This window comes from Ochlerotatus camptorhynchus, unplaced genomic scaffold (assembly GCF_037179485.1).
Source record: "Ochlerotatus camptorhynchus isolate MF236.1 unplaced genomic scaffold, CSIRO-AGI_Acam_v1.1 ptg000167l, whole genome shotgun sequence".
In the NCBI taxonomy this organism is placed as follows: domain Eukaryota; kingdom Metazoa; phylum Arthropoda; class Insecta; order Diptera; family Culicidae; genus Ochlerotatus; species Ochlerotatus camptorhynchus.
This window is the reverse complement of record NW_027040657.1, coordinates 2,046,527-2,147,864: the sequence shown is the minus strand read 5'-3', so window position 1 is coordinate 2,147,864 and position 101,338 is coordinate 2,046,527. Positions and strand designations below refer to the sequence as shown.

The window sequence follows — 101,338 nt, the reverse complement described above, 5'->3', positions numbered from 1 at the left end:
TATGGCAAAGTGGAAGAATCACCAGAGCACGTGGTCTTCGAATGTCCTAGATTTGATGCTGTGCGAGAGGAGATGCTCGCCCTTAGCACGGAGAATGTCGTCGAAGAAATGTGTCGAGAGGAGGGTACCTTTAACGCCGTCAGCAGAGCAGTAACGCAGATCATGTCAGTGCTGCAGCAAAAATGGCGAGAGGACCAGCTAGAAAGTAGTAATGTGCTCATACAAGTGCGAAGTGAAAGCCGAAACCGGGAGGCTCAAAAATTGGAGAGACGACCAGCGACCTGGATGCGCCAGTTAGCTGAGGTAAAGTGAGGTGCGTAATGCACGGCCCCCTCCGAAGTAATACGACAAGTGGTTCCGGGGGAAAAGGGCAAGGTGTCCAAGGAGGTCTTAGTGCGGTAAGGATCTCACACACCGTGTCATCGCGACTGTGCGCCCAGTCGTCAAGCGGTGGCACGATGGCCTTTTGAAAGTTTCCTCCTTGCCAAAAAAAACGCAGAAGTTGTGTTGTTCAAGTGATATCGTAGCCTTTCGGTACACCTTGGTGTACGAGAAAGGCAAAAAGATTGGTATCAGCAAATTGTGTCGCCTTCTACTTTTTGTTCCTGATGAGTCGCTTTAGAGAACCATTTTCACTGGGTCGTCGTCCGGGATTCTTACGACGTGCCCAGCCTACCATAGTCGCCCAATTTTTGCAGTGTAGACGATGGATAGTTGTCCCAGCAGCTAATGTACTTCGTGGTTCATTCAACTTCTCGACGTTCCGTCATCCATCTGCACTCCACCGTAGATGATACGCAGCACCTTCCGTTCGAAAACACCAAGGACGCGTTGGTCCTCCACTAGCATAGGCCAGGTCTCGTTGCCGTAGAGGATCGCCGGTCTAATCAGCATCTCGTGCGGCTGCGAATTATATTCGACCAGAGTCCAAAGTAAGCTTAAGAGGTTCGACAAATTTAAAAGATATTTAAAGTTTCGTTTATAAATTATTATTTTTCATATTGATAGGTATATTGTGCTGTTGAAGTACTGGAAGTACAAAACCTACATCCATCTAGGATTAAAAAAATTCAATTATGAAATCACATTTAAAAATTTTGAACAATTTTGGTAAATGTCTTTTGCAATATTCTCAGATGTTTGTCTACTATTCGAAACGTTACTTTCTCTGGGAAAACAATCAGCTCATTTTCAGCTCCTGTGGAACAAATGCTGTGTAAAGAAAATGAACTGAACTTTTTGCTCAGATACTAGTAAAGGTAAATAGAAACGGAATTTTGGATAGGGAACTATACTCTGAGAACAAAACCGCAAATATGACCTAATGCTCAGTATCGTGCTCGCGACACTTAAAAATACAAGATTTATCAACTGCATAGAACACTGTCATTATATTTTTAAGTGTATTTTATTTGTTTATTTATTTTCATCAACCGATTTACGCCGTTCATCTGCTTTAATCATTTCATGGCAACTTTCCATGACCAAATCAGATAACTCTGATGCGTTATTTCCAAAAAATTAAGGCAATTTATTTTAATTAGACTAGAAATTTGTCATGCAGATCATTGTCGTTGTTCATTTCCGGAGCTTTTCCGAATTGCTGAATTTCCTGCCAACACTCTACCGCTGCGTTGCAATTTTTTGGTCTGACGCTTGTAGCCATGGCCAGCACCTTTTCGTGGTTGTGACACATAATCGTCGACCTCGCTCAGCATTTCATCTCAAATATTGGTACCGATATTCTCTTCTCTTAAGAACAGAACAAACAGGACTGAAAATGTTTGCGTGTCAAAATGCAAGCCCTGCTCGTCGCAAGTGGTCTCTCATTATACCGGCAATTCTGCTGAAACAGGTGACTTTAACGACGCCTAATGGTAGGTTATCTCATTTCATATTTTATGATTGCAAATGTTGTTCTTCATAAAACTCTTCTTGTGATGTGATTGTTAGTCGATGGCAGCCAAATTGGTGTACAAAAAACCCTACCAACTTATAAGTGAAGACATCTTTTTCTTTATGGTTATTGCTTTTCATCGGGAACGTTATGCCTGCTCTCATATTAGTATTCTTTCAGCACTTCCACTGTTATTAATTGTGAGTTTTCTAAGCAATCACAATGCTACTCGGAAGTCAATACATTTCCAACCCCAAAACATCCTTTATGGGATCGGGAATCGAACACGGGTCCTCTAGCATGGTTTTTCTTTGTTTGTACGGTCAGCCACTTCCTGCTCAAACACCATCGCAACTTCAGTATAATATGCTCCAGTCTGTGTTGATTGGTAGGTGCCATTTAAATGACCGCACTGCACCGATTTTACGGCGATCACCTGCTGCATACGGTATAAGCCAAGTGAGTGGGATCCTTCTTTGTCTTTTATGTTAGGAAAAAGCGATGCCAGACACGGAGGTCTCTGACTTTGTCGTCTGACAAGGTGTGGTTTGAGGAGAATCAAAGTCAACAACTTGATGTGGCTCTAACTAATCCGGCAATTGATAGCGGAATGAAAGCAACGGTCATACGATCAGTCAGCTGTTTTGAACATACTTTATACCTTTAAGATTGAGATGAGTAGCGTAAATGGGGGGCCGAAGTCACACGCTCTACTACCCGGACGCATGCATATTCATCAACAACTGAATCGAAACGCGTAGGGGACTCAAATGTATTTGGGGTTTCTTTGCTCAAACCTAAACTCAATTGAGTTCAGTTCATGCATGCTGCTGATTTACAAGAACTCTCATTGATGAGTGAGTTCCAGTGCGGTAAGATCGATTCAGTTAGTAGATGTTGTGATGTACGTAGGAGGGTGAGAAATCTAAAATAGTATTTACTTGACTTGTGCTTGACAATGATGGCGAGAGGGCCAATGAATGCTCTACTCAGCTATCTAAATACTCACGAAAATCCACATCTTCCGTGTTTGTCATCTCTGTACATATCCTACTTAGTTACATCGTTAGGGTGAATTCAATACTTATCATCCCAAGTAAATTAAGAACAGTACCATCTTAACTCACTCGCTCAGTTGCACTAAGTCGTCGCACTCACTTCGAGTTGAGATACTTACGTCTTTGTTCCAATCCAACCCAGCAGCTCCCATTCATTCGCATCGAGTGCAACCTCGCGCTTCCGCCGCACCGTCTCAACGGTCGTCACTCACCTACACCACACCACGACCACAGTGCGATTAGCACGTTTCCAACCGACCAACCAGCCATGTGTGTGATAAAGCACCTCGGAGCAAAACTCATTCAGTATTCATCGTCAGTCGGCAGTGCGCGGACCGTCGCGGAAGTTGCGCGCCTGCTTCGATCCAATCCCATCCAACTACCAACAGAAGAGCATTGCACACTGCACAGCCTACTCAGACCGTAGAAAAGAATAGACGGAGATCATAGTAGACCGTCGCCAAGTGCAGCACACTGCAGGCAAGACTTATTCCTACTGAGCTGCAGTGCGCAATCGAATGTTTGAATAATTAATTGAAGAGTGCAAGCAACTTTCTTTTGTTCATCCGGTGTAGTGGATCAGCGATCAGTAGCAAAGTTCTACTCGACGAGTTCAGTTCGGTCAGTTCGTAGTTCTTATCGCACTTCGAGGCGTGAAGAAAGGCTGTTCGCGTGCTGCTGGGTTTTGACTCCCCGGCAAGGTCGGTCGCAGCTGACCCAATTCAGCCTTTTCTCCTCGTGGCTCAGGGTGAGCAAATAAAAAAAGAACGACGACGACGACGGCCGCGAGCATCGATTTGTGAGGAGAAGGAAAGTCAGAGCCAGTTCTCCGGTTTCAATCTCGCTTAGCGTAGGCATTGGCACAAGAGTGTACCGACCGCAGAGTGTGTGCATATGTGCATAGGACAACGGGCTGAGTGTGTGAGATCAAGTTCCAAGTCCATGGTTTTGCACGAACGATTTTTACCCGACAACGAGGAAGATTAACCCAGGGTACGGATCGGGAAGTGAAACGATAAGATATTGAATTTTTTTTCTTAGCTTAATCGAAAAAAATTGCATTCAGGCGTGCCAGAAGCATCGCGATCGAAGGTCGACGGGTTGACAAGTGAAATAAGCACGCCGTGTACGGTGGATAAAGGTACAGAGAAGCCTGGTGGGTGTATTTTTAGAACCGGTACCGTCCGGTGACATGTGGTGAAAAATTTTCATTCACTCGGCAGCAAGTATCCGTGCAACTGCGAAAAAAACGCGAATGTTTGTTGTGGCCGGCAAACAAGGCGAAGAAGAAGTGAAAGTTCAACATCCCCGCCGAGATGGCCGAGTCGTATGAGATGTGTAGTACCAGTAGTAGCAGTAGCAGCAGCAGTAGTAGTCACAGAAATAATACCGATGAAAGTCCCAGTGGAAGCAGTCGGAAGATTGCTGCCCCACTGGCCGAGCAGGAGCAGTTCAAGGAAGCGGAATTGATTCAGATGGAGCAGCACGTGGGTGGAGGACCGGTAGCGAAACGTCCGACCACGTTGGGCTTGCCACCGTTGAAGATACCACTCCACCCACCGGGGTTCGATCATAGTCCTAGTTTGGGTGGAGGATCGACTGCATCATCGCTGGTAGCGGCCAGGTTGTTCAAACCGGTTACCATCAGCTTCAAGGATTTGTCGTACTCGGTGCGGACGGGGATATTTCGAAAAGGTTAGTTCTTATTGATCATGGTGCAATAAGTAGGTGCTCTTTAGAAGGATTCGGAGTGCAACTGTTTTTGTTTTTACAGAATGACTGTAACCGACTTCGTTCAGATGTGACAGTCGCTTTAACTCTTCGAGCACTAAGCTGAAAATGAACTCGACAGTTACAGTATGCAAGTAGAAATCAATCACTTTTATCTTGCTGGTCGAGTCGACAAAAATTGAAAATCTAAAAGTGAACTAACAATTGTACCAACTAGAAAGCCTCAGAGGAAGAGATGAGTGAAGAGAATGTTTTGAGCCAAATGAACTGTCTAAGTCTGAGCTTATCGTACATTCTCATTCGAATTTTTCCGAGGATTTATTATTCTTACTAGATGATATTTGAGAGGTTAACAATCGAATAGAAAATCAATCACCTTTATTTGTCATGTGCTTCTAGAATTCAACTAGGGTTCAAAAATAATAACTTCTTTGATTAATTGATCTTTGTTGGTTAATTATTGCCACAAATCAATGTGCAAAATATTGCGATAGACTCAATTATTATTTTTTACGTACAACGAATTGAAAATGAAAGTCATGTTAAAAGCTAACATTCGACAAGAGTTGCAAGATAATTGACGTACAAACCCTACTGACGAATTGTATTTTGTTTTCTCCGTCCATCTCCCCCTCGGAGGATTTCCATGCAGTACCAACCACCATGTGACAAAGACAAATAAGAAAGGAACTAATATTCATTCCAATAAGATACAATTCTTCTTTTATTTAGGAGATTTTCAACCGTAGGAAAAATCCGAAAGATCTGCTCCACTTTAAGACACATTCAGGTTCTTCCACGATAATCGTTTCACTTCTATTCTAGCGACATACCGAATTTTTGATTTTTGACGTAGGACTACGCCTGTGATTTCTATATGGGGGTACACTTTGTGAAAACCGAAAATGGACTATGTAACAAAATTATGAAAGATTTTGAGCGTTAACAACTCAGCTGCCCTTGGATCAATTTCAATAATTTTATCATCAATCGATCAGAAATATTTCTACACGTCTGTTAAATTTAAAACTTTATCATTTTTCAAAATGTAACTTTTGAAAATTGCACGAATGATAATTAAAATTATCACCGATTGCCTGCAAAAAACGATTTCCCTAACACAGATTTCAAAGTTGAATTCCATTCGGTCACACCAAACGGTTTATTCAATCACCGCGTGGTGAGTGGTGGTGTTCTCCAGTACACAACGAAAGGCTGCCTGCAAGCAGCGAGCTGCAGCCCACATGAGCATCCATAGAAGGAGGATGAAGCCGCACCGCTATTGATCGGAATCAGTAGCTCTTCGTGAGTTGCTGTGAGCCATCTATGTCAAGCGCGTCATACTATAGAATAGAAACAGAGATTCCTATTCCTACACAAAACACAAGCTCCTGCTGCAGTTAACAAATAAGATTTATTATATAAGACCATGTAGTCCTACGTCACCATTGCGTACAACCCCATAGGGTTGTTCCTTGTAGATTTTTTTCCGTCAGCAATCGGAATTGATCAATTTTCAGCCGACTCCACGGATGGAAATTGATCGATTCCGACTCCTCTGATCTGAAATGAACTGGCTCTGACTCCAAGGCCCGTAAACGTTACTTTCGCTCCAGGACTGCTGAAAACAAGTATGGTTCGCAGCTTGCAGAAGCCGAGTACAACAGTTTGCATGAAGTTCGCTGTCGTGAGAATATCGATAACCTCCAGAGTGGCTTCAAAGAAAATCCATCGTCGTTCTGGTCTTTCGTAAACGCTAGCATTCCAGCAGACGGCAGCTACTGTAATCGAAGCTCCTCCACCGATTCCACTTCTGCAAACATCTTCGCTGATTTATTCCAAAGCGTTTTCGAATTCGATCAAACTCCTCAGCAGCAGCAATACATCAACCAGTTACCAAACTACAACATTCGTCTGCAGTAGCTTAAATTCAGCCATGACGCTATTTTCAAAGCTCTTTGCGCGGTGGATGCATCGAAAGGTCCAGGTCCGGATCGACTCCACCGTCTTTCATCAAGAATTGTGCAGCATCGTTGGCCACACCCGTTATGTCTATCTTCCAATTCTGGATGGCGTTTTTCCGGATTCCTGGAAGCTCGCATCAAATACACCGTTGAAGGGCAGGTAACATTCACAGCGTGGAAAACTCTCAACCAACAAACGTCCCATAATTCGTCCCATCATTCGTATCATCGTTGAGTCGCAGCGCTGAACCTAACTATTGACAAGCTCTACCACAAACCGGGCTAGTTAATGTTGGTCTTCATCAAGCGGACCGTCTACAATTTGGACTTCTTCATCAGCACATTTCAAGCTGCCTTTAGGTTCAATTGGCTAAACTTGGTGAGTTTGTTCCTTTATGTTCATTTTTATCTTTTAAAACCAGTACCGCTGGTAGACCACCTTTCCGTAGCGCACTACTGGTATAAGATCTATCACAGAACGCCACGGAATATCAAACTATGGTAAGAGGATTTTTCTGTAAACAAAGGAACGCATTTTAGTCCTTGTTACTTTTTATTATTTTGTTAATATTGACAAGACTAGGATAGCGACCACCCTCGTGATGAGTTTTAAATGGTATAGTACTTTAAATCAAAAAATATTGTTTATTTTCATAGAGTATATATAATCCATTCCCTGTGTCCTTTTCCTTTTCCATCCCTATTCCATTCGTTCTTTTGACGTAGACTACTTCTTACGGGAAGTTACTGGGGGTAAACCGGAAATCTAAAATTACGACCGTCACGAAAAGGTGTAAGGTTTTGAACGCTTATAACTTTGTCATTTATAGATGAAAGTTAAATCCAAATACACCAATCGATAACTCTCACATTTTGCTACAATAAATACTTTTCTAATTTTCTCAGAAAAATCGTAGAAAATGTACAAGTAAAAACTACAAGGGACAGCCCAATGGGGTTATATGCAATGATGACGTAGGACTACGTGGTATGATATAATAAATAGTTTTGTTAACTGCAGCAGGAGCTTGTGTTTTGTGTAGGAATAGGAATTTTAGCGGGGTTCTCTCTGTTTATTTTCTTTAGTATGACTATGATTGCCCTCAGATTAACCAAGGCGCGTACAACCTAGGTGGAAACGCACTACTTACCTGGAACTACCCCAACACAACAAATGAATGCAAATGATTGTCGGTACTGGATTAGTAGTGGTAGATCTCATACAAGTAACGACCAACTTCGGTTAAATCTAACAACCTTAAACTGAAAAAAAATCATCATTTGATCACATCACTACCACCTTTCAAATCCCGACAAGAAAGTTAATCAAAAACACCTTTTTAATTCATTTGGTGGCCCTGAAAATGACCGTTTTTTTTGTCTGAGTCGATGATGCTAATTTATCCTCCGTATCCGTACAGAGTATAGTCGCTATATTCATAGTCTGGCGGATAGAATCTCGGGAACCAATTGAGCTGTCAAATAGCGGAACCAATTGAGCAAATCACGACTAACAACAGAAAAGAGCACATCAGCTATTGCGAACAAAACGTCGGAAACCATTTTCTCGTGACTCAAGGCTCGTCTACGCAAACTAATACCATCTTTGGGTTGTGGAAAGTTTCCCTTATCCGATGATGCCGGTAGTTTGCGTTCGATTGGCATGGAAAGAATAATTTACGTTTGTTTATAAATGTTGATAGTACCTTTTCCATTGTTGGTCTAAAATATATTGAATTGGTTCCACTTTTTGATAGATCGAAATTCTATCCGCCAGACTATGAATATAGCGACTATAGAACAGAGTGCGTCCCTGCCGATTCAGAGCGTAAATGACATCCATTGCGGTGACGGTCTTCCTCTTGGCGTGTTCGGTGTAAGTAATGGCGTCACGAATAATGTTTTCCAAAAACACCTTCAACACGCCTCTGGTTTCCTCGTAAATAAGCCCGGAAATTCACTTGACTCCACCACGACGAGCCAGACGACGGATGGCAGGTTTAGTTATGCCATGAATGTTATCACGCAGCACTTTTCGATTACACCGAGTTCTTTTCCTCCCTTGCCGCGTCCAGTCATTGCCAATTAATGGTAGATGTATCTTCGGTGAAGGTTGAAACGAAAGTGATAAAACCTACTTGAGCACCTAACTACTTAAACTAGGTTGCCAAATCACGAATGATCTGGTGGTTTGATCGCAGACAGGCGACTCTGAACCTTTCCAGCGTGGAAGTCTTTCGCTCCTCGAGTGTTTGAAGACCGGCCAGGTGGTCAATCTCAGAATTTCGAGTTCGCGGTGGACTGTTAAGGATCATTCTGAGGATCTTGTTTTGGATCCTCTGAAGCTTTAAGTGGTGGCACTTAGCACAACTCTCCCAGATTGGCATACCATACTCAATAGCCGGCAGAATGATTTGCTTGTGGACAGCAAGCTTGTTTTTGAGGGACAGGGTGGACTTCCTGTTTATCAGAGGGTAGAGCGACCTGATCAAGATGTTACACTTGGTGGATGTTTTGTCCACATGGGATCGGAATAGCAATTTGCTATCGAGGGTGAGACCAAGGTAGACTACTTCACTCGACCATTCAATGAGAGTGCTATCAAGATGGATCTTGACGTTAGCAGGCGGGACAAGCCGAGGTGAATACGAATGTGGAAACAGAATGGTTTGTGTTTTAGCTGCATTGATACAAATCTTCCAGCTCTTAAAATAGTCGGACAAAACATCCAGGCCTGATTGTAGTTTACTCGCCAGAGCACGGATCACTCGACCCTTATAGATGATGGAGGTGTCATCTGCTAACATTGACAGGATACCACCACCCGGCAGGGGAGGAACGTCTGACGTGAAAATGTTGAATAGGATAGGCCCAAGCAGGCTACCTTGAGGGACCCCTGCATCAACGTTGAACGTATCAGAGGAGACATTGTTCAAGTAGACCTGGAATGATCTGCCCGACAAGTAGTTTTTGATGATCTTCACGAGGTAGTTCGGAAAGTTGGTTGTATCGATGCAGCTTGTACACTAGACCATCATGCCAGACATTGTCGAACGCCTTCTCGACGTCCAACAATGCCATGGCAGATGTATTGGAAACGGACTTGTTCCGCTTGATGATGTTAGTAACCCGTGCGAGTTGGTGGATGGTAGAGTGGCCTTTCCTAAACCCGAATTGCTCTTTGAGAAAGATGTTATTATCATTTGAAAACACCAGCAGACGGCTGAGTATCAATTTTTCGAATAGCTTCGAGATGGAGGACAAGAGGCTGATGGGGCGATAGCTTTTGGCACTGGTAGGGTCTTTGCCAGGTTTGTGAATTGGAATAACTTTGGCTAACTTCCAGCATGCAGGGAAGTAGCCAAGCATTAAACACTTGTTGAAGACCACTGCAAGGTGCTTGAAGAAGTCAACACTCAAGTTTTTCAGCTCGAGGTTGACCACTCCATCGACACCAGCGGCCTTCATGTTCTTTGTTGATTTAATCGCTGATATCACCTCATCAGCCGATATTCTACTTTCGTCAGGGACAACTACGGCTGTGGCAGCGACACTAGCCATTGCCTGTGATACTGCAGGCTCGTGGGGACTCACCATGGCGTGGCCAAGGTTATGTGAATTTTCAAAGTGTTGTCCAAGAGCATTGGCCTTTTCAAATGGGGTTATTAGTAAATATGGGTCCGAATTTTGGTTAGGAGAGGAAAGGGGAGGAATGGGCCTCGGCTTATTTTTTAAAATCTTTGCCATTTTCCAGAATGGCTTAGCACAATCTGGGAGAGAGCGAATCTTGTTTGCAAAATCGATATTTCTGAGATCCACCATCCTGGCTTGGATGATTTTGTTCAAACGGTTGCAATTGGTCTTCAGGTTAGGCAGCCCAGTACGCTGGTACTGCCTACGAATCGTGTTGCGGAGTCTAATGAGGTCTTTAGTAGGCCTGTCAAGGTTCAGAGTGTTACTCACCTGTCTGGATACTGGCACATGTAGCTCCCTGGCCCGGGAAATTGCTTGATCGATGGAGCGCAGACACCGGTCAACATCTTCGGACGATTCCGGTTGGACATCGTAGTCTACAGCGGTGTCGACGCAATGTTGGAACTGACCCCAGTCAACACGATGATAGTTGCGCCGGAAGGCTTCAAATCGATTTACGGAGGATCCCACCTCAGTCACCACCGGGTAGTGGTCCGAGCTGAGTTCCTGATAGGTGATAGGTTGAGCGATGTTGTTGCCCATGTTGCTGATGAAGATATCGATGGTAGCGTGAACACCGGACCGACTCAACCGGGTGGGAGTTTCCGGACTCAAGATGTTGTACTGCGCTTCCTGCAGGTCGTTGTTCAGGATGGTGCCGTTTTGATTGCGCCGATTGTTGCCCCAAGCTTGATGTTTGGCGTTCAGGTCGCCAGCGATGATAAAGTTTTCCCGTCGTCGTGTTAGCTTGATAATATCTCGTCGCAGATCTGCTGCCGATCCGTCCCTGATGTTGACTTGTTTGGGGCAGTAAGCCGCGACGATTGTGATGGGGCCGATAGGAGTAGAAACTTCCACCCCTACGGCTTCGATGATCTTCAGCTGAAAGCTGGGCATCAGTCGACAGCAGATGTTTCTCCTTATTGCAATAGCCACTCCTCCTCCTCCAGAGTTGGTTCGATCTAGCCTCACGAGCCGGAAATCGGGAAGGTAGACGTTTGTTTCAGGCTTCAGGTGGGTTTCAGTTATGATGGCAATGTCGATGTTTCGTTCATTGAGAAACTCAACAAACTCGATGTTTTTGCTCTTCAAGGAGCAAGCGTTCCAATTTACGATCTTGATGGCTTCACGGTCCATACTTAGTGACAAGGGACAGGGCAGCATGAAGCTGTTCAGATCGAGTCTTGCAGGTGCGCAAGATGATGATGACCTCGGCCACGAGCGTCACAAGTTCCTCCGAGGTGAACGGAGAATCATCGACAGGCTCACCTGAGACACCACCAGGGGCGGTGGAGGGACCTGGCATTGGCTGGGCAGCAGCAGCAGCGAGACGATGCTGGACTGTTCGATTGTTAGGAATACTCACATGCTTGACTTGTTGGTTGTTGAGCGGAAGTGGTTCTAAGTTCGGAACATGTCGACGGGGCTGGAGAGCTGGGTACTGGACTTCCGTGCGTGCAGGAGGCGAACGATGATTACGGAGGCGACCGGGCTGATTATTGATCGTAGCCTTCCGACGGATATTGATGAACTCCACTCGCTTGGGACATCCGCGATTGGAGGCTTGGTGGTTACCACCGCAGTTGACACACGTTGGCTCGATGTCATCATCTTGCTCACAGGACGCAGTCGAGTGAGTTCCAGCACACTTGCCGCAGATAGTCTTCATATGGCAGTTTTTGGTGCCATGGCCGTAGGAGAGGCAGTTCATACACTGCGTAACATCACGATGTTGGGATTTGTAATGCTCCCAACTGATGATGACCTGAAACAGGTCCCGGATTTTCGATCTCAGAGCCGCTAGACTGGTGGATCCCTTCGTGAAGTGCACCAGGAACAACTGGTCACGGAAGCTGGTGTTGTGGTTGGAACGCCGGTTTATTGGGAACACCGCCTCAGGTTTGAGCCCAAGCCGCTCCAGCTCGGATTTAACCACAGCCGCCTCGAACGACGGTAATCCACGCAATACCAGCTTCAGTGGCTTGCTCGATGGCAGATCGTGCGTGAAGAAGTCAACGTTGTTTTCCTTTAGGAAACATCCTGTTTGATTGTACTCCTCCAGGCTGGAGCACATGATTTTGGTGCCGATGCTGCAAAGCTTGAAGCGAGGCAGCAGCTTGTGTTTTGCCAGTTGGGCACCCAGCTTGGCAACATCTTTCACCGGCGTGAAAAGCTGGGGAATCCTCTCTCGTCTTGCAATGGGAACGGCGTCACCATCACCATTTTCTTCCGAGAGTACTGCATACTGGTTGTCTTGCAGTACTCGCTTTCCGGCGTCATCCTGCGACGCGGTGTGCTGGATTACCACCTTCTTTGAAGGGCCCGCTGCTGAATCATTGGTACGTTTACGCACCATTTGTTTCGTGTTGGCAAGTTGCAGTAAACTTGCCAGAACGCGCGAAGGTGGCGACGTTTCCACGGCGCAACGCGACAGCACAAACCGAATCGTAGCGAGAACTCGAGCGAAAAAGAAAACGAACTGAACAGCTCAACAGTCGAGCAAAGAGTCTTGAAACGAAAATGAACGAAAATTCAAAATTTCGGCTTTTTAATACCTACTCGGTTAAATTTGTCTTTTTAGTAGTTGTGTTCTTGTTTTTTCATCGTTTCTGATTGGTTGAACACAGCAAACGCATGTTATAAAAGAGATTGGAAGTCGTTTTTATTTTTTATTCCACAGCTTGCTTTCATCGACTCCATATCGTACCCAAGGCTCGCACCAAGCAGACCGCTCGCAAGTCCATTGGAGGAAAGGCTCCTCGCAAGCAGTTTGCAACGAAGGCTGCTCGCAAAAGCGCTCCAGCCACCGGAGGAGCAAAGAAGCCTCATCGCTACCGGCCAGGCACCGTCGCCCTGCGTGAGATCTGTCGTTATCAGAAATCGACCGAACTGCTGATCCGCAAGTTGCCTTTCCAGCGTCTGGTCTGTGAAATTTCCCAGGACTTCAAGACCGATCTGATGTAGAAAACGGCCCTTTTCAGGGCCACCAAGTTCATTTAAGAAAAGAGTTAGAGTAGAATTTTTAAAGAACTACAAAAATAGTTTGCACCATTAAGTCAAGGCTATTTTTTCTTAGTGATGGCACCTTTGATAGTAAGTTAGAAATTTGGAAAAGTTGTGAAACGCTTTGGATGCATATTATGGTCAAAAAAAGTCAAAAGAAATTATCCTTTCACTTTTTTCCTAGAAATTTTTGTTAAATAGTATTTTCTTGCATAATGTGTTAAAAGGGAGGGAATTTTTATGTATTTTTTATGCAGAATATGTAAAATGGGAGGAACTTCAAATGTTAATCCCCTATGTGATATATTTTTTGAGTGTATCCCCTGTTTCCAAGTTTGGTTACAAGATTACAACTCTGGAGAGCATTTTGTGTGGTCGTTGGGAGCGTGTGGTTCTGAATATGGCGATGAGTGTGCAAAATATTACGCAATTCCATCCTCCCTATTCGCACGCGCCCGAGGATCGGAGGCGAATGCCACTTCGACTTGTTTCGTCTACTTACTACTCTCTGACGACTGTGCTGGGGAAGCAGCATATGCATGTAGGTAATTGGTGGATTTGTTAGTTAATTCGACGCTTTTGGACAATGCTCGACATTTACCAGTTTTTCAATAGTTTCTTGTTGAAAATCAACATTCGGAAGTATTGTTATCGATGCGTAGCCATATTTCTGATCGATTGGTGATAAAACTATTGAAATTGGACCAGGGGCAGCTGAGTTATTAACGTTCAAAATCTTTCTTAATTTGTTACATGTTCCATTTTCGGTTTTCACAAAGTGTACCCCCATATAGAAATCAAAGACGTAGTCCTACGTCAAAAGTTAAAAATTTATCAACGTTCTCCCCAAACCAAGTCGTCATAATCGAGTACCATTTGGTTGCGCACCGTTTTGCTTGAACCCGTACCACTTTATAAGAGCTCTGCTATCGTTTCTCCGCTCAAAACACACACACAACCAAAAGGGTTTTCTGTGAACTAGTTGAAAAACGCAAATATTAAATTAAAATATCAAATTTAACAAAGTTAGGCTAATCAATTAAAATTTTGAATCAATGTAAAGGGTGATACGGTCAAAATTTGGTCAATATCAACTTGACGTATTTCTTTCAATTTTGCATTTAAAAAACCTGAACACCCCTCATTTTGAAGGTGTGTGTGTGTAGAATGTTGCTCCTATTTTGATTTTGGAATTCACTCTTCAGTTGTCAAAATGCCGTCCAAGCAAGAAGAGCAGCGTATCAAAATTTTGCTCGCGCATCGCGAAAATCCGAGCTACTCGCACGCAAAGTTGGCAAAATCGCTAAAAGTTGCCAAATCAACCGTTACAAATGTAATTAAAGTGTTTGGGGAACGTTTGTCGACAGCCAGGAAGTCTGGATCGGGGGGAAATCGAAAACCGTAGTTTCAAGCGAAACCCTAACCTCTCTCTCCGAGATGCCGCAAATAAGCTGGGTGTATCGTCTACAACCGTGCATCGAGCCAAAAAACGAGCCGGACTATCGACTTACAAGAAGGTAGTGACTCCAAATCGCGATGATAAACAAAATACGACGGCCAAAGCGCGATCCCGGAGGCTGTACACGACGATGCTGACGAAGTTTGACTGCGTGGTAATGGACGACGAAACCTACGTCAAAGCCGACTACAAGCAGCTTCCGGGACAGGAGTTTTATACGGCAAAAGGAAGGGGAAAGGTAGCAGATGTTTTCAAGCACATGAAACTGTCAAAGTTCGCAAAGAAATATCTGGTTTGGCAAGCCATCTGTACCTGTGGCTTGAAAAGCAGCATTTTCATAGCTTCCGGGACTGTCAACCAAGAAATTTACGTGAAAGAGTGTTTGAATAAACGTCTGCTGCCTTTCCTGAAGAAACACGGTTGTTCCGTACTGTTTTGGCCGGATTTGGCATCTTGCCATTACGGTAAAAAGGCCATGGAGTGGTACGCCGCCAACAACGTGCAGGTGGTTCCCAAGGACAAGAACCCTCCCAACACGCCAGAGCTCCGCCCAATTGAGAAATACTGGGCTATTGTCAAGCGGAACCTAAAGAAGACCAAAAAAACTGCTAAGGGCGAGCAGCAGTTCAAGGCAAACTGGCTTTCTGCGGCGAAGAAGGTGGACAAGGTGGCTGTACAAAATCTGATGGCAGGGGTCAAGCGTAAGGCCCGGCAATTCGGATTTGGAAAAGCGGAAGCCTAACTGAATATTTTTCCTGAATTTTATACTAATTGAACTTGAAAAAGAAATTTAATTTGATTTTTTAAATAAACGATTTCACCGATTTACACGCGTTTTCCCTTGACCAAATTTTGACCGTATCACCCTTTACTATCATAATCAACAGAAACATTCCATCTCCATTACGTCCTTAATTAAAGATTCGGACGGTGTGGCAAGCAGAAGCAGGAATCGATAGCTAATCGATAACAAATGAATATCTTAATCTGGTTTGATTCCAGATTTTGGTATGCTTGTGGTATAAAACCTTGTTTTGATATTATTCAATTATCGAAATATGTTGTAAAATATCAAATGAATATCTAAGTAACAAAATGTGATCTTTCAGTTTTTAGACAATAACACCTAAAAGAGTTATTGAATTGGTATTAGAAGATCTTCAAAATAACAAACTATGGTATTCTGGTAACTAAAAAAGCGCCTGTTATCTGTTTGATTTTGTAATAACTACTTTATAAGTTCGTTATTGGTAGAATATTTGTGAGGTATTATGTTTGGTATTTTACCACTTATGTCAGCCTCTCTTATACCATATTTAGGTTGCCAGTTATGCTATTTTCATACCTGAATTTGGTATTAATACGTTATTTTGTCCTGCTCGGGAAGCAGAAACAGGAGCAAATCAGGAAGAGGTGGAATTTTTCCCTCTACCTCTGCTGAACATTACCACATTCAGGCCAGAGCGCTGCTGTTGGACAACTCGGTTTGATCATCTCTCTTTACCAAACTCCCCCGTTGGAGAGGGATGGTGAGGGGTATTCCCCCAACCCCCCGCCACCACTGGCAAAAGAGATGATCGCCAAACTCGCCCATGTAGCGACGATGTGTTTGAAACAGTTCTATCGATTTTTACCGCACCGGAAATTGCAGCTACCTCTACCACGGTATGTGCTCCTGACATCGTCGACTTGACGATCTCGAGGGACACGGGTAGGTTAGGTGCTGCCACTGTACCTTTCGATCAATGACAGCAATAATGGAGGTGTATCAATCATTTTCTAGGATGCTTTCAAGAGCTGGCTGTGTTGGTTTTCACATTTTGACACGATCAGTTGTAATTACAGATAGAGAACCACGTACAGTCTTCGGTCCAACGGATACCGAATTTGATCCTTATTGTACTAGTCCTGATCATCCCATCTATAGACTTAACATTCCAAGTAGTAAGAAGTTTAAGCTCTTCAAATACACAAAACGTTTCGCTGGTATCAACAATACCATCCTGCGTAATTTTATGAACAAGCAGAAAAATAACCAAACACTGTTGTGTTGACAAACAATGACACTGTGCACTTGATTGTTTACGAGCTATACCAATACCAGAGCTCATTCGCATTGAGGGCAAAATTATTCAAAATAGGCACATTTTTGCGCTGTTACTACAATATATGCACCACTGCAGTACGATTCATCGAAGAAATTGGAACTCTATGGCAATGGACGGTGGTCAATCCGTGCTCACCAGACAACGCTTTCGCTTATCAGCTTACTCTTCTCCGTTTAATCAAAGCACTTGAACTCGATCTAGTTGGTAGTGTCTCTTATCTTGCCTAAATACACACAGACGACCAAGTGAGTACAAACTCTCTGTGTTTTGGTTTGCAATTTGATAAGACCCGTCACTGTCGTCTGCTTTGCTCTGACGGAATCAGATTATGTTTTCCCCATTTGGACGGGGGTCAGTGTGAGGAAGTTCACTTGTGCCGTTACGGAATTGATTAAACTTTTCAACAAGTGGAAAATCACACGCATTCAAAACTCTACCGATTAGATAACCATCAATTCGCAATAACGTGGTTCCTATCAGTGCGGTTGTTTAGTAATCACTCGCACAACGCACGCTCTGTATTTTAGTTTATAATTTATTGTTGATGACGGTATGTAATGTCAAAATCTTAAGAAGTCTTGCTTCCTTCAACAAACCCATGCACACAAACAAATTCCCCTCGCACAAATCCGTTCATATTTTTCCACAGTTTGCAACGGATCATGACGAGCAAAATCAAAACAGGTGCTGCTGTATGCGGCCGTCTTTTATTTCGCTGTTGTAAACACGATGATTGGGTAAGGTTAGTTACAAAAAAAAATGCAGCTCATACCACAGACGAACAGAATAACAGAAAATTGGAAGACCTATTATGAATGGTGGATGGAAGAGCCTGGCGAGGAAAACACATAACAAACGGGTGAACAGAAGTTGTGACGTAAACTACCCAAGTGAACTTCTTTTTTCATTCATCGATCAATGATGGAACATCCGGAGCATGCCATCGACAGGTGAAGCGCGTTGGAATCAACGAGTAGGTCCATCTCTTGATTCCATTAAAATACATTTGAATTAATTTGTTTGCATCGCAGAATATTTTCCGTTTGGCTTCACGCGATGACCAACGCAATTTCTTTTGGCAAGCTTGGTGGGAATTTACATTTCAACTAGAGCAATACTTAAATGCCCGTCGCTCACTTGAGGTGGTTGTGAGACATTGAGGTTGGCACTCACTCGGTGGTGTCGGGTCTGAGGACTGAGCTGACCAGTTGATTGTAATACAGTCAACTTTGTTTTAACGCGATTTTTGTTATTCTCAAATTGCATCCAATGTTGATTCAACTTATTTAAAAAAAATCAAAGAAAAATATGGCGCTATTGAAAACGTTATTCCGATTCTACTCCGACTTTTTCATTACTTTTTAATATAGAATGCTAACGTTAAATCCAATTGAATTTTCAGTAAGATGGGTTATCTTAAAATAGACGGTTTAGTGCTATTAATCTTCCTATCAAAATTCAAAATACCGTGGGCCACTCTCTGTGTTTTCACTCGAGAGCGCTCTCAAGTGTACCTTCAGTGAAACACAGAGTTTGGCTCTACGGTGCGGATATTTTGAATTTGGATATGGAGATTAATAGCACAAAACTATATTTTTTAAAGATTGGTTAACTAAAAATTCATAGGCATTCTGTATTAAAAAGTTGCGAAAAAGTCCCAAAATAGCGATCCATCCCTGAGTATGAGGGCAAAATTGAAAAAAAATGAAAATCACACAAAAACAGAATTGAGTGTAATCTTGATTTGCGATTACTCACCAGTGGTCACCACATAGCTTGGTTGGTTGATCGTGCAGATGCGCGGTTGAACTCTGGTCAATGATGGGATGCAGCACGTGAAATTCATTTGAGATGCGGTTCGGCTCGGTTAGGTAAGTGGTGACATCGTTCAGCTAATTGGAATAAATTGTAGGACACTTTGTTGTTGCTGGCCACCACACTAAGACGTCGCCACTGGATGACTGGTAATTAGCAGGATGATCGGGTGGAATCAGCTTCAATTGTAACTGGGTCAAAAGAGCTTGGGTATTTAATGTATGGAAGAAATGTTCCCACGGGATCTGATAGAATGCATCAGTTTAAAACTATGTAGCGACGAACCAGCTCGAGACTAAAAATCTAATTAATAAAATATTCTATCTCTTTAAACATTTGAAAATTGGACTCTGAGACCTTTTTTTTTCAACGTCGTGGAGAAATATTCACGATTTTTTGGGACCAGAGGATCAATATGCAGGATTTCGAAAACAAATGTATGATCCAGGATCTGAAAACATAAACCTGACAGACTGGCCAAAAACGGTTCTGGTGAGTCCGTGGGCAACATCGCCCGCCGGCATCCACCGGATAAATGGGAATCTTCTTCCAAAAACAGGATCATACAATCGGTCAAACAACATCCCATCCAACAGAACTGGATGCCCCAATGAGTAGGGGGAAGAGTCCACCTTCTATTCACGAAATGTTCAGGTTAAAGAGCTACAAATGGTGAGTTGACAACCTGGAAGGAGCGGAATACCTAGTTCTGGTCCTCAAAAGTTCCTATTTCACGCATCCCTGAGTCATATGATCCTGGCGTAGCCTGGGCAATGTTGCCAGTTTGGCAATGGCAAAGTGAAGAGGTGCGACGCGAACACTGGCCTTGGTAACCATAGTACGTTGATAGAGGAAATGTTTCACCAAACCCGAGCGTCTGTTCACCATGGAGGTGCGGCTCAAAATGGCGTCTGTTTTCCATATTAGGAGCGGCTAATCACCGTCCTATTGCCAGCGTGGGACTTTAAACAGAGCTGTGCACGATGGTCCCCCAGCGAGACAGGGGGTTGGGGCCAGGCATGGAAAATCATTTGTATTCATTTCATGCATTTCGATTCATTCGCCAATTACTTTTTTCATCAACAGCATACCGCAAAATAATGTATAGAGCTTTTGTAGGTTTTGTTATTAGCTACAATGTTTGTTAACACTCCGAATACGGTGGGTAAAAAACTTTACGCCGACTACGAAGCCTCCGAAAAACGTGTAACGGCAAGTTTGCAATGGCACAACTTAGCCATTTCTTAATGAATTTCAAAAATTGTGGTACCTTTAGAATTCCTAGAGTTTCTAGATGATTTTGATTGCAAAAAACTTGAAAATAGAGTCGTCTGCTTTTCTTAAAAAGCGAAAAGAGTTGTTACACGTTTTTTTGAAAGGTGTGTTTGTAGGGTTTTGCAAATGGCGCAAGATCTGTAATTTAGAATAATGAGCACAAATGTTCACAATTAGCCAGAATACAGTCATGATTCCTATATATGGATCCTGGAGACAACGGAACGGTCCTCGAAAAATCCGGAACATCCGTAAAAATGGTCAATCCATGATCCTGATCCTAGAGCTCTGCGGTTTTTTTGAAAACATTAGGAACTGTGATATAAACAAATATTTCGAGTCGTGACATAAACATGTACCTGGATGGCCATGGGACCGTCCTCCGGAAGATCCGGAACATCCGTAAAAGTGGACAATCCATGAAACTGATCCTAGAGCTCCGTGTTTGTTTTTTTTTGCAACATTAGGATCTGTGATATAAGAATGAATTTGGGTCATGGCCCGGTGGCCATGGGACCGTCCTCCGGAAGATCTGGAACATCCATAAAAGTAGTAAATCTACGATCCTGATCCTAGAGCTCCGCGTTTTTTTATAAACATTAGGAACTGTGATGATAGAAAGAATTTGGGTTTGTGACATAAACATAAACCTGGATGTCCATAGGGCCATCCTCCGGAAGATCCGGAACATCCGTAAAAGTGATCAATCCATGAAACTGATCCTAGAGCTACGCGTTTTTTTTTTTAACATTAGGATCTGTGATATAAGAATGAATTTGGGTCATGGACCTTGATGACCATGAGACCGTCCTCCGGAAGATCCGGAACATCCGTAAAAGTGGTAAATCCACTCTCCTGATCCTAGACCTCCGCGTTTTTTTCTAAACATTAGGAACTGTGATGATAGAAAGAAATTGGGGTTGTGACATAAACATGAACCTGGATGTCCATAGGACCATCCTCCGGAAGAACCGGAACATCCGTAAAAGTGGTCAATCAATGAAAATGATCCTAGAGCTCCGCAGTTTTTGAAAAAAAACACTAAGAACTGAGATGATAGAATGAATTTGGGGTCGTGACTTAAACATGGACCTTGATGGGTATGGGACCGTCCTCCGAAAGATCCGGAACATTCGTGAAAGTGGAAAATTCACGAAACTGATCCTAGAGCTCCGTGGTTTTCTTGAAAACGTTAGGAACTGCGATATTAGAATGAATTTGGGATCGTGACATAAACATGGACCCAGATGGCCATCGGACCGTCCTTCGCAAGATCCGAAAATTCCGTAAAAGTGGTCATTGTATGAATCTGACCCTAGAGCTCCACGAAATCACTTGAAACTGTCATATATAAATTAATTTGCGGTCGTGACATAAACATGTACCTAGAAGGCCATGGGATCATCCTCCGCAAGATCTAGAACATCTTTAAAAATGATCAATCCTTGAAACTGATCCTAGAGTTCTACGGTTTTTTCGAAAGCATGTGGAACTGCGATATAAGAAAGAATTTAGGGTCATGACATAAACACGTACCGGAGACGAACCAGCCCAGGGCTGAAAGTCTCCTTAATAAAGATAAAAAAAACACGGACCTGGATGGCCATAGGACCGACCGCCGGAAGATACGGAACATCCGTAAAAGTGATCCAGATCTGATCCTAGAGCTCCGTGGTTTTCTTGAAAACGTTAGGAACTGTGATATTAGAATGATTTTGGGATCGTGACATAAACATGGACCCAGATGGCCATCGGAACGTCCTCCGGAAGATCCGAAAAATTCCGTAAAATTGGTCAATGTATGGAACTGATCCTAGAGCTCCACGGTTTTTTTTTCGAAAACACTTGGAACGGTCATATATAAATTAATTTGCAGTCGTGACATAAACATGTACCCAGAAGGCCATGGGACCGTCCTCCGCAAGATCTAGAACATCTTTAAAAATGGTCCATCCTCAAAACTGATCCTAGAGTTCTACGGTTTTTTCGAAAGCATGTTGAACTGCGATATAAGAAATATTTTGGAGTCATGACATAAATATGGACCCAAATGGGGCCATCTTCTGGTAAGTCCAGAACATCCGTAAAAGAGGTTAATCAATGAAACTGATCCTAGAGCTCCGCAGTGTTTTTCCAAAAAGATTAGGAACTGTGATATAAGAATTTGTGATCGTGACTGAAACATGTACCTAGATAGCCATGGGACCGACGTCCGGAAGATCAACAACATCCGTAAAATGATCACTCCATAAAATTTAGAGGTGGAAGCATTACTATGACGAGCACCTCAACGGTGATGCAGCAGAAAACGAAGGTGGCACGGCAACAGACCTTGGAGCACGTGCAGAAGACGACAGGCTACTGGCCCCAGATCTTCCAGAAGTTGAGGAGGAGATCGGTCGGTCGACTGAAGAACAACAAAGCAACTGGTGTAGATCAACAACCAAGTGAGCTTTTAACTCTTTAACTATTAACTATTAAAATATATACGGTGGTGAAGCACTGGCTAGAGCGCTGTACTGGGTAATTGCCAAGATTTGGGAGGAGGGGATATTACCGAAGGAGTGAAGCAAGGTGTTGTATGCCCAATCTACAAAAAGGGCGACAAGTTGGATTGCTGCAACTACCGCGCGATCACACTGCTGAGCGCCGTTTACAAGGTACTCTCCCAAATTATACGCCGCCGCCTGTCACCATTTGCAAGAGATTTCTTGGGCAATACCAGCAGGGATTCATGGGTTCATATTCACGATTCGGCAGGTTCTGCAGAAATGCCGCGAATACAACGTTCCCACACATCATTTGTTCATCGATTTCAAATCCGCATACGATAAAATCGATCGAGATCAGTTATGGCAGATTATGCATGGATACTGATTTCCGGATAAACTGACGCGATTGGTCAAGGCGACGATGGATCGAGTGATGTGCGTTGTTAGAGTATCGGGGACACTCTCGAGTCCCTTTGAATCTCGAAGGGGGTTACGGCAATGTGATGGACTTTCGTGTCTGCTATTCAACATTGCGTTAGAAGGCCAGAAGAGCATGACATCGACATCATGGCACGGAACTTTGAGACGATAGCGGAAACGTTCAGATTGACGGTGACGAAATCGAGGTGGTCATTGAGCTCGTGTATTTGGGCTCACTGGTGACCGCCAAAAATGATACCAGCAGAGAAATTCAAAGATGTACTATGGCAGGGAATCGCGGTGGAGTGCAGATGGATGACGGAACGTGGATGAGGCGAATGAACCACGAATTGCACCAGCTGCTGGGTAAACCATCCATCGTCCACATTGCAAAAATTGACCGACTAGGGTGGGCTGGGCACGTTGTAAGAATGCCGCACGACGACCCAGTGAAAATGGTTCTAGAAAGTGACCCAACAGGAACAAGAAGAAGCCGCAGCGGGCAAGGTGGATCGACCAAGTAGGAGGCGACCAGCGGACCCTTCGCAGACTACGAGGCTGGTGAAGTGTGGCCATTAGACTGATGCAAAATTTGACTTTTTCGCTCCACAGTGCTTAAATGATTTTAAATCGGGTCCTGATTAGCCTCCCAAAGTTACAACTCATTTGGTTAGAAACAGACTTCGCACATGCCATTTGAAGTTTACATGTAAATTACTATGGGAAATCTCAACTTTTTATTCATTTCCGTCTAGTCTTTTTCCATATTGAGCTGCAAAACAGTTCGATAGCCATTCTTATAGAAAAAATTTTTCAACTACAACTTTGCTCAAGATTTTTTCTACGTAAAACGAGGCAGGAAAAAGTTATTAATTATTTAACAGATTGGTAAACTTATGACATGATCAAGCAGCTGCTCTGTAGACAACACTGTATTTTGTAATGTGACATAGTAGCCATGATTTTTGTGTCCTATTCAACGCTTCTGCTGAGCAGTTGATTGAACATGATCATTAGACATCAGTGCATTGAACCATTGATAACTTTCGATCCTTGCATTTAATCAAAAAGTGTCTTTAGCAAAGTTGTAGCTGAGAAAAGTTCCTACAAGTACAGTTGAAAGTTTTTGAAGCAGACCGATATGGTGAATTATTAGATAGACATGAACAAAAATCTTGGTTTTACCATAGTAATTCCCATACAAACTTCAAATGGTTTGTGCCATCTCAGTTTCTCACCAAATGGGTTCAAATTTTGAGAGGTTAGTCATTAACTGATTTGGAATCGTTTAAGTATTGTGGAGCGAAAATTTCAAATTTTGCATCACTCTAGTGGCCATGGATCGAGTAGAGTGGAGACGACTTCTTCGGACAGCAGAGGACAACAAGGCCTTAGCCTAATAGGTAAGGTAAGTAAGTCAGGTTAATGTGTGAAATTAGAAGGCAAACTACACAGCAAAAATAAATTTTAATATTACATCCAAATGCAGTAAAAGTAGCGTAATGTCAGTTCATGCACTGTGTTAACGATAATTTTGTCCTTTTTGGCAAGTAATATTACATCATATTTACGACACGATTGAAGTGCATCCACTTTGATGTGATATCAATTTTTTTTTTTGCTGTGCGGATGATCATAATCGACTCATCCAAGTTTGGCTCGATCGGAAGTAGCCGCTGTATTCCACTCCGATAATGCATTATGCGATTGATCGCGACGTGCCTTTCCGCACTTGCTGCATTCAGCACGCGCCGGTAACATGCTACAATGCGCGCAGTTTCAATAGTTGTAGTTACTGAACGAACGAACGTATTGACAGACTCCTCCCCGCTGAAGCGGAACGCGCGTGTGTATTACGCGAACAGAAGAGCAAGTTTACATTTTACTCGGTCGAACGCAAACTATTGAGTAAGAATTGAATGTAGATTCTAATAATGGTTGCAGTGAAGAATCAAATATAAATTTTCACTGATTAATTTGTTTGACTTAGTTGGTCAAGGGCACTAAATGGGTCACGTTTGGCGGATCGCAGCCGGACGAACCGGTTCTCCAACGGTAATCAATTCAATCTGAGAATGGCCCAACTACCTACGAGTCTCGAATAGTGCTGAAGTCGGTGCTATTTGCATACTTAATCAGTGTGCTTGCAATCGATCCAACGCAGCCAGTCAGCCATCCCGCGAGCGTAATCATCTTTATTCATTACCAAACGGACAAACCGCGAACTGTATGGAAGGAGGCGTTTACGTTCAGTATTTGCACGCAGAATAGCAAAGATGAAACACCATCCACACTGGCTGGCAGCCCAAGTGGCACTCGGGTGCGATAGACGTTGAAGATAAAACCGGTTTCCCGATTTATAGTCATTTTTTCAGCTGTTCAAGTGGCGAATACAGTGTACGATTAAGTTATGATCGGTACCGTGTCACGTCGTAATTATGATCATTCTTGAAACCATTGAACGGTCGCACAAAGCAACTCCACTGAACGGTTACTAGAACAACAAAACGACAGAGATGCCACTCAAAAAGCCAGCTTGGACGTCACCCTGGCGATAGCTTCCGCTGACTGATGATTGCAAATTCAAAGCATGTGGCTCCGACCAACACCCGAAAATTTTTCACGAGACAAAAGACGAAATCACAAAAATGATCAACTTGAATGTTTGTTCGAAGCATTAGGATCATTAGAGGACTTCTGTCGCATGATACCTCTATTATCAATTCTTTTTGGAGAAGTTTGCATGATTTCATCTGCAGGGATGATAAAAAGTAGGTCATTCAAACCTAAATTTAAACGAACCAACTTCCACTACTAGAATGACAGATGATTTAAACAGCAAAAAAAAAACAGTTTTGCACTCATTCCATGAAGAAAAAAAAAAAGGAATTTGTTTCTGCGTGTTTTTGTTTGCCATTTTTCCTTTTCCCGGCACGTTTCTCTTTCTGCTACCATAATTACTTTTTCATTCAAATCATCGTACTGCTGTGACTAAATTAGAAAACCTACATCTGTGTGGAGTGTGATGCTGAAGACGAGCGTTGATAATAAAGCGTCTGCAGCGAGAAGGCGCGATTCGCATCATTGTTTCTAACCACATTATTTTATCGCATTATATAGGCCCAAACAAATCCTAGCCTAGACCATTGCCTGTGCCCGTAAATAAAACCATATCGGCTTCTTCCATTCGCCATATGTCTATTTCCAACTGTAGGTTTTAATCGAAAGTTCGTTCACCTCTCATCAAAGCAAAGCAAAGCAGAGGAATTGGCTCCGTTGGTTTATTCACGGTCCGATTAAAAAGAGTCACAATGGATTACTAGCATGGTTGTTTTTCGCAACAGATGTCGCTAGTAGAATAAAGTTACGGCGATTTATTTTGCATCAGAAAAATTTCGATTTGCACAAAATAAGAAACTTTTTCGAACAAAATATTTGGTTCACTAAATTCCACTCCAAACTAACCTAAGAAATAATTTCCGATTTCACTTCTAAAGTCGATAGTTTAGGAAAAATGTTGACATATTCATAGTTTTTGAATAACATTTTACCCATAGGAAAGTGGCGCCATGCTGTCGGTAGTTGTGAAATAAAAAATGACAGCTTACGGCAATCCATTCGTGCTAACGCATTTATTCGACGACAAAAGGCACACAATGGATGGTGGAGACAGATCGTGCGCGATTCGTTGCGAATCGCTGCTGCCAAGAGGAGCAAGAACAAACTGCGGCGTGGAAGAAAATCGAAAGATTAGAAGAACAAACGAAGCGCGTTGTCAATGGCACGATGTGTGCGAGGGAAGTCCAGATGATTTGAGCCATGTGAACCATTTGAAAATGTCGAAAAATTAACTCAGAACTATTTTATGTTGAATACGACGAGTTGAGATCAGCGGTTTAAAAATCATCGTTTAAATAGTCGGTCAAAGATTTGTCAACCTGTTCTGTCATCGTGCTGTCAAAATGACTTTACAATTTCTATCGTGCTGTTTAAAAAAAATGTTGAAAATTCTAAATAAAAATAAAAACGTGAAAAACAATGTAGCAAGTGGTTAGCAGGAATAGTTAATGTAGATGATGTGATTATTGAATTTATTTTCAATTTTTCAGCTAGCATCAGGCGTAACATGGATAATGTGATAGTAAGAAACGTTCGGAACAAAATTATTTTTTGGGCTTATCTCGCTCTCATCTTTGCGACACTTTATCACAAATCGAAAACTACTATTTCCTCGTGGATTAATACCTATGAACGAGATGGATCATTATCCAGATTAAAGAGGACATCAGTGTACCGGCAAACATGCATTTGATTATAAAAAAAAACAATAAAAAATCCATAACAAATTTAAAAACGCTCCTTAAAAACATCCAAATGATCCATAATACTCCAGTGACAATCTCTTAAAATGTGTGAATGAACAGGCATAAAAAATATGAAAATGAATATGATCCATATTTTCAGTAAAATTTAGCAACAAAACTGTAATAATGTGCCACTAAATATCTAATGAATGAGCCTTGAAATTGTAAGAATTACCCATACACATATTGCAAGTCATCCATAAAACATTCAGCAATGAACCTTAAACTAATGAAAGTGATCCATAGAAAATTAAATTTGCGTTCTTAAATATACAGGCATGATCCATAAATTAGACGTATACTGTTCATGTTTTGGACACTAACTTTTTGATTTTGTGCCATAAACCTTGAAAATATGTACCATTACTACGTAGCTAATTAGATTTACTGACATACCCGTGTTTTTTTTTTTTAAGTTAGAAGTGCGAAGCGACGGGTAAGCTTCCAAAAAAAGCTTCTACAATAATCTTTTTAACACTCTAAACACGATGCCTCTGGTCCAATGTGTAACTGCAAACTTGTATTGTTCGAAAAAGCACAGCTCAGCTATTTATTGACGAATTGCAAATCTATGGGCGTCACTTAAAAAATTATTCGGTTTGAAAAGGTTTAAAATCTATAGATAAATTGTTGAGATATGATTTTGCAAACTTTACCAATTTTTCGTTACTTATTTTATCGGTTGCATCGTGTTTGGAGTGTTTTTTTGTTTATTACAAAATTAAACAATTTTTACCACTAATTCTTAACCTAGAAAACAAAGGCAAATTTTCCAAAAACCTTCCTGTAAAAGACTCTTTGATTTCATCTTCGGCTTCTAAGCATGTTTTTGAAAACGAAGATTGAAGGGTTCCTATAATGCTTGTATATAATTCCTTCAGTAGCTAGCCATAGAGCCGCTTTCAGCTCTTTACATTTTTCTCCTATATGTATAGTAAAAATTTCAGTAGCACTTTTGAGTCTAACGTTCATCTGATTCCTGATTATTTCCTCAACCCAATTCCAAATTTCACGAGATAAATTACAATCTTTGATTCTATGTAAATTTGTATCTAGTGCATTACAAACATCGCAATGCTTTTCCGTCTGTCCTCTCACATTATATTTGGACAACTTTTCTTTATTTGGATAGATGTCATTCAAAACTTCAAAAAGCATTGACTTGGCTTCTGAACTGTACACATTTTTACTAAAGTTTTCCCACACAGTGACCCAATCAAAATCAGGGAATTTTGCCTGAATTTTTGGAATGTGAGGCTGTTTAACTAACAAGGAACTATATATTAGAGCAACAGTATTCAAGTAAACCATATTTTTATATTGCTTTGCAATATTTATCCAATTCGTAGTGTTACGAGAAAGTTTATGTGTATATTGGCAGTTCAGCAGAAAATGATCGGGATCCTTCAACATGTTATTGGAGTCGAATAAAATTTGCTTGATAAATAATGCTTTCATTTTTTCCTCCAAATTAACCAAGGCTAGACCACCTTTTTCATAGCTTGAGCTTGAGCTTGAGCTTGATTGACCGCCCACGGTTGCTACTCTGTTATTGCCAGATCAGCTGTAATTACACAGAGAACCAATAGACGATGCTTGGGACTAGCAATCATACTCAATGTGTAAAAACTGGTGATCTTAAATTAGGCAATACCAGCGCCGGCCGCGCCCGAACACAGGTCAAGAAAGGAACGGGAAGGATTGTGTTGACATGACACTCGCTTTGATGGAAGCCGAGAACACCTCTGCACTTCCACGAGGAATCACTGGGATGTTGGATAAGAGGGTTGGGTTTGCAGCAGGGTTCGTTTTGGTAAACGATAAGCTGAATTGATGTCCTAACGATCATATAACGCGAAGGAGCTTGGGACTAAACCCACGGTCTTCTGCTCAGTAAGCAAAAACGTTTGCCAATAGGCAGACGAGCACCTTTTTAATCACCGAGTTTCTGTTATTACCATGTAGTCATATTAACAAATAAAACGATTGACGAATCTTGAATGTGGATGGGCCTGAGATTAGACTCATGATGTTCTGCTCAGTAAGCAAAAACGGTGGCTCTAAGGCCACCGAGCCCCTCATATCACATAATACCGTTGCTCAAATTTTTGTATCCATTCAAACCCGGAACCAACGACAACAACGAGTTTCGCAAAATACACGATACACAAGCGATTTTACCATAAATTTCTTTGATATGTAAGGACCTGGGACCGCGTTTTTCTGCTCAGTAAGCAGGCCACTGTAACCGACGATCTTTCAAATCCGAAAACTAAAAACTACGAAAAAGTACTTAGGCCTTCATTAAGTTCCACTTCCACGCGCCGTTCAATGTTTCAATTTGCTCTTTACGTATTGTTCAGGCTAGGCCCTTTTCAAAAGTTACGCGAGAAATACGCACAATCGTCACCTACCTTGCAAAACTGGTTCCAAACGACAACAAAGGCATAAGCACCTACTGAAACCTGGCCGTAGGCCTATGCTAGACCGTATAGCATAACGACCTTCTTCCACTAGCAGGCCTGTTTCTGTTTGCACAGACAGTCCCACTAGTTTCCGATACATTTATAGGGGATAGTAGGAGATTAAAAGAATGGAGAAGAGTTATAGAGGTTTTTTTGTTGTTGTTTTGCTGAAAAGAGAGAAACAGAACTATTCGAAATTACACCTGCTGAAAAAAAAGATAAGTCTATTATTTTGGTTAGTGATCGTTTGGATTTGGGTCACCCCACGTTGTGTTTAGGTTAGTATAAATAAAAAATACTATATAGTCATATAAATCACCACAGCTCATTATCTTCAGCGTTATCAGCGTTTCTGGATCTTTAGTTGCCTCTGTGATATACTTACTTGCGGCATACTATTTTGGGAGTGTATATGAGCGTGTACCATGTACGGTAGCTCATCTCTCATCGTGATGGTGGGACATAGTAGACAAATTAGAGAGAAAACAAGGAGGTATTAGTATTAGTTATATGTAAACAACCAAAACAAAAGAAGAGAAAGGAAAGAAGAGCAGAAAAATAAAAAGGGGATAAAGTAGATAACAAAGAAAAGAAACGTAGGCATATTATTAGAAAAGGCATTATCCGAGAGCTCACTCCCGCCGAGATCTCAGCGAAACCCTCCCCGCCGAGACCCGCACAGCCGAGCTCGGTAGAAAAAACTAAGTGTGTAGATAGATTAGTAGGAAAATAAATAAAACTACTTTATGACTCAAAGTGCAATGAATGAGCGTTAGTTTCGGGATCATTTCAGTGTTAGAGTTATGTTAGTTTTGATCCGTAATCAGCCCTGCCGACCCCTCCAACATTAGTTGCAGGCAGTGGTTGTTAGATAATGCGGCACTGTAACTACTACTATTTTAGAGGTATGATTCGTCAAGTTTATACAACTCAATGTTTCAATTGAGGCAAACTATCTACCTTACAATTACAAAAGCAAACCTAAACTTACAATTATATGCAAATGCAAAATGAAGCTTGACAAATCATCGTCAATCCCCTTATTCCAGGGCAGGGCCTGACGATTTGAATCTAATTTTGATCAGTGAACGGGCACCATATGGTACATTTTCTGACCATGAACCTATCATTTCCAACCTATCTGAACTATTTAATAAATGGAAGCCATAACATGGGTTACGCTCCCCCTAAGCGGGCCCTCCGCATCCTGTCTCTGTCTTATCTCAAATACAAAATGCCAATGGTATGAATGTATCTATATATAACTTGGAAATGACGTACAATCAAATAAACCCGTAACCCACTCACGTGGTCAGAATCGTCCAGTGGGCAGTGCGCTCCACACTCCAAGCTCCCTCCCTCTCAAATCCACCGCAAACCCGATACTTTACCCATTGTGTGCTGATTAGTCACAATGAAACATTGTGACAGAAGTTGAGGTTACTAGTGTGTTAAATAATCTAGGTCCTATTTAGGATTATATCTGAAAAATCCAAATCTGGCCAACGCCCACCCTAAACCTAAACCTGTTCTAATCCACCTGAAATAACTAACGAATGGAAGACTTTGACTACCCAGCCATGCAATAGTCTCATTCCGTGCCTTATGGCAACTTGATGATTCGATTGCGCTCATCTTCTGGCACCACCCAGGGGAGACTTGGTTCTGTACCCAATGCTTAACTTATCTCCATTCCACTCAGCTACTCGCAATTTCTTGTGATATAGTGGGCGGAATATTATTATATGAGACAATTCAATGCAGACGTCTTTCCACATTTGGCAGATCGACAGGTAATCGGTGAGTTACCACGATAGTTGCTATTCAACAACTCGACAACGTCCCATCGTCAACGCCTGCTATGAGAATTTCCCATTGCAGACGCCAACGAAATGACGTCATCGAGCTATCGATCAACTACCCTGGTTATCGCCTGGTACCTTATAGCACGATGCTAGGAGGCGAACCGGAAGAATCGATGAGCTACCTCCCCCCTAGACCACCTTTTTCATAGGCCAGATAAAGTTGATTGCAATCTAATTTAAAAATTTGAGAACCCCAAAGATATCTCATTACATTTATTTTTTAATTCCTCTAAATGTCGTTTCTCAGGTGGTAACATCTGTCCAATATACCATAGTTTGCTTAATATAAAAGTATTAATGAACCAAGTTTTTTGAATAAAATTTAAATTTCTAACTCCGATAGATCTCACACTACATTTGCAAGTGTTTATCAATCGTTCATAATTTTTTCCAATCATTTCTGTCCAATTATTAGTTATTTTCATTCCTAAAATTTTTAACTGTTTAGCTTCTATTATTCGTTGTGGTCCTAATGAAAAATTGTTTATACGCAAAAATGCTGATTTATTTACATTTAGTTTGATTCCAAATGTTTTACCATATTCATCAGCTATGTTTAATACCTTATCAAATTCAACATCCGATCGAATAATTATTGTTACATCGTCTGCGTATGTTACAATTTTAATGAACTTATCATCAATTAAAATACCTGTTATCGAGTGATAAACTTCTCGTATGAATGGTTCTAAGTACAAAACAAAAAGAATCATTGATAGGGGACAACCTTGTCGCACAGATTTTTCTATTTTAAAGCTATTTGTCAAGTGACCATTGAAAAGTACACTAGAGGAAGCATTTATGTATAAATTTCTAATACAGCTAACAATCTGAGGTGGAAAGTTATAAGCTTCTAAAACTTTCCATAATTTCGCATGATCCACATTATCAAACGCCTTCTCCATATCTAAACTTAATATTGCTGTTTTAAATCGTTTTGACCCATTTGCTTTTGCTATAACTGTTCTCAACTGATTGCAAGCCGTGCATTGACGAACGCTAGTTGAATAAACATTGTAGTCTATGAATTCAGATATCTCAAATATATAAAATAATATGTCCGGCAAACTTTCACCTTTGATTGATGATAAATGGTACATTTCAGAAAGTAAACGACTTTTTGCTAATACTTGCTACTTTTCGAGAAACCGGACTATGAGAATCATGGTAATTTTCACTATTTTGGCTAATATTTCGCTTGTATCGACCCAAAATATTGGGAACTCTTCCTTAAAACTTGCAAATTATTCGACTTAAAAGATACACGGCGTTAAAAATGAAGGATTTCTCGTTTGTATGGAAAATAGTACAAAAAATGTAAATTTCAGTTAAATTTTACAATATTCACTATATATTTTATTATAGACCTAGAACTTTGAGTCCTTCGGCATTTTTATATATTATTTTATGTTCTACAACTTTGCGGAACACAGCAAACCTCTATCATGCGAAATAAGAAAGTTAGTATCGCAGCACCATCTATGCGGAGAAAATCGGAACTAATTTCCATGACCAGATGAACGTGCATGTTAAACCGAGAAACTTTGCCAAAGACACCAATTCAATATAATGCAAACCCAATGCGCTAGAGTTTTTGTCTTGCTAATTTCAGTTCCTGGCCCAGTGTGCATTGTGTGGTCTTCCTTATTGTTATTCATCAGTAGTTCTTTCGTTCGATGCGTCTTCGTGTGGATTCAAATGTATAAACTCAACTACTCTGTGCATGTCTACAGTGAAGTTATTAACAAAAGAGCAATTGGTTTTAAATAAAATGCGCATGCCAACCCTGCATAACTGTATTTTAATTTGATCCACATTTAAGAACCGTCATATGCAGTTTATTTAAAGATTTTAAATCATCAACATAAATCCTCATTCTTTCAGCACTATGGTAGAAAAATTGTAAGAAAGCAATGACTCTTACGAAGTTCATCATGACACATTTTCTGTGACAATCGACTGCCTTTGCTTCCGACACTTGCAAAACAAGCTATCAAATTACAGTACCAAACTAAAATGTCATATGTCAGGCTCAGTCGTACGACACTGTCGCCGAAGACCGTCACGAGTGTATGTATTTTAGTATTTATATGGAAAATGGCTCTAATGTTGGCCAATGGATCTAAGATTGGGCCCATCGCTAAACATCTGCTATTTATCAATTTTATCTGAATGAACGCGTCAAATTAGGGGATTTAGGCCGACATAACATCCATTTCCCCTATATGCTTGTGTGAATTCTGAAAATAGCCAGCAAATGTGGCCTGGCAATAACATTTCTGATCAGAAATGGATTAATTTACACCAACACCTGTCATATGATAGTTATTTGATAATTTTATTTTTGATCGAATGTTGTTCTACCGTTTGTGTTGTGTAAGAGCGACGGCGGTAGAGCATGAGAGTACGAATTCAAACAGACTCCTGCACACTACAACGAAGCGAGTGTAGTCAAAAAAACGTCAACCGTGTCAACCCCTGGTCTCAAATATATGATAAATGAAAAGAAATTCGTTGATCAAATATTGAAAGATATTGTTCTCAGTACAGTTTACTCATTGATTAGACAATATGGTTGAGGTAAACAATGGAAAGTACTCACTACTTGGCACTGAAGAAGTCTATACGTGGTGGGCGAAATACGCATATTTGTGGAGAGATATGCAATTATAACGGAATTAAATGGCATTTACTCAAGCCAATGCAATAGATCTAGTACATATGAAAAACCCGTTAAGGGATTAAACATAATAAAATAATTTTAAATGAAAAATGCCAAAACAGCCCATAGGTATCAAAACTTGTTTAAACATTCCTTAACGGTTTAGCTTGGATAATCGTATAGGAGCAGGGGTAACAGGTCCAGGAATAAATATCTCAATATCTATGGGCTACTGACCTACCGTGTTCCAAGCAGAAGTCCAAGCCATTCTTGAATGTTATAAAATTTTCTTGCGTAGAAATTATTGACATTCGAATATCTGCATTATGTCTAATAGCCAAGCAGCACTAAGTGCTTTAAAATCAGCAACATGTAATTCTAAACTTGTATGGGAATGTGCAATGTCACTCCAAAAATTTGCCTGCCAAAACCAAGTGAACCTATATTGGGTTCCTGGTCACTGCGGAATTCAAGGGAATGAGAAAGCCGACATACTAGCTAGACTTGGATCATCTCAACACTTTATAGAACCTGAACCATTCTGTGGAGTTTCTGCTTGCTCTCTTAGAAAGGAGTTCAAGAAATTGGAAAAAAAGAAAGTGGAGACCAGTTGGAGCAACACTCTCATTGCTAGGTCGAAACGGTTTATTAATCCGAGCATTTCAATGACTTGAACTATCAAAGAAAGATCTCAGTATGTACAGTGGTTTAGTAACAGGACATTGTCCATGTAAATATCATTTGAAGCTAATAGGAAAACTTCAAGAGAACATGTGTCGATTATGTGGCATAGAAACAGAAGACTCTAAATACCTGCTATGCTCTTGTATAGCAATCTTCAATAAGAGGCGTATTTTCTGGATAAGGGGCTGACAGAACCCTTTGATATTTAAAATTCAGTTCCCAGCCAAGTAGTGCAATTCATTCGAAATGAAATACCTGACCGGGAGAATGCTTTTGGTCAGTCTATGTCGGTCGCTTCATAAAATGGTGATACGACATGCTGATATAGCAATATTAAAACGGGGTATATATCACAATAGATCTAAGTACTGGTCGCAGAAAACAATATAGCCGTTTTGATTATTCAAGGGAATTGAAAAGAAACTACCCAACCCAGCGAAAAAGTACACAGTATCCCAATTTGTGCCGAGTACTTTATCTGTGTTGAAAGCTAGGTCAAGCGTTTTGCTGAACGTGCCGAAGTGTGGCAATCAAGCCATCAGTCTCAGTAACATATGAGTTTGGCAACCCTGCCCTTATGACTTTTGAGATTGTGTGTTTACATTTTCAAGTCAAGGACGGAAAAAAGTCGTGATAGTTGCCGTTCATCCGCTTCAAGGAAGTGGCACTCGAAGATAAGCCCCTCCGCGAGAAGGAGAAGGGTGACTGATGGCAGAAGCTTTCCATCCTAGAGAAGACAGTTCTCTACCGTGCGTCATTCTGGCAGACGTTTGCAAAACCAAGTACCCAACCGGCAAGTGGAAGATGAATCTTGTCTGTAATATCTTCATGCTACTCGGGCAATGCTACAATCTGAAAAATAGGAAGGACTCGACCTAAAATGCCCACCGGCGGTAGTAGTAGCAGCAATAGACCTGCAGTAGCTTCCCAGTGTCAGCAGTCGCGGTTAGGTACTAAATTCGTCTAACTGCCCCCTATCAAAATGTCGGTCCAAAATCTCGATACTAGTCGCAGTCGTTTGATGATTACCTCCTCCTTGTATCTGCCTGTTATTCCTTCATATTTTTTATCCTTGGTCATGTCGGAATCGCATATTAATATCCCTGAAACTGCTGCCGGTTCCGATTACGTACATTATGACCGCTATTCAGATTGGCTCTGTTACCTCCGGTGTGGTTACCTTCACAATTATGTTAGCAGCATCTTTTTTAATGTTGCTGTTGCCATCGGTGATACGAACAGTTGCGAAAGAGCGTAAAGAGACCTCCACCGCCAATCGAATCCGAGTTCAGTCCATGGAATGAGCTGTACGGCTAACTGATTGGTGTACCATCAATCGTACCGGGGTGTTCTGTACTACCTTGTTCGATGAACAACTTATGAGTGTTATGTCTGTTTGTCTGAGGAAGAAGTAAACCTTACCAACGATTGGCAAAATGTCAACACAAAACAGTGATGCCTTTTTAATATAATATTTTGTGTCGTACTTGTCATCGTGTGCCATGGAGCGCCAATCAGTGTGCCACGATGTGTTTCGGCACAATGTGCAGAGTTGATTACCCCTTGACACTGTCTATAATCCCATATAGAAAAGTAGGCATTAAGAAAATGGCAATCGAAGTTACGAAGTGAAATTTCCATCTAAATATTTGAAAAATCATAGTTAATTTATTGATGATTTCTAAATCTAAAATCAGTTGCAATGAAGCTTGCTTCCTTTGTTATTTCTGCAAAAAATATGGCAATTCAAAAAGCAGATCTGCGACTGTGGGTGATTGAATTTATGGATGGGATTGATATGCGATTACTTTGCTTGATGGGATAAACTAGCTTGATGTTGTTTTCATATTTTTCATGATCCAAGTCCGTACACGAAACGAAAATCAATTATTGTATTCATGTGTTTCACTTATACATTTTTGCCAAAGCCTTATACACACAGAAAAAAAAGTTGTTAAATATTACATCCAAACTGCTGCAACCAGGTCAATCCATCGGTTGTGTAATATAACGTTGTACGATGTACATCGATTTTGCGAACAAAATTACATCCATTGATGTAATATTGTATCTGCTTTTTGCTATTACATCATTATTTCATACATCAGCTTGAATTACATTGATCGACATTACGTTTTTTTTGCTGTGCATTCCATAAGACAAGCCACATAGGTCCTATAAGAATGCATAAAAGGTATGTGTGACCGCTTATACATTTCATTTGACTCATGATCTTCATTAACTTTTTGCAAGGCGTCTGCTTATTAGTTGACTTATACATTTTATGAATAATCAGCAATAGAAATTTGCCAAAAGGTATAAGGAGATTTCTATCCGTGTAGTTTTATCACATAATATGAAAATACATGCAAATTGACAGAGGATAACGTTGTTATCTCAACCTTTACGAAAATCCATATGGGACTGACATGCGATTATAGGCGGTACAAATGAATACGAGTCGAAAGTATGATATTTTTAAAGCAAAAATTGAGGCACTGCTAAAACCAACACTGTCTTGTTAATTGAAACAAACATTCACACAGTGTCCGATTCTTCCTGCATTCTTCCCGTCGTCATCACAACCATCACTCGCCCATGTCGCGTCGTCGGTTTAAACACTTTGCCTTTTCTTTTTCAGAGCACTTCCTTAATTGTATTCTTTCGAAAATAAACAAACTTCCCAGTTGTTTGCCGTTGTACTGTAAGCAGCCACCATCATTTATCAACCTTGCGACGAGAATCGGACGTTAAGTCGAGTCGCATGCACATTTGCGTTTTGTTGCCCGTCTCGGCGGCTTTGCATTCCGGACTGGAGGTTACATAGTCCACCGATCCGATCGTTGTCGCGCCAGTCTGTGCGATAATCCCGCATGCAGTTCAAGCACCTAGGGAATAACAGTCCATAATGCACCCCTACTCGGATCTTTGATGCTTTCCCTCTACTGATTTGATGTGCCACGTTAAATTCACAATCGAAAAACTATAAAAAACAGCGTGCGGTCATTTTACCCCAGGGGAGCGTTTTAGACCGTCCTTCCCTACGTACTTTTTCCAAATAACAAAATTGATGGCGACCTTTTACATCATGGCCAAACAGGCGATGCTTTGTCGGTTTGTGGGAAATGCACTTTCAGTGCGGCTTCCCAGACGGGCGTCCGAGTGCATCCATATGGACGGTCCACCTCGAATCGCCCCATTAATGAGAATACGGTGATTGACACTTGCGGTTGGCTTGGCTTTGCGATGAACTTAGATGGTTGCTACCTAGTCCCATACAAAAGGAAACCACTTTTGAGGACGTTGATAAGGCAGGTGTCGTACGAATAAGCAAAATGTCCGTTGTTATCAAGGTTTTATTTTCGAAGCTATCGCGCGACTAAATAGGTCGTCGACGTTCGCATGTGAACAGATGTTATTTTTTTTTTTCATTTTAATCCAAATAGGAAATGATTGCTGTTATCAAGTTTTATGATAGATGACTGTAAATTATAAATCAAATCGGAGATTCATTCAAGATTGTTATTTCTGCTTACAGGTCGTGATATTCTGCGAAACATCAATGGAGAGTTTCGAGCGGGTGAGCTGACGGCCATCATGGGACCTTCCGGAGCGGGGAAAAGTACACTGCTTGACATTCTGGCTGGTTACACGTAAGTTTGCCGACTATGAGCATTCCGTGATTTATCAGAATTGTGGTACGTGATGGTTTGCTTGCGCGCAGTGAAATATGAAAATATGTAGCTTTACCGATAATGGTTAAACCTGACTTGAAAATACCGAGTAGTCAACTGTAGTGTTTGGAAATAATATTTTTTTTTTCGGGCAGTTGATGTTTAATGAGTAAATAATTCTTGAAATTATGGCGCCTAAAATTCTTTGAAAATTTTCAGCGCATCCTATTAAGGGTATGGACTCGATGGACTTTTTACAATTGATCAAAATCGTAAAACATCAATATTTAGTAAAAATTATGAGCTTTATTCCAAAATTAATTTCTATTGATATTAGGTGCGGTCTATTTATTTGTCACGCTGAGGAAAAATTAACCTCCCTCCCTCCCTTTCGTGACGTTCTTCCTATACCTAATGCATAGCTTGTCACAAAATCATAATCTCTCGTTAGAGCGTAACATAATATGTGCCTACCCCTTAGCCCAGAAAATCTCTTCCTATGTATACTAGATAAACATTGCGTAGTAGTAGTAAAATTATGTTTTTTTTTCTGTTGATTATGGTAGTACATTGATTTAACATTTGAATTGATTAACCTACATGGCTCTCCATCTTTGTTTAATTTGATATTCTAATCTAATATTTGCGTTTTTCAACTAGTTAACAGAATACCCCTTTGGGGGTGTGTTTTGTGTGAATTGAAAAAAGTGAAAACCTACCTAGCTACGAGTATAACTTAACCTAACGTGCTAGATCACGTATGATCTGATGATTTGATCTCAGACAGGTGTCTCTGAACCTTTCCAGGATGAATACTCTCCGTTCTTCTAATGTCTGAATTCCAGCCAGGAGGTGGATCTCAGAATTTCTAGTCCGCGGGGGACTGTTTAGGACCATCCTAAGGATCTTGTTCTGGATCCTTTGGAGTTTAAGGTGATGGCATTTGGCACAACTCTCCCAGATTGGCACCCCGTATTCTATTACGGGAAGGATGATTTATTTGTAGACAGCAAGCTTATTTTTCAGGGATATAGTAGACCTCCTGTTGATGAGTGAATACAGTGATCTTATCAAAATGCTACACTTGGTTTTGGTTTTATCAACGTGCTCCCTGAAAATCAGCTTGCTCTCTAGTGTTAATCCGAGATAGACTACCTCGTACGACCATTCCACCACTATGCCGTTCAGGCAGATCTTATTATTCACCGACGGAACAAGTCTGGGAGATTTAGATTGTGGAAATATGATGACCTGGGTCTTTGCCGCGTTGATACGGATCTTCCAGCTGTTGAAATATTCAGACAGGACGTCCAGGCCTCTCTGAAGTTTGCCAGTTAGAGCTCCGATGACCCTACCCTTGTAGACGATGGATGTGTCATCTGCGAACACAGACAACCATCCACCATCAGGAAGATTTTTTGATCCAATTTAGATCAATTATTGCTCTTTTCCAAAGAAAAAGTTTAGTGAAATTTTCATATTTTTAGATTTCTAGGCGCCATGACCTTGCCGTATTACTGCACTAACGAAAATCTACACAGCGGTGGTCATCAAAAAAGCTGATAATTTCATGAATTGAAATGACTTTCCTCTTTGTAACATGCTAGCCTAATAAATCAATACCACAATTTTCACTCTTACTGCACATTTAGAAGATTTAACGCGTTCAGTGATGATTGTTTCTAATTATGACCTAAGAACTTTATTTCATGACTTTGTTTTGGTATTGGTGAAACCTTTCGCGTTGATGACGACTCTGAAACTGTTCACGCCTATAGGAAAACCCTCTAAGCAAATGTCGAATTTCGTGAAACATAGCGGATCTCATCCTTTCACTCCACTGAAAAATCCCGTATGAAAAATGTTAATCTTTGCATGGAGGAGGGGTCGACGCGGTACACACACTATTTTTAAACAACCCAAATTTGAGTAGGATCTACTCATATCCGTCAAAAGTAGGACAAGATGGCGAATGGAAAACATCGACCTGAATCTGAACGATGTTGTTCATTTGTCATCTTGTCAGTTCCAACTTTGTTTGCTCAATTTAAGATAACCCTACTTTTGACGGATATGGGTAGATCCTAGTTAAATTTGAGTTGTATAGAAATAGCGTGCAGTCAATCCTGCCGTCAAAACAAACTTCATGGTAAATGGAACTGACTCATATGTGAGTACCGTTTAATCAAATTTGCAAAAGCGTAGGTCATTCGAAGAATGAGTAATTTTTTATCAAATATGATTAAATTTCACTCATATTTGAGCATGAGCATGTGCATGATTGACCGCCCACGGTTGCTACTCTGTTATTGCCAGACCAGCTGTAATTACACAGAGAACCAATAGACGATGCTTGGGACTAGCAATCATCCTCAATTTGTAAAAACTGGTGATCTCGAATTAGGCAATACCAGCGCCAGCTGCGCCTGAACGCAGGTCAAGAAAGGAATGGGTAGGAATGTGTTGACGTGACACTCGCTTTGATGGAAGCCGAGCACGAGGAATCACAGGGATGTTGGGTAAGAGGGTTGGGTTTGCAGCAGGGTTCGTTTTGGTAAACGATAAGCTGAATTGATGTCCTAACGATCATATAACGCGAAGGAGCTTGGGACTAAACCCACGGTCTTCTGCTCAGTAAGCAAAAACGTTTGCCACGAGGCAGACGAGCTCCTTTTTAATCATTGATGAATCTTGAATGTGGATGGGCTTGAGATTAGACTCATGATGTTCTGCTCAGTAAGCAAAAACGGTTGCTCTAAGGCCACCGAGCCTCTCATATCACATTATAGCGTTACTCAAGTTTTTATAACTATTCAAACCCGGCACCGACGACAACGAAAAGTTTTACAAAATACACCATAAACAAGCTATATTTTAAAAATTTTAATATGAAAGGATCTGGGACCGCGTTTTTCTCCTCAGTAAGCAAGCCACTGCAACCGACGATCTTTGAAATCCTAAAACTAAAAGCTACGAGAGAGTACTTAGGCCTTCAGTAAGATCCACTTTCACGCGACGTTCAATGTTTCGATTTTCTCTTTACGCATGGTCAGACAATCATAACAAGCTATGACCGACGTGACGATTGTTTAAGACTTGGTTAAACAAGCTATTCAAATGAAATTACGTTCTCGAATTTCACTTGGAATGTAATGAACAACAGTAATACGCGATGATTCATATTTTCAGTGGTTGATGTTTAATTTTAAATATACTAACGGTACTGCCTACGACTACGACGGCGATTACGACAGTGACTACGACGGCGGCTACGATACGACAACAGAGAATTTGTAACTTACCATTTGTCTAGGATAAACACCTTTGCCCGGCACCCAGTGCTTTCCCCAGGAACCGTTTACGGCCACCAGCTACCGCCCGTCCAGACTTGGGCATATCCAGCGAGACATCCCTCAGCTAACTCACAATCTCCGACACTCAATGCAAATCGCAGGGACACTTACGCTAGTTACAACAAAAAACACCCGTGCAAAGAAACGGATCCAATAAACGTCACTCTTGCGAAAGCACACCCGTCGCCGTCGAACGGCAAAAAAAGGAATCGGTGGGCAATTTTGTGATACGGATTTCCAAAATCAAACGGGAATGCACGAATTTCACCACATCCAACTGCGAAACATGTTCGCAAGCACTTATGGTACACTTTCGTTCGAAAACACTTAATTTTTTCAAAAATAGTTGCGAGTGAACCAACATCATCACCGCGTAAATAAACTTAAATTTAAATTATCACTCGTGATGCCACAAATTTCAGGACCGGGAGAAAAAATCAAACAACGCAGATAGCGTTAAATCTTCTGTTGCCTGCAAACATGATGAATCATGTTTTCTTTCTCGATTCTAAAACTTCTCAGAAAGCGAGAAAACCACCACTCACACACGTATAACCGTCCGGGAGGCAGAGTGCCAGCGCTAATCCGGCAAATGCAGCCGAAAACTATGAAAGCGAATGCACGCACAAAACAGAGAACACACTTAATACACAACCGTATCCAAAGGCGTTCGAAACTCGACCGATTAAATTTCACTCATATTTGAGTGACATTTACTCATATATGAGTGAATAACATTTAATCATATTTGAGTAAACATTTACTCACTCTATGACTTAGGTTTTTGCGAATTTGAGTGATCGGGATTCAAATATGAGTCATATTCATTTACCGTGTAGGCCTTTCGAAAAACTATCAAGCCGAACAATGTATTAGGTCCTGTGTAATATTGATCGATTCTCCTCGTTGACTTTCTCTTTCGTTAATAACTTGGCTACAAATCCGTCTCTTGCCGTGTTTTCCATATTAGATGCTAGATAATAGCTTTTTATATCGAACTATGAGTTGAAAATAGCTGGAAGTTTCTATACATGGCCGTGGGTATGCAAAGAGATAATCTACTTAGAGAATCTGTCAATGTTACTTAGGAGCTAATGCATTGTTCGGCTTGCTGACTTGACAGTTCGTTATATGTGTGGTCGTGTAAGCATCTTGATTTATGTTAGGGAAAATGGATGTAATGTCGGCCTAAATGCACCTAATTTGGATCCATACATAAATTTAGCAATTTTCAATAGCCACCAAAAATACCTATTTGTACCGTCCCAATGACGATGACAATGTCATCTAGATAAAATTGATAAATAGCAGGTTTTTAGCCATGGACCCAACGTTAGATCCATAGGCCAACATTAGAGCCATTTCCAAGGGGTAGGTCACTCAGCACAGTGTGCCAAAAACACACCTGGGCACACTCATTAGCAGTTTTTGGCACATAATTTTTATGATCTCTAATGTAACTGGCATCACTGCACTATATCTGTGCCTGCGCAGTACGGATGTGTCAGAATGTGGTTGTTGACACAAACAATTTTTGGTATCTGGAACAGATAATTTCACCGGAGCCTTCAACTCACTCTTACTGCCATGGTCCGCAACCGGAGCGATGGAAGACACCGACATCACCACGATGACCGGGTGGTTCGTTTCTCAAGCACGCTTTCATTTCTGTTGTTGCTGCTGCTGCCGCCTCTGACGATTACTTTTGCTCGGTGAATAATCTGTACAATTATTGTATGAACTGGCGGCGGCACCAACGCAACTGCTGCTATTGGAGGGATCGTGCTGAAGTGTCCCTTCTGGTCATTCCATCCCCGGTCATCAGTAGCAGAACCACCAGTGCCATCCTCATACTTATCGTCAGCATCAAAATCCAACACCACCAGCAGTATCTTCTGTATCACAATTGTCTTCTAAAGTCTGTTCCAGTTAGTATTTGTCCACTTCTTTTTAATTACTGACCCCAATCTCATCATCGTGCGACACGATGACAAATATTATCGTCCAGCATCTCGTCGTGAGATGATTGGGGAGTACTTTTTGTATTACTTTCTTCAGGCAAGTTGATCCGGAAACGCTAGAATTGACTCCTCGCTGTTTGCTGGTGGATCATACGGCACCAGTTTTAGCAAGTGTATCGAGAGTATCAAGATGGCTCAGGTTCATACGAACATCCAGGCTTATCATATGGCAAACTGCGACGATATTCGATTATTTTGCAATGGATACTGCGCGGAAATCACGGTGATAGATCCGTTCAGTCTGGAAGTGCTATTTTCCCAAAGTTCCAAGGTTAATACACATTGCATTTTTGCCTTGCATGTTTTGAAACCGTCTAAGCGTAAGGATAATGTTGTGTAATCACCACTACGGGGACCGTGAAGGTTTGGACGTTGATTGGAATTGAAAATAAGTATTCCGAACCGATATATGAAAATGAATCGAAGCAGATCCGTTGTCTTAATGCCATCACAATGAACTGCTGTTTACAAAACTGTGGTAGGACTGTGCGGTGAACTGATCGTTTGTGCAAAATATTGGAAAATTTACGATGCTGGACATTTTACTGTTCTGTGCAGTGTGATCTCGCCATCAAGAGAACGTTGTATGGGAGGAGATTTCCCGGCAAATGATCGCGTTATATTGTGGTCTGACGAAGGAAAGAGATACATGTACCGATTGCCCACGAATAGTATTCCGGATGACAAAGATTTCCATTGGGAAGGATTCCCCTTCCTGTATTACGTGTTTTCGCAGACAGGTAAAAAAACTACTGGACCACACCGGACATTACTATGGAGCAGATTAAAGTAATTCAAAATGAGACGAGACTGCCTGCAAGCCTAGCCGATTCCATAAAATATATTTTTCTAAACGATTCGCACAATTTGTACCAGTTTGGAAGAAGCGTGGAACAAAAAGAATCCATTACCACTACCCAGCATCTCGTCGGGGTCCATGAAAGTATCATCCATATGGGTATGCCCATCGTCATCTTCACCATCAAAAGGCTGTGTGGCGACGTAGACAGTCTCGTCTGGCTGGAGCAGATATTCGGATTGGTTTCGTACGATTCGCAGGGGGTGATTTTGGCCAAATGCAACTGTAGCGAATTGATTTTCTGCGTCATCTATTCCGTCTCCAGTAGCTCCTGGATGGTGCTCAGAGCTTTAGGGTTCTAGTCCAACAGCGAAAGCAACGCTCTCCAATTATTCGCTGATTTATCGCGGAATGATCAGTTCGGATTGCAGGACTTCCAAAACGGTTCTCGAAGAACATCAACTCGTACGATTTTCCTATCGTTCGCTTTCGGCAAGCAAAACAAAACATTTGTACTGTCAAAATACCGGATTTTCAAACATACAATTATTCACAAACTTAGTCAGTCCGATGAGTGGCACTCTCAGCACAGCGTGGCACACTGAGAAAAATGTTGGCGCAAAATAAATGAGTACAGTGACCACTAGACTGATGCAAAATTTGACTTTTTCGCTCCACAGTGCTTAAATGGTTTCAAATTGGGTCCTGATTAGCTTCCGAAAGTTTAAACTCATTTAGTTAGAAACTGACTTGGCACAAACCATTTGAAGTGTATATGGAAATTACTATGGGAAAACAAAACTTTTTGTTCATTGCCTTCTAGTCTTTTTCCATATTGAGCTGCGAAATAGTTCGATAGCCATTCTTATAGAAAATTTTCTCAGCTACAACTTTACTGAAGATCGTTTCTATGTAAAACGAGACAGGAAAAAGTTATTAATTATTTAACAGATTGGTAAACTTATGACATGATCAAGCAGCTGCTCTGTAGGCAACAATGTATTTTGCAGTGTGACATAGTAGCCATGATTTTTGTTGCCTATTCAACGCCCCAGAAACACCAATGTTGCCAGCTGAGCAGTCGATTGAGCATGATTATAATCAGCGCATTGAACCATTGATAACTTTCGATCCTTGTATTTAATCAAAAAGTGGTCTTCAGCAAAGTTGTAGCTGGGAAAATGTCCTAAAAGTACAGTTGAAAGCTTTTGAAGCAGACCGATAAGGTCAATTATTAGATAGACATGAACAAAAATCTTGGTTTTACCATAGTAATTCCCATACAAACTTTAAATAGTTTGTGCCATCTCAGTTTCTCACCAAATGGTTTCAAATTTTGAGAGGTTAGTTAGGATCCGATTTGGAATCGTTTAAGTATTGTGGAGCGAAAATTTCAAATTTTGCATCACTCTAGTGACCACCCCTTGGCCATTTCCCCTATGTGGATCAACCGGAAAGAAAACTCTGTCTCTTTCATCCTCATCAGTTCGTACACAGAAAAAAATTCTGAATTTTAACTATCGCGTAAAATCTCCCTTCGTTTAATTTTGTGCTATACTTGGCATAAAGAGCGAAATCGTTTACAAGCTTGCATACAATATTGCTAATTTATGCGATATTGCACTTAAATTTACACGAAATATCGCGTAAATTTATGCCAAATCTAGCGTTAATTTTATGTGCGCTATATCTCGCAGAAATTTACATGAATTTTTCGAACAGCGTAGGGTCCATGCATTAATTATGTCACGCGAAATCGAGGAGAAATTTACCCCCCCCCCCCCTATCGTTAAGTTTTCCCTATAACTAATGCATTGCTTGTCACAAAAATAGGGTGTAATATTACTTGCCCAAAAAGGACAAAATTATCATTAATACAGTGCATAAACTGACATTACGCTGCTTTTACTGCATTAGTTTATTTTTGTGGCCATACAAATTACATGAGATTTTTGACATGATTGAAGTAAGAGGAGGTAATATTAAACTTTATTTTTTGCTGTTTGCCAACATTCCTTTTTTTGTTAATTCACCAAGCCCTAATTCCACCTAAAAACGTGATAGATTTGCATTCTGGGTGGCTGCTTGTTTTTCCTTTGACCTGGGCTCTAATCCAATTCCTATTGACTAGTTTGATATTCTTTTTTTTATAATTACTTTATTTGTACAGGCTCAATCGAATAAACTTTACAGAGCCGAGTTATCCTTTGCGTTATACATTATTACTGTCTTAAATTTAAAGTTCAAAGGAACTGGACCGAGTACTCGCGGTTGTCTCAAGGTTAGTGGAGATTTACTTTTTTTTTGATGGGAAAAGGGAAGAAGGAGGTTACAAAACACAAACTAAACACAAGGTTAATTAAACTTACAATCTAAGGTTAATATCCTTAAAGTAAACATATATGAGTTTCATAAACTCCAGATCGCGTCTAGCCAATATATCCCGAACTGGAACATTAGGTTGTCTACCTCGAGCCCGAAGGGAATCATAAAAATGTGATCTGACTCCACGATACTCCGCACAAGACCAAAGGATGTGATCAGCGTCCTGGTAACCTTGTCCACATTCACAGAGATTGCTGTCTCCCAACCCCACATGGAACAAGTGAGCGTTTAGACAATAGTTATTGGACATGAGACGAGACATCACGCGTATGAAGTCTCGACCCAAGTCCAACCCTTTGAACCATGCAAACTTCGACACCTTAGGGATAATTGAATGTAGCCATCGTCCCAAGCTCCCTTCACTCCATTGATGTTGCCAGCTAACGAGCGACTGCTGACGATAAATAGAGAAAAATTCACTATAGGCGATTTGTCGATCATAAATGTCGCCCTCCATAGTGCCCACCTTCGCAAGTGAATCGCCTTGCCCAAAATTGAGCAATGCGAAGGGACCCACGCGAAGGTGATGATGAAAGAGCGCACGGATAAAGCACTAAGCAGTTCTCGTATTTTCAAGAGAAAATAGGAGAAGTGCTTTACCGGCCTAATCGAACGGATAGGCTCGACAGAACTGAGACTATCCGTAAAAATAAAGTAGTGGTGTGGAAGAAGTGAAGCAATAGTTTCCAAAGTGTAGTGAATTTCTGTCAGTTCAGCCACATACACAGAACAAGGAGCTTCAAGTTTTCGAGAGGCGATATGAAATTCATTAAATACACCAAAACCAGCGGACTCCTCTATTAGAGATCCATCTGTGAAAAACGTTCTTGCAGAATCAACATGGCCAAACTTTGCAGCGTATAATGACGGAGCAATCATAGGACGATGATGCTCTGGAATTCCGCGGATTTCCTGCGTCATAGATAAATCAAAATTCACTGAATTGCCGAAATCGGAGAAGACTACACGATTGGGAATATTTCTTGAAGGGCTGACATCCTGTGTTAAATATAGGTAGTACAAAGTCATAAAACATGTTTGAGGATTTAGCTCCAGAAGTTTCTCAAAATTTTCGATCACCAGTGGGTTCATTACTTCGCAACGGGTGAGGATCCTCAGAGATAACTCTGAAAAACGGACGGATAGTGGCAACATGCCCGCCAGCACTTCGAGACTCAAAGTATGAGTCGAGTGCATGCATCCTAACGCGATACGAAGACAACGATACTGGATCCGTTCCAGCTTGATGATGTGAGTTTTAGCTGCCGACTGGAAACAAAAACTACCATATTCTAGAACCGATAAAATCGTTGTCCGGTACAACGTCAGAAGATCTTGTGGATGGGCTCCCCACCACGTTCCGGTAATTGATCGAAGGAAATTGATCCTTAGTTGGCATTTTCGTCTCAGATACTCAATGTGGGATCTCCAGGTGCATTTGGAATCGAACCAGACCCCGAGATATTTAAAAGACATGGAATGAGTGATCGGTTTACCCAAAAGTTGAAGCTTCGGTTGTGCTGGGCTATGCTTCCTAGAAAAAACGACCAACTCAGTTTTCTCCGTGGAGAATTCGATACCTAGCTGAATAGCCCAAGTAGACAAATTGTCCAAGGTATCCTGTAAGGGTGATTGCAGGTCAACCTCTTTTGGCCCTGTGATAGACACTACGCCGTCATCTGCAAGTTGTCTCAACGTGCAATTGTCACTAAGACAGACATCAATTTCTCTAACGTAGAAATTGTACAAAAGGGGGCTTAAACATGAGCCTTGGGGGAGACCCATGTAGCTAAATCGAAAAGCTGTAGAGTTTCCATGAGAAAAGCTCATATGTTTTTCTGACAGCAAATTGTACAAAAAATTATTCATTAATGGAGACAATCCACAAGCGTGGAGTTTCTCTGAAAGAACTTCAACGGATACTGAATCAAAAGCCCCCTTGATATCCAAGAACACAGAAGCCATTTGCTCTTTCTTAGCAAAAGCTAACTGAATTTCCGAGGAAAGTAACGCGAGACAGTCGTTCGTTCCCTTACCCCTACGGAAACCAAATTGAGTATCTGAAAGAAGGTGGTTCGTGTCAACCCATTTGTCGAGGCGAAAAAGGATCATTTTCTCCATCAATTTCCGAATACACGACAGCATCGCGATGGGCCGATACGAATTGTGATCCGACGCGGGTTTATCAGGCTTTTTAATGGCTATCACCCTTACTCGTCTCCAATCGTCGGGAACAATATTGAGCTCCAAGAACTGATTGTACAAGTTCAACATGCGCCTCTTAGTGATGTCTGGGAGGTTGATTCAGTATCCGTTTCGCGCGAATTTAAGAATCCATTGATCCGAGCATTCCTCGCTTTCGTTGCTAGTAGACCGGTTACGCATTCTTCGCGCCGTACTCCAAAGCGTATTCATAGACGTTTCGCGCGACAATCCGTCTACAAACTGCCGCCAGTAACCCCGTTTTTTTTGCCTTGATGAGGCTCTTGAGTTCGCGTTCAAGAGATGTGTATGCGTCGAAATGCTCGCGTGTTCCGCGTTTCCGAAAAAGTTTAAACGCGTCGGACTTTTTACGGTAAACCTCCGTGCATTGTTGATCCCACCAGAGCGATGGTGTTTTCTTACGAATAGACGATCGCGGCACCGGTCGTGTTTGAGCTTGAAGTGCGCTGTCGACGATGAGATTAGAGAGGAAATTATATTCCTCCAACGGCGGAAGCTCTTCCACTGACGATACTGTATCGTCTATCACGGATTGGAACTTAGTCCAATCGATGTTACGGGTTAGATCATACGCGACGTTAACGGATTCTGACAAGTTGAACCCACTGGCAATCGAAATTTGGTCGGCAGACGATCACTACCGGGCGGATCCTGGATTACATGTCAAGTGCAATCCAACGATAGTGAATTGGAGCAAAAGGTGAGGTCTAATCCAAGGTTGCAAAGACTCATTTCAGCTAAAACAATGTTTTTCTAAATTATGAAATAATTAGATGCCATGATCAAATTTTGAATTGGTAGGATAAAAGAAGAGGTTGCAAAGAATGTGTTTGACATATTAAACCTGTTTATTTCACTTCATGAGAGTCACAATCAGCGTCACAAACTCACTCACTCACTCACTCACTCACTCACTCAGCGATCAGCAAATCGCTGATTGTGACTCATAGAAAGCAAAATTTACAGGTTTTATGTTTCCAACGCATACTTTGTAACCTCTTCTTGTAAGTTACAAGTAAAACATGCCATCATACCATCTTTTGGTTTTATTATTCCGAAAAACATTATTTTAGCTGAAATGAGTCTTTGCAACCTTGGTCTAATCTGCTACCATTCGAGGATGGACCAGCCAAACGTGTTACTTCTCCATTGTTAAGTATTGTCATGTTGAAGTTGTCGCAGAGATCATAAATCAAAGTAGAACGGTTATCATCGTACAGCTCCCCCCAGCCTGTACCGTGGGAGTTAAAATCTCCCATGATCAACCATGGAGCGGGAAGTACCGCACATATGTCGAAAAGTTGTTTGCGATTAACAGAGACTCTAGGAGCAATATATACAGAAGCAATGCAAAGGCTCTTACCTTTAATGGTAGCCTGACATGCGACAACTTCAATACCGGGGAATTCGGGAAGATTCACTCTATAGAAGGAATGGCACTTTTTGATCCCCAAAAGTACCCCTCCTCCACGTGAATCCTCACGATCCAATCGAATAATGTTAAAATCATAAAAAGGGAGATCAATTTCTGAAGAGAGCCATGTTTCACAGAGGGCAAATGCATCGCAATTATTGTTATGGACTAAATACTTGAACGAATCTAATTTCGGAATAAGACTTCGACAATTCCACTGTAGAACAGTGATCAAATCCCCGACCTCGTTTGGAAAACTATCCATCGAAGGAGATGATAGCTTCAAGAAGGGGCCATTTTGAAGTCAATTGCTTCAAGAAGGATTTCACAGTGGGAAGCAATGTGTTTGATATTCTTGTTGAGGCTCTTCTTTCAGCTCGACTGACATGACTACAGCCTCTGCTGCGATATGTTCGATATGTTCGATATGTTCTTAAACAGCACTTGCTTTCGTTTCCGCTTCTCCATCTCCATAGAGTATCGTCGATTCACCTTAACTTTTGTTTCTGAAATTCTGTTGATATCGACTTCAGATCTATTGATGTATTGATTGCAGATGTATTGAGTGCCATTGGCCATATTCCGTTGAGTAGATGTAATTTGAAAATGATCTGGCAATGATAGATATATAAGATAACTACAAATACGGTTATCATATAACAGAACAAAGGTACAACCCGTCAAATTTGGTTATTTTGTATGAAAATCGACCTGTGCTGCTAATATATCGAATAGCAACTGTACCTCAACATGCAGAAATCTGGGAATTTAATTTATGTTGTCAAATGCCAACTAGAACATTAAATTGCAAAAAGAGTTATGGTAGCAGCACGCTCCCTTATCTCATATTTACCACAACGATAACATGATGGTATGATCAAACCATACAACCCATTAAGATCCCCACATCCACAAATTACTGTGCGCCATACTCGCGCCAATCAAAGTCCATTTTCTCACTTCCCTCTTGTGATGTTGCCTACATAAACAACATGCACGCACACTGCTTGACTTGCAGGCACGGCTGTAGATAGCACAAAGGTGGATATTTCTCAGATGTAAAATCCGTTTTGTATCGAGCATAACTGGTTCCAGCTGTTATGTTCCCGCAATCCCTTCCCACTCTCAACTGCACCCCTCAGTTAGAAGTGAGTCACCCACTCGCGGTCGGGTGCAGAAGCCTCTTTGTTTATGTTTACACCCGTTGCCCAGCGTTTGGCCCGAAAGGTTCGGAATACGCCTGTATTGGTGAGCTACCATGATGTATCGACAGCGCAGTGCACGCGAACGCAATCCACGATGGGGCCGGCACTCAAATGTACCGAAACAGCTGATCGCTCGCACTGTAATTACGACTGCCAGCGTAAACCACGTTGTGTAAACCTGGAAAGCGCGGAGAAAGAGTCCGGTGCACAAGCGTTTTTCGTTTGAACGCTTGCATAATGTTGGGCCTTCTGGTTTGTTTGAGTTTTGATCGTACAACTCCACAATAATGGAGAATCATCTTCCTGCTGTTTTACAATTAATCAATTTTACACTGAACTGTTGACTTGCATTCATCGTGGAGCGAATCAATTTATCGAAGATAAAAGGTTTCCAATGCCCGTAAAGAAGCCTGTCTTCCTAGACGGTTTCTTTGTTCCCGATATCGTCGAGTGTTCCGTAGACGGCATGTGGATTGTGAAGAACCTTGATATCCCTGACTCATGATTCGTACCACAATGCAAGCTAGCCAGCAAAGTGCATTCGTATCCCCACCTCCTCGTGGCGGTGTGTTTGCATTATACAAGTGAATCGAAATGAATGCAAACACGGTTACAGCTGCATGTTCAGTTCTTAAAGTTTAAAGGCATATAGGCTATAAGACAGTTCGTTCGTTCAATCGTAATTAGTAATCAAGATGGAAGGTGGCTATGGGTTGGGGGTGGGGATCGTTATTTATTGTCAGGTCACTTTGTACTCGTCAAAGTCCAAAGACGGATCAATCCTTTGTTCCACACGAGCGGGCAGCGAGCGGTGGAAAGTTCAATGAATGCATATATGTAATCCCGGCTTCTAATCATCTGGGGTTGGGTGTCCGTGCAATAGAACTTGTTGAGTGGAAATGTAAGTGAGAAATGTTTCACTTTTTCCGAGGAATCTTGGAACAATGAGGGAAGGAGAACAAAGATTACTAATCTATGAATTCACAGTGGAGAGGAAGACGAATCGAGATAAAAGAGAATGAACGTTCATTTAGCTAGTGTTTGTTTTGCTCATTTGCAGTACTGGTTAGTGATAAGCCTTGCAGAAAATGGAAGGCGATACAAATAGTGCAATCATTAGGTTGCAGTTCAAATTAGCACATAAATAATACACCAATATGTTATGGAACTTTTCCTGTCTCAATTAATTTAACACTTCAAGGATTGATATACGGTTTTCTAAAAGTATTGTTTTCTGTATATGTAGAAACGCTTTTTATCATCCTTCATACAGTAAAAAGTCGTTCAAGCTCTGAGCTCAAGTGATCTTGTAAGTCTCCAATTGATTAAATAGCAAGCTAATAGCTAAATGGAAGAAAAATTGCCTTTTATAGACTAAATTTTGCAACGACTCTTTTCATCGAAGAGATATTATGACTCTGCGACCGCACATTTTGTAGTGGCTACTCCATGTTTGGCAAATGTTGATAATCGTTTTAAACGGAATTTTCCGATGTTATAATTCTCCACCGACTGTAATAAAACGCAATATTCGGTTTTGGGAGAATTTGATCAATTATCGATTGAAAGATCGCAGGGGCGGATGTAATCCCAAAAGGCATCCTGGTATAGCGAAAAAGACCTCGATGGGTATTTATGGTACAAATACCCTGTGATGCATCAGACAATTTAACTTGTAAGTAGGCTCCAGACAAATCAATTTTACAGAAAACTTTCCAGGTAGCCACCTTAGCCAAAATCTCATCGATTCTGGGTAGAGGGTAATGTTCAGCGGTTATGTAACGGTTTAGCGTGGCTTTACCGTCCAAACAAATACGCAATGATCCATCTTTCTTTGGGACAACCACGATTGGACTTGCCCAAGAAGATGATCGAACTGGAATCAAAATGCCTTCCGCAACTAAATTTTCTAAACCCTGCTCAACTTTCTCGCGAAGAAGAAACGGAACTCCGTATGCCTTGTGAAACACTGGCGTAGCGTTAGGTTTTAGAACAAGTTCCGCGGAATAACCGCTAATCGCGTCTTTATCAGTGTCGGACACTACTTTCGGAAATCGCGTTTGAAGCTCGGACTCAAAAGAATGTTCTAAACTACTCACGGACTCAACTGAAAAGATTTTTCTCCAATCCGGGTACATCCAATCCAGACCATCTCGACCCAGTAGCGGACTCATTTCCTTGTCGGTTGGAATCACGATCAGGTTCAACCTGCCGTGGACTCCTGACGGCCCGATAACACGGACAGTGACGATGCCTTCCGGTTGAATACGTTGACCTGAAACAGAGATGAACTTCTGAGAAGTAGGAACTAATAGACAATTCGAGAAAAATCTATGATACGTATCGGACGAGATTACGCTTCTGCAAGCTCCACAATCAGCTTCGAATTCTAGACGGTGACCTTCACAGTCCAGCGACACAAATTCTGGCAAATTGACTCGGTTCAATGACTTCGAACTACCGTTGCTTGAAGAGGGCAGTTCACTGACACTCGGCCCCAAGATAGCTAGACTGCTACTCCTTGAAACACATGTTGCTTGCATTTTACTGACTATGACGTGTAACTCGTTGGATTCATCTGGCTCATCAACTACGGCCAGGAGATTCAGATGGAGTACTTCCACTTCATCTGACATTTCTGCTACGCGATTGTTTCCACTGGTTTTCTTTGACAGACGACTTTTTGCTAGACAGCTTGTAGAGACATGGCCTTGCTTTCCACACGTATAGCAAGTCCAATTGCGTGCTGGGCACGTGGCTGGGTCATGATGCCGACTGCAGCGATAACATGGCCTGCCGGACTTCTGCCAAGGGTGACTGGATGACTTATTTTGCTCCTGTTCCTGCTGGTGCGATCTGTTTTTCAGCTTTTTCCCTCCTTCCTTCTGGAACGTTGCTAACTTTGGAGACGACTGATTTGACATTTCTTTGTTTTGGCACAAAGCTGCTTCCCAACACCTGGCAATCGAGCATGCCTTCTCAAACGTTAGGTCAGCTTCGGTAAGCAGCTTTTTTCGCAGCCCTTGATCGGTAATTCCAGCGACAAACTGATCTCGCAGTGCATCGGTAAGAAATGCATCGTAATTGCATGATTGAGCCACTGCTTTGAGATTGATGATGAAATCGGTGATCGACTGAGTGGCAAGCTGTTCGCACTTCCTAAACTTGTACCTCTCTGCCACGACGTTTGTGGTTGGAGCGAGGTGTTTTTTAATAGAGTGACCAGGACCTCGTATGATTTCGTACGAGGGTCCTCCGGCGCGCATAGTCTGACCGCGACCGTATACAGACTAGGGCCCGCAACGGTGATTAACACGGGGACTTTCTTTTCATCCGGCGTGTCGTTCACCAAAAAGAACATCTCCAACCGGTTGAGATATTCTTCGATGTTCTCTCTTAACACGAAAGGTTCAATCTGACCAAACATGCCCGCTCGAATCACTACAGCTCCATTGTCATCTTCTTTTTTACTGAGCCTTCTGCTCCTTGCGACATCGTGCTTGATTGAGGTTATGTTCACCGACCACGCTGCACACTTCACGTTTCAATATTAAAATTCTATTTTTATTTTAATCCTCGTCGCCAAGTTTAACTGTTGTGACTTGAGGTAATAATTGCACGCTTTTATTAAGAAACACTAACTAACTACTTTATTTGATATTACACTTGGTTACACTATGTCTGTTCACTTCGGTGGTCGGTAGGCAAAGAGGACGAGAACACATCTCGTACTGCGTACAACCTCATTTGCTATAATCATTATGGCTACTTATGAAAATAGTTGACATGTCTTGTCTTTCAAGCCAGCAATAAACCTAGGAACAAGGTTGCAAGGACTCATTTCAGCTAAAACAATGTTTTTCTAAATTGTGAAATAATTAGATGCCATGATCAAATTTTGAATTGGTAGGATACAAGAGGAGGTTGCAAAGAATGTGTTTGACATATTAAACCTGTTTATTTCACTTCATGAGAGTCACAATCAGCGATTTTTCACAAACTCACTCACTCACTCACTCACTCACTCAGCGATCAGCAAATCACTGATTGTGACTCATAGAAAGCAAAATTTACAGGTTTTATGTTTCCAACGCATACTTTGTAACCTCTTCTTGTAAGTTACAAGTAAAACATGCCATCATACCATCTTTTGGTTTTATTATTCCGAAAAACATTGTTTTAGCTGAAATGAGTCTATGCAACCTTGCCTAGGAATACATCACTTATATTTGATCAAAAAGTGGTCTTTAACAAAGTTTTAGCTGAGAAAATTTTCAACAAGCTCAACTATCATTTTCTAAAGTAGAGTGAACTGATGAGTTTTGAGATAGATATGAACGGAAATAATGGTTTCTCCATAGTAATTCCCATATAAACTTCAAATGGTTTGTGTCAAGTCAGTTTCTAACTAAATGAGTTCAAATTTTGGGAGGCTAATCAGGGTCCTATTTAGAGCAGTTTGAGCGCTGTGGAGCGAAAATTTCAAATTTTGCATCAGTCTTGCAAAGTGGTGTTGAGTACTTGGCACTGATGAAGTCTGCAAGTAGTAGACGAAATACGCGTATCTGTCAAAAGATAAGCAATTATAATGGAGTTTAAAGTAAATAAACCAACCCACTCCAAGCTCTTCATAAAGGGATACCGTTAAGAGGTTTGACAAATTTAAAGGATAAATCGATAATTATTCGATGGTCCCTTCAACATCGAGTTATGGAGAGCTGACTGTATTACAAAAGTTTGCATTTTTCATTAAAATTTTTACAAAAAAAAAAATCTAGAATATTGTACAAGCACATTATTTGTTACTGAAGTTTTCAACACTTTTTAGGACTTTTTAACCAAAATTTCACAAAACGTAAACACTTAATTTTTCTCTATAACGCTAACGGTGGTTTTGACTAGTTGATTAGAATTGCTTTATCGTTTCTACACTAAAAGACAGAAAAAGCCACCCCATAAAGCAATTTAACTATAACTTTATCTCAGACGTAATTTTTATTGGGAGAGACATTTTCATGCTACATTTTTGACGTAGGACTACATCTGTGATTTCTATATGAGGGTACACTTTGTGAAAACCGAAAATGGAACATGAAACAAAATTGTGAAAGATTTTGAACGTTAATAACTCAGATGCCCCTGGTCAAATTTAGAAGTTTTTATCACCAATCGACCAGCAATATTTCTACGCATCGATAACAATGCTTTTGACTGTTGATTTTTAATAAGAAACTATTGGAAAAGTGGTAAATGTCCAGCATTGTCCAAAAGCGTCGAATTAACTAATTCAACGACCAATTACGTACATGCTTATGCTGTTTTCCCAACACAGTCATCAGAGAATCATTCCTAGACGAAACATGTCGATGTAGCATTACGGCGAGGCTCGGTAGCTCAGTGGTTACCGTTTCTGCTTACTGAGCAGAAGGTTGCGGCTCAATCCCTGGCCCGTCCCCATCCTTGCAATTTTTCACTTTGCCTTATCCTATCCCCACTATGCTATTTTGCCTGGAACTGCTCTGTAGTAAAAGTAGCTGTAGTTCAAACAAGTAAAAAAGTATGAAAACCTTGTAGTTTGACAAGTCAATAGTTGTGACACAAATTCATTCATTGCGTTTTCAAATATCATCATATCGTGTGATCGTAAATGTATTTATCCAAACAAGCGACACAATTATCGCACCCAGGTTGATATCTAAACATCGTTATCAGATGGCGTCGTCGTTGAGAAATCACCACAACCTTCAATTCCATCGCTATCACGCAACATCAATACGTCGCACGTGATTTCCCTAATCGCAGGAAGTTTACCATAAATTGTTTCATCATAATCATTTTCCCCTTCCTTTTGCCATTTCAGGGAAAGTGAATTCACCGGTGAAATCCTAATCAACAAGCAACAGCGTGACTTGAAGCGTTTCCGGCGCCAATCCGCTTACATCATGCAGGCTCACGACCTGCAGCCACACTTGACCGTGCTGGAAGCGATGCACTTCTCGGCCAATCTCAAAATCGGTGCCGAGCTGAGTCCGGCCAGTAAGAAAGTTCGCGTGAGTTTCTGCCTGCTTTATTTTATCCATTACACTTCAAACAATTTAACAATCCATCATTGATATTCCAGATGAATGAAATCCTCTGTGCCATAGGTCTGCAGGAGCACAAGAAGACACGCACTGCCAAGCTGTCGGGAGGGCAGAAGAAGCGGCTGGCGATTGCCTTGGAGATCGTGAACAATCCACCGGTGATGTTCTTCGACGAGCCGACCAGCGGGTTGGATATTTCCACCTCGAAAAAGTGCGTGGAACTGCTGAAGCAGCTGGCCCGTGAGGGCCGAACGATCATCTGCACGATCCATCAACCGTCGGCCCTGCTGCTGAACATGTTCGATCATCTGTTCACGGTCGCCGAAGGGCAGTGCATCTTTACCGGGACGAGCGGTAACATTGTGCCATTATTGAAGGAGCTGGACATCATCTGCCCGGAGCATTACAGTCCGTCGGATTTCTGTAAGATTCAGACAGTGTACTGTTCATGATCGCTATATTAATAATTTCGAATGACTTTTTAGTATTAGAAATCGCAACGCACGACTACGGCCGCCAGAACGATAAGCTCGTCGCCAAAACGGAGAACGGCAAAAGCACTGCATACAGACGGCACGAATTGTTCACCCCCTTCCTGATGCCAATCCTGGAGTCACCGGTGTCGATCGAGCTTCCAGCGCTTCCGACAAAGGAGGACTTCAACTCCCCGCTAGCCAAACCAAAGAAACTAGCCAAGAAGCTGTCATTCAACCCGGAGAAGTGGTGCGGACGGGACGAGATCTACACCACCAGCTTCTGTCGCCAATTTTCCCTGCTGTTGTTGAGAACCTTTCTGATCCTGAGTCGAGATCGGTCACTGATGACGATGCGGTTAATCATCCACTGTACGATCGCTCCGTTGATTGGGATGTTGTACTTTGGAATCGGAAATCAGGCGGCGCAAATCTTTAATAGCTTTAACTATGTGTTCTTTTCGATTATGTTTCTGATGTTTACCGCGTTCAGTTCGATGACGATGGCATGTGAGTCGTTCAGGTTGATGTTTTGATGATCGTTTGAATTTCATAGTTTTGATTACCACATTTTAGTCCCCTTGGAACTTCCGATCATCACGAGGGAGCACTTCAATAGGTGGTATTCCCTAAGGGCGTACTACATCGCAATGACGGTGGCAGACATTCCGATTCAGGTGCTATGTACGGTGACCTACATTTCCATTACGTACTTCATGACGGGGCAACCGCTGGAAGCCTACAGGATGGGACTGTTCACGTTGATCTGCTTGATGGTGGCATGGGTTGCTCAAGGATTGGGGCTGCTGGTGGCGTCGCTGTTCGATGTTAAGGTATGTGAATGCAGTTTTGGATATTATATTATTCCTGCCATTTGCTTGATTCCAGAACGGAGCCGTCTTTGGACCTTTCTTCATCTGCCCGTTCCTGATCTTCTCGGGATTTTTCATCCACCTGAACGATGCCCACCCGGCCATGCACTGGTTGTTCCATATTTCCTTTCTCAAGTATGCCCTGCAGGGTGCCACGGTGGCCATCTTCGGCTTCGACCGACCGAAGATGGACTGCGAGGAGACCTACTGCCATTTCGTGTTGCCAAAGAAGTTTCTCAAGGAGATAGACATGGAGGGCGCGGATATTGTCGAGGCTGTGACTGCACTGGTGGTGATCTTTTTAGTCCTCCGGATAGCGGCATTCTACGTGATGCGATACAGGCTGAAGAACAAAAACTAAATGTGATAGAGCGAATGTGCGCGGTTCTTTTTCTGTCGTATCGTCGATTTCAACCTGGCCAGAAGTTTGCTTTTGAGTTTAGTTTAAGTTCGTTCTTCTTAATGATTCGTTCGGTTAAGTTAAACTGCAAAGAAGTCGAGTTGACATTCCTTTTTTCGTCCCCGGTCGAAGTCTATGCGATTTGAAGTTTCTTTAGATGCAAATTGCAGGAGTCATATTAGGTAGGAAACCAACAATGTGAATAGTCACCGAGAAGTTATTTGTGTTCGAAGGATGCAAAAAAAAAGTGATTGTCTTCCGAGGAAAAGTAGCGGATTATGATGGTCTTGCATTTAGCCTAGCGTTGTTATTACTAAAGGGGTGTATTCCTTAAGAAATATTTTATCGAATGATTCGAATGTAAAATAAATAAGTTGCAAAGTTAAAACAGCTTTATTGGAAAATCCTCAACCGCCTTCTTAGGCATATGTACAATATCACCTGAAACAGAGCGATGAATCCTAACATGACGTACACGTTATACTCAAATCCCGTATCCGGAGTATCCATAAACTTCAAATATTTGCTTGGCCTATTGTAGTAGCACATAATCTGCGAACAGGGAAAATCCGTTCGATTGTAGCCGTAGATGGCTTGCAGCGATCCCTGCATCGTGTACCGAAAGAACGACGTATAGGACAGTGGTTGCAAAAACTCCAACATCTCGTACGATTTGATAAAGTACCCAGAAAAGAGCATAGCCGGAATGCTCAAGCTGGGAACGAAGAACGTCGCCATCTGGATGTCGAATGCGGCCCCGGAAAGAAGACCTACAGTTTGAGCAAAGATGCCCAACAGCAAACACATGGCCCAGAACATGCCGAATCGCATCGGTTCCAACGGTTGACCAGTTAGGTAGTACCCAATGCTGACGAACAGTGTCGGACAGATGAGCTGAAGTGGAATGTCGGCGAAGAACTTTGCCAGGTAGTACGCTTCCAGAGAGTACCAGTTGTTGAGATGTTCCCGCACGAAGATTTTCGCCTCCGATGGGACTGAAAGAGAGATTGATGGATGAAGTATGTATAACATAAAATACACAGTTGATAACCTACAAGTAACAGTACAGGGCATAGCGTTTCCATAGAAGATGAAAATGTGAAAGAAGAACAGACCAGCTGTGTTCGTCATTACGGTGGAAGCGTCCTGTCCAGTGTTGTAGAATACGACTCCCAACAATATTCCAACTACGACGTGAGCAATGACTCGGAGTTGAGCAAAGAACTGTAAATAAACGAGCATCATAGTTAAAGCAGCACTTTTTAAAGAAATAACAAAAGTCTTACAAAATCTCGCGCGGTAGATCGAAGCGATCGCCTAAGAAGCACATGGAACTGTTTCCACTGTGGAACCGGATATCTGCGTCGGGATTTTCTGATCAGACAAGTATTCCGGTAAGGTGTCAGGATGCTGTTCCTGTAGTTGACGTCCTCATCGGAAGATTTTCTCCCGTGAGCGTCGGAGTTGTTGAACTTTAAGGTGAGCAGCTCGATTCCGGGGCAGCTCGACATCGATGCTACTTCCAGAGCTGAAAGCAAAGCAAAACAGTGATGTTAGTCTCGATGATATAGGATAATAATAGAGCGGGGTGAGAAAAATACCTGTAGCAAAGGTTATGGGTCAAATGTTATGGTTTGTTTCCCTAATAATTTTATTTGCACTTTAAATTGGACTCCGCTGACACTAATAAAAGTGCGCGTTGAACGTTGCATCATCGTTTTGGTGTCCTCTGCGCATTTATTTTTTTTATGAATCAAGGAATAAGTGCGACCAAAGCATCAACCCGATTTAACGTACACGAGCACTTATATTATAGCTGCCGCAGTTATAATCGCACTTTTAAAACATGAAATCTCGCGTAACATTTGAAAAGGGCCTATCCTCGTTGATCGATTCTCTTCATCGACTTTCTCTTTGATTTACCACGGCTAAATAAACGAATTTCTCGCTGAGCTCGCAGTACAGTTCGGTGGAAGATGATGTTAGCTTGCGCCGTAAACAACACACTCAATGGAAAATTCATTAGCAGTCGGGTTATTCGAGGAACAGAAAATCGATGAAGAGAATCGATCAACAATGATAGGCCCTTTTCTCTTGTTGCGCAAAGAAGGGAAAAAATTGTGCACAGTTATTTGGAAAATCCATTGTGGTCTGCATCTAGGCTAGCTAAACAGCTGAAATTGGCCAGAAATACCGTATGGCGCGTTATCAAACGGTATAAGGAAACATTGACGACGATTCGGAAGCCTCAAGCCAATCGTCGGAGTGGAACTGTCGACCGGTAAGATTTTGAAGACGATTAAGAGGAATCCCAATCTGTCGGACCGTGATTTGGCCAGAAATTTCGGTGCTGCCCATAGTACCGTGAGGAGAACTCGACTCCGGGAAGGAATCAAGTCGTATCGAGCTAGCAAACAGCCAAATCGGACCATAAAACAAAATAGTGTGGCCAAAATCCGTGCGCGGAAGCTATACGACCAGGTGCTGATCAAGTTCGACGGGTGTCTTCTGATGGACGATGAAACCTATGTCAAGGCTGACTTCGGGCAAATCCCAGGTCAAAAATTTTACTTGGCAACGGCTCGGGGGGATGTTCCAGCCAAATTTAAATTTGTTTTTGCCGACAAATTTGCACGAAAATTTATGATTTGGCAGGGCATTTGCAGCTGTGGCAAAACAACGAAAGTTTTCGTTACAAATAAGACAATGACGTCGGAACTATACCAAAAAGAGTGTCTCCAAAAACGAATTTTGCAGTTCATTCGATCCCACGACCATCCCGTAATGTTTTGGCCAGATTTGGCAAGCTGTCATTACAGCAAAGTCGTTCAAGAATGGTATGCAGAGAAAGGGGTCCAGTTTGTTTCGAAAAACCTTAATCCACCCAACTGCCCCCAGTTCCGCCCTATTGAGAAATACTGGGCAATCATGAAGAGGAGACTCAAGGCAAAGGGAAAGGTTGTCAAAGACATCAATCAGATGAAGACCTGGTGGAATAAGATAGCTAAAACGATGGACGAAGAAGGTGTGCGCCGCCTAATGAGCCGTGTTACAGGAAAAATTCGAGAATTCCTTCGAAACCGTGACGAATAATTTTATCCGTATTTTTTCTTAAAAGTATGAAGAAAACGCTACATTTGTATAAAAAAAGATCTTGAATTCAATAATAAATAACTGAAATACAGGCAATTGTTTTTGTTCCAATTCTATCTGAAGCAAGCTTTAGTATTGTTGGTTGATAAATCTGTTCGAAATTCGTTTGTTGAAAAATCATTCATGGTGATTCCTTCAGGAGTCCACAAATTGCCTGATGGTGGCTGAGATGCCCTATCACTTCAAGTGTTCTAGAGCACAAATGTCGGACACAGTTGTGACATCACTCATGAAGTTAGAACTCCCTGTCTGCTGCATCAAATGTGAAGGTCCAGTTTCATTGTTGTATGTTTTGTGGCAGCTCTGTTCTTGAAATGTTGAGGTGATAGTATAGCGCATTACACACATTATAAGAAGTACGGAAACGCATATGTCACGAATGGGAATTCTCGGATATCTTCAAGGTCATTACTGATTTCCATCACTACCTCAACAGACTTCCCCAATCTCAGGCATTTGGTGAAGATCAGCATCGATGGCACCTATCAGTTGGTCTTGGGTTTGGTCACGTTTGGCCATCAATTCTGTTGCCAAATCTCCAGGCAAAAATTGTTGCTTCCAGCGTTTGAACATGCAACAATCACAAAAGCAGGTGCTGTAATTATTTTGCAAAATGTGACGAAAAGGTTGCGTTTCTAGCAACCCTGATTCAGCAACCCAGATTCATCAACAATTTTTGAGCACAAAGTGTTTATAATCGTATTAATAAGCTTATATATTGCTCTTTTGATTGTCGATTTCTCCATATTTTGGTGGTGACAAGTTGAATCTCTCACTAAAATGTGCTCGTTCCCCCGCTGCTGGCGTGCAAAAGGACCAGTACTAAGTAACTAATGGATGTTCACACTGCATGGCTTATAAGATCGACTCAAATTTAAAATTACTCAAACGCTAGTAAACGAAGTTAACTTGAATAATGAGTAAAATTTTCCAAGTCTCATAAATCTTTTCGAATAATATGACAAAAATCGACAATCGACAATCCATTGGAAAATATTCATTTGAATTTCACATAACTTTCATGTGATTTCATAATTGGGAATAGCATCACAAAACCACATGAACCTTATGTGGCAAATGATATTTAAGTGATTTATCATATAGAACATATAGAACATTCCCAATAGAAACTACATGAAAACTTTTTTGACGTAGAACTACGTCTTTGTCGACTATACTGGGGTGCAAGTCAAAAAATATGTGTGGTGAAGGAGTGTTAGGTTTTGAACGCTTGTAACTTTGTCATTTATAGATGAAATTAAAATCCAAATACGCCAATCGATAGGATATTACATTACAAACCTGTTGAAATAAATATTTTTCCAATTTTTCTATAATTAAACTTTTGAAAATGTACAAATGATAATTTTATCACTGATTTCATGAAATAAGCCTTTTTCCCAAACCCAGTCATCATAAACGAATACCACTTGGTTGCACATCATTCTGCTTGAACCTGAAAAGATATAAATCAGCGCTGCTCTCATACCACTGCTCAGTTCATCATCATTCGCTGCCAGACTGTTGAGCAGTTCAGTCGATTTGAATTCTCTCTAGTTTCGTTCGTTCGTTCGCAAGTCGAATTAGCTCCGCGTTGTATAGTGACGCTCTCGCTGACCCAGCCATGGGTAAGAAATCGCGCGGTAACGCGAGTGCCGGCTTACCGGGAAAACAGACTCTCCCAGGAGACGGCGCGACCACCGAGCCAGCTCAGAAGAAGCAGAAGAAAACCCCATTGCCCGTCCCGACAGGCGTTGCGGACCCGCAGCCGGGGCCTCCCGGAACTAAACGACCCAGACCTGAAGACATCAGCGCCACTGCATCGGCAGCAAAAAAGCTGCTGAGCAACAATCCGTTCTCCGCCCTGCAGAACGGAGCCCAGCCGCAGTCGGACCCTGAGACGGTGCCTAAAAAAGTTAAGTTGCCACCCTTCTATGTGAAGGGCTTCCCTCCCGGGCTATGGGAGCAGCTGGATTTCTACATTAAGCAGGGCCTTCGCTGCACCATTCAACGGTGCACGGAAGGCTACAAACTGATGGTCTCGGCCGAAAATCACTACAACGCAGTCCAGGCCCTCTTGGACAGGATGAAGCTGGAGTACTTCTCCCACGACGTCGAGGCCACCAAGCCGCTGAAAGTGGTGCTGCGCGGGCTCCACGACATGGACACCACCACCTTAATGGACGAGATTAAGGCGAACGGCCTCAAGCCGGTCGAAATCCACAAGATGACCCGCAGCAAGGCCATCAAGTATCGTGACCAGCTCTACTTGGTCCATCTGCAGAAGAACTCCACAACCGTGAAGGATCTCCATACGACACGCACACTGTTCCACATCGTAGTGAAGTGGGAGCGGTATAAGCCAACCCACCGTGGCGTCACTCAGTGCTCGAACTGCCTATTGTTCGGGCACGGCACCAGGAACTGCCGCATGGCCAGCCGCTGCATCAAATGCGGCAAAAACCACAAGATCGACGACTGCGACAGCATCGAGGAAGCCGCTCCCACATGCGCCAACTGCGGTGCTGCCCACAAGGCCACGAGTAAGGCCTGTCCGAAGCGGGCCGAATACGCCGAGATCCGGAAGAAGGCCTCGTCCAACAACCAGCCCGGTCGCAAGAAGGTCCCGGAAAACAACGCGCAGAACTTTCCTCCGTTATCACCGGTCCAACCACGGCCAATTCCAGTGTTGGCGCCGCTCCCGCTCAACCAACAGTTGGCTGCTGCCCAGTCGGCTGCCGCTGCAGTACCCAGTCAAGCCTCCGGCCCATCGACGGATCCCCCTGCTCCGGGATTGGCCGGTACAACCGGTGAAGCTACAGACGATTCTCCGCTGTCAACGGATGAGATCGTCACACTGTTGGCCCAGGCCATCATCATCAAGCGCACCTGCGCAACAAGAACACAACAGCTCCAAGCTATCATCTCCTTCGTCGCTAATTATGGACCGTGAACCCATAAAGATCGCCAACTGGAACGCTCGCTCCGTAGGGGCGAAAAACATTGAGCTTGCAGACTTCCTCCGCAAGCACGACATCGACGTGGGCCTTCTCACCGAGACTCACCTCAAGACCGGTGACAGCTTCTGGCTGCCCGACCACAGCATTGTCCGGCTTGATCGCACCAGCTCCAGGGGGGGCGGTGTCGCGGTCATCATCAAGAAAGGCATCAAGTACTGCACCCTACCCCACTACCGCACTTCCATCATCGAGGCCGTTGGCATAGAGGTGGAAACATCGACCGGAAACGTCCGGTTCATCGCCGCCTACTGCCCCCGGCAATGTACCGTTAGCAATGGTACAGCACAGCAGTTCAAGAACGACCTTGCCATCATAACCCACACCAATGCCCGCTTTGTAATCGGAGGGGACCTGAACGCCCGGCACGAGGCCTGGCGGAACTACCAGCAGAACCAGAACGGCCGCCTGCTATTCGACCATTCCCAGCATGGTCTCTATTCCGTCTGGTTTCCGGACGAACCAACCTTCACATCACCGACGGGCAACCCATCGACGCTGGACCTGTTCTTGGCAAACACCAGATTAGCCAAGCCGGTTGCCGTCAACGACCTGAGTTCGGACCACCAACCGGTGCTGACCGAGCTGGGCTACAACGTGGCCCCTGCACCGTGCCAGCGGAAGGACTACCATCGAGTCAACTGGGTTCAGTTTCGACGCGTGGTCGACCGCCACATCGACGACAACCCACCGCTCGACACAGTGGATGACATCGACCGGGCCCTGGAGGGTCTCCACCAAGCCATATCCGTGGCTGACGAAGAGTGCGTTCGACGAGTTCCTGTGAGGGGTAAGTTTCAAGCAATTGATTCCCACACCAAACTCTTGATTCGGCTCAGAAATGTTCGTAGACGCCAGTTTCAGCGGACTGGGGATCTGCAGCGTAAATACAAAATGGTCGATCTGAATCGGCAGATCGCTTCCAGAATGGTCTCAATCCGGAACGAGAGTTTCGGGCGGCTCGTTCAGAACCTGGACGACCGTTCCAGACCATTCTGGAAGGTTGCCAAGGTGCTGAAGTCTCACCCCAAGCCCATTCCACCACTTAGAGTCAATGACGAACGGCTTATCACCAACGAAGAGAAGGCCAATGCGATTGGGGAGCACATTGCCCAGTCGCATTTGCTTGGCTCTAAAATCCCAAGTCCACTCGAGAACCAGGTTGCGCAGTGCGTCCAGACGTTAGATGCCTCCCCTTGTGCCGTCCCTCCAGAAGAACGGATTACAGAGGAACAAATTTGCTCAGCGCTGAAATACAGTAAGAACATGAAGGCTCCCGGGTTTGACGGAATATTCAACCTAGCGTTGAAAAATCTCAGCCCGAGGGTGCACTCGCTGCTAGCTGCCACCTTCAACAGATGCTTGGAGCTGCACTACTTTCCAAGCATCTGGAAGGTGGCAAAAATCATCCCGATCCGCAAACCTGGGAAAGACCCTTCACTACCGTCAAGCTACAGACCGATTAGCCTGCTCTCAGCGCTGAGCAAGCTGTTCGAAAAATTGATCCTCAGCCGACTAAACAAGTTTGTGGAGGAACATGACATTCTTCTTCCGGAACAGTTCGGGTTCCGCAAGGGGCATTCCACCAATCATCAGCTAGTGCGGGTGATGAATAACATCCGAAGTAACAAAGCTGTATCCAAGTCCACAGCCATGGCCTTGTTAGACGTCGAAAAGGCTTTTGACAATGTCTGGCACGACGGACTTATATACAAGCTTTGTAACTCCAACTTTCCACCAAACCTTGTGAAAATCACCCATAACTATCTCCAGCAAAGGTCGTTCAGGGTGTCGTTGAATAGTTCCCTTTCGGGACAATTTCCGATCCCAGCAGGTGTTCCGCAAGGGAGTCTGCTGGGACCACTGCTTTACAGCATCTACACGTCGGACATCCCTCCTCTAGGAGACGGTTGCGTGTTCTTTCTGTTTGCAGATGACACCGCGATAGCTGTCAAGGGTAGGATGCCTCGTGAAATTACGAACAAGCTCCAACGATGCCTTGACACCTTTACTGATTATGCCACCACGTGGAAAATCAAAATCAACGCCTCGAAAACCCAAGCGATCATGTTCCTTCACAGACAATCATTAAAACTTAAACCGTCTCCCTCCTGTACCGTAATAATGGATGGTACAAGGGTCGAGTGGTCCACTGATGTTACTTATCTCGGGATGTTGTTCGATGAGAAGCTCCTGTTCCGCTCGCACATAGAGAAAACCCCGCCTTGGTTAGGTGTTTGTATCCGCTCATTTGCCGCAGATCCCGCCTCTCAAGGCAAAACAAACTGGCTGTTTACAAACAGATCATAGCCCCCGCGATCTTCTATGCCGCCCCGGTGTGGGAATCGTGCGCTCAGACCCACAGGAACAAAATCCAGGTTGCACAGAATAGAGTGTTGAGGATGATCCTAGATCGTCCATTCGACACAAGAATAGCAGACCTCCATCAAGAGGCAGAAATTCCCAAAGTAGATTCCAAAATTGATGATATGACAACTAAATTTATTCAAAAATGCAATCTTTCTGAACATGCTTTAATAAGCAATTTGTACATTGTAGGTTAAGTGTATATAGTAGAGTAGGTTAGTTTTAAGCTGTAAATAGTAGTATTAAGTAGTTTCTCTTCAAATTCTAAAAACAAAACAAACCAATCCCACCAAGGTGGTCGACCGTGTACTAAGTCTAGGACTAATTCTGTAAAACAAATTTTGAATTTTGCCCATACCTAAAGATGAAGAAATCATTAAATCACTTAGTAAAAATTTATATGGTAATCGTCCAAGTTAAACTAAAATAAAGATCATTTAAACTAAAAAAAAAACTACCACTGCTCAGTTCATTCTTTGCTCGACTGTTGAGCTGTTCAGTCCGTATTTTTCGCTCGAGATCTCGTTTCGATTTTGTTTCGTTTTGTGCTGTCGCGTTGCGCCGTGGAAGTGTCGCCACCTTCTCGCGTTCTAGCAAGTTTACTTGAACTTGCAAACACGAAACAAATGGTGCGTAAACGTGCCAATGAGTCAACGGCGGGCCCTTCAAAGAAGGTGCTAATCAAGCCCAGCGCGTCGCAGGATGACGCCGGAAATCGAGTACTGCAAGCCAACCAGTATGCAGTACTCCCGGAAGAAAATAGCGATGGTGACGCCGCTCCCATTGCAAGAAAAGAGCGAATTCCCCCGCTTTTCACGCCGGTGAAGGATGTTGCCAAGCTAGGTGCTGAACTAGCAAAACACAAGCTGCTGCCTCGCTTCAAACTTTGCAGCATCGGTACCAAAATCATGTGCTCCAGCCTGGAGGAGGACAAACAAATAGGATGTTTCCTGAAGGAAAACAACGTGGACTTCTTCACGCATGATCTGCCATCGAGCAAGCCACTGAAGGCGGTTTTGCGTGGATTACCGTCGTTCGAGGCGGCTGCGGTGAAGTCCGAGCTGGAGCGGCTTGGGCTCCAACCTGAGGCCGTGTTCCAGATGAACCGCCGTTCCATCAACAATACCAGCTTCCGTGACCAGTTGTTCCTGGTGCACTTCACGAAGAGATCCACCAGTCTTGCGGCTCTGAGATCCAAAATCCGGGACCTGTTTCAGGTCATCATCAGTTGGGAGCATTACAAACCCCAACATCGTGATGTTACGCAGTGTACGAACTGCCTCTCCTATGGTCATAGCACCAAAAACTGCCATATGAAGACAAACTGCGGCAAGTGTGCTGGAACTCACTCAACTGCGTCCTGTGAGCAAGTTGATCACATAGAGCCAACGTGTGTCAACTGCGGTGGAAACCATCAAGCCTCCAATCGCGGATGTCCCAAGCGAGTGGAGTACATTAATATCCGTCGGAAGGCTACAATCAACAACCAGGTAATCATCGTTCGCCTCCTGTACTCACGGAAGTCCAGTACCCAGCTCTCCATCCCCGTCGACATGTTCCGAACCTAGCCCCGCTTCCGCTCAACAACCAACAAGCCAACCATGCGAGTATCCAAATGGTTCCCAACAGTCGGACGGTTCAGCATCGTCTCGCTGTTGCTGCGGCCCAGCCAAATCCAGGTTTATCCACCGCCCCTGGTTTATCATACGCTGCTGCTGTCTCCGAACCATCCGAACCAGCACGTGAAGCAGAATCCCATGACCAAAAAAACTTACAAGGCTCTTGTACGACCGTATTTTGACGAAACACAAGGGCTGCACTATAATCGATGACGAAAAATACGTCAAACTCGATTCAGCTTTCCGGTCAAAATGTTTACATCGCGACTGGACGTGGGGATGTGCTTACAAGATTCATGTTTGTGTTTGCCGAAAGTTCGCGAAGAAGGTCATTCTTTGACAAGCGATTTGCAGTTGTGGCCTGAAAACGGAACCATTCATCACATCCTCGGGTCCATGCATTAATTATGTCACGCTAAATCCCCCCCTATCGTGACGTTTTTCCTATACCTAATGCATCACTTGTCTTAAAATCTTAGAACCCCCTCCCCCCTTAGAGCGTGACATAATATATGCATCAACCCCTCGTCGATGACATCCCAAGTTTACATCGAAGAATGCCTGAAAAAGCGTGTATTGCCGTTCATCCGCAAGCATATGGGCAAAGTGATCTTTTGACCCGATTTGGCCGGCTGTCACTACTCCAAGGTGGTTCTGGAGTGGTATGCTGCCAACAAGATCGATTTTGTCCCCAAGCTAATAAATCCACCGAATTACCCGGAATTTCGACCAATCGAAAAATACTGGGCAATTTCAAAGCAGCGACTTCGACGAAGCGGCGGGACAGTCAAGGACATCTAGCAAATGCGGGCAAAATGGAACAAATGCGCTGATTCCGGGTCCGTTTCCATTGTGCAGCTGCTGACGGGCTCCATCAAGAGGAAGGCTTGAGATTTCGTTTGAACTGGAGAAATGTAACCATCTAATGATGTAACTTTGAAGTTTTAATAAAAGTACTGTAAAGCAACCATTAATGGGCTTTTAAAACTTTTTGAATCACGAATTACAGGTTTTTTTGTGAGTACCGATTTACTTTTAGTCAGCCTTTAAGTACCTTACTGTGATGATCGATTCCCCTCAGTGATTTTCTATTTCGTTGATAACTCGGATCGATTAGTATTTCTCGGTGAGTTTGATTTTGTTTTAGCAAACTGCAGAAACTCATTTTAGATGAAAAAGAAAAAGAAAATGCTAAATTATGAAATGTTACGATCATATTTTTTATTTGTTAGATACAAGAAAAGCTTGCAGAGTATGTGTTTAACTCAAGAAGCCTGCCAATTTTGCAATTAATTTTCACGATCATAATTGTGATTGTGACTCTTTGAAATCGAAATTGAGAGGTTTTATGAGTCAAATCAAGGGGTATGTCACTCAGCACATTGTACCAACATTAAATTCGGCACAGCTTGGGCACACCTTCGGCACAATCTCGTAGGCATTATATAAAATAGAATAGCAACTGTCATTGAAGTTGTTCACAACAGTACGTGCTGTTTGACTGTATATTCAGGAACATCCTCTAAGTGAATATACCAGAGGAACTCAGACCAGCAGTTCACTTATAGATCTGAATACGAAATGTAGGCTCTAGAGTGGGCTCAAGAGAAAGAGGCAGTTAGTCAGACCCCATTAGTACCTTTAATTCAAATAATGCTGCAACTCATACAAAACAAACTACAGAAGTCTATTCGTCATCCTCTATAGTCGGTCTCCAACAATGTTCCCCACCGGTTCCAACTCCGGCCGCTGATAGACCGTTGTTTTCGCATCACGAAATGCTAGGTTTCTGGTCTGCTTTTGAGGGCATTATAGAACCCTAAAACCAGGCTTGCTTCCACTCACTTGCTATAAAAACACGATTTTCTGAATTTTGAAATCATTAGATGTTATAATAATATTTTGAACTTGTGAGATACAAAAAGAGGTTGATATGCAAGTTTTTGACACATGAAACCTGTCAAATTTGCTTTCAGATAATCACAATCAGCGATTCTACGACTCGCGAGCGCTCACTCTGAGTGAACGCTCACGAATCATAAAATCGCTTATTGTAACACTATGGTAGCGAAATTGACAGGTTTTATGAGTCAAACACTTGCCTTTCATTCTCTTCTTGTATCTAACAAGTACAAAATATCATTATAACATCGAATGATTTCAAAATTCAGAAAATTATTTTTTTATAGCAAGTGAGTGGAAGCAACCCTGCCTAAAAACACAGGACTTTTACTATCCTTTGAACATAAAACACCAAAATTTCGCACACCCACCACTTCCCTCGTCATTCTCAATCCGATTTATCCTTGCGATTTCAAACCAAAACATTCAAGGTGTCAGAAATACCGGGTTGCCGGGATGGGTATTTTACAAACAATCGCAGCTTGCACTATAATCGGCACAATCGGTACACCTGCGGCACACTGACAAAAAAGATGATCCAAGATTGGTGTGCGGAGTGGCCTACACCTTGTGTTGATTTAATTATTCCTAAAAAATATGGTTTTATGCGAAATGAATATTTGCAACCTTGATTTGAACATACTGATCCAACTTTTTACTACACTAAGAATAATTTCCGAAAATTGATTCACTTAACTGTGATAGTCCGTAGGGGAAGGTCAACTGGGGTATAATTTTTGATTCAGTCGCTAATTGACCACTTTGTCAAGCAGTTTTGGCGTGACTTTCTACCAGCGATTTCACAAAATTGGACCAACAAATTTCTATTTTTATATGAAGCGCACAAATGTTGGCTACTTTTCTCGTGGTTCTAGAAGAAAAAAAATCTCAAAAAAATGTTTTATTTCAAAGTTCGAGTGGTAGTAAACGTCAGTTTAACTGCTCGAATGAAGTGGTTATTTTTTTTTTCTTTCCTTTATTTAACGTCGGTCTCTGTTCCGCAATCTAGTGCCAATCACCGACGGACATCGATTGCCATCAATTGACGGCAATCGAATGTGCAGGAAGGCAGCTTCCATACCTGCGTATGTTATCGCACCCATTCAACACACATGGGCCGGGACCAACGGCTTTACTTCCCTTCCGAAGGAAGACGTGACCAGAGATTTTTATGCCTCAGAAAAATCCCACCGACCTCGGCTGGGATTGAACGTAGACCCATCGGGGTGTTAGAAAGCAAGTGGTTAATTGGTTGATTTTCAAAATTGCTTTCTTGTTTAAATGTGGACAAAATTACTGTCAGAACTGTTTGTATTGCATTAAAAGTGTTTTTTGTTGCTTCATACGTGAAGTTTACGATATTCAGAGTTGGTAGGAAATGCTATACTTATATCAATTCGAAGCTTTAGTGCGATCATTTATCAGTTAGAGTTAATATGGGTCGCGATCCATCTGGTGGGTCACGACCGAACGTGGGAATTTTATGTTTGTCAAGCCAATTTAATGTCAATCTGTTTTTACGTTTCAGTTAATCATATGTATAATATAGCATCAAATTATATAGAAAAACTACATCTGTATTCAATATTGATGGGTTGGGAGCTTATTAAAGTTCATAGTAGGAAAAAGAAAAAAAAAGAAGCCCCACGTTGTCGAAAGCATATCCAGGCAATGGTGTGTTATAATGCAATTCTTCTTTACCCAACTATTGTTTTGCTGCTCTCGTCATGACCAACGTAGTCATCTCAGAGAAAAAGCAGTAGGGCCATAGAGGTAAATCTAAGACTAGTAGGTCCCGAAGAAACGTGCTTAACTTTTTGGCTCAGCTCTGGTACCATAGAGGTAACTCTATGGTCCATAACTTTTAATGGCACATTAGAACAGTCAGAACAAGTAATTGCAGCTAAGTTTAATGATTATTTCGTAGATAGCGTTTCATTGATTAATCAATCTATTGAATTGGTCGATGAACCTGACGAAATAAAACAGCCAGTTAATAGTAGTTGTAGATTTGAAGTTTTTCACAAAATCACATTAGATGAACTTAGAGTTATTTGTTTTTCATTAGGAAAATCGGCTGGAGTAGAAAATGTTAATGCTAGAGTTATTCAAGATTGCTTTCATGTCATTGGCCACATCTTGCTGGACCTTATTAATGAATCATTACAAACTGGACATGTGCCACAAATTTGGAAGGAATCCTTAGTGGTCCCTATTCAAAAAGTTGCTGGAACGATTAAAGCCGAAGAGTTTCGTCCCATCAACATGTTGCACACATTAGAGAAAATTTTAGAACTTGTTGTTAAAGGTCAGCTGTTGGAGTATTTAAATAGTAATAGTTTGTTGATACCAGAACAATCGGGATATCGGGAAGGTCATTCTTGTGAAACCGCGTTGAATTTGGTATTAGCGAAGTGGAAAAATAACTTGGAGTGTAAAGATACGATTGTTGCTGTTTTTTTGGATCTTAAACGCGCTTTTGAAACAATTTCTAGGCCCTTATTGTTAAGATCAATCAAGCGCTTTGGAATTACGAGTACTGCATATAAATGGTTTGAAAGCTATTTGTCTGACAGAACTCAACGGACTGTTTTTAATGATTCTGTTTCCAGTCCCGTGGGGAATAATCTTGGAGTGCCCCAGGGAAGTGTATTAGGGCCCCTGTTATTTATTATGTATATTAATGACTTGCGACGTGTTTTACGATTTTGCGACATTAATCTTTTTGCAGATGATACTGTGTTATTCATTGCAGCTAAGGATTTAGATGATGCCGTTTTACACTTGAATGAAGATTTGCGTTCTCTAAGTAGATGGTTGAAGTATAAGCAGTTAAAATTGAATACAAGTAAAACTAAATTTATGGTAATTTCGCGGAATCGAGTAAATGAGAACGTCTCTGTTGTAATTGATGATGAGACTATTGATCGCGTTCGGGAGATTAAATATCTTGGCGTGATTATTGATGACACACTTAAGTTCAACTCTCACATTGACAATGTCATCAAGAAAATTGCCAAGAAGTATGGAATTCTATGTCGACTGAAAAACGATTTAACTATTGCCAGTAAAATACAGCTATACAAATCAATCATCTCTCCTCATCTTGACTTTTGCCCTTCCATTTTATTTCTGGCCAATGCAACACAAATATCGAGATTACAGCGCTTGCAGAATAAAATAATGCGTTTGATTTTGAGATGTAATAGATTCACTTCCTCAACTTTGATGTTAGACGCCTTACAATGGTTGTCGGTGAAGCAAAGAATTGTATATTTGACTATGGTGTTCATTTTTAAAGTAGTTAACGGTTTGCTGCCTCGATATTTGTGTGATCGAATTGAAAGAGGAAGTGACTTTCATAGATATAATACTAGAAACGCGGTTGAAATAATAACACCACATTTCTTGACTTGTGCTTCACAAAATTCATTATATTATAAAGGAATAAATGTTTTCAATTCGATGCCTAGACATATCAAACGTTTAGCAACACTTACAGAATTTAAAAGACACTGCATTTCACACGTTAAAACTGTCTTTTGAACAGTTATCCCGTGATTTTTTTATGAATTGACAAATTATGTATCTTGACGAAGTTATCTCTAACGGATTATTTTATATGGATAGCTGTCATAACGACTTTTTAATAATTATTGTAGCACTGCAAAAACTATTTCTGTTCGCCACGAGGGTGATGATGGATTTTTAATATTTGATTTTATAGTAGATTAATTAAAACAAAAAGTAGTCTACAAAGGTTTGAGCCTCGCGCGCGTATTACGGATATAGAGGACTGAATTTAACATTTGATAAAAAAAAATGCAATTTTGAAGCTTATTTGAAAGATACCTTGAGTTAGTAGTAAGTTTTCTGGCAAATGTTAGGGGTTAGTGAGCATTCCTGACATTGCTGAAAATTATGATAGCATCAGATTGCGGGGTTACTAGTGTAATAGGATGCTTTGTTGATTGTTCATTAACTCTTGATTGCTTGTAATACTTATGAATATTTTAGGTGGACAAAAAGGCGAACTAAGAGGTGGACGCCTGAGCTTTTCCACATTTATATCGCTGTGAAGCAACTGTAAACTTTAGAAGGAATCTATATCTGTAACTGAAACCAGTTCGATTTTGTTTGCCAACCTGGTTAAAATGTCATATTCAATTATCTTAAAGATAAATCGTCCAGCTCAAACCTTTGTAGGGGTAAGAGGTGGGACCATCATCATTAAAAAAAAAAACTCTAAGACCAGAAGGTCCCGAAGAAACGAGCTCAACAAAAACTCAGCTCTGGTACTATCTTCGGTCCCAAGCTAATCGATGCACCCCTCTAAACATAGGAAAATCAACGAACCCCTCATTTTATCTGTCAAACTTTCATAACGAATCAAAACAAACATAGTGTAGTACTGGAATTTATACTAGAATGGGGTACGTTAATCGATTTGCTTGGGACCAATAGGCTAGTCAAGTAGTGAGCCAATTTAAAATCGTTAGTTTCGTATTGATTGTTGCTGGTACTCTCTTCGGTCCCAAGCTAATCGATATACCCCTCAAAACATACGAAAATCCACGAACCCCTCATTTTATCTGTCAAACTTTCATGGCAAATCAAAACAAACATTGTGTAGTACTAGAATTTCGACTAGAATGAGGCACGGTAATCGATTTGCTTGGGACCAATAGGCTAGGCAAGTAGTGAGCCAATTTAAAATCGATAGTTTCGTATTGATTGTTGGTAGGGTGGTGTTGCGTCCTGAACCATCATCAGAATTATAATGGGAAAATCAAACCCGCACTTTTCGCTTGTGGATTTGAGGACATACCTCAAATCCCCTCATCCATCAAGGCATGAGTTAGATAAAAGAGTGCGCATTCGTTCAAATTTGGCACATTTATTGGGAACCTCAGTGCGGAGCAGAGAGTTGTAAAGTTGTCCCACCCCCGGTGCACGTATTAAATAAATCACAAAATATCTTACCAAAATCAGCACGATTGTAGTACTTTGGACAGTGCAGTCCGGCTTCCGAGAAGCTCCCCACCAATCCACTAATTGGACCGTTGTAAATGCACTTCCCAGCCGACAGCAGGAACAGATCATCAAACAGTTGAAACAGACTGGAAGCCGGTTGATGAATCACACTGACAACCGTCCTGCCTTCCTGCGCCAGTGTCTTGATGTAACTCACTAACTGCATCGCCGAGACGCTGTCCAGCCCACTCGTCGGCTCGTCAAGCAGAATAATAGGTGGATTCGTAATTAATTCCATACCGATCGATAGCCGTTTCTTCTCCCCTCCGGACAAATTCTTCACCAGAGTTGTCATACTCTGACGAAGCCCGAGAACGTCCAGAATGTCACTCACTTTTTTCATCCGCACCATTCGGGAGCTGGAGATGGGCATCTTCAATTCTGCGGCATAGTCCATGATCTCCCGCACCGTTAGGTGATCCATCAAATCGTAATCCTGGGAAATGTACACGCACTTGCTTCGAAACGTTTCATCGCCTACCGTTTCGCCGTTGATCGACACGGATCCGATGACGCCATTTTTTCTTGGGTTGGGTGAAAAAAAAGTCGAACTTTTCACTATCTTCTACCGATTGAATCCCATCAGAACTTACTTGAATCCCGACAGAATGTTCAGCAATGAAGACTTGCCTGCTCCTGAAGGTCCAAGGATCGCTGTTAGTCTTCCCGGGGAGAACCGACCGGAAACGTTCTCCAGAATGGTTTTCCGTTGGTCACCTGCAGCGAAATACTTCCAGATTATTTCCGATCAATCTTCATCACACTGATAAGTAACTCACCCTTCACCACCCCCTTGTAGCAAATATTTCTAAACTCCAAAATCATATGCTCCAAAAGCTTCCGCCGATCTTCCATATCTACAACGGCTTCCATATCGTTCGTACTCAAATTCGATCAACAAGTCGCGCGCACTAAACGTTCTAATGCAGTTGCACTCTCATTGAAATCACTCCTCTAACTGCCGGAGCGAAGTCGTTTTTCCTAACACGAGCTCTGCTTTGCTGCTAGTGTCCGGGAGATGCTAGCAGCCGAGGTCGAATGCAGTTTTCCCTTATGAAGCAGCGATGTTGAGCTCCAAGCGAGCGGCAGACGGTGGCATTTTGCCTAGATTGAATCGTAGGGGAAAACTAAAGGTGCGGATCGAAAAATTCCCATCTTGGCACGCCGAACGGTGTTAGTGGCGATGAAAACTCCGGTTCAGCTGCACGAAAATCGTCGATCGTTAAGATCTTAGTACTTCTAATCGAACTGCGGGGTGTATTAGTGCTGCACTGCAGGTACGATTTCCATGACGTCACGGAAAATCCATCGTCGATGTGTGAAAGGGGGGGGGGGGGGGAGGGAATAATTATTGCAGTTACGATCAAATACTCAGCCGTTGCAACATCGAGTGTTGATGTGTGTTGGAAAGGTGTTCCATTCACAGTGCCGGTTAAAGCTATAACCACTAGTGACTGTTAATAGTGATTAGCGTAACTCAACGATCGGTGGTGATCGAGGGGGGTGGGAGATTAGAGGGAGGTTCAGTTCTTACGTGACATTGAAATGCGCGTGAACTTAGATCAAAGCAATAATGCATGATTGATAGTGAGGTTTCCGGTGCGAACGGAGAAATAGGAACTACTTATTGGGAGAATGTAAAATCTGGCAATGAAAATTTACCACAATATCATCTGTGGGTATTTCGCACGAGAACTGTAATCAAACAATTCCAAAGTAATTTTTTCGTACAAAACCTTCGTAAGATTGATCTATGGTTTAAGATATATACTAAAATTTTATAGGTTTAGCCCATTAACGCCCAGTGATCTATTTCTAGATCAGTTACATATTTGATTACTGTCGAGAAACTTGAGCACAAAAGCTATACATGTATCTTGAATAAGTTGAAAAAGCCATAGGGTTTTTGATCTAATTTCCATCCTACTAAGCACAACCCGCGCTTTAACTCTCTTTTCTGAATGAGTTTAAACTAAAAATGCAATATTTCTTTCATATATGACTTCTAAATTTATTCACCTTTCCATACGTATCGTTGGATTTGATAAAGGGTAGCACATTGTTGAGATATTGTTTAAAATCTAATACTACTTCTTGATTTTCAAAATGTATGGAACTTTTTCAATAGTCTAGACTTTCCCGGTGCCTGAACGATAACTGAATTTCTGAAAGTTCTTTTGACTGCCCTGAATTTATCAAAAAAATTTATGAACCAGCAACTTTGCTGAAATTAATTAATTTGCCTTGAAGTTTCGAAAATGTTCCTCAAGTATTATAACCGTTATTAACACTCGCTTTTTCTTGAACTTATCTATGCTTACCTGAAGTTCTCTAAATTTGATCAATAATTCAGAAAATTTTCTGATTTATACTCATAATTCCTTAACGCCTCTGACGTTTAAGGATCAATGCTAAATTCTTGGAATACCCTAATAATTCTACGTAACTCCTTGTAAGTCGCTGCAAATTTGCTTAAGTTAATGGGATTATTCTGAAGCTATCTCTGATCGTCCTCGAAGTACTTGGAACTTCGCTGATTATCATTAAACTATCTAAAAATATCTAAATTTAGTTCTCTGAAATTTCTTGAAGATATCGCTGCTTGCTAAAAGTTCTCGCTTTTTTTTGTTAATGAAACTTCGTTGATGTTCTCTAATCAACTTAGCTAAATTTTTTTAAGGTTCTTGAAATCTCCATGATTTAACACCCGTAAAATATTCACACGTTTTCCGGATGTTTATAAAATTTCCAGGAACTCCCTCGGAGCTTTACTGAAGTTTTCGGAATTCACTGAATTTCCTGAGACTGTTTTAAGGTTTCTAATATTTCCTTGAAATTATTTGATTCTCTGACATGTTTTGATGTTCTCGAAGCTTCCATAAAGCTCTTAGTTCTATTGAAGATCTCGGTTCTGCTCGGAAATAAATAACCATAAACCCGTTTAAATTTCTCTGAAGGTCTGTGTACTTCCCTGAAATTTGCGGAACATCTTAAGGGTTCTCGATTTGTTTTCAGCGCATCATGGAACTATCTTGAATTTATCTAAATTTACGATCATAGATTTTTAATCTATTTAGCTTTTCTGAGGTGCTTAGAACTTCTAAAAATTTTTCACAATACCCTTAAAGTTTTCTAAATTTCTCAAGTTTGTTTGACATCTGGGAAGTTCTCTGAAATTCTAAGAACTTCATAAAAGTTCATGAAAAGTCTCGGATACTAAAAAAATCGCTTTGAGGTTCTTACAGCTTCCAGTAAGTTTCCCATATTTTCAGCCTGTTAACTTCTTTTATGTTCCTGCAGTTTGTTTATAGAGCTTCACCGAAATTCTCAGCATTTCCTTTCATTCCTCAGAACTTCTGCAAAGTTCGTACAATTGTTGTAAAATTAATGGGACTGCATTGAAAAGCTCGAATCTTTCATAAAATTAATAGCGAACTAGCACTTTGAATTTTTTCCAATATCTTGAATTTATACATGGAATTCGAATCTTCAAGACATTGAATATTTTTAGATCTTGGACTTACTTACTTGGAAAACTCAGGTAATTTTATCCAGAAAAATGAGTAGACATTAGACTGATGCAAAATTTGAAATTTTCGCTCCTTAGTTTTTAAACGGTTCCAAATTGGTCCTGATTAGCATTCCAAAATTAAGAAACGAAATCAGTAGCTCTTCGTGAGTCACTGTGAGCCATCTATGCCAAGCGCATCACCCTCATTCCAAACAACATACAGCGCATAAGCATCATCTGTTTAACACCACAAAAAGCTCAACATTACTCAACCATCACGACAAAACGGTCCATTTCAGGTCCACCATAAATTAGTAAAAGAGGATTTTTTGGACATTTATCAAGGTCATTAACCGGATGTCAGTTCCCATATCAAGATAGAATAAGGGCCTAACAGCTTTTGTAAACAATGACGTCTTTCGATGATGTCTTGAAAGTCAACCCATTATTTTCAGGCTGGAGGGTATAAAAATCATTAAATCGATTTATCTCCATTAATACCCTCGAGCCTGAAAATAATGGGTTGGGAAAAAAAATTTTACAAAAAAAAATTCTGACACCTAAAAACCCTCCAAATCTTGATTAGAGCCGTATTAACGGAGATAAATCGATTTAAAGATTTTAATACCCTCCAGCCTGAAAATAATGGGTTGGGAAAAAAATTTTGACCAAAAAAAATTCTAACACCTAAAAACCCTCCAAATCTCGATTAGAGCCGTATTAACGGAGATAAATCGATTTAAAGATTTTAATACCCTCCAGCCTGAAAATAATGGGTTGGGAAAAAAAAAATTATTCAAAAAATTTTAGACTCCTAAAAACCCTCCAAATCTCGATTAAAGCCGTATTAACGGAGATAAATCGATTTAAAGATTTTAATACCCTCCAGCCTGAAAATACTGGGTTGGGAAAAAAATTTTGACCAAAAAAATTTCTAACACCTAAAAACCCTCCAAATCTCGATTAGAGCCGTATTAACGGAGATAAATCGATTTAAAGATTTTAATACCCTCCCCCCTGAAAATAATGGGTTGGGAAAAAAAATTTATTTAAAAAATTTTAGCCTCCTAAAAACCCTCCAAATCTCGATTAAAGCCGTTTTAACGGAGATAAATCGATTTAAAGATTTTAATACCCTCCAGCCTGAAAATAATGGGTTGGAAAAAAAAAATTTGACCAAAAAAATTTCTGACACCTAAAAACCCTCCAAATCTCGATTAACGGGTGATACTGTCAAAATTTGGTCAAGGGAAAACGCGTGTAAATCGGTGAAATCGTTTATTTAAAAAATCAAATTAAATTTCTTTTTCAAGTTCAATTAGTATAAAATTCAGGAAAAATATTCAGTTAGGCTTCCGCTTTTCCAAATCCGAATTGCCGGGCCTTACGCTTGACCCCTGCCATCAGATTTTGTACAGCCACCTTGTCCACCTTCTTCGCCGCAGAAAGCCAGTTTGCCTTGAACTGCTGCTCGCCCTTAGCAGTTTTTTTGGTCTTCTTTAGGTTCCGCTTGACAATAGCCCAGTATTTCTCAATTGGGCGGAGCTCTGGCGTGTTGGGAGGGTTCTTGTCCTTGGGAACCACCTGCACGTTGTTGGCGGCGTACCACTCCATGGCCTTTTTACCGTAATGGCAAGATGCCAAATCCGGCCAAAACAGTACGGAACAACCGTGTTTCTTCAGGAAAGGCAGCAGACGTTTATTCAAACACTCTTTCACGTAAATTTCTTGGTTGACAGTCCCGGAAGCTATGAAAATGCTGCTTTTCAAGCCACAGGTACAGATGGCTTGCCAAACCAGATATTTCTTTGCGAACTTTGACAGTTTCATGTGCTTGAAAACATCTGCTACCTTTCCCCTTCCTTTTGCCGTATAAAACTCCTGTCCCGGAAGCTGCTTGTAGTCGGCTTTGACGTAGGTTTCGTCGTCCATTACCACGCAGTCAAACTTCGTCAGCATCGTCGTGTACAGCCTCCGGGATCGCGCTTTGGCCGTCGTATTTTGTTTATCATCGCGATTTGGAGTCACTACCTTCTTGTAAGTCGATAGTCCGGCTCGTTTTTTGGCTCGATACACGGTTGTAGACGATACACCCAGCTTATTTGCGGCATCTCGGAGAGAGAGGTTAGGGTTTCGCTTGAAACTACCGGCAACTCTCTTTGTCGTCTCAGCGGCTTCCGGTTTTCGATTTCTCACCGATCCAGACTTCCTGGCTGTCGACAAACGTTCCCCAAACACTTTAATTACATTTGTAACGGTTGATTTGGCAACTTTTAGCGATTTTGCCAACTTTGCGTGCGAGTAGCTCGGATTTTCGCGATGCGCGAGCAAAATTTTGATACGCTGCTCTTCTTGCTTGGACGGCATTTTGACAACTGAAGAGTGAATTCCAAAATCAAAATAGGAGCAACATTCTACACACACACACCTTCAAAATGAGGGGTGTTCAGGTTTTTTAAATGCAAAATTGAAAGAAATACGTCAAGTTGATATTGACCAAATTTTGACCGTATCACCCTTTAGAGCTGTATTAACGGAGATAAATCGAGATATGGAGGGTTTTTAGGTGTCAGAAATTTTTTTGGTCACATTTTTTTTCCCAACCCATTATTTTCAGGCTGGAGGGTATTAAAATCTTTAAATCGATTTATCTCCGTTAATACGGCTCTAATCGAGATTTGGAGGGTTTTTAGGTGTCAGATATATTTTTGGTCAAAAAAATTTTCCCAGCCCATAATTTGGAAGGTATACAAATCTTTAAATCGATTTATCTCCGTTAATACGGCTCTAATAGAGATTTTGAGGGATTTTAGGTGTGTTTTTGGTCAAAAAAATTTCCCCAACCCATTATTTTCAGGCTGGAGGGTATAAAAATCTTTAAATCGAGTATCGTATGCTTATTAAGTGTAACAAAAATAAATTTTAGCAAAATGTTATGCAAAACTAACTTCTAAATCTTTAACTTATTGGTGAGCATTTTTTATTAAGCCCTCCCAGTTCCTCTGTTTACAGAACAAATCTGATACTATGATCAGAATTGCTCAGTCTGCATGAAGCAGCCGATTCCATCATGGAAGTTCTATTTACAACCACCATTCACAATCATTTGAGGAATACTGAAATATTATGAAGCTGATATGTTTCACTATGGGAAATTATCATAGTGGAAAATATAAAGAGACTAAACATAAACCAAAAATGCCTCTAGCTCTTACCTCACTCCAACCCGACTACATAGCCCCATCATCATTTCTTAGTTTCAGAATAGTAATTTGGTCAAATGGTATTCTGCCAAACGACTCATCCGGTCAAATGAGATTCAACTGAACTGGTAACATTTCATGCCCAAGTTGCGTCAAATATGGCAGTGACTGTGAGAAAATCATTGATTCCTCATTCCACATGTGTTCAGTGTTAAGCAAGAATTGTGGAATTTCCTTCAATGATGGGAACTCCGGAGAGATTCCTATTTTATAATCAAACCAACAGATACTAAGCTTCCCGATAAAACCAGCATCACGACGCTGCCCGCCGACATCGTGACACCATCACAGCGACTAAAGCATCCCTCCACCCACCGCATCCGTCGCGTCACCGTTCGTCATCGAACGGCTGCAGATTCAACGAAACTCCGATGTGTAACTTCGCGAGTAACAACAGCCAAGTGCAGCTGCACTTGTGTACTTGCAGAACATCTATTACAACTTAGTTGCCCTCGCTTGGCTCACGAATGTATTTACGCGATGTACGTATGCTCGCGTTTGTGGCTTACCTACCGCACAGCCAGTTGCAATCAATCGGTTTCGATTCGTCGTCAGTCGTTAGCAGCACGTGCAACAGGTAAAACGTTAATCGTAACAAGTGCTTTACTACTGCGTGAACGACGAAACGGTTCGACTCGAAAGCGTCGGAGGTAATTAGTAAAAATCGCGATTTCGAAAATGCGGATATCGTATGACAATTTTTCGAAAGCCAGTCAGTCGATGTGAGATGAGTGTTTTAAGTGTGCTGTTAAATTTTCCAGTCATTAATTTGCGAGCGAAATCGAGTGAAACGAAGTGAGCTTACATCAGTTATGCAATTTAGATACCGCTGTTAGCGCGTATCATAGCAATGAGTGATTATCGTTGATCGTTTGAGTCAGTGCTCGAAAGAACAGCAATTATCAGTTGAATTATCTGCAGCGTGGACAGAGATCAAACGATCAAAATGCCTGCCGATGAGGAGTTTGAACTGATGACAAAGCCGCTGCTCAGCTTTGTTCCATCGACACTCAAGTTCCGCAATGTTTACTACACGGTTGACGGTTGTTGTGATTCACCGATGTCAGTCTGATAGGTCATTGTAATTACAAAATGTTCAATTACAGGGAAGGATATTCTGAGTGACGTGTCTGGTAAATTCAAACATGGTCGACTGGTGGCTCTGATGGGACCTTCCGGGGCGGGGAAGTCATCCCTGTTGAACGTCCTGGCTGGAATGAACCTGTTCGGGCTGAGTGGATCTATCATCATTGGTGATGAACCCGTGGAGGAAAACGACCCACGAAGTGTTTATGTGGAACAAGATTGTCCGCTGCTAAGCTACTTGACTGTAAGAGGAACTATGACCTATGCTGTAAATATGAAGATGTCTCGAAGTAATTCCACCAAAGAAAAGAAGAACAAGGTAAGGCTGACACTTCACTGTGATTATTCAATATTGAAAGAAAATTATCTTCCAGATCAAAGAAATCCTCCAGATTCTGGGACTGGAGAAATGCTCGTCTACGCTGGTGAAGAATCTGTCTGGAGGCGAGCAGAAGAGGCTTTCGGTAGCGGTAGAGTTGATCACCAACCCTGCAGTGATGCTTTTGGATGAACCCACCAGTGGTCTGGACAGCGTTGCTTCTACGCAAATCATATCCCACCTGAAATCGCTGGCCATGGGAGGACGTACGATCGTTTGCACCATTCATCAACCTGCATCCAGTTTGTTCCAATTGTTTGACGATGTCTACTTGCTGGTCAAAGGGCGTTGTTTGTACTTTGGATCGATTGACGGGATGATTCCGACTCTAGAGTCCGCTGGATTCAGATGCCCGGAATATTACAATCCAGCTGACTTTGCGATCGAAGTTCTAACGTCGGAAGATCAAGAACCAAAGGAAGCAATGATCGCTCAAACTAAAGCAGAGTTGCGAGATCTTTTCGAAGGCGGGCCTTCAAGTCCGACCATAAACAGACCGGACGTAATTGTTCGACGCTATCAGGTCCCTTTCTGGTACCAGTTTTTAGTATTACTCAAAAGATCTGCAATCTCCACCGCTAAGGACGAGGTGTGACCCGCTATACGTTCAAGTTTTGCGAAATAATCATACAACTCATTAATTGCAGTTCTTCCTTAAAGTGAGGGTTGCCCTCTACATAGCTCTAGGGTTAATTTTCGGAATAGTTCACTACAACGTGGGAAACGATGCCAGCAAGGTGATCGCCAATGCCAGTTGCTTCTTCCAGATTTTTGCCATTGTTTACTTCTGCAATGCCATGGCTGTGATAAATTGTAACAAAATGCATTCCCTCACTACTCAACAATCTTGAATAACCATTTTCAATATTCACAGACACCGAGGAGGCCAACGTTACCATCAAGGAGATCGCCAACAATTGGTACAGCCGGGAGGCCTACTTCTTCTCCAAACTGCTAAACGATCTCCCTCTGCAGATCATCTGCCCCCTGTTGATGCTACCGCCAATGTATTACCTCTCGGATCAACCGCTGGAAGTGCACCGCTTTGCCATGGTTTGGTTGATGGTCTTCTTCGGCGGGCTCATCGGCCAGTACATTGGAGTATTTGCGGGGATCTGTTTCAGTATTAAAACGCAGAATTTCGTCGTTGCCAATGCCTGTATCATTCCGGTTATATTTTCGGGATTTTTCATCAATTCCAAAGATTTGGTTCCATATTTGAAACCCCTGAGTGATGTGTCGTTCTTTCAGTACCTGTTCCACGGAGCGATGCAAGCTTTGTACGGGTTCGACAGGGGGAATCTGAAATGCCCGCAGATTTATTGCTATTATAAAAAGCCGGGCAGTATTCTGGAGCAGTTCGATATAGATCCGTATGGGTTTGGAAAAAATGCTGCCATTTTGGGGGGTATTACATTTATTTTGCTCACTGTGATTTATGTGGCTTTCGTCGTTAGGTTAAGGCGATTCAAGTAAAGATCAAGCGATCGTGTTTTGTATTGTTCGAGTTGAAGTTATTTTACCGAATTTCCATGACATACGATTGCGCCTGGTTTGAGACAAATAAATAAAAAGTACTACAATTTCTTCTGAAAAATTTCATAGAAAAGACGGGAGGGTATGTCGAGCTATCCTTTTTTTTTCCTTGATTTGTTTTCCGTCGATCTTGTTTTCCGTGCTGAGCACAAATGCTACCGACACCAGGGAAGCAGCTCCTACACCTGGACCCTACCTATCGACCCATCAACTCATGAACCGGGGACCAACGGCTTTACTTCCCATCCGAAGGAAGGCGTGATCAGAGATGTTATGCCTCAGAACATCCCGGCGAAGCCGACTGGGATTGAACCCAGGCCTGCTGGGGTGAGAGGTAATCACGCTTTCCACTACACCACCGGCGCCGCTCAGTCGAGCTATCCTCATTTAATAATAACTAAATCTTTTTACATATCACCAATTCTATGGAGCACCGGTTAACGGTGCCGGTGGTGTAGTGGTAAGCGTGATTACCTCTCACCCCAGCAGGCCTGGGTTCAATCCCAGTCAGCGCCGCCGGGATGTTCTGAGGCATAACATCTCTGATCACGCCTTCCTTCGGATGGGAAGTAAAGCCGTTGGTCCCCGGTTCATGAGTTGATGGGTCGATAGGTAGGGTCCAGGTGTGGGAGCTGCCTTCCTGGCACGTCGGTAGCATTCGTGCTCAGCACGGAAAACAAGATCGACGGAAAAAACAAACCAAAGGAAAAAAAAAATTGAGCACCGGTTCTCAAACATTAACATCAAACATTAACCAAAACAAAAACAGAATGATAATGAGATGGCAGGAAGATACCAAAATAGCCCCAAAATTAAATCGAATACAGGAACTAGATGTGCTTTCTTATACTTCATTAACACTCCCAACACGATGCCTCCGGTAAAATGTGTAACGGCAAACTTTGAAAAATCATAGCTCAGTCATTTATTGACGAATTTCAAATCTTTGGCGCTATTTGAAATTTCATACCTTGAAAATTTATTCGGTTGCAATAGGTTTAAAATCTATTGAAACCTTACTGAGCAATGATTTTTCAAACATTACTAATATGCCGTTACTGATTTTACCGGAGGCATCGTGTTGGGATTGTTAACGAGATTTTTAGCCCAAGGGCCATGTTAGCCAGAATCCGATGATCAAAAAACACTAAAAGAGTCAGCAGTATCAAAATGGAAAAGTAGTAGTAACAGTATTTAGAAATGTACCTCATAATGATTAAATGGTAATCCGGACAAATTATCAACAATAAAGGATGCCGGATGGTGGGGGCAACAGGTTCTAAGATCTGTGGTTGCCCCTCCCCAGATAATGTTCACGCTCGATTTTTGACGTAGGACTACGTCTGTGAGTTCTATATGGGGGTACACTTTGTGAAAACCGAAAATAAAACATGAAACATTTTGAACGTTAATAACTCAGCTGCCCCTGGACCAATTTCAATAATTTTATCACCAATCGATCAGAAATATTCCTACGCATCTGCTTAATTTAATACTTTTTTTTTTCAAAATGTCACTATTGAAAATTGCACGAATTTGCAACTGTTGCTATGATAGTTAAAATTATCACCGATCGCCTGCGAAAAGCGATTTCCCTAACACAGATTTCAAAATTGAAATCCATCCGGTCTCACCAAACGGTGTTAATTCAATCACCGCGTGGTGTTCTCCAGTACACAATCAAAAGCTGCCTGCAAGCAGCGAGCTGCAGCCCACATGAGCATCCATAGAAGGAGGAAGAAGCCGCACCGCTATTGATCGGAATCAGTAGTTCTTCGTGAGTCGCTGTGGGCCATCTATGTCAAGCGCGCAGGGCTGAAAAAATCACTAAAATTCATCAAAGTTCACTATGGATAAAAAATTCATTTCATAGTGAATGCTGGTGATTTTTTCATGATTTTTTCAACCCTGCAAGCGCGTCATATTTACTAAAGAGTATAAACTGAGAGAACCCCGCTCAAATTCCTATTCCTACACAAAACACAAGCTCCTGCTGCAGTTAACAAATAATATTTATTTTATAAGACCACGTAGTCCAACGTCACCATTGCGTACAACCCCATAGGGCTGTCCCTTGTAGTTGTTTTTCCTCTAAATTGAGTAACTTCCACTCAGTTTGCTATTTTTATACAAAATACCAAAAACTGAGTAACATGAAATCTGTTGATCTTAAATTAATGTTTACTCTGTTTTGAGCAATCAACAACAAAAATTACTCATCGTGCTCTGGTCAAAGACTTATTATCGTTACGTTAATCCCCTTTGCATCAAACATCGCATCAAACTGTAATAATTAAAAAGTGTGGATCAGATGCTGCAGTAGGAGGATGTTTTGGACCCGGAGGATTTGATTCTTATGGAAGAGGAGCAGAATCCTATACGGCAAGTCCAAAACAACTATGTACCAATTTCAGAACCAGCGTTCGTGTGCTCGACGTGGACGAATAAGGACGAGAGGGCTGATGTATAACACATGTTCTCCCACCAAATCACTAAAAAAGTAGTGCAATGTAACTTAATTGTTATTATATTTAATTAAATATGCTGTTTTTTCCTGCATTTAAAGAGTAGAGGTGTGACATTTGAAGATATTTACTACCTATAGTTAATGTCTTGTTTGCTAGGGCCCAACATCCTATTTACACCTATGACTGTGACTTAAAAAAAAATCATAAAAGTAAGAAAGATGATGGCCCCACCTCTTACCCCTACAAAGGTTTGAGCTGGACGATTTATCTTTAAGATAATTAAATATGACATTTTAACCAGGTTAGCAAACAAACTCGAACTGGTTTCAGTTAAAGATATAAATTCCCTCTAGAGTTTACAGTTGCTTCACAGCGATATGTGGAAAAGCTCAAGCGTCACCCTCTTAGTACGCCTTTTTGTCTACCTAAAATATTCATAAGTATTACAAGTAATCGAGAGTTAATGAACAATCAACAAAGCATCCTATTACACTAGCAACCCCGCAATCTGATGCTATCATAATTTTCAGCAATGTCAGGAATGCTCACGAACCCCCAACATTTGCCAAAAAACTTACAACTAAACCAAGGTATCTCCCAAATAAGCTTCAAAATTGGATTATTTTTTATCAAATGTTAAATTCAGACTTTTGTCGACACACAGTTGACGAAACATAGTTCTTTTTGAAGCAGTAGATATAACCCAAGTAACCAAAAGTTCTGATAAAAGGCTATTTCTGGCTTAAGCAGCTTGGTTGGTGGTGGTCTATAGAATTCTAAGCAGCCTTATTTTTAAGTCGTTATAAGAACTTGAAAGTCCTGGTATCATAATTAAAGAGCATGCTTAGCAGCTTCTGGCGGAACTTGAACGGAACTTTTAGAAAATAAATTAAAAACGGTTATTGTCCTCTACACCAAATTCTATATTAAGTTCGCACTCTTATGAAAGTTATTTCTAAAGGCAAGTTTTAATGTGTATTGATTTGATTTATCAGCATTAGTAGTTGAATTGGAGCTGTTTGAAGAATTAAACCCAGTCCTTCTGCGTGAGAGCCCCAGCACAAATCGCTGCGTCATCTGAGATATAATAAAGTGAGCTGTTGTCCCGCCTACTGTTGGAGTTTTCAGTGCCAGCTGACTGACTTGAATACGAAACACAACACCTTGATGAATTTTAAATTGGTGTTTGCCCGCATGGTATTCCAACACATTTGTGGCGCAGTGGTTAGCGTTCGTAGATCGCATGCCGAATACACGGGTTCGAATACAGGAAATTACTTTTTAATTTTTTTTTATGCTGTGATAGAATGTTGATGCACATTAAATTTTGTTACTAATAAAGACTTGTGCGGATTGGTTCATGTGGCTGGAAAGTTCTGTCGGAACTTTATTTGAACTAAATGGAACTTGAAAGTTCTGTCGGGACTTTATTTGAACTTTATGGAACTTGAAGGTTCGGTCGGAACTTCATTTGAACTTTACGGAACTTGGAAGTGATTTTAATCGTTGAATGCGGAACTTTTGGTTAGTTGGGAAAAGAGGGCAAGCTTGTTATAGATACGTAAAAAAAAAGTAGATTTTAATTCTAGTAATAAACTGTTTTTGATTTTGCGTTGCAAAAATGCAGTGAGAAATACTCGTGGCACATCTCGGACTTTACGTGTAAAAATTCATTGGTGTTGATTCAAATGTTAATATTTACCTAATCTTTGCATATCTACAGTAAACTATGATCCTAATCTATCAACTACTTTAAACAAAAACAAATTTCAACAACTGAATGAAAAGTAATTCACAAATGAGCAGTAGGTGTGTACAACTGTGTGTGCCAAGCATTATCTACTATCAAAGTTGAGTATTTTATTCTGCAAGCGCTGTAATCTCGATATTTGTGTATTAAAGTCTAGATGAGGAGAGATGATTGATTTGTATAGCTGTATTTTACTGGCAATAGTTAAATCGTTTTTCAATCGACATAAAATTACATACATCTTGATGACATTTTCAATGTGAGAGTTCAACTTAAGGTTGTCATCAATAATCACGCCAAGATATTTAATCTCCCGAACGCGATCAATAGACTCATCATCAATTACAACAGAGACGTTCTCAATTACTCCATTCCGTGGAATTACCATAAATTTAGTTTTACTTGTATTCAATTTCAACTGTTTATACTTAGAGAACGCAAATCTTCATTCAAGTGTAAAACGGCCTCATCTAAATCCTTAGCTGCAATGAATAACACAGTATCATCTGCCAAAAAAATTAATGTCGCAAAATAGTAATGCACGTCGCAAGTCATTATTATACATAATAAATAACAGGGACTCTTATACACTTCCCTGGGGCACTCCAAGGTTGTTCCCCACGGGACTGGAAAAAGAATCATTAAAAACAGTCCGTTCAGTTCTGTCAGACAAATAGCTTTCAAACCATTTATATGTAGTACTCGTAATTCCAAAGCGCTTGATTGATCTTAACAATAAGGGCCTAGAAATTGTTTCAAAAGCGCGTTTAAAATCAAAAAACAGCAACAATCGTATCTTTATAAAACTCCAAGTTATGTTTCCACTTCGCTAATACCAGATTCAAGGCGGTTTCATAAAAATGACCTTCCCGATATCCCGATTGGTCTGGTATCAACAAACTATTACTATTGAAATACTCCAACAGCTGGCCTTTAACAACAAGTTCTAAAATTTTCTCTAATGTGTGCAACATGTTTAATCGTTCCAGCAACTTTTTGAATAGGGACTACTGAGGGATCCTTCCAAATTTGTGGCACATGTCCAGTTTGTAATGATTCATTAATAAGGTCCAGCAAGATGTGGCCAATGACATGAAAGCAATCTTGAACAAATAACTCTACAGGGTAGGCCCAAATAAGTGACGCCTGAATTAAGGATCGGATCTCCCAAGGAAAGATAAATGGTTATAATGGTTCTCTTCTATTCTCTTTATTACATTTTATAGTTTAAATGAACATATTTACTTTTCGATTCTATCGCCTTTTGATTTAACTATTGCCCTTAGTCGCTTCGGAAAGGCATTACAGGGGGCACGCACCTGATTTTCGGGAATTTCATCCCATATCTTTTGTATAGTAGCCTTGAATTTTTCTATACCCATTGGCTTAAGATCCCGAAAATGTGCTTCCATGATTCCCCATATAGAGAAATCCAGAGGGTTTGCATCTGGCGAAGAAGCAGGCCATAACTCCTTAGGAATGAAATCTGGCAAATTTGCGGTGCACCATGTTTGGGTAATCTTTGCTCCATGGGACGGGGCAGAATCCAGCTGGAACACCCATTTGCGGTTACCGAACATCTTTGAAGCATGCTTCTTCCAATGGTATTCCAGAATCTCTCTTACATAGTAAGCCGCGTTTTTTTCGTCCGAAAACACGATCAAGGAATCACCGTGCTGGCGAGCCAGTTCACGACAGCGAATAATTCGGTTCTTCTTGTTAGCTTCTGAAAGTCCTTGAATTTTTCTTTTCTTGTACGGCACCAATCCCAAATCGTCTTTCAGAACTGATCTGATAATTTTCCTGGAAACCGCCAGATCCTGAGCGAGTTTATATGACGATCGACAAGGATTTCGTCGAATTCGTTCTCGTACTACCTTCACAAGTTGTTTAGTGCGTACGCTGCGCGGACGACCTGGTTTTAACTTCGGAACGATGGTCCCCTGCGTCCTCCATGTGCGACATATTCCTTCCTTCCTTGGTCTCAGCCAATATCTGATAAGGACGCTTACCCTCCAAATGCAACTGCAACATCCTTTTTCTTTTGAAATCCATCTCTAACTGAGACACTTCCTGTTAATGTAATATAGCGCACAGTAGTTTGTTTACATTTTAATCAGTCACTCTTTCATGTGTTAGCCACCAGATAGCTCTCACATAATCCAGAAGAACTTTATACTGAAGCAAAAAAGTACGTCAGTTATTTGGGCCTACCCTGTAAGTTCATCTAAATTAATTAGGTGAAAACCTTCAAATCTACAACTATTATTAACTGGCTGGTTTATTTCGTCAGGTTCATCGAGCAATTCAATGGATTGTTTAATCAATGAAACACTGTCTACAAAATAATCATTAAACATAGATGCAATTACTTGTTCAGACTGTTCTAATGTGCCATTAAAAGTTATGGACGGCGGTTTGCAATTACTAGGTTTTAATAAAGATTTCAAAATTTTCCATAACTCTTTGCTGTTGTTTTGATGCTGATCAATCTTCGTTTGAACATATTCACAACGAGTTTTCTTTATCGATTGTGAATACTTATTACGCGCGATTGTGTACCTAGTCCAATGATTGTCATTATTAGATCTACAAAGCTTTTTGTACCATTTGTCCCTTTTCCGTTTGAGACGCAAAAGATCCAAATTGTACCAGCTGTTCGAGTTCTTCAAAGAAACAAACTTTTGCTCAACTAGTTGAGTAGTACACGTTTTCAAAGCGTCATTAAGAACAGCTGTAGATTCATCTAAGTTACCGGCCGCGAATGGAAAATCCACGCTCCTCTCAACAAGATTCGAAACAGCTTGCTCCAGCATTTCAATTTTACAAAATTATCGTTATCGTTAACATGGTCCAAAACATTAATCACTAAGGTCTCATGATCGGTTATTTTTAAATCAGTATCCGTAACTGAACAAATGGAATCAAAATTGGAACAAACGTGGTCAATTAAAGTTCTACTGTGCCTGGAAATACGTTACCTTAACCGTTTACTTTAAATTAAAAAAAACTCAGCTAAACGCTTCAAATGATTCGAATTATGGTTATCACGCCAATTAATATTAAAAACACCAGCTAATATATTTAATTTACTAGAATCAAGGAATGTCTCGAGCCAGTTCTCTAAAACTTCAACAAAACGCTTGTCACTAGAACTGGGAGAATGATACAAAACACCACAATTACCCATCTTCATGCCACGTACAACTGTAATGCCCAAGAGCCAGTTGCCATCGATAACTTCGTTGGTACGAAGGTTGAATTGAACTGATTCTCTGCCATAAATAGCAACACCGCCAGTGTGTCTAGAATGGCTGATCAAAAGCTTCAGTTTCTACAATATGAGTTTCAAAATGTGAACCCTAAAATATTACTGTAGATTAAAAGTGTGATAAATTTTCTGTAAGAATTGCCACACACCAAAATTGAGTTCTCAAGGATCATGTTTACCCCCTGATGATGATGATAATAGGTTAAGGTATTGCTGAAGCCAACATTTTCCCTATGTCCTCAAAAATAAAAGAAACAATTCTTTTGGGTAGTTTTGCGATCTTAGATTTTGGTCTTTTTATAAATTTTGGACAGTGTGACAGGTTTCTCGCACTTTTTGAACACATCGTAAAATATTTTTTAAAGTTGTTTCATGATCTTAGTGACTTAAACATCCATGGAAAAGGTTGTGAAGAAAACACAACAATTTACTATTAATTTGACCCAATTTGACATCAGTTCTGAACGTCATTCTTGCTGAAACATATTTTCTTATAATTTAGATTTTCGCCGGGAGTGACTCAATTCAACTTGTTTGCAACTAAAAGCTATTGAATACCTATTGCTAATGCTGAATGAAAATTGATAAGAGCATCTTCAAAACAAGAGTTATAAAACCTAGAAATAGTCAAAAATATACAAAGAATAGAATCTAACATGAGTCCAGTCGCTTACAGAATAGTTTTTGATTTGTTTTTTTTTTGTTAATTTTAAAAAAGGACGTCTCACACATAATCGAAGATTTTTTTTTTAATTAAAAATATTTTGTGCGGAATCGGAAGGAAAATTTTGTTTAAAACTTATTTTCTATACAATCCAACAGCTACACACTCAAAGCATAAACAGTTCTTAGAGGAAATTATACGCACTTTCTAAATCTGCAATCATATTTAGGGGGTGCTTTTAAATTTGATCAGTTAAATCAAAAAATCTATCTAAAAACAGGTGAACCCCGTTATAATATCACGCAGAATGTGTCTAATGAATGTGAAACTGTCCTAACAATACAACACTAGATAAAGCAATGCATTTCAATTGATATCAAATTAGGAATATTTTCGTACCGGCAAGAAGCGCAATCTTCGGAATCTTGGTATCTCGATTGGTATCGACATGTTTCAAAAAATCTTCTAGTAAAAATTAAAGTGCAGCTCCTTCTAGATATATTTTTTTTACGGACCATATGAAAATCTGATATATTTGCTTAATATGTACTATATTCAGCAAAGTTATGTTGTATTTCATAAATTGGCTGCAGAATTATCTTTACGGCTTAAATCAGTCATAAACAGATTTTTTTTTTTCGCATTCACCTTGACTGGGTATCAGAATACACTTAATTATGTTTCTACGAGATTTTTTTTCACCCGTATTTTTGATCGAGTGTACTCAAATAGCTACCAATTTTATTTGCAACTTGTTTCAAATAATAACACATTCAATGGTATTGGCAGTCCCATTATTTACTTGCCAATATCTTTTGATAACGTCTTTTGATGGCATCAGCCAAAAAGTTCAGTATTCGAGGTTCAGTTGTGAGGCCAGCAATCACAAATTTTATACCGTAAGCATCTGTTAAAGAGGGCCTGCAGATTTTTATAATACTTTACGAACAAACTTTACATAATTGTGTGTTATGGACAATCGTTCACATTTTTTTTTAATTCGAACAATTTGGATCTTGTATTTTTTTGACGTAGGACTACGTCTGTGATTTTTATATGGGGGTACACTTTGTGAAAACCAAAAAGGGAACATGTAACAAAATTATGAAAGATTTGGAATGTTAAGAACTCAGCTGCCCCTGGACTAATTTCAATAATTTTATCACCAATTGATCACAAATATTACAACGCATCAATGGAAATGATTTTGATTGTTAATTTTTCACAAAAAAACTATTGAAAAAGTGGTAAATTTCAAGCATTGTTCAAGAGCATCGAAATAACTAACAAATCCACCAATTACGTACATGCATATGCTGCTTCCCCAACACAGTCATCAGAGAATCGTTTCTAGACAAAACATGTCGATGTAGCATTGCTGCTAACCCAAAACTGTGATCGGAGAGTCGTTAGTAGACGAAACAAGTTGAAGTGGCATTTGCCTCCGATCTTCAAGCGTGTGCAGATAGGGAGGATGCAATTGTGTAATATTTAACACAATCATTGCCATATTCAGAACCACACGCTCCCAGCGACCACACAAAATGCTCTCCAGGGTTGTAATCTTGTAACCAAACTTAGAAGCAGGGTTGCAAGTGATTTTGATCGATTCTCTTCATTGTCTTTCTGTTTCGTAATAACTCGACACGGTAAACACATTCATTGATACGTTTGTTGTTCTGGATGATAGAAGAGCAGAGCAGAAATAATGCGAAATAGGATAGTGAAGCCATGGTCATCGAAAGAGAAAATCGAGTAAGAGAATTGACTTTCACCCCTCTGCTTCTAAGCCCTTTAATTCAGTCATCTCAATAGCAATGAAAACTAGTATCGTACCGCTTTTGGTACTTGAGTTACACTTGCTGGTTGCAATTCTGCTAAATTCACCGAAAAGTGTTAAGCGTCTTTCTGCTAAAGGTTAAGATTTACCAACTTGTTGAGAGAAGGAGTCTAACGAGAAAAACTTAAAAGAGGAGAAGTTTTAGCTGGGTGGACAAATATTCTGCGGCTTTCCAACCTGTCGCTGACAATAGTTCAACCCCTGTCCAGTAGCAAACGGGCCGAGACTTTTGCGAGTGCTCAATCATTGAACCGAAGAATATGGGATTGTCCGGTCCGATTTGCTGATCCAGCTGCCTACATGTCATCATCATCTTTCAAAGGCTTAAGCCTATACTACTATCGGCCCTTTTCAGGGCCACCAAGATATTCCAAAAGAGTTAAATTTCTGAACGTGTCCCAACAAAAATGCATATCAAAAGGTTCTTTTCAGGGCAATCATAGTCATACTTCACTCAAATTCCTATTCCTACACAAAACACAACCTCCTGCTGCAGTTAACAAATAACATTCATTATACAAAACCACGTAGTCCTACGTCACCATTGCGTACAACCCCATTGGGATGTGGGTGCACGACGTTAGGCATACGGTCGTTAGGCATACGGACGTTAGGCATACGTACGTTAGGCATACGGACGTTACGCATAATGTACGATAGGCATAATGGACGTTGGGCATAAAGGACGTTAGGCATAATGGACGTTAGGCATAATCTACCGGATGAATTCCAGAAGGATGATAATGGAGACCGTCTATTGATTGCTGACTTCGGTGACAATAATTAAAGAGCCTTAATTTTTGGAACTCATGAACGACGTCTTAGACAGGCAAAGTATTGGGTTACAGATGGTACGATTGCCACAGTTCCTTGTTTGTTTCGGCAACTCGTCACTGTTCATGGAAGTATCGCTCCCTCACATCAGCAGACGGTTCCGCTAGTTTTCATTCTGATGACAACAAAATCAGAATCGTTGTATCGAAAAGTATGGCAGGAAATCCTGGAAGCAGCAAGTATATTTTTTTGTTATTGAATGAAAAACCACAGAATTAACCATTCTTGATTTCATGAGCTGTTCTTTGGCATCATATTTTATTCAACCTTGGCTGTTTTTTTTTTGTTATTGAATGAAAAATCACAGAATTCACCATTCTTTATTTCATGAGCTGTTCTTTGAGGAAAACCTTTTCTTCTTTGACTTTTGCAATATGTGTGTAAGAATATATTACAACAAATGTGTGATTTTTTTATTTCTAGATGCGATTGATTTCAAGATATAATTCAAAACTAAGCTGAGTTTTCATTGTAAGATTACTTAACCACTATCGCTACTAATCATGGATCTAAGTAAATATGTAGATACGTCACTTATGATATGATAAATAATGGATTCCAAACTGTGCTTATTAAATAAACTATGTTTGTTCAACTTGTATCATTTTTTATTCAACGCTAAGCCTAATTTAAGCATTGTTTACAGGTTTACAGGTTAAGCAGGTTTCTAGAGTTGCACAGCAGCAAGGTATTTTATGCCTAACGTCCATTATGCCTAACGTTTATTATGCCTAACGTCCATTATGCCTAATGACTTTATGCCTAACGTCCATTATGCCTAACGTCCGTATGCCTAACGTATTTATGCCTAATGGGGTACACTCTTGGGATGTCCCTTGTAGTTTTTTTTTTCAAAATGCACGAAAACGCTATTTCTGATCGAAGTGACGTCAGAGATTAAGTTGTGAACTCTTTCTGGATAAAATATACACTAGTCTCTTCCGAAGGCACTCTTTTTTCTTGATTTGTTTTCCGTGTTGAGCACAAATGCTACCGACGCCAGGGAGGCAGCTCCCACACCTGGACCCATCAACTCATGAACCGGGGGACCAACGGGTTACTTCCCTTCCGAAGGAAGGCATGATCAGAGATGTTATGCCTCAGAACATACCCGGCAGCGTCGACTGGGATTGAACCCAGGCCTTCTGGGGTGAGAGGTAACCACGCTTACCACTACACCACCGGCGCCGCTGCCGTAGACACTTCTCTTGGCAAATTCGTTGGTTCATGGTCCTACATATAACGAAAATTTTGCTTTTCATCCCACAACTGCAGATTACTTGCCTGACATGGAACGTTTAGGGGAATTTCGACTTCTTTTTGAAGTCAACCGATGTATAAAATTCCTGCCCAGGAATTTGTCCGAAAACTGCCAGGAGCGGATGGACCGGGATTTTTGTGTCGAACATGTATAATCGAATCGTGACGTGCTTGCTCTGGTGATGTAAACAAATGAACTTAAACTGACAAACAAGGCCTACTGTGATTCTATACACTCTTAGCTTGATTTAGTTTTAAAATTTTACTCAAAAAATGCCTTAATGGCAGTGTTTTAAATGTTTCCGATTTTTTTTTCATGTTTAATCTGTAATCAAGAACGTCAGGAAAAATACGAGTACCTCAAGAAATCTCTGAGAGTTTCAGACACCCTCAAGATAGTTACATTAATTCCTAGTCAATTGCAGGAACTTCAGGAAGGAAGGTAATTTCCAAAAACTTCAGTAATGTTCCGAGAGCTTCAGAAAAAATCTGAAATTTCATGGAAGTTATATGCCTATTAAGATATAGTGAGAAAATTTAAGGGGAAGTTTCGTAAACGTTACAGCGGTTTCAAGAACTTCAGAAAAATTGCGTGAAAAAGATGTTTAGATACCTAACTTTAAGGATGATCGGTGTACTTTGGGGTGGATCAGAGAGCTTCATAGTATTCCCATTACATTCAAGTAAATTACATTAACTTTCCAGTAAGTTCTGTAGAATTATTAATTGAAAATACCGGTACTTTCAGGTTTGGGCTACAAAATGGTGAGTTGACAACCTGGAAGGAGCGGAATACCTAGCCCTGGTCCTCACAAGTTCCTACTTCACGCCTCCTCGAGTCATATGATAACAAAAAACTACCAGCTAAAACATGGACACAGCTGGGTGGCGTAGCCTGGGCAATGTTGACAGTCCAGCAATAGCAAAGTGAAGAGGTGCGACGCGAACACTGGCGTGGTAACCATAGTACGGTGATAGAGGAAATGCTTCACCAAACCCGAGCGTCTGTTAACCATGGAGGTGCGGTTCAAAACGGCGTCTGTTCTCCATGTTAGGAGCGGCTGATCACCGTCCTAGTGCCAGCGTGGGACTCTAAACAGAGCTGTGCACGATGGTCCTCCGGCGAGACAGGGGGTTGGGGCAGGCCCAACAAGCCGCCCTGGAAAAAAAAACAAAGTTGCAAATACTGAAGAAAGAAATACGGATCGGAACAATCGGCACAGACCTACGCGACGAAATAAGGACTACGATTGGAAACTCGGACCATGGAACTGCAAATCGCTCGGCTTCCCGGGTTGCGATAGGTTAATCTATGACGACCTTCAACCACGCAACTTCGACGTCGTAGCACTACAGGAACTTTGCTGGACGGGACAAAAAGTATGGAAAAGCGGGCATCGAGCGGCTACTTTCTACCAGAGCTGTGGCACCACCAACGAGCTGGGAACCGGCTTTGTAGTGCTGGGTAAGATGCGCCAACGCGTGATTGGTTGGCAGCCGATCAACGCGAGGATGTGCAAGTTGAGGATTAAGGGCCGTTTCTTCAACTACAGCATCATCAACGTGCACTGCCCACACGAAGGGAGACCCGAGAAAGAAGCATTCTATGCACAGCTGGAGCAGGTGTACGACGGCGACGTCATCGGCGACATGAACGCTCAGGTAGGACGGGAGACAATGTATAGACCGGCAATCGGGCCAAACAGCCTGCATGCCGTATCGAACGACAACTGCCAACGATTCGTGAACTTTGCAGCCTCTCGGGGTATGGTAGTTCGAAGTACCTTTTTCCCCCGCAAGGATATCCACAAAGCCACCTGGAGATCACCTGACCAGCACACAGAAAACAAAATCGATCACGTTCTAATCGACGGGAAATTCATCTCCGACATTATCAACGTCCTCACGTTCCGCAGTGCGAACATAGATTCGGACCACTACCTAGATGCAGTATGCATGCGCTCAAAACTCTCGACGGTGCATAACACACGTCGAAGTCGAACGCCGCGACCCAACATTGAGCAACTACGGGACGCCGGAGTTGCCCAGGACTACGCGCAGCAGCTGGAAGTTGAACTACCCACGGAAGAGTAGCTTGGCACAGCTTCTCTTGAAGATAGCTGGAGGTACATCCGTTCCGCCATATGTAGTACTGCTGCAGCGGCACTAGGTACTGTAATCCCGGACCGAAGAAATGACTGGTTTGACGGCGAATGCAAACTGGTAGTAGAGGAGAAGAATGCAGCACAGGCGAGAATGCTGCAACACCGCACGAGATTGAATGTGGAGCGATACAAACAAGCGCGGAACAGACAAAACTCGGTTTTCCGAAGGACGAATCGTCAGCAGGAAGACCGAGATGGCGAGGCGATAGAAAATCTGTACCGCGCAAACGACACACGGAAGTTCTACGAGAAGCTAAATAGTTGGCGCAAAGGCTACGTGCTGCAAGCCGATATGTGCAATGACTTGGACGGTAACCTTCTCACGAACGAGTGTGGGGTGATTGAGAGTTGGAAGCAGTACT

The 101,338-nt window shown here is 41.5% G+C and overlaps 3 protein-coding genes across 5 annotated transcripts; 2 read left to right on the top strand and 1 right to left on the bottom strand.

The window, feature by feature from the left end:
• The first annotated feature begins 3,268 nt into the window (after positions 1-3,268).
• Positions 3,269-60,245, top strand: LOC135701540 (ATP-binding cassette subfamily G member 4). The gene is made up of 7 exons (XM_065222363.1): positions 3,269-4,650; positions 38,494-38,608; positions 57,890-58,079; positions 58,151-58,535; positions 58,598-59,095; positions 59,162-59,418; positions 59,474-60,245. Exons 1-7 carry the CDS (start codon positions 4,272-4,274, stop codon positions 59,816-59,818), a joined length of 2,169 nt encoding a protein of 722 aa, XP_065078435.1. The 5' UTR covers positions 3,269-4,271; the 3' UTR covers positions 59,819-60,245.
• On the bottom strand, positions 60,016-77,885 carry LOC135701545 (ATP-binding cassette sub-family G member 4-like). 2 transcript variants are annotated; one of them, XM_065222379.1, is made up of 6 exons: positions 77,729-77,885; positions 77,543-77,666; positions 76,899-77,473; positions 61,144-61,385; positions 60,913-61,081; positions 60,016-60,852 (listed from the first exon to the last, which is right to left on the bottom strand). In XM_065222379.1, the coding sequence occupies exons 1-6, from the start codon at positions 77,820-77,822 to the stop codon at positions 60,251-60,253; spliced, it is 1,806 nt and encodes a 601-aa protein (XP_065078451.1). In that variant the 5' UTR covers positions 77,823-77,885; the 3' UTR covers positions 60,016-60,250. The 2 variants fall into 2 exon arrangements, with proteins under 2 accessions (XP_065078451.1, XP_065078450.1); XM_065222378.1 differs by having other exon boundaries at positions 60,016-61,081.
• Positions 77,886-84,265: 6,380 nt separating this feature from the next.
• On the top strand, positions 84,266-86,687 carry LOC135701532 (ATP-binding cassette sub-family G member 4-like). 2 transcript variants are annotated; one of them, XM_065222355.1, is made up of 6 exons: positions 84,266-84,373; positions 84,485-84,766; positions 84,830-85,128; positions 85,184-85,777; positions 85,836-86,001; positions 86,063-86,687. In XM_065222355.1, the coding sequence occupies exons 2-6, from the start codon at positions 84,670-84,672 to the stop codon at positions 86,662-86,664; spliced, it is 1,758 nt and encodes a 585-aa protein (XP_065078427.1). In that variant the 5' UTR covers positions 84,266-84,373; positions 84,485-84,669; the 3' UTR covers positions 86,665-86,687. The 2 variants fall into 2 exon arrangements, with proteins under 2 accessions (XP_065078427.1, XP_065078426.1); XM_065222354.1 differs by having other exon boundaries at positions 84,266-84,766.
• The last annotated feature ends 14,651 nt before the right edge of the window (positions 86,688-101,338 follow it).

Bases quoted from the DNA above. Each gene is read 5' to 3' on its own strand.
- LOC135701540 (XM_065222363.1), top strand. From the start codon at position 4,272: ATGGCCGAGTCGTATGAGATGTGTAGTACCAGTAGTAGCAGTAGCAGC. The intron at 4,651-38,493 runs GTTAGTTCTTAT...TTCTGCTTACAG, and splicing joins GACGGGGATATTTCGAAAAG to GTCGTGATATTCTGCGAAAC. The intron at 59,419-59,473 runs GTATGTGAATGC...GCTTGATTCCAG, and splicing joins CGTCGCTGTTCGATGTTAAG to AACGGAGCCGTCTTTGGACC.
- LOC135701545 (XM_065222378.1), bottom strand. From the start codon at position 77,822: ATGGAAGCCGTTGTAGATATGGAAGATCGGCGGAAGCTTTTGGAGCAT. The intron at 77,667-77,728 runs GTGAGTTACTTA...ATTTCGCTGCAG, and splicing joins CTACAAGGGGGTGGTGAAGG to GTGACCAACGGAAAACCATT. The intron at 61,082-61,143 runs GTAAGACTTTTG...GTTTATTTACAG, and splicing joins GATCTACCGCGCGAGATTTT to TTCTTTGCTCAACTCCGAGT.
- LOC135701532 (XM_065222355.1), top strand. From the start codon at position 84,670: ATGCCTGCCGATGAGGAGTTTGAACTGATGACAAAGCCGCTGCTCAGC. The intron at 84,767-84,829 runs GTTGTTGTGATT...GTTCAATTACAG, and splicing joins TGTTTACTACACGGTTGACG to GGAAGGATATTCTGAGTGAC. The intron at 85,129-85,183 runs GTAAGGCTGACA...ATTATCTTCCAG, and splicing joins CCAAAGAAAAGAAGAACAAG to ATCAAAGAAATCCTCCAGAT.